The following is a 123,461-nucleotide window of genomic DNA, read 5'->3' as shown; positions in this document are numbered from 1 at the left end:
AATTAGTAGTAGTATCTAAATGAAGAGAATGATTGCGTATATCATTTTAAGGACACTATCGTTAAGGACCTGAAGCTGAGTATCATTTTACAGAAGAAATTATTTAGGAATTAGGAGTTGGTAAATGCTTGTCAGTTAATTTTGATAATCAAAGCAAAGGTATGACCATGAAGTGTGATAATAGAAAACACATTTTAGTTAACAATGAGGCTCTGCCACAGATCACAGATCTATGTCACAAAGAAAATATGGCTGCAGCCGGTAGAAATGCAGTCATTCAGTATGACATTTATACAGAAGTCTTTCAAGCATTGATGGAACCTTCAGTAAGCCTGCCTAACACAGAAGCTTGAATGACAATAGGCATTGTCACCAAATTAAGGTCAGATCCTTTCAATAAGAATATTGAGTACACATTCATTTTTAGGTTGAATTCAGATTGACTGAATTTCCATTCACTCTTTCAAATTGTAAGCATTAATTACTTTAGTCTACGCATATTCCAACTTTAGTTTCTAATTTTATAATATATCATTCACTTTATTCCTTTTTTACGCAAAATGACAATGAGTTTAAAAGGTCTAATATAAATATTTTTTTTATAAATTCATGGAGTAAAATGATAATTTTGTAAAATTGGAGACTAAAATATTTAACACTTACAATCTCTAAGACTATAACGAGGATTTACTCAATTCACATTTTTTTACCTGTGAAAGGTAAGTGATAGTGATAGTCTTTCAACATGGGTATAATTAACATATAATCACTCATTAAGCATATGGTCAAATGTTAAATTTTCAAGTCAGCTAGGAGATACCCTAAAAATTCCATATAAAAATTCATCTTAAAACATGTTATTTTGGACAACAGTGTAATCTATCATAGGGAGGTGATTAGTAAAAAAGGAATTCAAATAATAATTGCCCTTTATTAATCAATCATGTTATTTTGGACAACAGTGTAATTTATCATGGTAATAATTGCATGGCTTACTAACATAAAAATCTATACGAGCACTTCCCATCCTTTTATATATACTTTTCAGACTCAATATCAATATCAGCAACCAGACCTGAAATAAAATTAAAAATTTTCAAACATGCTAATTAACAGCGAATATCATGGGCAGAACCAGATGCTGGCACAAGTAGCTAGCTTATATGCCTTTTCACATCCACATTTTGCCAAAATACAATTATGGTGACAGTAACTTATAATTACCCCATGCAAGCATCAACCACTGAAAAATCTGAATTCTCCTTGTGTAATGATGGCCACACCAAGTTTTCGATTACGGCCTGACAACATTTAATACGAAGTTAATAATTTTCATCAGCACAATGAAAAAAATAATATTGGTCACAATGTGATAAGTTTGAATGACAATGAATTGAAAGTTTGAAACCTCGTATGATGGCAAGAACAGCATTGGGTACTGTACAAGGATGACCAACTGAATCAAGAAGAGATTTTGCCATGCCATTTCCCGTACCTTGATATAGAATCAATCATTTTATATATAAACATTATGGAAGAGAAAATTAGGAGATTCACATAACAAAATTTGTAGGACCACTCATCATTCACGCGTTTTAATATATATATATAACCTGCAGGAACTACTCCAAGGGGCATCTTTATTGCAGTGTCCCAGTCCTGGCTCTGAAGCAGTCCATTTACAACCCACTAAAAATGTGTGACGCTAGTGAGATTATGAAAGAGAAACACAGAAAATGATGTGTACAAAAGAAACATCAAAACAATCATTAGTAGACAGCCATTACCACAATCATAATGGTACTTGGTACGAACTGTAACCAACAACAACAATGTCTATGAACTAACCTCTACCAAGATCCCATCTCCACTAACACAAACAATCCCATCGTACTTTGAAAAATCAAGTGACTGAACAACTTGCTTTGCGTGGAGCTGATGTTTGGTTTCTGATAAATAATAACAAAAAAATAATAACTTGAATGTATAGATTGCATAATTTTTTTTTATTGTTGTCGTCAATTTCTATCAGAAGGAATTATAATAAAACTATTTGAATTTTGTGATAATTATTATAAAAAAAATTCTTATTGATTTTCAATATAAAAATATATACACTCATTAACATAATAATTATAATAACAACAACAAACTGTTTAATAAGAAGTTATTATTAATTCGGGATCATCATATGTCAAAAAGTTAAAGAATAATTCTAGAGGTGTTGAAATTTATTTGAGGGATTAATTTCTCTTAAAATATATTTTTCATGTATTACAAAATTAAGTTTTTCAATTTTAAAACAAAAATATTAATACTTGGGACCACCTAATAATTTTACTTTAACATATTTTTTTAACACATTCTTTTTAATTCATTTGTTTATTAATTAAAATTTATTCTAAATCACAAAAATGTATGAATGTGACACCTTAGTTTTGAATGAATTTCTAATGTTAAGAAGTGAATGATGGGCATAATTTGTTGCTAGCTACTAGCTAGTACTCCTATTGTAATAATAATAATAAAAAAAGAAAAGGAATGAAGGGATAACCATAACCTTGGACTGTAAGCTGCACTTGTGCGTCTTAGGTCGTCCTGCCCCATTCATATTCTAAATCAGAATTCGCCACACAAAATATTTGACCACACAAGCAACAAAAAAAGATTCCAAATAGATAGTTACATAAAGACATAAACTGGGTTGAATGGTTAAAGGAAAAGAAAAAACAAATCTGATTTCCTTTGGTAACAAAACTAACATTCTAATAAATTAACATTTTTTATAAAAAAAAAAAAATAGCTAGTTACCTAGAGAATCGCTTCTATTTTCATTTTCTATTCTTCCGGGCCTCATGGCTTCTCTTCTTCGGCACTCTCACATGGAACTTGATAACGTTGATAAAGTGATTACTACATATTCGTTCAATTTATTTATTTAGTTTTGTTGTATCCACCCGCTCCATCAATGATGGAATTATGGGTTGCTAACACTACATTTTGTTGATTTCTGCCGGCGAAGTTTGAAAAAACAGAGTATTTTTTGAATTTCGAGTTTTGCAATTACATTGCATGATTTTGATTATTGCATGCTTGAGTGTTTAGGGGTCATATGTTCTTCGGAGGAGGATTCTATGTCTGTGGTAAATTGTTCCGATTGTTGTTGTTCAAGGAGTTTAGCAACTTCTCGAGATGGGGAGTGCTTGGAATTTCGGGTACTAAAATTTTGCAGTGTTGCATGTTCCACTCTAATTCTCAAAGAGGAAGAAGAGTGTTTTTAAGTGGTTTTTTTACAGGTAAGAACTTGATCACGTTATTACAACAGAGTTATGTTCTTTCTTTCTTTTTCTCTTTTATCATTTTTATTTGTTCTTTGTTTAATATAGGATGTGCTATACTGCTATTTTATTTCATAATGACTAATTTTATGTTTAATTTTTTTACAACAAATTCATTGTTATTAAAGAAAATTTAGAATTGAACCACACACAACATTGTCCAAATTGACATGACAAATATAAAAAATGTTTACAGCAAAATATCAGATGATAACATACGCTTGAAACCTATATTGGTGATAAGCCAAGATAGATATGTAAACTACTTGAAAATCATTCTTCTAAAGAGTACAATAAATTTTGTGTTTAATGATTTAGGTTTTCTCTTTTTCTTTTCTTAAAAATAAAGAGTTAACAACATAAGTTCTTGGATGGAAATAATATAATTGTAATATTTTTAATAATTTGAGATTTTTTTTTCATCACATGGTCAATTTCCATATCAATAATTTGTGTTCAGTTACCATTTCCATTAATGTTGGAGTTAAGGATGAAATTACTAGTATGTTGTTAGGAAATATACTAGGATATTCGGATTTTAATTTAAAAAACGACATCCATTCCATTTTTGTAACTCTTTAATTAACTCCAGCAAGTTTTGTCTCAGTATTTGTAACGTTGACACTTTGTGTTACTCTTCCATCTTTCTCTTTTTTTTTCTATCTTTTCTTTTGTAACAAAATTTTCAAATTGTTAATTTAGATTTTATTATTTATCTTATCGACAATTAACAACATTTCAAATTATCGGTATTAAATCCTATTTGATTTGGTAAAAAATTTGATTACAAGAGGAATTTGTTTACCCTTATAATTACTTAATTTAAATTAAAATTAAAAACAAAGAAAATTAGAAAATTAAAAACTTGCTACCGCATTTCTTTCTGCACTGCGTTCTCCCTTTCTCCGGTCACCCGCCGGCGACAGAGACAGACAGAAAGGTACCATAATTTTCTATTCATTTCATCATCTCATCACATTCGCTTCATTTGATTGTTCTCTGTTTCATTTTTTGTCCATAGGGGTTGAGACACAGTGCTGCGTGTAGCGTGTTACATAAATAATACGGCAGAGAAAAACGGATTGTGTTGTTGCGACAATCGCAATCGTGCGTGTAAGGCGAATAATGGGTTAAGTGATGGTTAACAAATGCTGATCATATTCATGATCAATTTGTTCTCTCTTTTACGTATTTTTGTGGATTTTTTAAATTTATATCACAATTCCTGTTTTATTCGAAACAGATAGGGTGTTTGGGGAAAGGTGCAATGCAAAGCAGGTTTATGAACAAGGGATTAAGGAAGTTGCCCTTTCAGTACTTAGGGGTATTAACTGTGAGAAATCTTCTTTTTCTATGATTCCTGATTCCTGATTGTGTGATATGTATATTTCTGTGTTGGCTTTGAGGGGTTTCTCTTTCTCATTGGTGAAACTGAAACATAATCTTAGCTAGCATTTTTGCTTACGGGCAAACAAGCAGTGGAAAGACACGCACCATGTCTGGCATTACTGAATATGCTGTGAGGAATATCTATGAATATATAGAGAAGATACAAGACAATTCAAATCCTGGTTTCACCTTACAGTGAAATGGATGATGATGTTCTTTGATTGTGGTCAAACGTTGACATTTTGTTGTTGCTTTCAGCACAAAGACAGAGAATTTGTTATCAAGTTCTCTGCCATGGAGATCTATAATGAAGCTGTCAGAGACCTTCTCAATGCAGGTGCTACTTCACTAAGAATTCTAGATGGTCCAGAGGTAAATTTAGTGACATAATTTCCCTGTTCTGTTAAAGAGTTTCTTGTTTAGTTGTTTAGAATGGTTGAGCATATGTGCACCTCAAAGAGAAATGGACCGTTGTTGAGAAACTCACAGAAGATACACTGACAGAGAGGAGACAGTTGCAGCAACTCCCCCTTTTGTTTGGCAGTTAGTGTAACAAGTGATCATATGTTCATATTCTTAGAATTTAATTAGAACTTATGTGTATGTTGACATTGTTTATTTTTGTAATGGTTATTATAAAATTCTTGTACAGAGTGATCTCTAATTAGTTGTATATTCTTATTCAACAGGCTTTATTTTTTTATTTTTTTTCATATATCAGTTTAACTTTGTGAATTGTGAAGGTGTAGTTTGTAATGTTATTATGTAAGTTGGTATGAATATGAAATAAAGGGATTTGTCAGTTTGGATCATATTGCTGCTTAATGTTATTATGTAAGTTGATATGAATATGAAATAAACAAATATTTTCCCCAAAGGAAAAATGTTATCAAACACGTGTTCAAGTTCACTTAATACGTAGTTTTTGGGTTCGATCTCAATATTAATGTGTATGAAATTGATAAGGCTCTTCACTCATTCATATATATAAAGCGATAAATTTAAATTTATATCATTGTGTATCAGTATAACTTACTAAATTCTTTAGTAATTTTAACTTATTAAATAATATAATATGTTTTTAAAAGCATAAGTGTTGACCTTTAGTAAAAACAATAAATTAAATTCAGAAGAAGTAATTTTAGTTAAAATCATATGTAAAATTTAAAATTGTTTTAATTTAATTTAATTTTAATAATTATTTTTAAATGTAAAACTAAGATTTACTATATCACACACTCATATTAATATTTACAAATATTCTGTTAATATTTACATATATTTCTTAAAAATTTGTTGTCAATCTCAAAAGGTTAGTCATTAAGAGTAAATAATATCTTCATGAATTCTTTATTCTTTTCATTTACATTATGAGATCATTTTTTATTTAGACATGAAGAGATAACAATTTGAGTGAGAAGTTTTTAATAAGAAGAGAAGAGAGAATAACAATTTGAATGAGAAGTTTTTAACAAGAGAGAAGAGAAAATCAAAAGGAACAAGATGTTACTTAAATTGAGTCACAGGTACTACATGAGTCAGGTATATCAATAAAGAAATAATGATTTTGAAGAAAGAAAATAAAAAGTATAAGGATATCATTTATTCAAGTCACAACAAACAATGTGAGAGTGGTACATAGAAAGAAACAATGATATTTTTTTTTTAGAAAGAATGCTGAAATCAGAAATTGGTTTAGATAGAAAGAGATAATGTGAGCCCATGGTACCAATAAAGAAACAATGGTTAACAATGAATGTTTTTTTTTTTATATAGAAATAATATTGAAATCAGATATTGGTTGCATTTATATAGCTAAATCTTTTCCACAAATTAAAAAAAAAATATTGCACCTTCTCATAATAGAGGTGACTCTATAGAAATAATCTATTTTATATTTTATTATATTGTATAACAAAATTAATTTAAATAAAAAATGTAATAGCTTAATAGAAATTCGAATACACAGCACCACAACACCTATGTTTCTATTAGGGTTCTATGGGGTTTAAAAAATTGAGAATCACCAAAAGAAGAGAGAGTTTCTTCAATGTTTGGAAGAATTATTGTGTCACATATATGAAAGTTTTATTCTAAGTTATTTTTTATTATGTTAATAATTTTTTTACATTAATTCATTATATTAAATTATTCAGAGCATGTAATGTGAAATTATTCTAATTTAACTAAAGTTCTGATAATCAAGATTTTAATGAATTATTCAAAGTTTTTCCACTGAATAGAGGTGCTCTGTTGACGCAAGTTATTTATTTATTATGTTTGAAATTATTTAAGAGGTAATATTTGGTAAGTTTTCTTAGTCAATTAATTGAAATCTGAAAACAGCTGTAGAAGCTCACATGAAATAAGGATGTCAACCTTTTTTCAATCTAAACTTAGGCACTTGGGTTCTTTTGTTCTGAAAAGTAATTTATATCTTCATTTCTTATGAGTTTTCATTAATTAACTTAATCATGCAATGTTAACTAATTTAGAGTAAAATATATAATGATCTTATATGTAAGTACACTTCAATGCATATAGTAATATAAATTGAAAAAGAAACCCTTTAATGAGTAAAATATATAATGATTAATATGAATTTTTCCTTCTCATATATTATTGCACTCTAATGCATATATTAATGTAAATTGAAACAAATATTTCAATTTTTATAAAAAAAATACGATAATAAAATAGAAATACAAACATACATATATAAGAACCCTTGTGTAATAATAATAATAATATGAAGCAGTGAAAAGAAAGGGAGTTGGGGAGCCATGACATGTTGTGTAATCTAGGTTTTGTTTGATTGCGGGATGGAAGCGGAGACAGTGCAAGAACAGCGCAAAGGCGCGCAGCTGAAGAAGAGGGCTCTGAAGAACAAAGCTTTGGGCATCACCTTCAACGAGAAAGATCTCAATGACTATGTCACCGGCTTTCACAAGCGCAAGAAGAAGAGAAGAAAGGAAGCCCAGAAGCAACAGAACGAGGCTCTGCGCCGCAAACGCAACGACGAACGCAAAAGGGTACTCTCCTTCACTCTCCCCATTCATATATTATTAGGGTTTCTAGAAATTAGTATTTTTTTTTTATTTGTTTTTTCTACCCTTTCTTCTATTCTTCTTTGTTTAGTTTTGTTATCTGTTTTATTGGGTTCACTTTGTAGAGGAAGTTGGAAAGAGAACATGTTCTTAATGGAGGCGTGCCACCTGATGAAATTGATGAGGGCCAAGAAGAAGTTGAGGAGCAAGTTGAATCTATTGCTGGTACATTTTCTCTACTCTTTGGCTCTGTCTATTGGAATATTTTTCTAAATTGCAGTGTTTGCTTCTTCACTTGTTGATTTGGACTCACTTCTAACTAAGCACTTATAGGAGGAAAAGATTAGAAGGTAAATGAATTAAGCTTTTCTCGTAAAGTTGCTAGGATTAGTTAATACATATGTTAAAACCAGCTTTTTGGTTATGTGTAAGCTTAATGAGAGAACTTTACCCAAGCAGGACCTAAGCCATGCATTCATGTTGTGCTTTAGCCCGTTGTGTTACTGGGACATAATTAACTTATAGCGTGTTTGGATAACATACACGATTTATTTTATCCCACAAAGTCATGGTGATACCATGAATGAGAATGTAGAAGTAACCATTTGTTGCTTTACCTTCACCTTGAGAAATTATTTGATTATTTCTTGGCATGAAGCTAATACAAACACGCCATTAAAAGTTTTGAGTAAAACCTGTCCGAAGTTTCTTTACTTTTGTTATGAATATGAGGCTATTTAGTGGAATTTTAAAATGTTATGTGTGATTGATTTCCTTTGTGCTTTTGGGTTGTGACTCATTTGGTGATTGGAATTACATTCTGTTGTTGAAAGAAATGAAGACATACGAGAATGATGATCTGAAAGTCACTGTTGTAACAAGTGAGATCAACCCTGAAGACGAAAGTTATCCTAGTGAGAGGAAGGAGGCAGCAGTGATCCCTCAATCTGTTGTGTCTGATAAAAGGCAAGGGGTACCCATAAGTAACAAGAAATCTTTCAAGAAGGTTGCAAAACAGAGGTCTCGGCCAAGGCCATCAAGTAAGAGAGATAAAAAGAAAGGAAAGAAGCGAGGCAAGAAGTAATGGCAGCTAAGCATCTTGCGTCTTCAGAACATTCCAAGTCTACAATGAAGAAGGAACTGTGTTTTTGTGGAGGTGCTTGTTAAGTGCAGTAATTTGGCTATACCTAGAAGTGAGAACTCATGCTTGCATATTGCAGGATTTGGACGTGTTTCGTTTAGTTGGTTACCTACCTGGTTCCTACTGTCCATGACAGGATTTTCTTCTTCAGGGCTATTCCTGTCTTCCCATTTTGGGGATCCAAGAGTTAAGAAAGAAACACCTAATTTTTCTCCTTTTCTTTTGGTTAATCGGTAATTCTATTGTGTATTATACATTTACTTCATTCACATATTTAACTTATTACTTTTTCATTTCTTCTCTTTTTATTGTCTCAAATGTTAGTTTCTGATCAAAAGAGAGGGCTTTCAGATTCTTTTTGGAGCGCTATGGTTCATCCTTATATGGAGTTATAATGAATCAAGACCTCTTAAGGTTTTGTTTAGTTAGATTTCTTTATGAACACTTATAATAGAAGATAAGATAAAATGAATTGAGCTTATTGTGTAAGCTAACTTATGCACTTAATTTTTCATTTGACTTCTTCAAAAGTTAAGGGTTTTTTTTTACACATGGAAAAGTTTAAATACTTGTAGAAAGTTTATCTAAACAGGATTTTAACCATGTCAAAGCTTTATTTTACCCGTTACCGTAGGAAAGTTAAATTTGATGAGTTAGGTAATTTATGTACTCTGATAAGCCTAATAGTAAGTTGCAGATGGTTTCAAGATCAGACCTGTTGCCAGTTTGTTTTATTTAAACCTTAACCAGGAATGTTCAAAGCCTTATCGCCCAAAACTTTTAAAAGTTTAGTTGAAAGCTTTTAGAGTATGGCGACTTGATGGCAAATTTGATAAAACTACGTCTACGAGGATGTTATTTTACCTAAATTTAAATATATTTGTCTTCTTAAAGCTTGGTTCTTTCAAAAGTGAGTTGCATCATATGCAAGGGCATGATAGGATCTTTTGACAACCATTGCAGGTTTAAATGAACCTCAATTTGTCTTTAATTTTGCAAGAATGGACTAAGAGAGTTAGCTATTCAGTGAATGTTTATGCCCACTAGGAACCATTTGTTATTAATCGGGAAGTCTTTTTACCTGGGACAAAAATCCAAAAAATAGATAAAGAGAGGCCGACATAAATAAACTCTAAATTTACATTGTAGAAAAAAATGTCATACATACATTAACAAAGAAGAAAAACAGTTAGGAGTCAGGCTTATTTCCATTAGTATAAATTTTGTTTAACCGAAATTAAATTGTTAATATAAACACAGTAAGTAGTATAATTCATCATTCGAACATAATGAAACAATATTGTCAACAACAAAAAAATAATGAAGCAATACTAGTATATTGATTTCGTTTATCAATAGAATTGTCTATCAATATGCATCATACTCTTTCAATTGCATCAAGAGTATACCAATTGGGTATCCAAATATTGCAATTGTAACATTTTGGTCCCTCTTTTAATTCTTAGTTAAATATTTAACATTTCTTGTTAATATGGTATTGATAATGACATGTTAACGATATCATAGTTGACGTGTTGCCTAATACATATGCTAATGTGACTTAATTATAATTTTAGTTACTTAAGTATCACAATCATAAGAACCAAAAGTAAAATTAAATCATATCAGTAATATATAAAATTGCCATATCATTATTTAGTGTCATGTTAATAAAATATGTTATGTGTTAACACAAGAGAAAACGAATAGATTCAAATTGTATAATTATAATATTGAAGAATTCAATTTGTGCAATTGAATTTAATAGACTAAAATAGCTTTAACACTTGAGATTAAAACTATAATTAAGTTTGGATTTTTATATAATATTTCGAAAGAATTAGGATATAGGGGAGGGACCATCCTTGCCCTCCTGCAATCCATCCTACTTTGTTTTAATATAATGGTTCTAATGAACAACTTACCTTTATCATTATATTAAAAGAAATAGAAAATATACCAACAAGAGAAAGACTAGACAAATTAATATTTAGAATTTCATAAAAAGAAATTTCATAGTAGTTAGATAAAGGGTTAATTAGACCAATTTTATGATTATCTTTCTGTACCACCAAAATTTGATAATAGCCTAATTTTATGTCAAATTTCGAACATATTGTTGTATCATTTAGTCTTTTTATTAAACCAAATTTATTGGGTAATGGATATTTTATCCATTTTAATTCTTTATTTAGAGGTTTGTAATTTATAATTAATCTTGGAGTCTTTCTTTCTTGTTCTAATTAAAGCATTCAAAACATAAAATTTGAAACAACTCCAAGGGACTTATTTTCTGTAGTTAGTTGTTGGCTTAGATTGATGTTTTTTTTTTGGTAACTGTAGGGGCTTCAATGGTTTCTATTTGACAAAATGTTTGAAATTCCTTTTTACAATTTGTTAATTTTTCTTTACAAATTTTATTTTGTATTTGAAAGAAGTGCAAACTTGTATTCTAGTGTCTATCCTCATATTATGTATTTGATCGATCGTATGTCATATTTTCATAAAATATCGGGTTTCTATATATTCTTTGCAAATTTTCTTAACCTTCTTAGAAAATGGTTTTGGAAGTGCAGTTATAAATCCTTCTTTTCAAATCGTGCTTACCCTATCCTCTTTGAGGATTAATTTTGAAAAAAGAAAAGAAAAGAATACATATAACCATATCTTATTTATCATTATCCTCCCTACCCTACTATATCTGTTAACAAAATCTCTTCATTTCTATAAAAGCCAATTGACAATTTAATGTGTTGTGACCTTTTATGTGTGTTTGAGTTCGGTATAATTATCACCCATCGCCTTCAAGGCCCGCTCTGTTTTCTAAAAGATTAAAGGATCACACAACACATGCTTGCATGCATGGCCAAATCTTGCATTTCTCATTGCTGTTGCATGCACTCAATTATTAAGTTGATTCCACAAAACTATGAGATATCTTATAGTGGCTCCATATAAGGAATATTATTATCTTCACTCGGGTAGGCATGATCATTCGTACAAACCTCAATCATTCTCATTCTCTCACTGTTAATTTGTCTTGGAACGTTTTTTTACAAGTACCTGTTAATATAATCCACTCAAACAACGATCAATGATTTGTTCTACAACACATGAAAGCAAAATCCAGCTACCACTAATAAATCAACATTGTGAATCTCTTAACTCGTACATAATGAAATAATAAAATAAACAATTCTATAAACTATAATCACGCATCCCATGTTAGTTTAGAGTAAATCACCTCTTGAGGTTTTTTCTTCATTGTTGTTGTTTTATCTTTTATCTTATATATATTGTTAATTACTATTAAGAGTAAAGAAACTATATCCTACGAGATAAATTGATGCTAAATAGTAGCTAACATTAATTATCTGTTTTTTAATTTATTTTTTAGAAATAAGTATTTAAGAAAACTCTTTTACAAACAAAATATATATTTAAACTAATTTAAACACAGATTTTTTAATCGCTGTGCTTCATCTCTTCTGAAACAATTACGTACCATGTTAAAATATTACATAAGAATTAGAAAACAATTTTCTTAAAGTTTATATAAAAAAAAACCTGACAATCTCATTATATATTCTTAATATTTCATAACTTAAAAATAAAAATAACCTTATAATTACATAAATAGAATTCCTAAAAGATGCAGAGAAGGAAGTATAAAATTTAAAAATATTTTTTAAATATTATAAAATGATAAATAATCTTAAAAGAATAGCTAAAATGGCCATTGCAGAATAAAAGGTTTATTTAAGAAATATAAGTATAAAAATTATTTTTCTTTAAAAGAAACTATAAACATTCTTTTCTTTTTCATCCATTTTATTTTCACTATATTTTATTTTTATCATTTTCCTTATCTCATCACTTATTATATTTATCACCTTTTCTTTTAATTTTTTTCTTCTTTTTATCTCTTTTTTCTTTCACCATGCTTCACCTAAAGTAGATGTTGAGCATCTTCCACTTTAGAACCCTAGAAAAGAAAAGAGAAAGAAGAAAGAATAAAGAATAAAGGGTGTATCATTTTTGCTGTAAAAAAAAAAAAAGTGTATAATTATTATATTAGTAAAAGCGTAAAACTAAAACCAAACCTAGGACGAGGTAAATAAAACAGAACTACAGAAAGATCTGAATTATGAGATCTTACGGCTGATACTGCAACACATGGCAGGATCCAAGCAACCAAACTTCACCACGTGGAAGAATCTCAAAACAACAAGAAAGATTCCCCACCGAATGAAAGCCCAACAAAGCGAGAACAAAGGAGAGATTGAAAAGGAGGTTTGGAAGTGACACGTTTGTTTTGAGGCATGCGACAAAATAAGCGTCAGAGTGCAAAATAGCGTTTGTGGCCCCCAAAAAGAAAATTCTGAGACGTTTCCCCGAAGTTTCTCACATTTCGTACTTTTCCAAAGCATGCACGCCCTGTTTGGCTGCTCATAATAAAGCGAAACCAAAAGTGGCGCTAACTAACTCGCATCGTAACATTTTCCCTTTTAGTAGTATTTTATTTGCCGCTTATTTATTTGTTTAGGTTTCTGAGTCAAACAAACAAACTGAATGAAAAATGAACTGTTGAAGCTTACGTGATTGAGAAAACCTACTTACTCGCGTTGTGTGCCGCCGCTGCCGCCGCCGTGCTTTTTTTCTTTTCTTTTTCTTTCGTTTTCTCGGGAACCAAACACGTTTGCCATTGGAACAATGCACGGAAGGGCGCGAGAGAAGCGCGGTTTGGATTCGGCTTCCGCTGAAGAAGGTCAGCCTGATCGGAAACGACCTGCGTTGGCTAGGTAAATGAATGTTAATTGCGTTTTCTTCTTCCGTTTTTGGATTGTTTTGTTCCTCCGTCGTTGCTAGGTCTTGTCGCAGTTGCGGTTTCGTCGCTTTTATTGATATTGCGGAAAATTGTCGATAAATGCGACTGATTTGGCCGTAATTGTGGTCGTGGACACTTGAAAAACCTTCCATTGTGGCTAAAATTCCAGTAACATACTGCTGTTTTTTAAGACCTTGAGGTTTAGTTTAGAATGTTTGCATGAAAATTGATAGGCAAGTAGTGCATTTGTGTGAAAATTGATGGAGAAGAAGAATTCAATTGTCACCTTATCTGATTTTAATTGCTAGGTTGATTGTTTTTAAAAGGAAAAAAAAATATGGGAAATGTGTGGATTTTGCGTGAGTCTGAAATTTGTGAGTAAAAATGGTTCTAACAAACCAAGTGTGAAAAAACGTGAATTCAACTTAGTTTGTGTTTCTATAAATGAATATGTAACTAAGAAAGGAATCACTAAGGAGGCAGTTAGCTTAATTTGGTGTCTTAAACTTGGCTATGAATTTGTTTATTGCTTTTATTCATTTATTTATGTTAATTTGCAGTGTAATTGTTGAAGCCCTGAAGGTTGACAGTCTGCAGAAACTTTGCTCGTCACTGGAGCCTATTCTACGCAGAGTTGTAAGAAAATTCAGTTCATTGTGGTATTAATTCTAATATGTTAATCTGATAATTTTGTGAAATTTTTAGTTGATTTATTGGTCAATAGTACCTGAAGTTATCACTTACATATTCTATTGCTCACCTAATCAGCCACATAAACTACAACCTCTGGCTAAAATTTACTGTACTTCAAGCTTGTAGTCCTTGACTTGATCTGAGGTTTAAATAGAATAGGGTAGGAAATTAGTGATCTCGGATTCAAAACTGTAGAAGTTTATGCATTTCTTTTCTTTTTTCTCATTTACCCAACTATGAAAGGAAATGTCCTCTCACATCCTAAAAACAGCTTTCTGTGCTTGTGGGGGTAAGGCTGCTTATACCCATCCCAAGCCTCATTAGGTGGGAGCCTTATGCACTAGGTCACCCATTTTACTCATCCATCAGAGGCTTTCTGGAATAAGTTGTCCTGCAGTGTAGGTTTGAGTGTTATCAAATATAATATAATGAAAAATAGCTTTATAAATAAATTGAATGCATGCTACTTTTACATGAATAATGTTTGATCAGGGACATGTCTTATTTCTTATTTTTATTCTTGCTGCTGAACAGGTTAGTGAAGAAGTTGAGCGTGCTTTGGCAAAACTAGGCCCTGCCAAGCTTAATACTGGCAGGTGTTTTTTTGTTCCCTCTTGCTAAAGAAAATGTTTATTTCAGATGAATGTGCATCACACTTGATTCTCCTGCTCTTTTGCTGCTAATGGTTTCATAGCAATTAGCAAGATTATATCCTGCTATAAGCCTATAACTTGCTTTGCTAGAGTTTGGAATGATGAATTAGACAGATGATCTATGTTAATGGAGATACTGTTACATTTATAGTCTAAAATTTAGTGACCCATATCTATTCTGTGCTTAGTGTTAGGTTCAGCTGATATTATTTATCGCCATGAATTTATAATATCTATAATTGGTCTCTCTAATACTCAATGTAAAATTTAGGTCTTCCCCAAAGCGGATAGAAGGCCCCGATGGCAAAAATTTACAATTGCACTTCAAGACCAGGCTATCCCTTCCCCTCTTTACTGGTGGGAAAGTGGAGGGTGAGCAAGGGACAGCCATACATATTGTTTTGATTGATGCAAATTCTGGCCATATTGTCACATCAGGGCCAGAGTCATGTGTCAGGCTAGATGTTATTGTACTAGAGGGAGATTTCAATAATGAGGATGATGATAATTGGGACGAAGAAGAGTTTGATAGTCATATTGTGAAAGAGCGGGAAGGAAAAAGACCTCTTCTAACTGGTGATCTGCAAGTCACACTGAAGGAGGGTGTAGGAACACTTGGTGAGCTTACATTTACAGACAACTCTAGCTGGATAAGGAGTAGGAAGTTTAGATTGGGGCTGAAAGTTGCCTCAGGTTGTTGTGAGGAAATGCGTATCCGTGAAGCCAAATCAGAACCTTTCACAGTTAAGGATCATCGTGGAGAATGTAAGTTCATAACTTCCTTATATTTGTTATATCTTTCTAGAGAATTGTTGTAATGAAACTTCAATTGAATCGTAGTATACAAGAAACACTACCCGCCTGCCTTGAATGATGAGGTCTGGAGACTGGAGAAGATTGGCAAGGATGGGTCATTTCACAAAAGGCTAAATAAAGCTGGAATATATATGGTTGAAGACTTCTTAAGACTTGTGGTCAGAGACCCTCAGAGATTGCGGAATGTAAGAATCCAGATTTTTGTCCATTTAGGATTTTAATGTCAATTGATCTAATGCTCAATTCCTTTTGGTTTGTATTTGAATTGATGATATATAATTATTTTATGGATACTTCTTATTGTAGATTCTTGGGAGTGGCATGTCAAATAAGATGTGGGATATTCTTGTTGAGCACGCAAAGACTTGTGTTCTCAGTGGAAAACTTTACGTATACTATCCTGAAGATGCAAGAAATGTGGGTGTTGTTTTCAATAATATTTATGAATTAAGTGGCTTAATTGCCAACGACCAATATTACTCAGCTGATTCTCTCTCTGAGAATCAAAAGGTAAGAGCACTATCGTGGAAAATTTTCCATTTGTGGTTGAATTCAGACCATACTGTTGAGTTTCTTCCATAATATGATTAACCCGATTTCTGATGCTGTATAATAAAAGTTCTATTTTTCCTTTCAATCTGGTTATTTGCACCAGTAATGTTGAGAGCATCTAACTAAAAAACATTATACACATAATTGGCTTCCCAATGTTATTAATATAAAAATGTCCTGTGCTTGGCTGCAATATTTTTGCTTAGTTTTGTTTTATTCTTGGAGTCTTTCTTGTGGTCTGAATTTTTTGCTAGCCTTTAACTTTGTTCTCAGGCATATCAACAATTATTGTTGTTCCTGAAACTTTGTGTGAATAAATCAGCTTGGCAGTTGGCTATATACAACTTATATATATACCACTTAATATAGGCTTACGAGTGTTAGGAAGATAAGATGGGGATTTTTTTTCCCCATAAAAGAATAAGTGGAGATTACAAAGATGTTAAAAGTTCTTCAAAACTAAAGGGAAATAAAAGATGAATTTTCTGAAAATTCCAACGATTTCTGTTGTAGGTTTATGTAGACACATTGGTGAAGAAGGCATATGATAATTGGATGCATGTTATTGAGTATGATGGGAAGTCTCTGATAAATGACAACGAGGATAAGGCTTTGGATACCACTCATCCTCAGGCTCCAATGACTTCCCATGAATATTCAAACTCACTTCAGCAGATATCCATCCCAGCTTTGCCACTTCCAGTACATCCTGGCCAGCCTTCAATGGATTCAGGAGTAACAGTTGGAGGTATATATTTCCTATTAAAAAAAATTGTTAGCAACAAAACCAAAAGGTTCTTGCTGTTATTTCTGGTTTAAATTTTTTCTACCCCCCCCCCCCCCCCCCTCCTTTTCATTTTTTTCCAGCAGTTTTTCTTTTCTATATTTTTTTACAATTGTTTTCTTCATTTTGTTCATACACCCAGTACCCATAATATTGATCTCTTCAAAACCCAACTTCTCTCAAAGTGGAAAGATTTAGATATTATAAATTTTTAATGCCTCACATGGTGAAAAATTGAACACATTTGATGTTTGTCAGTAGAAGAGAATGACAGCATCACAGAACAATGCAGTGAGCTGTATACATTCCACATTAATCTTTTTAGACTGTCTTCCCTATGTGAATTTTTTGATTGCTGACCACACATAAATGTCTGCAGGTTATCATGATGGGACAGCTTCTAGATTCTCCTTGCAACCACATCCTAATCTTAATTCTTCCATTCAGTTTGATGATAATGCATTTCCACTACAAAACCAGTTGATGAGTGCTTCACACCATGCCCAACTTCCAAGAAATGAAAATGGGCAGACTATTGGTCCTCCACAATCATCCACGCACGGCTTTGAGCCTGTAAGCATTTCAAATCCTACGTACAGAGGAGTTGAAGAGTACTTCCCAGAGGAGGAAATTCGTATTAGAAGTAATGAGATGCTAGAAAATGAAGATATGCAGCATCTACTCCGTATTTTTAACATGGGAGGCCAACCACATCCCACCTTTAATGCTCAGGATGATGGATACCCTAGTTCATCTACATACATTTCTGCAAACCCCATGGGCTACAATTTTGATGATGAACCAAACCGTTCCTCAGGCAAAGCTGTTGTGGGCTGGCTCAAGCTGAAGGCAGCTTTAAGATGGGGTATTTTTATTCGAAAGCAGGCTGCTGAGAGACGGGCACAACTTGTTGAATTGGATGACCCATAGAGATCTTGGGGGGCATTACTGATCTTTAGTGATCTGAACAATAATTTTTCTGGTTATAGCATCCAAGGCTTCTTAGTCTTTCCTGACATTCAGAATTGGTGTCATGCTGAAATCTCATAGCAGGAGCAAGGATATGAAATCTGGACTGAATTATTTGGTGCAGACTTAACTCAAAGATTCAACTGTCCCTTGATCCATAAACAGTTGGGCATAGACTTTACTGCTTTGCTTGTGATGTTTTCACTAAGCATTCCTGTATCCAAGTTGTAAAGTCTCTGATGGTCTACTTGTTTTTAAACTTGGCAAGCTCCAAGTGAAATTCACGGGGAGCTACTAGGATCGTTACTACATTTATCAGGTTGTATTTAATTCTGTATAGTAAGCTAGCTAGATGATTTTCAACCCAACTGAAGTTTAATGTTTTATAGTTGCTGTGGCATTATAATTAATTTGAACTTTTTATGTGCTTTCAGTACTTCTGTTTGTTTATGATTGTTTCAGCATCTGTATAACTCTGCCTAATGACGTAGTGTTTGATTTGGCAGTGCGTAAAAAAATCGTGTTCATTTTCACGTTTAGTGCAAAGCAACACTGAGCTGCGTCAGTCTTATCATCAATAGTATATATATAAAACTGTACGGCCTTCAAAAAGTTACACGTGTTAAGGAGTGTTTTTTTTTACTTTTTCATTTCTTTTGCATTTTAAAAAGTACGGGACACTGTTTTGTGTCTGCAGGCCCTGCAAAACGGGCAAATTGCTCTCATGTATTTTGCGTGGTTTTAGTTGCCTACCGTGGAACCCACCACCAAACCAAACACCCCAATACTCTTTATCAAATATCAACTGAAAAAGATGCTAGATTTGACTTCCTGAATGTATGAATGAATAAATTACAATCATCTTAAATGGAGGATAACACATTGAGTTTACTTTTCATTAGGTGCAAAGATTTTTACAGTGTTAACTAATTAAATATGATCATAACACTATTTTTTAAGTAATTATAAAAACTAAAAATATTACTATTCATGTCAATTCGTAATTTGATGGCTGTAAAAACAAATTACAGTGAGAAAACATTCTCTATAAAAAAATTTACAAAAAATGTTAATTCTAATAATATTTCAGTTCATGAGTAGACTCAGCTTCTAGAATGTAGTGGCAGCTAGGCCAGTTTTGGAAGTTGCATGATTATGCGATTGTTTAGAACTATTAAGAAAATATGGAATTATTTAAGGCCAATGTTCGGTACAGAAGAATTAAGTTTAAGATTCAAAAAGACAATTGTGGATGTATGTACCTCCTAAGAAAAAAAAAACGCAATTAAACTTGATAGGAATACAATAAAAAGGGAAATTCTACTCCGAGATCATTTTATACATCAATAATAAAGCAAGTGATGTAATGGGGAAAAAATGAATTCTAAAATTGTTGTGAAAGATTTATGTAACAGTATTTAAAGCAAAATGAAAGTATTACCTCAAACAATTAGCAAATTATTATTAATGGGTACTAAACTCCAGTACTTTCGGTCTTTTACTCTGTTTGATCTTTTTTACTTTTTTGGGCTTAACTGATTACTTCTATCTTAGGAAAAATAATTAAATTAATTACGTGTTCAAGTGAACACTAATAAGGGATATGGACATTCTACAACAATGTGTTTCAAGGACCATTATGAAAATGGCAAATGATTACAACCCCTCAACCACAGCCAAAACAAAAGCAAAAAATGAAAAATAAATTAAATAGCAAACTATTCTACATCCGAGACCTCATCTTCATCTTCCTCCAAAATGTAGACTAGAGCACGCTTTGTTGCAGCAAATACACAAGCCACGCCTCTTGATGCTGTTACCACAGTGCAGACAGATAACCAGTTAAATGGCTTTTACTCAAATTAAAACAATAACCAGCACGACAGTAAAACTTAAGAGTTATCTTTAAAGGAGGGGGGACATTCAAAAAGATTATCGTTATATATAGTTCAGAAGTTTATCGCTTTGAAAGGCATTTAAGTTGAAGAACCGTTCGATTGATCCTTAAATATAACATGTAGATCCAACCTATATCCATTACCAATTATATTACCTCAACTTTTGTACCTCTTGATATAGACAAATGTTGACAAAAGAGTAATTAGATAAAACCATTGTTCAGAAATTCGATTAATTTTTTACCTTAACCGGAAACCTATTTTGCTAATTTCCTAATTTGGAATTCTTGAATCCACAATATGCATACATGCAGTCATGCCCAATATGCATCACCCATCTTTTCCTTCTTATTCCTATATATTAGTTCATAAACCAAATACAGTGCATGTAATTAAACTCTAGGTGCAGATATCCAACAGTTAAGTATAATCAGTTCATAATTAATGATTAAAATTGTATAAGATCCACTAATCTGATCCTTCCTAGGAACTTTTGCTACGCAAATTCTTCATATACAAGCTTTAATGCATGTAAGTCATAGGTAGAGAGAGAATACTCACCACTAACTGCCAAGGGAGCAATTACAGAATGACGAATGGTGCGAGATTTCTCATCCCCAATATTCAGGTAAGCGACAGAATCCTAAATGAACAACATAATTGCATAATATGACTATAATGGAATATAAAAAATTATAAATAGCTTCCAGAAGGAGACATTTAGGTAATTTACTATATAAAAGAATGAGTACTGAGATTAAATGAACATAGGACAACTACCTTTAGTTCTGGTAACCTCCAAACATCTATACAAGCAGATCTTGACATAGAGACATATGGTAGATCACTTACTTGCAGAATCATCATACAACCATCTCCAGCACTTTCTGATGTATTAGTAGCTTTGTTTAGTAACAGGACGATTTGACTATCCTGTTTCAAACATTTTAAAAAAGGGGAAAATCTCAAGATTTGCTAACGTTGAAATTGAGACTATAAAGGCTGTTCGAAATATTTCTAACTTTCTCAAATCTTACCTTGTACAAAGACAGATCCACACATTGATAATCAACAGGAACACATAACAGTACAGCTTCCAAAGAACTATACCCCTTCTTTAGACAGTCTGAGTCATGCATGAATCCTCTGACTATGCATATACAATTTACAATATCTGAGAAACACTCATCAGGTACTTGGAAAGATATGTAATCAATAAACTGGTTTTGACAAGAGTAAGGTGGCACAGAAGCTCTAGAGGGATCCTACAGAAAAAAATAAAATAATAAAGCATTTTAATAGAATTAGTAACCAACTTACATCAAATTAAAATGACTCTAGATATAAGTCAGAAAAAGGTCTCTCACTGACTAGATTAGAATATCAGGAATTAGTAAAAATGTTCATTCCATGAAGTACCTCATAATATGATACTGAAGTGGGAATCCACATGGAAGAAGATGATTTTGGCAAAGATGGAAGAGGAAACAGAGGTAGTATATCCTCACAAAGTATCTTTCTTGATATTGTGGTAAAAGGCATTTCAAAAGCCTCTTTAAAGCTGAAAAAACAGGTCACAATGGAAATTTTGAAAGAAATACAGTGAGATGGCAAGAACAATGTGAAAAAGATATATATGCAATTTACAAGACCTGGCTTCTATTATCTTCTCAGCTGAGGCTAAGCAATAAGTGAAAGCTTTTTGAGGTAAATCAATTTTTGAACAAAAGAAATCTTTTAAGATTTCAATAAATTGAATGAGTCATAATGCTTCAGTGTTCATAGACGCCAACCCTCTCAAAGTAATATAAATGGGAACAATTCCGTATTTCTTTTCAGTATATGGAGCAAGTAATTTTACACAGACTGAAAACAGATAGTTTGTTTGTGACATTTTCTCAAGATTTTTGTAATCTCATTCATAATGACTTACACTATCATCACTAATTTGACTGATGAGTCCAATGGAAGGACAATGCCAACAGAAACAAGGTCTTATCTTTTTTTTATAAAGAGGGAAATACAAGAACAGACAGCAGAAAGCAAAGGAAAACTATGGCCTCACATACAAGTGACCCATTCTAAGCTTCAAAAATTGACGAAAGAGCTGCTGGGCAGTGAGCTAAAATCTGCAAATCATGATGCAAAGCTGACCTTTGGCCAGACAAAAAGGTCTTATCTAAATAGCAAGAATAGAAGGGCAAAAAGAAATACCTTAATTCCATCAGCTGAAATTCTTTAGCCAATGTTCTCCTTAGATATTCAGTGTCAGCAAATCCCCCAAACTGAACTAATTCTCTAACTCTCTGCATTGTTTCCCTGAAGAATTTGACAAAATTACATTTAAAATGAGATTAATCTCAGAAATTCAGAATAACATTTATTTTAGGAAAAAATATTTTGTATCAGAGGTTCAAAATCATATTCCTTTACAGGATATGGTTTGAAGAACTTAATTCATATCTGATATCCTAGAAAATAGAAATATCTAGTGTGAAGAGTCAATAACATCCAATTCCAAAGCTCTACAAGCTACAGTAGAGCCTACACTACAATGAAACAAAGATACGATGTGATGTACAGTTCAAACTGACGATAAATTTGGAAAAATATTAAAGAATTGAGTGTGGAAAACAAAACCTACAAATCAAGTTCAACTTCATATTCTGTTTCTGATACTTCCAGCAATTGTTTAACTGGATCTTGTTCATAGAGAAACTTCAGGAATACAATAACAAGTTCACTGCCAAAACCAAAAGTTTAATCAGAGACAAATAGCATCTTCTATAATCATTCATAACATTAAGGAATGTTTAGACGAACCTGTTATATGGTAGAAGCTGGTCACTTGGTTCTGACATGAGTAATTTTATACACTTCAATAGCCAGTTGAAGAAGTTTGAGTACTGGTTGAAGAAATGTAAACCAAAAATTAAAAAATAAATGAAATGAATGGACATAATAGTCTTTTATAAAAAAGCATTCCTGTATATTTTCAAACATATTTTTCTGTTCAGACTAGTGAAATCCAAACACAAGTGTTCTTACATCATGTCAAAAGAAGCCAATTACAAGTTTATCATTGGATCCTATCCTCAATATTACAATAAGATTAACCATTGCATAAGAAATGGTGTCATATTCAGATTAAAAACAACTTCAGACAAAATGAGATAATACGTGCATTTTCATCATTTTAGAAACATGTATTCATCCACCTAAAAAATGTTGCTTCTAACTAGATGGAAATAAGAAGTAATAAAAACTTTGTGAAGACAAGTAATTTTGTCCTTTCACTGGATACCCAAATAGGCACTTGAAAGTTAAACTGGTTTACATGTCTTAGTTAATTTAGGAATATTTCGAAATATTTGCAAGAATATACTAGTAATTGAAATTTAAATTTGACGACTAACTGAAATATTGATATTTGAGTTTTCCCCTTTGTCCATTTCTTTCCTTTGTTTCCCACTAAATTTCTCCTTTTAATTATTTTCTAGAAGTCAGTAAATATACTTTGGTCATAGAACTATATACATCAATGTTTTTAAAACTAGACCAATTTTTGAACTGATGAAGGCCAGTTCACAGTTCATAGGTTGAACCGCGGTTGAGTCAGAAATACTTAAAATATATTTTTGATATATATAATATATTAAGTAATAAACTAATATAGAATTATAAAAGAATTAAGTTACATAAAGCATAAAAGGATCATATTATATGTCCTACAACATAAAAAAATCATAATAAATAGTCAAATAATAGCAATACATATTTAAACCTCATACATGAGCCTTTATTTATTTAAAAATGTTTTTGAATAATTTTTAAGAAAATATATATTTTTAAAAAACTGATTTGAACTGGTTTTTGGCCACCAGTTTTTGACAGATTTTTTTTTGCTTTACAGGTTTTCTTGATTTACAACCGGTAAACTGACTGGTTTCAAGTCATATTGGCTGGCCCAGTTTTACAAATTATATACAGATTTGTATTATTATTGTAGCTCTCATGAAAGAATATAGTTGATAACAATTTTAAAACTGTGAGTATTAAAATATATAGATATTGATAGCAACAGAGCATACATTGAAAAATAAAGCTACATTCTATAAGATTCATTTCAAACTTATAAAAGGCACACCTGCTGCACAACAGATGAAAGAACCCTCATAAATCGTTCAACTTGTACAAGTAGCATACCAGCCTTTTCTGTTGCATTGTTAATAAGTGACTCATCCAAGCCAATGCCGTGATAGCGTGCACGCCATCTTGAAAGCCCTCTTAGTTCTCCTATTCTGAATCCAATCACTTCTACAGCAGGCTAACAAACATTTAAACTTTCATATGAGAGCTTGCGGTGAAGTTTGTTCAAATACTTTTTGAGTAGATTCAAAAGCAAATGAAGTTCTGATACCATGTCAATAATGGAAGAGTAAAACTTCAGTCGATTACGTGAATGCACATGAATGTTTAATATCTTGTAACAACTTATACAACACACTACCATACACCTTTTGTGAGGCTACACATTTTCTTTTAGAAAAGTTAGAGAATTATATTAAAGTTCCTCTGTGACAACTAAACTGGAACTTAGTTTTAGAACTATAATTGCAATTCTTTCAGAAGACATTGAACTTGAGCTCCTTCAAGCTGGCCACTGGGTGACAGCCTCTGAAGTCCCAAATCATTGTGCTAGGAGCAGGCTTGCCTTCAATGCCTACTTTGTTAACACATGGTAGGAAGGCAAAAATGACCTAGTTCAAAACCACTAATGGGATTGGGATTTGGGATTCAACAAAAAGTTATAGAAGAAAGCAAAAAGACCTTAACACGGTCTTCATTGATCTAGGAAAAAAAACTATGACAGGGTCGCAATAAGAAGCTATTTGACATGAACATTAAAAGACCTTAACACGGTCTTCATTGATCTAGGAAAAAAAACTATGACAGGGTGCAATAAGAAGCTATTTGACATGAACATTTTTAAAATATCTGCTTTCAAACAATAACACATTTCTCCTTATCAGTAAATATTGCTGTACCTGGAGGTGGTCCAAGACAATACGTTGAAGTTCTTTGCCTGCACCGGAGAGAACCTTTGAAATACGCTTAACACCCTGTGTAACGCAACAAAGTTCAGAATGAAACTACATTCATAAAGAAGGGGAATACAACTAGATAAGGCTGTATACATACCACTTCTCCAAGAGTGTTAACGAGAAATTGATGAACTGGTGGGCTAGTCCTTGCACCACCCAAAAGGCTCAGAAACTCCTCTTGAGGTGACGAATCAAGTCCTAGTAACGGAAGATGGAAACAAATGAATTAAAGGGTAATAACCAAAACAATAAATAAATCCATAACTGTTATTGAGTTACCATGATTTATAATCAGAGTAGACAAAGATCTGAACTTCTCCTGAAATGTGTTCATGGCATCAGACCATTGCCTACACATAACTGATAATGATGTCCGAACAACCTCAGTCAAATCCTCTATGTTAGAAGCTTGTTGAGCTACCTGGTGAAGCTCATTTTTCCTATACAAAGGTAGAAGGAGCTAAATTACAGAAATAAGAGACAGACAGAATGTCCATTGTAAAGCATGGCCACATCAATGTCATTTGGATTCCAAGACATAAAGATTTTACATGTTACAAGAATAAGAATGTAACAGTAGAACATCCCATTTCTGAAAGAATGTTTACCTATTCCAAAATATAGCTGTGTTCAGTGCTAAGCAATGCAGACCATGCTCATTGTTCCCAACCATTTGAATTTCTCCCAAGTCATCACCAACTTTAACAAGGTCTCCTGAGCATGTGACTATCAAACGACAAAGATCTTTTGATAAAGCAACCTAGTCACAAGTAACAACATCAGCTTCCACAAGTACTTACAAGGGAAGAGATGTAATATTAAACCAGTTTTTTGCCTTTATTTATCAGCTTAAACATTTAAGAGTGTCGTTTTATGCATGATATTAGAACCTCTATGATTGAGTGATCTAGAATTTGATCCTAGCTACCCTCATTCTCCTGATAAAAAGGTCAGATTCACCACAAGGAAAGAAGGCTTACACATTATCCACAATTCAAGCACAAAAGGCTCTTGCATTATAGGTCGAATTAAAAATGTAATATAAAGACCATACGTGTTGCTTCACCTAAATCATAAGCCTTTTGAGGATATGGTCCATGATAGGTGTTAATTAACTTATGCAAGTTGAAGCCTTGAAGGTTCAATACTTTTCTTCACTGATTCATTCATGCTTGATGCATCAAACACATAATGAACATGGAATCTCACTTTCACCACCTACTTGTCTAAAGATTGAGTGAATAGAATTAGATCCACTGATTCATTAATCATTAATCTTTTGGCAGAATTTCAAACGAAGATAAGATAGCTTGCCATCCTTGATGTAGTTCTTCTGCTGCTTTGATTGTATTTTAATTTTCTCTTCTCATATTTCAAAAATTTAAAACACTGACTCACATATTAATTAGTTGACTAGCTAATTTCAAGCATCAAACTGTAGTATAGGGTTTTCCTAACTCCGTTCAAACTAAAGGGAAGTGGATCAGCAAATGAAATTCAGTGTTCAAAATAAAAGAAGGACCTACCTTGTGTATCAAAGCATTTGAAACTCCATTACTCATTTCTGAACCATCACAGAAAGTAGGAAAAGTGAGGTTGTGTATGTTCTGAAACACCAGCCACCATAAGAAGTTTTAATATTTATTGCAAAAAGAAACTAAGAAGCAAATAAAAAATATAGGTAACAAAGAAACAGACAAGGCTAACTTGATATTTATGTTTAGCATTAACTACTTGTCTGTGACAGACAGTGACTTACAACTTTCCCTATAGGGAAGATGCCAAATATACTAAAACAAATGTTTCCATCTTTATCTGCACTGCATAGGATGTTGAATCGTTGGTGAGAAGAATTTGACAGCTCCTGAAATGAATCTTCGCTATCATCCATGAAGCCATTATCCCCAGATACCAATCCAGGCATCCGAGGAACTCTTGGAGCAGGAGGAAAGAAACGAGAGGTTCTATCTTCATATTTGGAAGTGTGACCAAAGTCATCCTAGAAGAAAATTTAGGGAGAAGATATTAAAATAGAAGTAGAAAAGAAAAATAAAAGATTCATCCAGTCAAGACACACAGATTCATCATATATAAGAGCCTTCACTGTGTAGTCAAGTCACGTAAATTTATTCACATGTCCTCCCATTTTTTCTCCCTCTCAACACCATCAATTTAAGAAGAACTGATGTGGAATGGTAATTATGTATATTTTATGTTCAAGATATAATGTGTTATTCTAGTTTGGAACAAACTTTGAATAATCAAGCAGAAATATGAGAAACAATAAACCAAAAGAATGAAATTGGTGTTTAAAATTTTGGCATAATTTACCTCTTGCTTTTTTTAATTTAATTCCACCATACATTTTACACATTCTTCCCATCCAACTTAAATGATATCCATTTAGAGCATGTGAGAATTGAATCTACGAATTAGAAAATGATATCCATAGTTTAACAATGGCTAAGTATCATATCTCACTTGGACTTTGCTAAATAAAGTTACATATAGAAACCATATTTTAGTAGATAACAAGTATCTACAAGACATTCCAATGAATCAAAATTTACCAATCAAACTAAATATCAAGAGTAGCCATCAGACAGGAAGAAGCATACTGTAATTAGCTGACTCTCCTCCTCCCAGTTGAGACATATAATGGCAGCGCAATGTGATTTTAAGCTTCTTAATAGCTTTCCATTCTGCCGTATAGAAAATATCAAGAATTAGTTGTCAGAAAAAAATTAAAAGAAAAATAAACCAGAACTCTATCCACATACAAACAGAGACATATAAACACCATTGAAAAACGAACAGATCTACTTAGGGCCCCTGTTTGTTTTATCTTCAAAATCCTCTCACCATACACATGTTCCAATGCAAAATCTGTGGCTAAGATTAATTTCAAAACATATCCCAATTAAATTAAACAGTTCAAAATCATTAACATCAAAATCAATTCTACCTAACTTTAAAACATACAGACATTTTATCTATCAGGTAAACATTTTCCAAAGATTTTATCCCATCCTCCTAGGAAAACCAAAAAAGTTATTGACCAATGTTGGATTTTTTATTTATAATCCTCCCTCAGATAGAAGAATACCCTATTGCTTACTTGTTAGACTAGCAAATTTCAAAAATCTTATTACCAAAGTAATCTTAAATAAGTAGAAACTTTGATTGACAGTTATGGCCAGTATAGATACCCAATAATGTCACAATGCTAAAAGCACACAGCAAGAGGCTCAACGCTACATGAATTATTATATGTGAAACTAAACATTAGAGTAACTTGGTAGGGAAAAAACAAATCAGGAACAAGTGAACAACTGACTAGAAAGATTAGTTCTGAACAAAGAAACCACTACCCACCTCAACATCATGCAGTGACAATGTCCCGTCATCAAGCCCAACAGCAATTGCTTTTCCATCAGGACGCCAACACAAAGATGTTATGCATCTTCCTACAGGAAAAAAAAAATATCCCATTAACACTAGAGCACTGCAATTATAGCAAAATTCAATACACCAGAACAACACATGGCTTATTGTTTCAAGCCATTTCCACAATTTAACTATTTTACACAACATTAAAATAGAATTGTGTTAGTGGTATCAATTGTGGATTGTGAAAAATAGAGGAAAGCCAATAATCCACTATATGATATAGCGGATAGTGTCGCAGGCATATTGTGGAAGTCACATAACAGTTGATTGGTACAGAGTATCTATTAGCTTAGAAGATTAATTTTCTCGGAGAACCTAATTGGTCCCCTTTAGTGGGTCTCCCAATCACATTTTTTTTTTTCATTTACAAGGTTCATACCCAAGACCTTGCTTAAGGGGATTACGCTCAGTATCACTCCGACCAACGACTTGTTGGTACATAACAGTTGAAATATATGATATATATGAATATATCAATTAAATTATATATGCAGAAAAAATTAAGTTTTTGTGCAAATAAAAGTAAAATACATCAAAATTGGCATTATATTAACTCAAAAGTTCAATTGGCTAGAGACTCGCCAGAGATGACACGAGGATGCAAGACACATGTTGAACAATGATAGCGGCCGCAACAGCGAGCAGAGTCGCAATTGCGAATCAAAGAAATTCACCTATTGCATAGCGCTATAGGGGCTATTTAACAACACTTTATTCATACAAAAATTTATACAACTTTTTTTCTCCCTATTTCTCTCCATCACACCATTAATTGCATCTCATAATTTTCTCTCTCCTCTCTCCCCTTCTCTCTTTTTATTGTATGATTTGTACAAATAACATTTCTCATATATAAATACTGCATATTCAAGTATATAAGCAGTTTTTACCATCAATTCAAAAATAGGTAAAAATCGAGGAGAACTAGTAAGGAGAGAAAGTGAGACCTGGAGTAATGGTCCACAAGCGTTGCCAATTGAAACGATGGAGCAAGATCTTAGAATCGTCAGTCACCATGGCGAGCAAGTCCTTCTCGGGATTCCACTCCGCAATTTTGATCTACGATTCCAAAATTCATTCAGCAAGATATAAATTCTGCATGGATACATAATTTAACAGTAACATGAATGGGAAAGTGAAATTTATTTAAAAGTAAAAAAATAAAAAACCTGAGAAGCGAGGGGTTTATCGAATTGAAGCTGAAAGGGAATCACGCGAGAGGATTCGTCGGTTTCCATGTCGAACAGAAACACTGAGCTTCTCAGAAAGTTCAAAATGCAGAGTGATTCAGCAAAGAAAGAATGGCGTGAGTGCAAGAAAACCCTAAGCAGTGAAGTGAGGGTGGTAAAGGAACGAGAAATGGGAGATTAAATAGTGAAATGACGGAATGGAATAGAAGAGAGGAGAGAAGAATGACAGAAAGTGATTGCGGCCAAACTTCCTTCTGCAACCTCACTATAAATTGCCTTTCACGACCTGTGTATTTAGGGAATTAATTCTAGATATATTTTTATATCTTTAATTTTATTAAAGAATTATTTTAAATTAAAATAAATTAAATAAGTTTTGAATATTAAATTTTATTTATAATAAAATGTCTAAATATAAATAAAATCACTTAAAAATAACAATTTTATCAAATTAATTCATTCAAAATTAATTTTACATGAAAGACACACTTCCTCAACAACGATATCTTCAACTTTCTGTTAGCTCCAATTGAACCATAATTCCATAAGCACCAATTCTCCCACACATGAACCCTCCACAAGTTCGTGGAATTTGTCGTCGATGTCAAACTCTCTTACCACCTCCTATTCCCCTCCTCGCCATCACCCCTAACCTTAGAAACACCATCCCTAATTTCCATGACATCCTCCAATGCTTCACCTTTGACAACATTTGCAAAATCACGTCAAGTACCTCCCCCTAAAACCACCTTCGTGATGGCCTTCAACGATGGAACCCGAATCAGTAGCAAGAGATTCAACATTGTGTTCCCGATGGTACGTTATAAAAGAAAGGAGAAGATAAAAAGTGGAGAAGGAAGAGAAAAATAAAAATAAATGGATAGAACTGCACAAGTAGCTGATTTCCGCCATAACTTTTGTATTGTAAGTTTTTTCTGGTCGATGTATAATACAAATAATTTTATATTGTATCTTGTTTGACGTGTTTATGTATTTGATAAAATAATAAAAATTTTATTATAAAATTCTAGGTGCATTAATAACATATTAACATCGCAGAGACACCTCCATGGAAGTCTGGGTGCAAAGTCTGATGGCGCGAGGCCGCCACGACGACGCGACTTAGCCTCGCTAGAGTTGACCAAAATAAAAATTTAAAAAAAAAACATAATGAGAATGAGAAAGATGACGACGAGAACATTTAAATGTAACAATAAAAAGAAAAAAAAAATAATGATCAAAAAGGAAATAGTAACCGTCCATACAATCTTCACTAACAACCAAAATGTCCATGTCGACGGACAATGTATGACTATACTAAATTTAATGAGTTAGAAGTTTGTAAGTATTTATCATAATATCATTCTTTAATTTGTATTATCTCTCAATCATCTTTTAAATCAAATGTTGAACAAATATTTTTATAATATTGAATCCCTTGTTTTCTAGGGAATCAAACTCACTAAATCATAATCATTAATTTTCAAATTGTTAACCGAACTTATATAAAATGTTTTTTCACTAGTGGGAGACATCTCCAACCCTAACTTGCCTTTCTCCGTTGAATAAATAAAAATTATGAATTTTTTTACAAAAACAATAACAATTCTATGTAATGATGAATGAGTAATTTTAAGATTTTATATTTAAAAAATAGGGTTTTAAATATGAGGTTATTTATAACTATTTAGAAATGTTTCTTATTTTAAAATATTTCATTTGTTTCGCTCAATAAAGGTCTTATAAATTTTCAAATTGCGGCCCAAAACGAAACGACTTAAGCATTTATTTGATAGAGGAGAAATAGAGAGAAGGAGGAGAAATAAAAATGAATAGGTTTTAATATTGATATTTTTTTCCTTCATAAAATATTTCAAAATCAAGTCGTATGCATCCTAAGTCCTAACTACACAAATAGCTCATTTTGCAGGATAAGAAAGAAGAAATTAAAGGTTTTGTTCTATTAAATTAAACTCATATCTCACTGGAATTTGGGTTTAGTTCACATCCGATGTGAAAACTTCGTCAATAAATAATATGTAAATATATCTATAATTATTTATTAAGTTTTGAGGTCTGTTGTAATATTGATAGACTCCTGTTATCTAACTAACCAACTAAACTATCTGGTTAGAAAGAAAAATGTAAGCACCACCACCTCCCCCAAAGATTAAATATTGCTTTTCAAACATTCTCACCGCCATAAATACCATTAAAGACTAATCACGTACATTTCCTCCCATGGTCCTGCTGTCATTTTTTCTAGTTACACCCTCAACACTTTGCCTCAAAATCGGTATTAATTTCAACATGTGTTGATTCCAGTAGAATTAAGTTTAAGTTTGAATATAGTAAATCTTACAAAAGATGTCAGCTAGATTCTCAATAAAAAATTAGTCATTAGCATATAAAATTGGTAAATACTGTAATGTAAAAAATATACCATATACCGTCACAACTCACACGACATCGTTGTGATTTTTGTAACATTATATTCTGATTTTATATAATTGTTATATTTATTAGATTTATTTTCTAAATGTGAGAGCGACAATGCGGGCCTGCACAAACAGCATGCATTGCAAAAATGTATCCATCAATATGCATGCCAACAATATCCAATGTAAAATATAAGTTGCTGCCTAGGAATTAACATTGAACCGGTTTTCATTTTAAAATCTAATGACTTGCCTCGGAAACTAGTTTTCTAATGCAGATTGAGTTTTCTTAATCTTTCCTATATAAATGGCAACCACAAAATCTAAATTCATCCCAACTCTAACGTTAACATTAGAGTCAGATCACTGAAAAAAAGGATTGGAAGGGAAAGAAAAATGGCCAAATCTACCATCACCAGTTTTGCTCTGATATTCTCGTCTCTTCTCATTATGGTGCTTATAGCTGAAAGTGGATCAACTCCAACCGGTAAATCTTCAATATATTTCGAGTGTTACAGTGGTTTAATGATAATTTTTAGTATAATGTTCTCATTTCCTATACTGGGCCACACATGATTTATTCATATAGTTTTAATTTTATTTAGAGAACTTTTAATTGTTATGATGTTTATCTGATTGCGAGAGACAGTGAAAGAAGTGTGGTTTTAGAATGTAAGGATGCCATGCAGACTATAATGATGATATACTAATAAACCACTATACAATGTATATTTGCTTAAATTTGCAGTTGCAGACCCAATATGTAACACTGTTCATGGTGTGGAAGAAGCTGAAACTTGCACCAGCATCGTTCAAAGTTTCAATCTAGATGAGCGCCACTTCCTCGATATCAATCCCAATATCAACTGTAACCTTATCTTTGTTGGTCAGTGGGTGTGTGTGGATGGCAAAGTGATTTGAGTTTACGTACCAAGAATCCAAGTATCGATCCAACTTTGATTAAGTATAAGTGAATAAGTGTATGAAGAAATAAGGAGAACCTAATTTTTCCTATTTATATTATTCTATCATCACAATCAGAAGTTGTATGTTTGAATATTTGAAGAATGTATGAATTTGCTCATATCTAGTGCAGTTGTTAAATTGACGTTCGAATTCTAAATTAGTTCCTGATCGATGTTGAAACGATAGCCCGCATCAACTGCAACGGTGCAAGCAAGATTAATTATTAACATATTTTCCCACAACTATTAAACAGATGGAGAATAGAAAAAAGACATAACAAAAGTGATCAAATGCAAAATAAATGAAAAAGAAGGAAACTAAAAGGATGGAAACATAGAAACCATAGACGCGCGACATTTCAGCTCATAACTTGTCGCCGGTTAATTTCTATCCTACGCATTTTGGATAGAAAAAGTTATTATAGCATCTAGGAAAATCTGAGATTTTTGGTACAGTTATTCTTTGGATTAATAGTTGGATAAGTCTGAATACACCAAAAGAAGAAAAAAAATTAAAAGTAAGGAAGTCTAAATCAATTCATTAAGTAAAATATATGAGTTGATATAAATTTAAAAATTATTTTTTCTGTGAGAGTAACAAAATGGTCTATAATATTTTTACAAGACGAAAAAATATAATAAACTTTTAGAAATACACAATCGCATCATAGAAAAAATCAAAATACTTTCACAGGTAACTTGATTTCATTTTTTTTTATTTTAATTTGATATCCAAAATTCAATTCCTTCTTCTAGTATTGTAGCTTTCATTTTCCTTTTTTTTTTCAGTTTTATTTCAGAACTACCTTTTCTACTAATTTATTATGCTAAAGAAACAAAAGTACTTTCACGATAGATTCTTTAGTTAGACAGGTAGATCACCTTCACAGGCAACTTGATCTCATTTCCATTTTTTTATTTTAATTTGATATCCAAAATTCAATTCCTTCTTCTAGTATTCTAACTCTCATTTCCTTTTTTTTTCAGTTTTATTTCAGAACTATCTTTTTTACTAATTTATTTTATCAAAGAAACAAAAGTACTTTTCACGACAGATTCTTTAGATAGACCAGTAGATCACCTTCATAGGTATCTCAATATCATTTCCATTTTTTATTATTTTAATTTGATATCCAAAATTCAATTGCTTCTTCTAATACTATAACTTTCATTTCAAATTAATGAAGAAGAAGAAGAAGTAGTACTAGTAGTCTAATTTTGTGTAGCTAAAATAAAAAGAAAGAATTAAAAATAAAAATGAAAAAAATATATTTTTTTCAGACCAAATCCACTCTAAAATGCATGCTTTATTTGTATAATTAATAATCCAACGGCCAAAATTCAAGGCTGATGATCTTTCGTAGAGTTTGGCGTTATTAAACCTCATCGAACGCATGAATTAATTAATACAAAATTATTTATAATGATATTAAATTTAAGTTATGAGTATACAATTATATTAAATGTTTAAAAAGAAATTTATTATTTATAATGATCATATTCAACCTAATCTTGGACCATTTGACTTTTGTTGTTGTTGATTTTCAGAACGAGTTCTTGATGCAATCTGGCTAGGATCTTTTTAGATATATTGAGGATGTGTGTTCCTCTAAAAGTTGTGAAGCTATTTTATTTGCTTTGGTGTGTTCTTCTTGTTTAATTGTATGGTGGAAAATGGGCTTTGTGTAGCTTTGTTTGTTAGGTGGAAAATGGGTTTTTTTTCTAACTTTTACACGTCTTGTGCATGGAGTTGGCGTTAATAATATTTCTGATTGCTTTTAAAAAAATCTTATTTGATATGAACAAGATGACTTCCAATAAAAAATACTCGTAATTCATAAAAAGAGATGGATGAATAAATTATGTTTTAATAATATAAAATAATTTTTCATTATCATTCAATCACAAATTATTATATATAATAAATTTATTTTTTTAGTTTTAGGTCAGAGATCATAGGTATTCTCCAATTCATTTGGTCAAAAATTAATTCTGTTCGTGGTGTATATGATTGTCGTTGATTCAAAAAATTTATATATAATAAGAATCGAACACAAATTTTCTCACAAAATAAATTATTTTCATTCATTTATGTGAACGAAATAGAATCATACACCGATACATTAATCTTTTGTGTTGAATGATAAGTTTTTTGACTTTTATATCAAAGTGTTGAATAATATACTAATTTAATTTCTTATTGGCAACAATAATGTAAACTTTATATTATTAATAGTGATGACCGTTAAATTAAAAAAAAATTTGTATAAAACAAATTAAAAAGACAATTTTGTAACTCAGGATATTGGCTCCAAAAAAGTGGGCTTCTTGTACAATAGTCAGTCACAAGGTTAAACAAGGGGAGAGAAGAGGCATCAACGTGTATGACAGTTAAATGCAGTCGTCTAAGGACAATCACCATACTTTGCACTAAGACATGCATGCACACGCCAATGCAAAAAATATACAAGAATGTGCTTCCTAGAGAATTAACTAATATATATTAAGGTATAGCCAACTTTCTTTTTAAAACACAATTAATGCATGACATACCTCGAAAACTATTTGTCCCTATGCAGATTGGTTTTTTCCTATATAAACTAAAAAAGTTCAGTGTCTAAAATCGCAACACTAACTTTAGAGACACGTAATTAATAGAAAAAAGGGGATTGAAAGAGGAAGAATGGTGAAGTCTACTAACATCAATTTTGCTCTCATCTTATCATTTCTTCTCATTACGATCTTTATAGCTGAAAGTCGACCAACAGCAACAGGTAAATCTGCAATTTCATTTTTAATTTGTTAGTAATATATATATTTGACTTAAATACTTTTTCAATCCTTGCAATTTGAGTCTTTTATTAATTAGTTTTTTTGTTTTTAATTTTTACAATTTAATTATTCAAAGTGTCATTTAAGGAAATTTAAGAACAAAAAGTAAAATAAACATAGTTTATAAGAATTAAAAATAAAAAAATAATTTTATAAAAATAAAAAAAAATATATTAAATCACATGGACTAAAAATATATTTAGATGAATATATTTTGAGTCATTTTCACAGGTGCAATTGGCAAAACTTGTCTATAGCTTTTATACAATGTACTTTATTGTGGGGCTATAAATAATTATGGTAACAGAAATGATTTAGACACAATTCCTGTCATGAGGCGTGTCTAATCTTAATAGTTTTTTTTTTGTCATTTATCATAATATTGATGCGTGAAGTGTTTATCAGACTAATTTCTATAAAAAAAATTGATTGGTTAATTATTTTCTAATAATATTTTTTTATTCATAAAATTTAAACTCAACACCTTATTTAAAATATTCAAACTCAGATTCAATCAAACCTTATTATCATCTGGTGACTGGGGAGCTATAGTCCGAGAGAAGTGAGAGTTTAGAATTAATGCAACAGTGAGATATCAAGACTATAATAGATTATGTAACGATAATAATAAACCACTATCTAATCTAATAATTATTATATAAATTTTGCAGTTGCAGACCCAGTATGTAGCATAATCCATGGCGTAGTAGAAGGTGAAACTTGCTTCACCATCATTCAAAGGTTCAGTCTTGACCAACGCCAACATCAATCCTAACATCAACTGTAACACTATCTTTGTGGGACAATGGGTGTGTGTGAACGGCAAAGTCATTTGAGTCGTGTCAGCAATCCAACATATATATATATATATATATATATATATATATATATATATATATGTCTAATTGAATAAATGTATACAAATAATATTAAAATATTTCCTTGGCTTTTATGTTACAGTGTTGATTACTAGAATTAGCAGTAATAGGTAAATGGAAAGAAAAAAAAAGTTTTTTTTTTTTTTGTGAAGGAAGGGAGGACACTCCCAACCAACTAACCTTAAAACCTGCAAAGAACACGATTGAACTTACATAGGCTATGGCCAAAGAAATAAATAGAGTGATGATAAATTCATTTGTCGGGAGCAAAAAACATTTACTTTGAGCAAAATTGTATTAGAAAGTGTTACTAATAAATATTTTAACTAAAAATTTAGCACTCCAGAGACTAACTAAAAATCTGTACCTAACAATTCGGTTCATTTTATGAGTATTTTAAATTTGAATAAACAATAAAAAAATTATATTTCATTTATATTTTTTAAGTTTTGGGTCTTTACTTCCTGCACCCCCAAAAGATCCTAATGGACACAAATACTCCTCACCACCACTGACTCCCTCCTCCTCCAGGGGACAGCCGCCACCCTCTTTGATGTTATTAGGTCACTCAGAGTCACCATAGTGAACACCCCTCCACCATATTCCAAAATGGACTGGGGGAGTTGGCATCGTTGGTAGGGAAGAGGGGTATTTAACTTTTGGCTGTTTGAGGCTTTTTGGGGGTGCAGGAGGCAAAAAAAAGTGGTTGTGGGAAGTAAAAGCCTAGGTTTTGTCATCATCGATGCGTTAAGAAGCATGCTCTTCCTATCCCCTCTATCCCTCCGAAACGCAAAGCGCAAAGCGCAAAGCGCAGTTGTTGCTCTTTGAACTCGAACGAAGTTCTCCGAAGTCGAAACACTCGTTCGATTCGCTGAACTCTGAAGTTAATTTTTGTTGCGAAAATGTCGGTGGCGAAGAAGTTGATTAGATGCGTCATCCTTGACTTGGACGGCACGCTGCTCAACACAGGTTTGTTTGTTTTGTTTGTTATCATTTGCTCACTCAATCGAGTAGCTGCATATTTTTCTTTGTAATTGGGGCTTTGATGCAGATGGCATCGTAGGCAACGTTTTGAAGGTTATGTTAGGTAAATACGGAAAGGAATGGGACGGAAGAGAAGCTCAGAAGATAATTGGAACGACGCCGTTTGAGGCCGCTGCTGCGGTTGTGCAAGATTATCAACTTCCCTGCTCCGCCATTGAATTCCTCTCCGAAATTTCGCCACTCTTCTCTGACCAGTAATAATCCGTTACATCATTGTTCTTGTGCATATGGATCTTGCGTAGAGATATCTTGTCAATTGAGTTTTGAATGTGGAATCAGTTAGTTAATAATACTTGATTACTGAACTTTTAAGTTAAGGAATACACTTTCGTGACTTAAGGTAGAGGTAAACACAAGATTCACCTCTGGATATTTATTAACCCATAATGAAGCCGATATCTTAGGAAATTTGTCTTTAAACAATTAATTTGTTGTCCGAAAGCTTTGCTTGATTTGGAGATATTGAACTTAATTTCTAAGGGAACTTTTCTCTTAAAGTTTTTGCTCTGTTGGCGTTTTAGGTGGTGCAACATTAAAGCACTTCCTGGTGCTAATAGGTTGGTTAAACATTTGAAGAGTCATGGAGTTCCTATGGCCTTGGCGTCAAACTCTCCAAGGGAAAGCATCGAAGCCAAAATATCCTATCATGATGGTTGGTTTATTTCAGGAATTTTAAGCTTCTTTTGTCTTTGATTGTCTTTGTTAATGCAAGTATGGGCTTGTTTCTTCTTTTGTTTTCTTTGTGTACAGGATGGAAGAATTCTTTCTCTGTTATAATTGGTGGAGATGAAGTAAGAACAGGGAAACCTTCCCCTGAAATGTGAGATGCAATGATGTATTGTCTAGCCTTGATTACTGAGGAGTGAGCTCACTTGACTACTGTATTAGAAAGATCTTTGTCTTCTAAAAAGTTTTATGTTTTGTTTTATGATGTTAGATTCCTTGAAGCTGCTAGGAGGTTAAACATGGAGCCTTCCAGCTGTCTTGTTATTGAAGACTCTCTGTGAGTTCCTTGATTTCTGTCTTTCTCCTGGTACCAATTCCTGTTTCATATGTTTTCCTATGTCATCTCTAAGTCTTCTTTGCCGTTACTCTTTCTGATGGATTTTATTTTCTTTTATCTCTACTAAATTCATATAAAGATAACCTCTTTTCCTTTTGGTCCCTACTCTCTTCACAGGAAAAAAAAGTTTCTAAATTTTTTGGAGAATCTCTAAATATCTCTCTTTCCCTGGAGATTCTGTTTGGATTTGGTAGCCTAAGGCTTGCAATTTTGATCTTGTAATTAGATGTTTGGTTTTGAAGTAATCACCTATTGGCTGAGGACGACTGTCATGTTGATAGATTGTCCAGCCAATATTACATGCTTTTTACTTGTGGGGATGGTGGCAAATTTTTGAGGAAGTGAAGCACACATTTATTGTATTTGATGTGATTGCTGAGTGGTTAGTCAGGTGCAGTGTCTATATGAATGCGTTTAATTTGCTAAAAAAAAGGACTGGACAACACAAATGCTTGTTCCATGATCGATTTTAAAAATCTTCTTGTAAAAAGAATAAAACAAAAGATGAAGTGTAGGAAAGTATTCTAAATATTTATTGCTCAATAAACCATGGAAATATGGGACTTTTTTGTCCCAGCACCCCACTACTCAAAAGTGAAAAATACTCATCAGTTTGGCAAAACCCCATTAATTCCAATGGGGAACAATTAGCAAGCCCGACCCAAAGTTATATTCAAACATGGACAGAAAAAAAAGTGGTATTGTAACTCCTACTGTGTTGCTTTGCTTGTACTGTCCCTTGATGTATATCAAACACACCTTATGTGATTGATGAAGAGAGACTGAGTGTTTTGGATGCAATGGGACTCAACTCTTGTGATAGAAATTTGAGAGAATCCATGTAATATTTTTTTTACCCTAGCTTTACAATAGCCGAAGATTGCTTGCTTAGTTCCTACAAGGTTTCTATAAATGGATGGTGATTTTAATCCTAGACTTTTTTCTGTCTCTACTTGATACTTCCTTTTCTTCCATATCTTGTTTCTAAAATCAAGTATACTTGGCTACTCAGACCTGGGGTTACTGCAGGAAAGACTGCTGAAATGGAAGTAGTTGTTGTACCATCACTTCCAAAACAGTCGCATCTCTATACTGCAGCAGATGAGGTGATCAATTCCCTACTTGATTTGCGACTCGAAAAGTGGGGTCTGCCTCCATTTGAAGATTGTAAACCCCAAATACTTTAAGATAGTCCATTTTGTATGTGTTGTGTTTCTTTTTATTGTATGTCATTTATATTTGAACTATTATTTTAAATTATTGCAGGGGTGGAGGGAACTTTGCCCGTAGATCCCTGGTATATTGGTGGTCCTGTTGTCAAGGGATTTGGTCGTGGCTCAAAGGTACTTGGGATCCCTACAGGTTTGTTTCAACTTATTTCTTGAACAACTTTTGGTCTATTATACTGTCTTAAACAATCTGTGATAGATTATTATACTAATGGTAATTTGTACTTTCTTCCAGCCAATTTATCAACAGAGGGCTATTCAGATCTCCTTTCAGAGTATCCTGCAGGTGTTTATTTTGGTTGGGCTGGATTGTCGGCAAGAGGTGTTTTTAAAATGGTGATGAGCATTGGTTGGAATCCATATTTCAACAACAAAGAAAAGGCTATAGTAAGTGCTTTATTATATACCTCCAGCTATAACTATTTACCTATGAATTTTCATATTATCTATGCCTTTTTGTTTCAGGAACCATGGTTACTCCATGACTTTAATGAAGATTTCTATGGGGAAGAACTGCGGCTTGTTATAGTTGGTTACATACGTCCCGAGGTACAGCTGAATGAGTATTTTTTTTCTATAATTTTTCTCCCTGTCATCCTTGTACTGTCCCCCATATACTTTTCAAGTTTCACTAAAATTGGGCATTGTGCACAACAGGTCAATTTTTCATCCCTTGAAAGCTTGGTAGCTAAAATTCATGAAGATCGAAGAGTTGCTGAGAGGGCTCTTGATCTTCCCTTATATTCAAGTTTTAAGAATGATTCGTATTTGAGAAGCTCTTAGTACAATTTTTTTTATCCCTTAGCTTCTTGTCGAATAAAACCCTGGTGTTAATTGTTGTAAGTGCAAAATCCAGTTATTCAACTCGAAAGCAGTACGCATATTATACCCTATGATTCATAATCATGCCAATGCAATGTGATTTGGAACATGCATAAAGAAATACTGAAAAAAAATAAGAGTCATTGTTTGCATTTTACTATCTAAGTGCCTATTGGGGATTTTGACCTTTAATTGAGTTCCTCACATATCTTAAAGGAGATTTGCCAAAAACTTTCATGTATCCTACGTGGGTTCTATGCTCTCTATTAACAAGGAAAGGTCGTGAATCAAGATAGGGTGTCAAATGGATACCAAATTTTAAATTAAATGATGGGTAAAGGTTAAACTATAAAAACTTGTATTCAACCAATGAATTTTGAATTATTTGGAATAATGAGCTACAAAATATGTTGGATGAACCATTACCTCTGATAACAAATGGCGACAAAATTCAACGAATTTTGATTTTTTATTTTATTTTTATAGTTAGATGGATTAATTGGATTTGTACATGGATGAATTGAATGATTAGTAGATAAATGGATTGAATTCCATCTCCTAGGCCACTTTACATAATCCAAATCCGTTAATAATTTGTTAAAGTGCATTCCAGGTTAAATCAACATTTTATATTGTTTGCTTAGTAATAAAAGCTAGTTTTTTTTTTCTTTTCATGGCAGTAAGAATTTATTAAAGGACTTAGTTATTTTCACATCAACTTTGATACGTTGTGATTATACATTCTTTTATTATGGAAAAGTCAGGGTGGTTTTAAGCAGTGTCTTTTTGTGCATATTCGTAGGAAATCAAAGCAGTTGGCTGATTCCTTTGGGAAGTATGGTCTATCCTTAGACAATGATGTTTGTTTCTTCCTTCCAAAAAAAATTATGTTTGTTTCTTTAATTTTGCTCCTTATTTTGTCGTTCAGTCCTTTATGGAGGATGTTGGTGTATGTATTTGCCAAGTGAATATAAATTAAGCTTTTTAGGTCATGGCGTGTCTGCCCAACCAATTCAGAAAAAAAGAAAAAACTTTCTTTTAATAGAAAATCTTGGTCAAGAAAAAAAAAGTGTACTGGATTAAAATGAAAGTGATATAACAATAGTGACAAAAAAAATTGTGAAAATAGCATTTTCAAAATTGAATTGAATACGATATACCATTAGCCACTTAAAAAACAAATAAATGTCTTTTTGTTCCCCTTCATTCATACCACAAATGCCACCAAATTGAAGTCATAAAACACTTGTGTTTGACATAAAAATAGGAATCATGCTTCCAAGTTCCAACATCATCCGAAGGAAAACAATTGCTCCTTTTTACAAAGATGTTAATTCAATAATCTTATTTTGTTAAGCTTCACCTTGAAACTTAAATAATTGAAAAAGAGTTTATAGGAGAATAACAAAACCACTTTCATGAACTTAAATCAAATACCTTATCTTATTTTGTTAATTCTATTATCAGTTCAAGCTGACATAAAGTTAGCCTCGATCAATCAATTGCGTGTTACAAACTCATATAACACAACATCCAAACACATACAAGCACACAAACAAGCCACGGGATAACCTAATGACCTTAATGATGTTTCCCCCGAAAGACTTCAATAAACAAAACTTTTTATCTGACACATAACTCAACTCTTTCATTCTTTTCACTTCCCACTCACATACTAACTTTGACATCGAAGTCCTCATAGATTGTACCATTAGAGTGTCACCCATCACGACTCACATGTACTCTATTCTAAATTTCTTTGAAAAATTTCAATTTTTGACAGGACCTTCTTGACCCCTTTCGAGAATACATGTAAAAGTATTTTTTTTATTTTAAAATTTAGTTGTAAATACAACCTTTTTTAGAAATGACCTAAAAGAGTTATTTTTTCAATAATCACAATTTTTTTGTTTTGATTAAAAATACCATTTTTATTATAAAAATAATGTTTGAAAAATTTTGTTCACAAAAGGGGCTGAAACCATTAATCCAATGGACTTCTAAGCTCAAAATTTAAAAAAGAAGTAAACAAAAACAAAATGTTGCAAGCGTGAGGGAGTGAGTTTTTGGCGCTTATAATGAAAGCTTCGAGCACCAGCAGCGTGGTTGTGGCAGTAGCGATGGGAGAAGAAGAGCCAGAGGTGCTTGAATCGGAATCCAATGTAGTCAACGCCAACGGTAACAGCAGCAACAGCAACGAAGAATATTCCTTCCCCGTTCTTCGTTTCGATGTCTCTCCTCACAGAACCTACCATTTCCACCGCCAGTTCATCACTCCTTCCAACCCTAACAATTTCTTCAAGGCCGTTAAATGGTACTCTCACTCTTCTTCTATATCTTCCACTACCTTTTTCTCGATTCCAAATTCAACTTCTGCTTCTCTCTCATCTTAGGTCACCCGATGGTTCCTGTTTCCTCACCTCTTCCGACGACAACACTCTCCGCCTCTTCGCGCCGTAACTTGACCTTTCAACTCTCACTATCTGCTCTAATCTAGTATTTCCCTACAACTAATTGATTCACTTTCCTTTTCCCTTCTGCAGACCGGGAACCGAAAGCGACGCTCCCGTTGCTGCTTCCGGCCACGGCGACGGTAATCACGAGAGTTCTTTGTTTGTTGCAGATTCCTTTGCTGCAAATGTAGTCATGCATGAAGGAGAGTCTATACATGATTTCTGTTGGTATCCTTACATGTCTTCATCAGGTCTTTCTTTTCTCTTGGAAAATGTTTGCATTTTTTTTATAATTTAATTCTGTTTTCTCTGCTTCTTCTACTTTGATAGCTGATGATAATGTGTATGTCTATTGGTCTTTCTTGTTGGATGTTTTCAGATCTGGTGACCAATGTTTTTGCGACTACTACTCGCGACCATCCGATTCATTTATGGGATGCTACCTCGGGCCAGGTACTTCCTTTGTTACAGATTTCAGTTTTGCGCTTGAAGTGTTCTGCACAGAAGAATCTAGAAAATAATCAACATCATCGCTGCTAAGAGCCCTAGAAAGCTTTGCAAAAGTGTCAAAATTATAAAATGTAGGAATGGAATATTGAGGAGCTAGAAATTTGTAGCACCGATTGAGTAGGGATATAGCTTTTCTTGAAGTGTCAGTAATGTTACAAAGATTTTGAAAAAACTGTCACTGTCATGGTTGCGGTTTCATTGTGTTCCTTGATATTGTGAGAAATTGCGGACAAATGCGGCTACAGTTGCAGTTATGTTGCAGCCAGAGACACTCCAAAAACATTGACATTGTGGCCGAAAACATGGTTGTGGACCATTTTTTAAAACCTTGAATTTTACTGCTAAGAACTAATATTATCGGTAGCATTAAAGATACATTGTGGTTTTTGTACTGCTATTGTGGTTTCTGACCATTTGATGAAACTTGCAGTTACGTTGCACATATCGGGCATATGATGCTATGGATGAAATTACAGCTGCTTTTTCAATTGCTTTTAATCCTGCAGGGACTAAGTAAGCTACTTGTTTCTTTTCAAGGACCAATAGTTTGCAAATTGTAGATACACGATGCAATGTTTCTATGATAACTTATATTTCATGGTCACAAGTCCCACATTTTTTTCCTCTTCAACCTTTCTTAAGCTTTCTTCAGGACATTTAGGCTTGCATATGTTTGTAATCCTAGTAAATATGGCTAAATTTGTTTGTGGTCTTTTGAATTTTACTTATTTTTTGCTGGTTTTAGTCCTCGTAAATTTTTAAATGGACTGTCAGACTGTCACCATTTTTAGTGATGAAGTAGCCATGCCACATCAATGTCCATTCTAAGGTGATGTGTGTTCTGATATGCTTAGATGCATGTCACGTTATCAATAAGTGGTGACAAGGATTATTTTAAAACAAATTTTATAGGGACCAAAACCGAATAAAAAATATTTTGGAGGATGAAAACCAAATTTAACTATATTTACAAGGACTAAGCATATATTTGCTAGGACATTTAAATATATTGTCATCCATTGGGCTATTATGTTCAAACTGTTATTGGCAAATAAATATACCTTACCTAAGTAAGTTGACAGGCTTGTTATCTGACTGTGATAATCTGAGTCAACATTTAATTCTTCCTTGTTTTTCAAAATGTGGTGTATTTTTGGTTTACTTTATTGGATTGATGAATGTGTGATCGTGTAAGTTATTTAAACTCTTGCCTTGTCTTGTAGGATATTTGCTGGATACAACAAATGTATTAGGTTGTTTGATTTACATCGCCCTGGTAGAGATTTTGAATTGTATTCTACAGTAAAAGATAAAAAAGAAGGCCAAACAGGTAATTTTCAAATCAGGGCTGTTGATTTTTTTTTTGAGGGGGAGGGGGGTTTGGCGGTGGCAATGATGTCTATAAAATATACCTCATCTGAGAAAATTCTCTGGTTCAAACGGATGCATATAATTCAGTTAATATTAATGCAGGTATTATATCTGCTATGGCTTTTTCTCCATTTCCTTCTGGGATGCTAGCTTTGGGTTCTTACAATCAAACTACTGCTATTTATAGGGAGGACAACATGGAACTTTTGTACTTTTTGCATGGTCAAGAAGGTGGAATTACACATGTAAGTTAGAATTACCTGTAAATAATTGATTCTCATTATAAAATTGAGAAGAAATCCTAAATTTTTCTCTCCTTCAGGTCCAGTTTTCCAGAGATGGAAATTATTTATATACTGGAGGTCGGAAGGTAAGATTTGCATGTTTTCTTCTCTAGGTCTAGAGTTTGGTCAGGTCTATGGGTCATATACTTGTCACACAGCTGATTCTTACTTGAAGTAGTTCAATGTCTAACATTCATTATTGCTTGAAGGATCCTTACATACTCTGCTGGGATGTGCGCAAATCTGTTGATTGTGTCTACAAGTACCTACTCTCTCTCTTCACTTGACTGTGGTTTATCTTTGAATATTTTGTATGAATTGAAGAAAACTATTATGTATACGATGTTTGGAAAACTTAAATTATGGAAATTAATTTTTTTCCAAGAGCTCCCTTGGGAAGCCGTAAAACAAAACTATTTCCCCCAAACAAGATATTCCAAACATTTAATATGAAGTATACATTTTGGAAACAAGACTGAGGTAAAGTTGTGATTCAAGAGAGTAATGAAAGTAAAGCCTACTGTATAGTAAAGCCTACTGTATAGTATTGCCCTCAAAATAAAGGATTGGAATTCCTTATTGAGTTTTTCATAGACTTTCCATTTTTTAACAATCAGAGGGAACACATAATAATATGCCTCTCAAAATTCCAAAGATCCTGCTTTTTTGCATGTGAATTCCAAAGCTAAATTCCCATATCTCATTAACTGCTGATGTGTGCACTATATAGTCAATCCAAAGATCCTGCTTTTTTGCATGGTAAAGTTGCTGTTTGCTATCATATGTTTTTGTATATTTACATTATTATACTTATGAAACCTTAATTGATTCCAACTACATCGTTCCTCTTGTTTTATAGATATTTTATTTATAAATGCACACTTTTACTATTTATTCCATAACTTACATGCTGGAAGCTGAGTGGATGCATCTTTTCACCTTGTTACTAGGTTATACAGATCATCAGAAAACACCAATCAGCGGATACTGTTTGATATTGACCCTTCTGGAAAGTATCTTGGTACAGGTGGCCAGGTATCTTCTTCCTTGAGCATTCCTGTTATCTAGCAATATCAATGGTCGTCAATTAATATCCAGTTTATGTTTTTAAATTAATATATTTTCATTATTTTTTGGTTACAGGATGGTTTAGTACATATATATAATCTCCAAACTGGGCAGTGGGTGTCAAGTTTCGAGGCTGCTTTAGGTACTTAAGTTATTTACTCTTAAAAGATTCTGGTGTTATATTTTGTCCCAATCTTGGCTTTGATCTCATTTTTCATGCCACCTTTATCATATCTATTAATTTCTGAAGTATTTTGCCTTATTCAGAACAACATCTGCAATATATTTATTCTCAGTGTGTGTTTCTGTAGTACTTCAAATTGTTTTTGGCTTCATCTTCCACTTTTCCACTATTTCTTGAAGGCCATAGTTAAACTATCTAAACTTTTGTATTGCGGCAATTATATCTTTGAGACCATCCCAATTGCCAAATTTATTGTGATTTGTTTCAACTTAGCTTATCCCACCATTTTGATAATATCCTTATTTTTTACAGTTATTCCTCGGGTTGTCTCAAGTTCACTTTCCAAATTCCTTTTTTCCCCCCTTATTATGCTTTTGTTGTTATCCTCATCCTCATGTTTTAACAATGTAGTGATCAAACTGTTGATGACATTCTAAGTACAAATGATTTATCTGTTTAAAGAGATGGTCATGGTACTTGCATGATCTGGTTGAGTTCTTAGCAGTATAATCATTTCCTTATCTGCACGTGTATCCTACATTCTTTGCTCTCTTCCTCTCTGGTTTTTAGATTCTGATCATCTTCTAAATGTCAGTCCCTTGTAATGTAAAGAGGCAAGATTTTGCTACATGAATTAATATTCACTATTGTACTTTTTGTGGGCGAATGTTTACATTAATCCAGACCCATGGATGCTTAATTCTTGCAATATAGCCTGTATTAGGACTTCATAGGTATTTACATAGTATTGAAACAATGTATATATAACAGGACCACTTGTACTAACTTTATGACTATAATATATATTAATTTTGCTGATAAAACAAATATTCACTATTGTACTTGTAACATATTGAGCAGACATCAAATTAGAAACCCTGTATTTTCTTGAAACCTCTTCTTACATAAAGATATTCAATTTTTTGAGTAATATGCTGTTTACGAGTTAGTAATCAGCAGCTGATAGTAGATTCTGTGTGTACATATAATAAGCTTTACTTTTATTGTTTGTTGTGCAGACACAGTTAATGGTTTCTCATTCCATCCATTTCTACCCCATGCTGTATCATCCTCAGGCCACCGAAGATTTGTAATTCCAGATGATGGCAATGAAGAATTTTGCTTGACTGGTATCATTAATATAATATTATAAACATGCAGACACCCCTTACCCCCCAAGGGTTTTCTATTTCTTTTGTTTCATCATTGGTCAGGTTTATTATTGGCATGGTTTTAAACAAGTTACCTAATTTTATATCATTTCGATGGAACTATAGATTTCAGGAAATTCTGAGAAAACCTTATATTTTTTCTGTGCTACTTAAAGTAGTTTCACAAGTTTTGCTGGTTTTCATTGATAATTTTGTCCATGTTTAATAATATAGGTCGTGAAAACTGCCTCTCAATGTGGACTTTCTGTTGTGATTCAATGATGGAGACAGATTTGAAGAACGATGGCAGTTTCAATAATCAGTCTGAGAGTAGGTGCTTGGACTGAAATTCATTAATGTTTTTGCGGCCACCTTGTACTGATTAGGTAAAAGAAGTTTGTTTTGTAGGCTTGTAGCCAATGATCAAAACGGTTCACTGTTCAATTGTTCCGTGTTTGACAAAAAAACCAAGCTAAGTTTTGCATATATATCTCATTATCCTGTAAATGTAAATTTCTAATTGATTGGACTTATTTGCCTGTCATTTTGTTGTGAGATGTTTGCTACTGTTTTTTACTTGCTAATCAAGTTTCACCCCTCACTCCGGCCGGCAATACGTTTCCTTCCCTTTTATGAGAATCATTTTTTCTTTAACAGTCACGTGGAAAGCTGTCTTTATACTTGGGATTTAAAGTTGTCTTCGATTATTATATACAACAAGAAGAAACACTGGTGAACTTAGCCAAAGAAAATAATGGTAGGCATCTGTTAGTTGGTTGACTAGACGGACATGGACGTGAAAGTATTATTGAGGCCCTCTCGAGGATAACCAGGACTGCTTTAAGAGCATTTCACTGTAACATGCTAATATCTAAATATACAATATTATTAGGTTTATTGGAGATTAGTGTCAAAAGTGGTAAAAGGAATTCGATCCAGCAACTAACCCTTTATTTCTGCACTTTACGGCAATATTTTATGCTGAAAAAAGTCACATACATTATTGATCACTTTATAAGGTCGGTGGAATCTGGAGGAAAGAATATTATGGTGACTTGTACAAACTCAACGGATGCATAATGTTTTGTTGACTCCAGAATATTGCAATTACAATTACAGGATATAAATTGTTTTATTTATTTATTTTGAATATGATCTTAGAGCTTGGAATTTTCTTTTGTATAGCCGTCTCTCGACATTTATGATTAAAAATTGAGAAGTTAATGCGGGATAATGGTTATGGATAATTGAATTTGTTATTAAACAGGTTAACTCAAAATGTGATTTTTCTCAAGTTGTATGAGAAATTTTAGCGAGTTTTCGGCAACTTCATGATTCTTTCCTAGTGGGTATTCTCTTTCCGTGAAGTTTTGTAACAGTTGCGAACGGATCTTCATTTAACATTTATATATTTCTATTTCATTATAAATTTATCTTCATGCTACAATATTTAAACATGCTTTATGATAAATCATAGAATTCCTTTAAACATTTAAATGGTACGAGAAAATGGTGGGAAACAATAAGAAAAGAAAAATAAAACAGAAAAGCAAAACGTGAATAAGAAAATAGAATAGAAAAAAGGAAAATATCGTTCGGTGTTATTTGTTATCCTGTTAGAGAAAGAAAAATATTGAATTATTTATTAAAAGTGTATAAAATAGGTTCAGTGGAACCCTTCCAAAAGTGAGAAAGGATATAATGTGGGATGCGTGAAAATAAAATAAAAGTTCTACTTTTATGGTGCAGTCATGAAGCTAAATTCATTTAATTGGAGTGGTCACGAAGAGTAATTAATCTCAAATATTTTTTTGGTTTCTAATATATATATATATATATATATATATATATATATATATATATATATTAATATTTATTTACTTTGTTAATCTTATTTCTTTATAATATAATTGTTATTATAATATTTAACCTATTACATAAAATATATGTATAATATTTCTTATCGAATAGATGTCATCGTAACTAATATAATCAGTGTAATTAAAATATTTACTAAATTAATAATAAGTCTAATATAAAGATTTTAATATAAAGATTAAGATAATTTAAATATAATATTAAGTTAATCTTGACTATTTAGATTACTCAAATAATATTTAAATCTTGAATTTGTTTACTGATTAATATTTCGTTTCGTTGTTCTTTATTGACAGAACAATGCAGAATAATGATCAAATGTAAATATAATTTTTCATAAATTTCTCCAAATCTATAGTTTTTAAAGTCATAATAGTTTATCAAGTATTACTATATTTCATTATTTGTTATTTATTTTAACTATGATAAATTTAGAAAAAACAATATGATCCATTTTATTTTACAATTAAGAAAATATTATTATAATTATGATTTAAAACATATTTATTGAATTATTACTTTTTCACTTTTCCTTTAATGAGGCTGTATTGTATGATTGAAGGATTCAACGTTGAGTTATTATAACCATTATTTTAGTTATTTGTTTCTAGTATTTGTTAGTCATATGAAACATAAAAGAAAGGTGAAATAAACAAATTGTTATTATGTTTTGAATAATGTAATGTGTTTTATTTTACCAGCAATTTCATATTTATTATTTGTTTTCAAAATACAATAGTTCTCAACAAATTGTTATTTACTGTCAAAGTACATGCAAAACAAAATCACAGTTGGCAAAGATTTTCAAACACTCTTAGCTTGTATACAGCACGAGTAAAAAAAATAGTAATATATATAATATTATAGAAAAAATAATTGAACATATTTCATTGCTTGTACAAAAGAAAAACAGATCCCATTTTTTAAATTATTAGATTTTATTTCAATCAAATTTGGATTCAAGTAAACCAAGCAAGACTAAATTAAATTCTTCCAAAACTACCAAGTAAATAGAATTTCTCAAGTGACATTATTATTACTAGTTGGAAACATACACAAGAAAAAAAAATCTTAGAAATATTTCAGGAATAAAAAAAAAAGAAAAAATTATGTACAGTACTATGATAATTAATAATCACAAATCTTCCTTAATTAAATCAAACAATATATATATATATATATATATATATATATATATATTTAAGAAAGCGTACCAACAAAATAATAAATATTAAATTTGAATGATTTTTTACCTTTAAAGAATTCTTCTTAATTCTTTATAAAATACATCATCTATAATTTCTTGTCTTTTCAAAAATTACAAAATAAATCATACAATGTCATCTATATGTTGGAAGGTGATTTCCATGTAAATTAAAAGTAGTTAGTTAAAGAATTAAATAAATCTCAAAAACCAAGATTCTTTGTTTTTATATGAAAATTGCTAATATGACATTTATTACTTGATGTTATATTTTATATTGGAAAAAAAAACTATCAATTAGAAATGATTAAAACTGTCAAAATTTTAAGACTACATGTATGCATTAAATTAACACAAATAATTATTTTAAAATAATCTCATTATATTACCTTATCTTTTGATAGTATAGTTTTTTTTTTGCCATTTTTTAAAGTTAAATTTTATCCACTCTTACATTTATATGAAATCTCAGTCATTTAATAAATTTTATGAATATAATATGTTTTTATTATACATTGGATATCTTTTTTTATGCTATTATATAGTGGATATTTAAAAGAATGAAAGGTGAAATAATCACTTGACAATATTAAGTTTTTTTCTCTATTTTTTTTAAAGAAGATTTCTTCCCAACTCCAGACCCTTCTTTGATTGGAGTCAATAAATTTGCATGAGGCATGTGATTAAAAATAAAATAAAAAAATTCTTGTTAACTGTGGTTAATGCACCTTCCTTGTTCTTTCTCACTAGACTTCCTCCCCCACTTAACACTTCATCTTTGTTTATCATTACATCAAAGAAAGAACAAATGTGTTGCTTTGTTTTTTACAATGGTTTTTGAGTCCCTTTGACCAAACAAGAGACAGTGGTTGAGAAAAAAAAAAAAACATAAAAGCCCCCAACTTGGATTTGTAGATGACAGTAAAAATGGTGCAACCAACCAAACACAAAACAGCAGCCGCCAGCCGCATAATAAACTCCGTCAAACCACAAAGATAAAATATTGATTGTTTTTCATTGGGCCCCACCTACTCCCATGTTCGGTTACCCACTTTTCACCGTTGATCAAGCAAGCCATCACACACGTGTTTCCCCAACAGGCTGTGATCCACTGCGGTGACGGTCCAAGATACACCCACGCGGTTACGTACACGGAACTCGCACCCTGAAAACAACCGACACGGCCGACCAAGCACCACGTCATTGACCACTTTCTTTCCATCCTCTATCACACCGCCACGTGTCCCCTTCCAACGGCTAGTTTTTGTTTTTCCCTCTCTCTATTTTTTAACCGCCATATTGCAGATAGAGAGAGAGAAAAAGTAACCTTCGATATTTCGTTCGAACTTTCCATAATTTTCTCCACGCGTATTTACTGTCATATATTATTTAATAGCCCAAAAAAAGGGACAGAATAATTAAAAAATATTTTTTTTTTTGTTTGGTGGGTTCATATATATAAATGGTTCATTCACCCATTTTGTTCCCAAATTCTTCAACAGCTTGGTAGTTGCATATTTGGCATCAACAATCAACAATCAACAATCACAAATAGAAACTCACTCTTTCGAAAAAACCAGGTTAGTTACGTGTCTCATTTTATATCTGTTTTTCTTCTCTTCATTCTGTTACGCTATTTTTGAATTTTCCCCAAAATTTCCTTTTTAGTTTTTAGAATATTCGGACCATTTATTTGACCTATCCCCTACAAATAATTAGTTTGTTTGTTTGGTACTTTCCAGATCAGGGGAAAAGTTTGTTATATCTGTTAAGTTTTCGTGTGTGCGATTTTTTCAGAATTTGAATATGACGTTAGGGTTTGAGGGTTATAGTTATACCACAACACTTGGAAGGAAGAGGGTCGTGTTATTACACAATGAAGCTTCTTCTCTCAACTCTAATTCGGCGGTGAATCCATTGAAGAGAATGTGCAGCGGAAAATTCACTTTTGACTCTGAAAGGTCTCGCCTTGAGGCCCTTCCTCTTGATGTTCTGGTGAGTATGCCGATTTCAAGTTTGATTTTTTTAACCTGTCCTAATTTTGTGATGAGTATTCTGAAATTTATGTATTTTTGTTTTTTTTTTAATCAATTGTAGATTAGGGTGTTGTGTGGTGTCGATCATGAAGATTTGGAGCAACTTGTTCGTGTCTCAAAAACTGTTAGAGAAGCGGTAAGTTCTGGGGTAATATTCAGCACTGTGGTCCATTTTTGTTTCAAATTCGATTTGGTTGTTCTGAATTTTTGTTTCAAGTTCGATTGATTGTTCTGATTTTGGAAGTGTTGGGTTTTGCTATTGCAGGCTGAGATTGCTAGGAGAATGCATTTTGAGTATAGCACTCCAAAGAAGAAAACTTTTGCTCTTCCTAAACCGTTTGATATAGAGGGTGCTGGTGGGTTTGAGGAAATTGATACTCCAAATGCCCCATTGAGGAAACCTAAGTCAAAGCTGATTGGAAAGAATCTGGCTAGCATCTCAGTGGCATTGTTCGCTTCCGCTAATTAAGAAGAACAGTGACTGGACAAGGAAAAAGAAGCAACTTGTGATGGCACGGACAATTTCTCTTGTTTTGGGTAGTTCTGTGAACAGATAGTATTAATTTGTTATGTGTATATTAGTTGGTACTTGGTAGATTAGAGAGGGACTTGATACATACTTAGAAGATCTCACTAGCTGATTTCACACGTTTTGAAATAGTCTTTACAAGCTAAATCTTCTTCAATTCCTTCATTGAAGATTGCTTTGACTTGTTTGCAATCTTTCTGTATATCTATAGGACAAGTAGAAAGTGGGATAGGTTATAGATGATTATTTGGAGGGAAATCCTTGGCCCTTCTAGTGTGATAAATTTAACTGTGCACAGTCCATTAAGCATAGTTTTGTGCTTCTCTAATAAAATGAGTAAAGTTTCCGCTATTACGATTTGATTAAATTTGTAGCTTTGATTTTCTTATTTACTTTGCTTTTTCCTTTGATATGATAGATTTATTCTGCTTACACGGTCCTTGATATAATAAATATTCAAAACTAAAACAGTTTGTAAATGTGGGGTATATTTCTCTTTTTGGTAGAGGAATTCTTATTAGTAGCTAATAGTGTATGCACCACTTATCGTAAAGTGGGGGGAAGTAATTAGACATATCAACATCATCATGGTCCCCCGAAATTAGTGGGAAATTTAGTTTGAGATAACCTGAACAGGTTTGAACATCTGTAGAACTAGAAGACACACTATTACGGTGTCCTTGGTATATCAGAAGCAGTGGCATTCTTTCAGGTGTCCTTGGTATATCAGAAGCAGTGGCATTCTTTCAGTTTTATTCCAAGATATATCTGAATAACTTGTGTAAAGTTTATCCAATTTCTGACTCGTGAAAGTGGATTTCTTTTGTTTGACTCTGAAAAGAGGAACGGAGGCTTCTTTTTTTTTACCCCCAGTGATGTCAGATACTTAATTGACAAGTAGTTGATTGGTAGCTTCCCATTATCTAAGTAAATTGTTAACTTAATTGGTAAGCATGCAGAAGAAACATCTATATTCAAGAATATGTTTTTACCACTTGACTTTTGGTATGAATGCAAGTCGCGTAATAATTCTATGAAATTTTAACGAATTTTTCAAAAGTTTCGTAAGCTGATTATATACTTTTAAACTTTAAGGTGTGTGATTTGCTTAGGAATCTAAGTTGAAAGGTGCAAACAATCTACCTTTATTTTTCAAAAGAAGACGATTTTTTTTTTTTTTACAGGATTACTGACCAATTTCAGTTAGCTGAGGTTGAGGGAGACTCGATTTTTTTAGAAGCCAAGCAAATGTGAACATTTTAGGTTATACCCGTATCTTTTACCGTAAGCATGTATTGCAAATTGCTATCTAGGTGCAAGATATATTTTATCCATTTAGACTTATTGATTAAACTTTGAAAAAATGACAATAATTAAGGTTTTTTTTCACGAATAACGAAGGTTGACTGTGCGGATCATACGATACCATAATTTTTTGTCCCATATTAAGATGGAGATCATTTACCTCTAAATTTCTTATTTGACTTATACTGTTTTTCTTTGATATCGCATTACCTATAGTTATTTCATTATTTTCCATATAATATCACCTTCCTAATTGGTGTTTTTACATGTCTTTTGTGTTTATGATCAAATTATTTAAGACGAGACTATAATTTTTGCTACAATAGTGGCTACCCGCACTTCTTTAATGAATTTCTAATCCTATTTTGTCTGTGTACCCACTTATCTATCATAACATTCTTATCTTTTTGACATTAAGCCTACTTTCCTTTTGACTATTCACTGCCTAACCTTGCACTCAATCCTATACAGCATTGCAAGTTCTAAAACATCTCATGGTAAAATTTCCTTGTAGTATGAGTGATATTTTCTGATCACATCAAAGTTGATGCTCTGTTTCATCCATCCTGCTTGGACCTTCTGATTGACATCACACACTCTCTCACTATCATTTTATATGATGAAACCAAAGCACTAATTAAGCAAAAGGATTTAAGACAGCACAAGGGATTCTCTTGTGGACCCTGGCTAAGGTTTCATTTACAATCAGCTGTTTGATTTCATATTCTCTTAAAATGACTTGAACAGTCGCATCTAATTTTATTAGCAATCAATGGTTAGGAATAAAGATGAAACAATTAGTGCAATGATTGATTTTTATTAATGAAGAATTTAAGTTTAATCATTCTATAACCTTAGACCAACTTTGTCTAATAGTTTTGCTAATTAACTATGGATGGCTACTAGTTAATCAATCAACTGAGGTACATTAAGAACGGTCAAATTTTTAACATGCATTTAAGATAATAAAACAAAATCAAACGAAGAAAACAACAACAACAACAACGCCTTATCCCACTAGGTGGGGTCGGCTACATGGATCAACTTCCGCCATAATGTTCTATCAAGTACCATACTTCTATCCAAACCATTAATTTCGAGATCCTTTTTTATAACCTCTCTTATAGTCTTTTTGGGTCTTCCTCTGCCTCGAATTGTTTGTCTTCTCTCCATCTGGTCTACTCTCCTCACTACAGAGTCTACCGGTCTTCTCTCTACATGCCCAAACCACCTAAGTCTATTTTCCACCATCTTCTCTACAATAGGCGCTACTCCAACCCTCTCTCTAATAGCTTCGTTTCTAATTTTATCCTGTCGAGTCTTACCACACATCCACCGCAACATCCTCATCTCCGCTACACCGACTCTATTCTCATGTTGGCTCTTGACCGCCCAACATTCTGTTCCGTACAAAATCGCCGGTCTTACCGCAGTCCGATAAAACTTTCCCTTTAGCTTGATCGGTACCTTTGCATCACATAACACCCCCGATGCTTTTCTCCATTTCATCCATCCTGCTTGAATGCGATGATTCACATCCCCTTCAATTTCCCCATCATCCTGTATTACAGACCCAAGATATTTAAACCGTGTGACTTGAGGGGTAATATGGTCTCCTATTTTCACCTCTGAGTTAGAAACCCTCATTCTTTTGTTGAACTTACATTCCATATACTCCGATTTGCTTCTGCTTAGGCGAAAGCCATGTGTTTCTAGAGCTCGTCTCCAAGTTTCCAACCTCTCATTCAATTCCTCCCTCGACTCTCCAAGGAGGACTATGTCATCTGCAAAAAGCATGCATCTCGGCGCTATCTCTTGGATTTGTTCCGTGAGGACATCCAGAATTAAGGTAAAAAGGTAGGGGCTAAGGGTTGACCCTTGATGTAAACCAATTGTGATGGGAAAATCGTCTGACTCTCCACCCTGTGTCCTAACACTAGTCGATACCCTATCATACATATCTTGGATAGCTCGAATATATGCAACCCTAACCCCTTTCTTCTCTAGACAATCCAGCAAAATTGAGAATATCACCAGCAAAATACACGATTCGTTGTAATTATAGCAATATAATTTAAGTACTCACATGAAAATCAAGACAATCCACAGAAACATCTGAATCCAAAAATTTTGTTAGGGGATGCGAAATAAAAATTCTTACTTCATGTAAGAAAGTAGTATGATAAAATATTTAAAATGAGTCAGGACGTAATAGAGTCTATCATTACACATGGACACACAGTTGCTGTAACTGCCAATTGGTTAGGCAATTATGAGAGGTGATTAAGAGATTTTGTTGTTGTGACTATTTGATGAGTGGTAATGAAAGAGTTGCAACTATATTTTATAAATGTATAACATTTATACTATAACCTAACAAAATTTTGATAAAGTAGTATTAACTAAAGCTCTTTAACCCCTTGCGGATGAAGAGATCTATGATGCATTACAAACTTAAAATGATGAAGAAAGGGAGTGTCTTGTGTCTGAAGATTTGGCTTTCATAAGGCAGTGCAGGAAGCAGTGATGAAAAACCTTGTGTTAAAACTTAAAAGTTATAACCATCATGAATGGCAAAAAGATCATTGCAGTAGAAAATTAAAACCAAAAAATGTGAAGGTGTAGAATAACGACACTATTATTTAAGCTTGTTTTTCTCTAACACTGCATTTTCCAATTTTTTAATTCAAATTCGGACCACATAGTTCTTTGTGCATCACAATTCTAAGACAACAAAACCCAAGAAGCTACCATCATTCGGTACTTATTACCATCTAGGGGGTTGGCTAATGAAATTTATCAATTGACTCAGAAAAATCAAAGAGTCAAAGTTGCACCTAAGTTCATGGAGAAAATGTACAAGTCTTCTCCCATTGTCAAGCAAAATAAAAAAATAAGTCAGAGATGATACTACTAACGATTTTGCCAAGTATTATAATAAATTATCGTATCCCTTGGGCTGTGTTTGAAAGGGGGAAAAGAAATGGAGGAAGGGGAGGTAGGTGGGTGAGAAAAGAAAAAAAATAGAATAAAAATTGAGATTGTTTGATTGAAGAGAAATAGGATAGAACAGGAAAAAAAATTGAACTAAAATTGCTTGATGAATAAAAGAAGAAAAAAAAATATTAATACTGAGTAGAAGTACAAAAGGGGTGAAAACATAATTAGTCATACGGCAAAATTCTGCTGCATGGAGTCCATGAATTTAAAAAAAAAAAAAAAATCTTATTTCTCTTTTGCCAAATTAACCGTGGAAGTTGTTTCCATTCCAACGCTCCCCTCCTCCCTTTCTCTTCTTACTTCTATTTGGACGGTTATCAAACACACCATTTGGAAATATAGTGATGATTACCAAATAAATACAATACGGTTATCTAAAGTCACCTAATTTGAATTTGGAATAAGGAAATAAAATGAAATTATAAAAAATAATAATAAATTATACTCCTTCAGTCCTTAAATAAGATTTTTTTAATTAATTCATTTTCTTTTAAAAAATAATTAATTTAATTAATACTTTGTTAATTAATTTTATTATCATTCTAAAATTATTATTATTTTCTTTTTTATGTACTTAATTATTTTTTATTAATATTTGAAGAAATAATAATTAAATAAGAATATAAGAAAAAATAATTAATGTATCTAAAAATTTAAAAAAATATTTTATAACAAATTACAAATAAATTTCTAAAAAAAAATCATATAATTAAGAATGAAGGGAATAAATGTTAGAGATTTTATGTTGTTAATTATATAACTAGATAAAATACATAAATAAAGTGTAATTCTTAACTTAGAAACTGATTTTGTAAGATTAAATTAAGAATAATTAGATATTTAAGATCATTTTTTAACTTGTCCTCTTTGATTTATATATCTCGAAGGTCAAGTCAACTCTATGGGATCCGTCGTTTCTATAAAAATGTTTCCTTGAGTGGTTTTTTTTTTTTTCTTGGACTTCTATAGTATACTTTTTTGGGCTCAAATAAGTGAGAACATATTAATTTTTGCTGACCCTTGTCACGATCTATGACCACAGGAAGATTTATGAACATTGCACAGATTTCATTGATTAAGTAACTTTCAAGAATTTGATTCCCAAACCTAATTAACTATTTATGCCCCTTTAGTTAAGCTTTACATGCAAATGCCAAAAAAAAAGTAATAATTGAAAAAAAAATCAAATAAAGACATAAAATTCTACCTGAGAATATAAAGTCCATGGTATTTGATACTAAATGATACTCACTCCACTTCTTTGTATAAAAACAAATGATAATATAAAATATATTTTTGTTTTTTATATGATGGACCGAAGAGAATATAAAAATTGTATCTGTATTTCACACACATCATATGTTGATTTAAGTTTATTTTATAATTGATATATTTAAATTTATTTATTTTATTATCCTTTTTCTTTAAGTCTTTTATTTTAATTATGAATTGCTAAATCAGAAAAAGGATTATGTATGGATAAGTGTAATACAGTTATTTAATTATAATTTATCATATATAATAAATTTATTAATTTTAAAGTAATTATTTTAAAATAATTTAAATAATGATTTGTGCTCATAGTCATTAAAGTTTTACTATATTTAAATTATAAAAGTTTTTCAATTTTGAAGAAGCCGCTGTTGAATAAACAACATCCATGTGCAATAACTTATTTTTTAGGAATCTGAAATAACTTTTTTAAAATTAGATTGTGTCCCGAATTTGGTATTATTTTTTTTTAAGATTAGACTGTGTGTGCCACAGCTGCGAAATTCAGATTTTTTTATTTGTAAGAATAAAAGATAATTCAATTTTATTTTAAAAAATAATTTTTTTAATATTTTTTTTCTCAAAAGATCACTGTTTAGAGTCCAGGCTTAAAAAAAGTTTATAAAGATGCTACAAATTACCTACCGATAATATTCTCCCATTAACTCAATAATTCATGTCCTCACGTGATAAGAGTCAATTTTTTTTTTTCAATTGAACCAACCTCTATTAATTTTTTAAATAAATAAATAAGAAATCTGTATGGAATAATAACTAAAACAATCTCACATTAATAATTTATTTCAAAATAATCTTATTTTAATATTTTATTTCTAATTTTGTAAGGGTTTAATGAATCTGTTTTTCAACGTCAGCAAAGAAAAGGAATATGTTTTTCAAGGAAATAAAAAAAAATAACTCGAAAAAATTTGGGGCATTAGATGTTAACTTTATGACCTTGCAGTTGCTTTCCAACTGCTGAAATTCTGGGTCCGTTTTAAAACATCCATTGTTTTTAACATACCATTTAACATTGCAGAAAAAAAAAAACATACCATTTAATATTAACGGAAATGCATTAATTAGGATTGAGTAAATCATATAAAAATTTTATTTTTGGCATATGAATCGTATATACATGTATCTAAAAATAGAATAATCTTTTAACTAATTTACACTCTTTTAAAAAATTGTCTAAAGTTAATAATATTAAATTTGTTAATAACTTGTATTTTTATTTCAAAATTATCCTTAAATTTATTGGGACTCATCATATCTTTCTTTTAACTTAATTATTTATAACCTAATTAACTAATTAATGTGTGTTAGTTTTCTTTTTCAATCCTAAAAGAGAATGTAGCTAGTATTTATCTTTTTAATTCATAATATTTATTATAAAGTAATTAAGGATAGTTTGGTTAAAAATAATTAATAAAAAATAACATAGAAAGAATCTTATACAGAGGGACCAATAAAATTAAAAAAAATGATTTTCATATTTAGGAACAGAGATAGTAAAATTCATTAAAATCAATTTTCTGCAATCACTTTTGTAACTGCATAAAATCCTGAACATTTAAATCAAATTATATATTATTTAACTCGAAAAAATTTGGCGCATCATGTTAACTATATCACCTTGTAGTTGCTTTTCAAACTGCTGGAATTCTGGGGCCTTTTTCAACATCCATTGTTTTTCACATACAATTTAATCCTAATGGATATGCATTAATTAAGATTCAGTAAATCGTATAATTTTTTTTATATATGATTATCGTATATAAATAAAGAAGAGAAATCAAATTATTTTAAGAATAATTTTAAAAGATTATGAAGGGTGGATATTTTATGTAGTTTGAAAAAGATGAATATAAGAAGTAACTCCACAAGAGCTACTCATAAATAAATTTTATTACATAAATTAAAAAGTAACGTTTGCCGTGATTTGATATGTTTAAATAAATTTAAGGTAAAGTATTGTTATTAATTAGATTTTTTATCTCTAGTTTCTTATAAAGATTTTTTTTTTAATTTGGGTACGTGGGTAAGTTTCTTATAAAGAATAAGTAAAGGTATTAGTTAAAAAAAGATAAAAATATTTAATACATAAAAACCAAAAATATTTAATATTTCATAAATATATTAAATGTTTCATATTCATTTTTAATACCCTTTAATAAGACATTGACAACTCCAAAAAAAAAAAAATTAAACTGCATGCGTTATCTAGCTATCAGCAGAGTTTTCGTATTAAACAAAGAAGTTCTATTTTATGTAAAAATATAAACATATATATAAAACTGTCCTTTCATTATTTGTAGTAGTAACTAGCTTATCAAGGTAGCACAGTATATAGTAGCATTGTTTGATTTTTATCAATTTCAGCTTTGATATAATCAACCGTGGCTTCTTGAATGCAACTCACAAATCACTGAACCGACAAAGATGAGCACTATCACACCGTTATGGTTTCTCCTCACAACTCTAACCTTTCTACTTTCTGCAACTTCGGATTCATCACCCCTTGAAAACTTTCTCCAATGTCTTTCAAACCATTCAAGGCCCTTCAATATCAAAAGCCATTTACACCCCAAAAAATCCCTCACTTTTATCTATATTGCACAAACACACACACACAACCACAGATTTTATGCACCAACAGCACCAAAACCTTTGGCTATTGTGACGGCTCTTGATGAGTCACATGTGCAAGGCACTGTTGTATGTGCCAAGAGCAATGGAATTCAGATTAGGATCCGAAGTGGTGGCCATGACTGTGAAGGCCTTTCGTATGTTTCGGACGTGCCCTTTGTTGTTCTTGACATGTTTCATTTTGGATCAGTTGATGTGGACATTGAAAATGGAACAGAATGGGTTGAAACTGGTGCAACAATTGGTGAGGTTTACTATCACACTGCAGAGAGGAGTGGTGTTCATGCTTTCCCAGGTGGGGTGTGCCCCACTGTGGGGGCTGGTGGCCACTTCCTGGTGGTGGCTATGGAAATCTCATGTGTGGATAATATCATTGATGCAAGATTGGTTGATGTAAACGGTAACATACTTGACAGAAAGTCAATGGGGGAAGATCAGTTTTGGGCCATAAGAGGAGGTGGTGGGGGAAGTTTTGGTGTCATTCATTCATGGAAGATCAAGTTTGTTTTTGTGACTCCAAAAGTGACTGTTTTCAAAGTGATGAGAAACTTGGAGTTGGAAGATGGTGCAAAGGGTCTTGTTTACAAGTGGCAATTGATTGCAACAAAATTGCATGAAGATCTTTTCATAAGAGTGATGCATGATGTGGTTGATGGCACTCAAAATGCCAATAAGAAGACCATTCAGGTTACTTTTATTGGTTTGTTCTTGGGACAAGGTGATCAAATGTTGAGTTTGGTAAATGAGAGTTTTCCTGAATTGGGTTTGGAGCAAAGTGACTGCATTGAAATGCCATGGATCAACTCCACCCTTTATTGGTTCAATTACCCAATTGGGACCCCCATTGCTTGATGTGCCCAAAGAGCCCCTTTCACATAGCTTCAAAACCATGTCAGATTATGTGAAGAGGCCCATTAGAGAAACTGCTCTTAAGTCCATTATGATTAAAAGTGAGAGAGAGTGTGAGGATGGAATGGAATCCTTATGGTGGAAAGATGCATGAGATTTCACCATCAGAAACTCCATTTCCTCATAGAGCAGGGAACTTGTTCTTGATTGAGTACTTAACATCTTGGGGGCAAGATGGGGTTGATGCAGGTAATCGTTACCTAAACATTTCAAGGTCATTCTATGAATTTATGACTCCATATGTTTCACATTCGCCAAGGGAGGCATTTCTCAATTATAGGGACCTTGATATAGGTGCCAATCATCCAAGTAATGCAACAAACATGAACATTGCTCAATGAAATGGGAGCAAGTATTTCAAAGGTAATTTCAGAAGGTTAGTGAGAGTGAAATCTAAGATTGATCCCGAGAACTTCTTCAGACATGAGCAGAGTATACCACCTCTTTCCCATTAGTCGGAAAATCTATTCCGTAATTTATTTTTATAGTTGTCGATTATATGTCTTTTTTTTTTTTTGGAAGGCAAGTTGTTGATTATATGTAAGATCAATTAGATTATTTTAATCATTATAATGGCTAATGGCTTTAAATAAAAGTATTGGAGATCAAATATAAAAGTCTGATATTTGGTGAAATAGAGAAAATTAAATATGAAGTGTTTGAGTTTATTAACTCTAAAACATGTGCTATCTTTCAGACTTAAGCACTAATTAGTCCAATCACAATTTATAATTTAACATGGGAGTTGCTATTTACACTCCCTTGTTTTGTTGTTTTCCCAAAATACCCTGGATTTCAGAAATTAAACTTCACTGTTGCACTCCCCCTTCTATTGCTCATATCATATGACTTTCCTTTTTTGTGAATGAGAGGGGCAAAAGCCAAGCCCTAGGAAAGAAACACTAAAAATCACATGGAAACATAGTGGAAGAAACGTATGCCAAAACAGCAAAATACCGAAAGGAAGGAACAAATTCAAAATCTTCATTTGACCCTCCATAGAATAACCTAAGTTGTCTAGCAAATCCACAACTTGGTTGACTTCTCAAAGTATGAGACTATTTGAATCTCCCACCAATCGAACTAAAACCATCAATTCTTTCAACTTGCAAGTATGGGATTCAGGACAACCATGACCAGTAAATTAGTCGCCTCCTGTGAGTTTGATTTCACAATGAAGTTTTTGAAACCACGACTCTAAGCAATATCGATGCCAATGGATATCGCGCACAGTTTTGCATGAGTAATGCTACATGCTCCAATTTTTGCAGAAAAAACAATCAAGACAAAATGATTATTATATCATCTATTATACTTATGTTTTTGTTTCTTTTCTCTCCCTTTCTCACTACATTATAATAGGATTTTGGGTGTTCAAATATATTTATCCAACTTCAAAACCACAGTTATTGGTCCTTTTCTTTGTAATAGAAAATATATGTTTTTGCTTCTTTTTTTTTTACCGTTCTAAGGATACATTGATTTTTATTTTAAAAAATCACTACAATAAATTGCACTTTCTCATAAGGAAAACATATATAGGAGGAACTTAAAGAATATATGTACATCATCGTAGATACACTCAAAGCAAGTTACAGAGGATAAATAAACATTAAGACTATATTTAGATTTTTTTTTGAAAGACAAAAGAATATTATTGATGATGGTTTGGCCCACAAGGTGTACAAAAACATGAGGATAACAGTTTTTCCTCCCCAAAACAAAAAGCTCGATGCACCATATGACTGAAAAGTGAAAACAAGACATATACAATGCAATTTAAATTTAAACATATATCTCTAAATGCTGCAACTAAGCCCGGAAAGTCAAACAAAAGCTAACATATATCCATCTGCAGAAGCCGCAATCCTATGCCAGCCTTGGAGTAGCAGTTGGGAATTCTTTCATAAGCTTTGTTGACAGAAAACGTGTTGCTATAACAACACCTCAGCATTCGATAAACCAAATTCCAAAACAATAACACCTACTGGTACCCCCAATAGTAACCTTTTCAAAACCCTAACTAAGCTCTTACTGGGCAATCGGGAGAGTAAACACAGAAATTCTCACTAATAAATCATAATTAAACAATCAAATAAGTGAACTTAAACATTTAATAAGATTTAAGTTTATAGATCTTTCTTTTATTTACATGATATTCAATCTTTTCATTCCTATCATATATGCATTTAACATCTCACACTTGTATTAGAACATACATTTGTGATGAATGCACTGACAACGAATTGGCCCTCTAAGAAATATCAGCATAAGACTTCTCATACACCGCCAGACTTGCACAGCAAGTATTTGAAACCAAACCCAGCAATCCAACCTCACATGCACCTGCGTAGCCATCATATGAACATATACCAGAAACACACCCAATAAAACTCAACCTCTTCACATTTCACAGACCAGAGACACTACCACACCGGATTGCCCCCTAGACACACCAAGGGATTCGCCAACCATTCCGACATGGAATAACAAAAATTAATTGTTTTTTTTCTTAACTTTCATTTCTCCTATGCATTTTTTTTATACTACACTATTTTATTTTAACTATTTTACTATTTATAATATTTAATTTATTATTTCAACATTATTCTTCACACGAAATTAACAATAATAAATGTTTTATTTTTTTCATTTTTTGAATAATTTTATTTTATATGATTTATTTTAACTATTATGTTAGTTAACACAATAAAAATATAATGTGTACTTAAGTGTATTTTTTTTTATTTTGTTTTAAGCTTGATCGAAAACAATTTAAGATATAATATATTAGTAGTAGAATATAAATGTGAAAAAAAAATGTGATAATTGAAACTAAAAATATAATGAAAGTAATTTATTTATAAATAGAAAATTACAAGATTTAAAATTAATTAAAAAATAAAATTATAATACCTCAGGATATATTTTTATCCATAACATAAATTTAAAATTTATATAAAATTAACATATAAATATATTTATTTTTGTCATTTTAATTTTTTTATCTATTTTAACATATAATTTTATCAAAAAATTATATGATTTATTAAGTTAAATTTTTAACTTTCAATTATTAAGTATCTTTTTAGTTTTCAAATAACTTTTTAGCTTTGAATTAATTTTATCACCATAGCTGAAATAAAAAAAATGTATTCTATAAAAAAAAAAGATGGATTACAAATATCAAAATTTAAAAATCAATTGAAAAATTATTAAATTAATTTGAACAATAAATGATAATAGTTAATTGTAGCAATAAATTAATCAATTATTTTCTTTTTAATATACAAATGGATAGAGACAAACAAAGTCTATTTAAAATATGCTATATTAATAGCAAACAGTAAGATTATAGACAACTAAGATAGTCTAGCTTACTCTGTGTTGTTTTTTTCTTTTTACTATTTGTGGATAATTATAATTCATGCACTTTACTCAATTAAACTTTAAAAATACAAACGCAACGTAACTTAAAAAAAACTAATAATTAGGAAACGTTAGCTTTTCCCCAAGTCAAATTTTCTCTCCAGTTACTATTGACATTACTGTGAAGGATAAAAATTGAATATATATTTAATTAAAGTATTATTAATTTTCACTCCAGTTGCTATTGACATTACTGTGAAGGATAAAAATTATATATATATATAACTTGTCCTTCTTTCTTGTTATGTAATAAGTATCCAACTGCAAGAGTTTTATTTAATTAATACACAAAATGATTATTATTATTTTTTTGCTAGAATTAAATTTTTGAGCTCCTCACATAACAAACACAGGAGGGCACAATTGAATCCAATGCTAACTCAAGAAGCCACATGGTCCCATTCTAGTATTCTACCATGAGAACAATGGAGTGTTTTTCTTTTTTCCTAACATCCCTAATGCTCATGCTGTCTGTTTTCCAGGCAAATTCACAACATTATTCTCAAGAAATCAAACCATTAATCTCTTGCTTTTCACACTATCCTCAATCTTGAAATGTTCTCAAGAAATCAAACCATTCATCTCTTGCCTCTGAAATCATATACACCCCACAAAAGAATGCCACTATCATTCAACTCCACCTTGAACTTGCACGTTCACAACAAGAGGTTCAAAACGCAAACCTCACCAAAGCCTCTGGCCATCATAACTGCTCAAGTGAGACTCATGTGCAAGCCACAGTTAAATGTGCCAAATCAAACGACATTCAAGTCAGAATCCGAAGTGGTGGCCATGACTTTGAAGGCCTTTCATATGTCTCAGAAGTGAATTATGTCGTGCTTGACATGTTTTCTCTTCATGAGGTTGATTTGGACATAGAAAGTGGCATGGCATGGGTTGAGGCTGGTGCAACACTTGGTGAACTTAATTACCAAATAGCAAACAAAAGCAATGTACATGCTTTCCCAGCAGGGGTGTGTTCTTCTTTGGGCACTGGTGGCCACTTCTCTGGGGGTGGATATGGGAATTTGATGAGAAAATATGGTCTTTCTGTGGATGACATCATTGATGCCAAATTGGTCAATGCCAATGGTGTTATTTAAGACAGAAAAGTCAATGGGGGAGGATCTGTTTTGGGCCATAGGAGGAGGTGGTGGGGCCAGTTTTGGTGTCATTGTTGCATGGAAGATTAAACTAGTCCCTGTGCCTCCACAAGGACTGTGTTTGGAGTGAAAAAATCCATAAAAGAAGATGCAACAGATGTTGCCTACAAATGGCAACTTGTGGCACCAAATTTGGACAAAGATCTTCTCACAAGGGTCCAACCTAATGTGGTCAATGGAACAGTGATAGTCTCTTTCATAGGCCAGTTTTTGGGCCCAATTAAAAGGCTTGTTCCTTTGGTGAGTGAGGCATTCCCTGAATTGGGTTTGAAGCAAAGTGATTGCTCACAAGTGCCTTGGATCAATTCCACTCTTTTTTGGTATGATCTCTCCCAATTGGCACTCCTATTGAAGCCTTGCTACCAACACCTCAGGAGCCACCTTCAATATACTTCAAGAGCAAGTCAGATTTTGTGGAAACCCCCATCCCAAAGGAGGCTCTAAAGTCCATTTGGGATTTGATGATTAAATATAACAACATTTGGATGCAATGGAGCCCTTATGGAGGGAGAATGGCTGAGATATCTCCACAAGCAACCACTTTTCCTCACAGGGCAGGGAACTTGTTCCTCATTCAGTACTCTGTTTTGGACTGAAGATGGTGCTGAGGCCAATAATCGTTACATGAACTATTCAAGGTCATTTTATAAGTTCATGACCTCTCATGTCTCAAGCTCTCCAAGGTTTTCTCAATTATAGAGATCTTGATATTGGTGCCAAACATCCAAGTAATTCAACAAACTTCGTCCAGTCTGTCATATATGCAAGCAAGTTATTTAAGGAAAGTTTAGAAAGATTAGTGATTGTGAAAATAACTGTTGATCCTAGCAATTTCTTTAGTTATGAACAGAGTATACCAACTGATAATTGATCTGGCTTTGTTAATAATACTATCAAGAGTTAATAAATACTATCAAATCTTTTAGCTATATGTTTCATATACTTCTGGCATTTTCTTTTTCCAGCCAAACTTTGACAACTTTTTATTGTTGTCAAACAAACGCCTAATGATTTTCAATTTTTAGTACGTTAATGATTATCTCATTATCTTTTTGGCAATGCTGAAGAGTAGTATCATTTAACCACTAAAATTGATAACAATAAATTTCAACGTTCCAAAGATAGTGTTAGAGTGTCCTCGCTATCAAATTATTCAAATGTATGTTGGAAGTGGTTGTTGCGTTTTAGGGGGTTTTAGAAACGTTGCAAATTCTTTATTAAAATAAAGTCCTATTATTTAGGATTGTTTTTTTTTTTTTTATTTCTCGTAGTTGTTACCACGAAATGGGCTGTTTTTCTCTCTTTTCAGTTTTTGTTTGAGTTATTAGTCGATTGTTATCAACATACCATTTTTGTTTTTTCCCTTACTGTTATCAATAAAACACAAAAGTTATTCAGTCAATTATTTGAGTTTTCTTGTTCATTACTTTTGCTCAAGTTAATCCTTACAGTGTAATGGCAAGTCAATTTGGAATCAACGAAGTTACCCCACAATTACTCACAAAGTAGAGAAGACAAATTTCATGGTCAAACCAGCAAAATCTAATATAACACTTATTTTGAAATATTTTTTAAAAATACGAAAATGAGATATTAATCTAACAAGTTACACTTAGTTTGTAGCATTCAACTATCAAATTTTTAACTTTTAATTAGTTTTTTTAGTTATTTTTATAAACATAATACATAAAATATAATTGAACAAATTACACTCACACTTCCTGAACATTTTTTAAATTATATATTACTCCACTTTTTTTTTTCTATTTGTACACTAACTCTCCTTATGTTTGAAAACATTACAGCGATGCCTCTTTATATGTTACAGTACATCCCTCTTAATACTTGACAAGATTAAGCTAACATCCTCTTATGTATTAGTACACTCCAACACCCCTCACAAGAGAGATTATTATAATGGTTTGAAAAACAAAGAATGTTTGTATAATTTTACAAAATTTCAAATTTCAAAGGTGATTAGAAAAATACCATGTCATCAAGGCTACATTAGCAATTACACGTCATTGACATCATATCATCATTATAATAGAGGGGCAAAAATAAAAATAAAAATGATAACAAACTAAAAAAAATTATGGAGACTAAAAAAGAAGAATTTATAAGGAAAAAATGAAAAATAAAAATTACATTGAGTAAAAAGAAAAAAGTGACAATTTTGCATACATGAAAAAAATAAGCCTTAAATATAATGTATAATTTTAATTAAAAATTAATATATAATAAAAAATTTAAATAAAAAAATATTTGTTGAGAAAATGTGTAATTACTAAAAAATACTTTTATTATTTAAGATTTTTATTTTATATTAATTTTAATTAAAATCATACATTGTATTTAAAACTTAATTTTTTATGCTTGTAAATTTGCTACTTTTTTCTTTTACTCTATGTAAAAAAAAATAGTTTATGTTCCAATAATTTTTTTTGTACTTTTAATTTTAATTTTATTTTTATTTTTAGTTCTTTTAAATTTTTTATATTTAATCCCTCTATAGTAACATGATGTGACCTTATTGATGTGTATTTTGCTCATGAGTTTTATGATGTGATATTTTGCTAACCTCAGCAAAGTAATGGTCATAATGTGTAATTTCAATAATAAGAACTAAAAATAAAACATTTTACATGAACAAAAAATACTAAATTACATGTAACAAAACCTTATTTAAGCGGAAATTTTGTTTTATTTTTAGGTATTTTCTTACAAATTTTGTTTAGTATGAAAAATTCAACCTTTCTTGTGAATTAGTTTTAAAAAAGTATAGATAAATTTTCAGGAAATTATCACCAATTCTTTCTTCATCATTCATTTGTAGAAGTTCATGCCTACTCAGGGTCTGCAATTTCACCTTCTTGAGTTTGTTATCCCCTGCATAGGATTTCTCTAGAGTATCTTATGCCTTCTTTGCAGTATCAGCAGATCTAATTTTCTAGAAATTATCTGCTTCTACACACTGATGAATAATGAACAATGCCTTTATATCTCTTTTCATCAAATCATGACGAGCCACCTTGCATCAGTTGGCTTCTTTTCAGGTTCTTGAACCCCTTCTTGCACCACTTCTGTCACATCGTGAAATCAAAAGGTTACCTTCATCTGAGCATACCAATCATCATAGTTATTGCCTATGAGAACAGGCATATAAGTTGGAAAATTTCCATTCGAGGAAACCATCTCAATTTTGGTATCCAACAATCTTGAACCTCAGCTTTGAATACCAGTTTGTTGGAACAATAAAGTTCTCACACATACTCACACTATGCACTCACTGTCACTTTATGCTAGAGAATAAGATAAGATGATGAAAGAATTGATTGAGAGAAAATAGATGGGACTTAGAATTCTGAAAAAAAAAAACCTTATGCACACTCTGCACACTCTTCTTTTCATTGATGATCACTATTATTTTTATACACACTGCACATGTAGCTATAACAAACTTCATAGTTGTCAAACTAACTTCAAAATGAATCACTAACTAACTCCTAACTAACTAACTGAATTACAACATACATCAACAGAATGGAACGTGAAAGCACCGTTAGAAGTGATATATGAAGAATATGGTGAAGGTGAAAAAGTAGGGGATGATGTAGACGATAACATGGGTATCATGAGGTACCCTTCGTTGTCACAATTTTACCCGGAATTCGATTCAGATAGCAAATTGGAAAGTGGGTTTTCGACTATCGGAGACTCGAACTCGCCGGATGGCGTTGAGTTCCGGTGGGGCGAAGAAGAAGAAGAAGACAGAGAAGGGTTGATTGAGATAGCTCTTGATGGATGCAAGAGGAAAAGAGGCTTGGAGTTTAACTTTGATGAAGAGAATTTGATTGAGATCGATATATCTCTGTCGAGGTATAAAGAACTTTCCAATGATGACGAGGTGTTTTCCGATGAGATCAGTTGCAACTAATGTGACATTAATTCGAGATTGACGTAGAGTGGATTATTGTGTTTTTTGGGGGTTGGTGAACGGGGAAACTGGAGAATAGAAATGTGTGTTTTTATTATTAATTTTTTTGTAAAAATTTTAGTAGGGTTTTGGTGCTTGCCTGTTTCGGATGTGGTTACCGTTTTATTAAATTTATAATCCATGGACAATAAACTTACGAAACCCAAACTTTCAAATGTTTCATTAATAATATACTATTCTTGTGTAGGGTTGTTGCACTCATCCCGGATCCCTCCTTCCATATCCAAATAATAATAATGTGTTACAGGTATACGTGGCAATTAGCATTCGTAGTAGTGAGGATGGTTATACATTATTCAACTATTCAAGCATGAAACGACATCTCCATGAAGTGGTTTGTATGTTCATAGGGTCGTGGAAAAGTTCATAACTATTGATACTTTACATCAACATGTTGTAAAAACACAATAGAATTTGATTTATTTTTCCCATGATTGCACGAAAGAACATAAAAAGTTCATAATGAATCACAGTTCGTTTGATGGTCTCACTTACAACACTAGTGTAAGGTACGTATATGTGCATAGTCCCGCTAGGGAGCAAGGATGTTGGGTCAAGATTCAAGAATGTAGATCAACAATTAGGAGAAGAACACCTCTTCCAAGATTGATCTATTTTGTTCATAAGGAAGGGTCTTTAGTTGGAATATAAATAAATTATTTCGACTGCTCATAAGTATATCTTCATATAAGTTATTTGGGACCTAGGGGGAAATTATTGGTTTTACACTTATGCTTAATTTAGTGCATGCATAATTTTATTTTTCAAAATTATTTATAGTTTCACATAACCATAACTTGGTTGAAATAGTATATTTCACCTTTTTTTTGTATTTTAGGTAACTTGATCCATTCAGAATCTGATGATTACTTAGTTAAATAGTGGGTTAAGAAAAGCATCTAAAGAAGGAGTATTTTTTCCCTGCACTTCCAAAATTATTTCATGCACCTTTTATATTGTTTCTGGAATGACCATTCCAAAAGTAATATGAAAAATGCACAAAACAATTTGGATGATGCGGGAATCAATTGTCAGAACAATGTTGTAGTGTCACACTCATGGGAAAATTGAATTTTATTTGACAAAGTTTCATTATTTATAAAGGAAAAATTATTTAACACACCCCATTTTTGCTTGGTGCTCCTCTAAATTGTTTAATATTTCCTTTTTGTCCTTCTTCTTCTCTCCCACCACCTTCATCAGTCACGTCAACGACTCCATATGCGCAACCACTACCACTTACCCCATTTTTCCTCCTTGTCGAGCCATCACCTCCATCCCCAAGATTGACACGCATGCCACCCAACCACGACCCATCAATCGTGTCACCACCTCCTCTACCACCCCAAATCTATATGCAATGGCACCATCGTCATGCGTGACTATGGTGGCACCATTCACGATCGCCACGAACAAGCAAGACTAATAACGAGTCAAGCTCAATTCAAATAAGCACAAACCTAATCTAAATGGAGTGTCGCCCCCGATTTGTGCACAAGGGTGTTGCCTCTGCCTCGAAGCATAAGCCTCTCCCTCTCACTTTCTCTTTCGTCACCACTTTCCCCATTAACCTCCTTTTCCTTGTCCCCACCCCTTCCCTCTCACTCCTCCACTTTCAATCACAACTCTATAATTCCATCAATAAAGAAAGTATTGGATGCGTGTTCAATTTCCAGATCCCTTATTGCTTGGCGCACCATGCCCTCGTCAACCTTAAACTATGCGCACTTCACCATCCCCAATTAATAATTGGTCAATCTGTAATACATTGATTAATCGATCTGTAATATATTTTTTTATTACATATTAGTCAATCCATAATACAAAAAGTACATCATTGAATTGATCAATCCGTAATACATTAAAAAAAACATTACGGATTAATTAATCCGTAATAAAAAAATACAATTACATATTGGTCAATCCTTAATACAAAAATACATTTGTATTATGGATTGATCAATTTGTAATTGTATTAGAAGAATTATGGATCAGTTGGAGGTGTGATGGTGGAGGCATGACACTGAAGCCACAACAAAGGAGATCTGGTAGCAAGATCTGAAGATTTGAACGAGATCTAAGGATTTGAACAAGGTGCAATGGTGGAGTCATGACTTGGAAGTCGTGACGTTGGAGATGCAATATGGTCAATGAAGGTGGAAGCGTTGGGTGGTGGTGTTTGGAGAAGAAGGGTAAAAGGGAGATTTAAGGAAATTTACAGGTGCACTAAGAAAAATTGAGGTGCGCTAAAGAATTACCTTATAAAGGGAAGGGGATTTTTCAAACAAGTATAGATTTGGGCTTCAATTAGACAACTTAAACCCATCAACCCAAGAATGTGATACCCAACCCATCAAGCTGGACATCAGCGAGGCCCATGTTTGGTAAATGGTTGTTTCAGATAAATAAAATCTCTCAAAAAGTTGTTAAAAATAAAACAGTTGGTTTTCAAGAATGAGATGAATCAAAGACACATTTAATTTATCACTAAACACGTGGACCAACTAATTTCAAGGAAAAGTTTTTCTGTTTCTAGTGATTTTGTCCAACTTAAACATATTGTTTCTTTATTTGGACAAAAGCATACTTAATTTCAGGATTACTGTATGCTTTGGACAGTGATCTCTAATAAAAATTACATTTTTTTTTATAATTGGCGCAAGCAAAAGGTCAAAATTAAAAGTTCACACTTCAAGTATGCTATCAAAATTAAAAGTTTAACATGACCTTTTGACATTATCAATTGCCCAACAAGGCATGAAGAATCCCGTTGAGTTTTTTTTATGTAACAAGTAATCAAAGTTCTCCCCAAAGTATTGGTTGAATCTTCAGGAGTGTCCAAAATTGTTGGCAAGCCTTGCACTTGCTGCAAACAAGGTCATGATCATAGTCTAGTGAATGAGTGTGCAATAAATAATTGGTGGCATTTGGCAAGCCTTTCTCTCTAGATTTTCGATCCAACAACCTATCATTCTTCTAGAAATCATGACCCATTAATTCCAGTCAATTCATACAGCAGCCAAGCGACCAAAACCTCCCTAAATTATTGTCATTTGTTGAAATTATTTTCAATGTAACGTGAGTGAAAGAATTATATTATTGTTTAGCAAAATAGTATTATGTTATTTAATACATTAATTATAAAAAAAAAGAATAACACGTTATTAAATTGTAATATAATAAAGTATTAATTTATCAATATAAAATTCATTTATACTTAAATTCTAATCCTTGTTTTGATAATAATAACAATACACAGACAAAAGAAGTGTCCTTCAACCAAGAAAATAATAATAATAATTTGATATTTCATCATTATAATGTTTTATATTATTAAGTTTTAACTAGTTAGATAATATTTTTAATGATTTAATAATCTATGATTGATTAACAAATAACAATACAACAAAGTTTGATATTTACATGATTGGGTAGGGTTATTGTTATTTTTTCAAGATCGTAATCTGATTGATTGAAGCCGAGGCATAAATCGTAAACGTGTGTCCTTCGCTTGACTGCCAGCCTAACATGTAAAAACTAACAATCAATCAAAGAAGAACAAATCAGTATACCAAAAAAAAAAACAAATCATATATATATTTAATAATTTTGAGTAATATTACTCTTCTAATAATATTTTTTATAAATCGTCTTATTGAGTTATTGTTTTATAAAGAAAGCATTAAGTGAAAAATTAAATATATTAAATATCTTGACAATATAAAATGCATTAATACTTATAATTTGAGAATTTAGAATTGTCCGTGTATTTAATATATTATTAACCTGCTGGCTGCTACTTTACTTTTTACCTACTAATTTCTTTTAAGAGAAAAAAAAAATAGAGACTATACACTAATGTTAGTTCATAATTAAATATTTTAGGGTTATTTGAGCCTTCCCAATTTTATTGTCTTGTTGGTTAAGTGAAGAGATATTTATAAATTCTTATTAATTTTGATTCTTAAGTAATATAGGATTTATTGACATATCAAAACAAATCTTCAAGGAAGACTAAGTGATAAGAGTTGTGGCCTTATTTCCTTGATGGATGTGAATGTCTCCATTTAACATTAGCATTGATCTTGATTTTATTCTTAAAAGATATGTGTTAGTGAGTTAATATTTATGAAGTCTATCTCCTCGAGTTACTAAAAACTAAGGTTTAAATATATATCATTTTTCTTCTTTTACGTGGCAACATCATAATTTTCAGGAAAGTATTATTTTTCAATAAAATAAAGCCATCACCTCACGCGGTTCCTGCTTCGTAACTTCCATTTCGCATACAAAGACATAGACCAGACCCCTCTCTCTCTTCCTGTAATTTCGGGCAATCCGCACGAAACCTTGCAGTAACAAAAAATGCGGAGTTTCACTTTCTTTGATCGAGTTTCTAGAGCTTTCCGCGATCATGGGTCCAACTTCAAGCTTGTACTCCTCTGCACCACCGTAAGGTACCATCAACTTCTAACCCTTCCCTTCGTTTCACTTTTTTTCTTTTTCTTTTCCACAAATAGAAATTGTTTTTGTTCTCTGTTTTCACTTTTCGTCGTGCTTCCTTTATCTTATTTTTCACCTCTGGTTCGGTGAATTTCGCTTTTAAGGCAGATCCACGTATTGCAATAAAGCTAATTTTTTCTAAAATATTTTGAAAATTATTCTCCGACCCTCTGCATCAAACTATGCTCTGTTCTGTATTCAAGATACAACTTATGTTGAATATGTACATAGAAAGATATTTCACGAGTGAACAGATCTACGACTACGAGGCTTATGCAGAACTGTAGAATTGGTACACTATCTTATAGAATTCAACCCATATAGGAGGAATGTATCTTGTGTTCTGACATGGTAAAATGGAAAGCTGTGATTAATTTTGATCAGAAATTAGTACATGGTATAAAATTATTATGATCCGATCAATCTTTACCTGACACATAATTGAATGTTACTAACTCTTTTTTATAAATTGAAAATCTCTATTATATGTTAGGTAAAGATTAATCAACACTTCAACTCTATGGACATACATTGGTTCAAAATCATGTAATAATTTCTTAGGTAGTGATCTGAAATTAATAATTATCATACATTCGATTCGGTAAATATAACTTTTAAAATAATTATCATACAAAATCAATAATGTTATTATACAATCCATAATTAAATGGCAGTTACAATACAATGGATTTTATTTGGGTGATTTGTGAGACACAATACTATGAGTGAATGAAAATGTGAATCAGTTAATGGTTTGGTTGATGCAGTGGTGGAGGGATTGTAGCTTACGGAGAGGCTGTTGCCGCATCTGAAGCAGCGGCGGCGGCGACGGAGAAGAAAAAGGTGGTGGTGCTGGGAACTGGGTGGGCTGGCACGAGTTTCTTGAGGAACCTGGACAACCCCAAATATGAGGTTCATGTGGTCTCCCCTCGCAATTACTTTGCATTCACTCCTTTGCTGCCTAGTGTTACCTGTGGCACCGTGGAAGCTCGCAGCATTGTCGAACCCGTCCGCAATATTTTCAGGAAGGTGATCATCAAAACAGAAATATTCACTTGCTCTTTGTTTCTTACTGTTGCATAATGAGATTGTTGATTAATTTTAAAAGAATACTTATAAATAATTAAAGAATAAAAAAAAACCACCAAACACAAACACTGGATTGTTATCTAGTGGCTTTTGAATTTGGTAGGAGAGCCACTATCATTGTTCTACCTTACTTAAATTGAATTAGTCGGTTTTTAGTTGTGATGCCAGCGATGCTTGGTAAACGCAGCACCTCTTAAAACCTTTGCTTTTTATGATTTTTTTTTTTATCAATTTTTAAGAAGAGAAATTTTTTTTTCAAAATAATATTACATTGAAACTACGAAAACAATGTTTTTTAATCCTGAAAAAAATTATTTTTGATTTATTAGCCCATGCATTTCTAAACAAGATGATAAAATTATTTTTCTTATATATATTTAGGATATTCAGGGATTTTTTTAAAAAAAATTCAGAGAGGAGGGAAGCAAATTTTATTTAACCTTTTCAATATCCGATTTGTTTTCCTTTTATTATTATTATTTTCTCTTGCGAAGTATTTAAAGAGAAAAATTTCTCCAAACAGATCATATTCCATATAAATTTCAATTTCAAGCCATTCCCCCCTATATCGTTATTTACAGAGATTGATCACTGTTAACAGTTAACCATAAAGTGTTGGTTTCCCCCAACTTATCTTACATGTACAACATGCATTTATATTTTGTCTGGAGAAAATACATGGGCAGGTGGGTACATGCATTTTCTCTGGAGATTTTGTCACACCAATGTGTTATATTTTCCCTGAAACAACAGAGCACACTTTTATGAGATTGTGCCACGTGATAAATGACTATGTTGGTTGGTGAAGAATTGCTAGTAGCCACTAGGAGATACATATTCTGGTAAATAGATTGCCAGTATAGAAATTTGCTTAATGCTATGTTCTTTACTGGTGGATGCGATGCAACTAAATGCTTTCCTTGTTATCCTTCACACAGAAAAAGATGGACATGCAATTTAGTGAAGCAGAATGTCTCAAGATTGACGCAGCACACAGGAAGGTTTACTGTCGATCTAATATAAGTAATAATTTGAACGAGAAAGAAGAATTTGTGGTGGACTATGACTACCTAATCATAGCCGTGGGAGCAAATGTCAACACATTTAATACTCCCGGAGTGATGGAGAATTGCCATTTCTTGAAGGTAACTTCTTTCATCATATTGTTCATCATGTTGTCATGTATTTATGGTGTACTTTATTTTTTCAAAAAAGCAATGTTCTTCATCCAGTTAAGAAATAGTAAGGCGAGTAGAAGGGGTCAAATCGAATGATAACTTAATTCTTAGGTGTGATTGGATATTGTTTATGCACAAAGTTTTTAGTTATCTCAAGGACATGTGTGCGTACTATGCAGGAAGTTGAAGATGCACAAAAGATTAGAAGAACCGTTATTGACTGCTTTGAGAGAGCAAGTTTGCCTAGTGTAAGTGAAGAAGAAAAGAAGAGAATTCTTCATTTTGCTATTGTTGGAGGTGGTCCAACTGGAGTGGAGTTTGCAGCCTCACTACATGACTATGTCACTGAGGATTTGGTCAACATATATCCTGGGATAAAAGATCTAGTTAAAATTACCCTTCTGGAGGCTGGAGATCATATTTTGAGCATGTGAGCATGAAATTCTCATTACACCTTTCTCCTTATTAGCAAGTTACTTAACGATGCTTTGCTGTCCCTTGTTTGTGTTTATCAGTAGCCATTTCCACATTCGAAAGTATTTGATTCAGTCATGGATTTTTTACGTGTGGGTGGGTCCATGGGTGGGTGGTTTAAAAGAGAACGTACTTAGACGTTTTCATTCTTATGCTCATTTTTCAGGTTTGATAAAAGAATTACTGCTTTTGCTGAAGAGAAGTTCGGAAGAGATGGTATTGATGTGAAAACTGGATCCATGGTTGTGAAGGTATCCGAGAAAGAAATTTCTACTAAAGAAATGAAAAATGGAGGAGCAATTACTACAATTCCATATGGAATGGCTGTCTGGTCAACTGGTATTGGCACTCGTCCATTTATAAGAGATTTTATGTCACAAATTGGTCAGGTATGTCTTTGGGAAATTTGCCATTATATTGTTTTGATTCAATATTCCAAATCATGTTTCTCTTGTAGTTTGTATTCATTTTTCAGCAAATCAATTTTACATTCATTTATTATTTACTCGACATGAATTATTCTGAACAGACTAACAGACGTGCCATAGCTACTGATGAATGGTTGAGAGTTGAAGCAACTAACAACGTGTATGCACTTGGTGATTGTGCTACAATAAACCAGCGAAAAGTCATGGTATTTCTTCATCATTTATTTAATTAATATTGGACGTTGTTGCTAGTGCATGTTTTCACACATGTGCAACACACCGGCTATATTCCATTCTTATGGAGACTTATCCGTATCAATACTGTTAAGTTTGTAACATTACACTTGGCTTTTGTTTCTTTATTGTTCTTCATTGAGTAATAGATCTATTTAACTTTGATGAAATAGTAAAATCTATATCATATTATTTATACACTTAGCACGCATCTTGGTTAATAACTCTGTCCTCACCAGTACTTATTGCCTTGCCAAGCTAGCTGAATGTTTCATAAGCTAAAATCTATCGATATTCTAGGACTTGCGTGATTTTTGCCATTTATTAGAATTTCAGATGTTATCTTTCGTCCTGTTGTTGATTGTTATTTGAGTTTTGGCATTTCAGGAAGATATCGCAGCAATATTTAAGAAGGCTGACAAAGACAATTCAGGAACTCTTACTGTCAAAGAATTTCAGGAGGTATTGGATGATATCTGTGAGAGATACCCTCAGGTAGAGCTATATCTAAAGAGTCAACAGATGCACAACATTGCTGATTTGTTGAAAGGGTCCAAGGAAGATGTTGAAAAAGAATCTATTGAACTGAACATCGAAGAACTAAAAACCGTACTCTCTAAAGTGGATTCCCAGATGAAATTTCTTCCTGCTACAGCGCAGGTGCATGTCATGTTATTTGCATGTGGCATTCTATTATCTGATTTTGTCTCTTCAGTTATATGACTTCAGGTTTCTTAAACCGCATATCAGGTTGCATCTCAGCAAGGCACCTACCTGGCCAAGTGCTTTAATCGGATGGAAGAGTGTGAGAAAAACCCAGAGGGTCCCATCAGGTTCAGGGGAGAAGGGCGCCATCGCTTCAAACCCTTTAGGTAACATGATCATATTAATTTACTAGCTTTGCTTTTATGTGCTCTTTACTTTCACATGATGATGAAATGATCAATGGTTCTATGTTTTTCATTGGTTGGTCAATGTTTTTCTAATTTCTCATTACTACATGGTTGATTGTTCCTCAAGGTACAAGCATTTAGGTCAATTTGCTCCTCTAGGAGGAGAGCAAACAGCTGCACAGCTTCCTGGGGATTGGGTTTCAATTGGACACAGCTCTCAATGGCTGTGGTATTCTGTCTATGCAAGGTAGTGAGTTTCCTTTTGCTTAATATTATAAAAAGTTAAATACAAGACTCCTGAGGCATTCTGATTATCAAGTTACTAAAGCTTTTCATTAAATGCTTTGAACAGTAAACAAGTCAGCTGGCGCACAAGGGCGTTAGTAGTATCAGACTGGACAAGACGCTTTATTTTTGGGAGGGATTCAAGTCAAATCTGAAAGAGTTTCAACGTTTTCCAGAGTCTTGCAGTGGCAATGTTGCAGAGCTTGTCGATCTTGAATTTATACTGATGTAGGGAATTTTGTTACTGATTCCTGATTCTTTGAATAACACAAACAGACTCCTAGAGGGGATGTCCAAGATGGGATTTGGTATCATGCTTTTGCTGGATTCAACTTTATGTATGAAATTTTTACATACCCCTTCCCCTTTTCTTTCATGCTTCTGGTATTGGAATTGCGGCATTAGTGAATCTCCGAGTTTTGCAGATTCATTTCGGAGATGCTCGGTGATGTTAGCTTCTCACGCCTAATCATTCGAGCTATATATGTTGAATACTTTCAAAATATTCCCTTTTTATAATTTCTGTTCAAGGAAATAATTGTAATTGGTCAATACAGTGTGACATGAATGGAAGATATGGATGATTTTTAAACATGTAGTCAAAGACTTGATATTTAGACTAATATACCTTGAAGTTTTGTCAAATTTCTCTTGATACTCTTCGTTTTTCTACTCTTGTACGAACTCCCCTCAGAAGTCATTTGAGTTGGATCTCATCTGCGGTTCATCTCAAAAGATTTGAGATTAGCACCTTAGTCTTTAATGCATATTCAGTTCAAACTTTTAATTAGTTATTTGTTTCTGCATTTGAGGCATTCATGTTTGATTGGTTTATCTAGAGGAGATCTTTTGAATACAAGTTATATGCTAATATAGGTTATAATGTTTAGTCTCTATGCAAAGTAGGAAGATCTTTTGAATATAAGCCATATACTTCACTGTCAGATGAAGAGTGCCTTTTGTGGTGTAAACATCTACATATTATCATGTAGACTTATTCGTTTACAAGTAAATCAGGTTGGGACCTTTAACCCAATGACTACCAGTCTATTAATTGTTTGTGTTTTGTAAAGCAACAAAACTGGTAGATAGGTGATTAAAATTAGAAAATTGTTTCTGTTTTACGAATAGTGTAATTGGGTAACTTTTTTGCTTAGGGGGTGATTAAGGGTTATAGTGGGATTTTGTGCTTAGGGGTTTCTGTTTGGATGTTTGTTTAGGGTGAATCAACATGGGATGCTAATTCGCGAATTAGCTAATTTACTTTGTTAGTTGTAATTATCTAACTTCTTACGAATAGATTCTCATGAAATAAGTGTCTTTGGTCTCTATGATTATTTTTCTGCAGTTCTTACTATCTGCTATAGAGTTGCGACTCACTCTACACAAGCAATTGTTGTTAGTTGGGTAATTTGATACTAATTAAAATTGACAATTACTCAAACCAGTAATAGTGACATCTGTTTAATGTATAGCATGCTTGTCTTGCTTATATCCGTATTTTAAATGATGGGATGCAACATGCAGGGAAGCTAATATATAGCAATTGGGGTGCTTGAATGGATGATAAGCCTAAGCATTGAAGAACACTAGGTTTGCATTTGGGTTGGAGTTTTTCTACACCAACATCTCTCCTTCGTATATTAGCTTGAATGGAGTATTAGCTTTACATTTTTTGACATTAATGTGCTCTATGATGTTGCCACTGTCTTGGAAGTTCTTTCTCTACATGTTATTTTATTTTAGGCTATTGAAAGTAAATGTCTGTTAAAACAATTTGACAAATATCCATTTTTGTCCTAAAATTAACTTCAGGAGTTAATTATAACATTCTAAACTAATCAAACATACATTCCCCAAAATCTTAAGCTGATGTAGATAGGGATAAGCCTAAGCTACTGATTTTTTTAAAAAAAAATCACAAATTGCAATACATGTATTCTCACATACAATAATATGCATAATTGACTTTAACGAAGGAAGAAAGGACGAATCTCATGATTTTCAAGTTTGTTTGTGTATATGGAAAAATATTTATGGGTAAGGTTAATCTCTTGAATAAATTTTGGTACTTTGATAGATTGATCTCTAGCTCTCGGACATGATACTCATGCACCCAAAAAAAAGAAGGGGAGAAAGCTATTGATGATGATTGATATTGATACTATTATTATGTAATTTAATTATTCAAGTTGCTTTATAATTGCAACATGACATCTCATCTCATATTAGCATTTATATGATTCTGTTGTCTTTGAATTGTTTTATGGAGATTCTTTGTGAATTCTATATTGACGTGATTCTTAGCTTTTGTCCATAATAAATTAATTGTATGAATCTAAAAGCGATTCTTTGATACCCATAATAAACCTTGTCTAGTTAGTAGAGTTTAGATTAAATTTCATACAGATTCAATGTAACAATTATCAGTTTGTTTAAACTTAAATAAATAATTTTAAAGTAAGCCTTTTAAAAAAAAACACTTATTTAATAAGCAAATAAAATTTATTTTTTAAAATAAGCAGAAAATTATTTTTTAAAATAGAAATAATTTAGACAAACACTCTAAAAAAATACTTTTTTTAGTAAATAACTTTAAACGAATGGATCCAAAATCACTATTGCCAAATGTATAAGGCACAAGTGAGGTGATCCATTGGTTGAAAATTCTCCATATTAAAAGGCACAAGACTTGCCACATATGTGTGCAATGGGTCATGTAAACATGGTCGAGTAACTTCATTCTTATTAACATCCCATTCACATACATGAATAGTTAGTTAATCAGGTGGTTTTGGCAAATAATTAAAAAAGTTTGTTCCTACATTCTAGAGTGGGTGCTACTGCTAGATTGGTGTGTTTCTTTATGCTTCATGCATCAATGATCAATGATAGGATGCAATTAATATATAGTTCCCTCCTCCTTATTCCTTAAAGGTGCCAAAGAAAGAAACTCTGGCGTTGCCGACAAAGGATATATACATCCCCCGAAAACCATGAATTATGTTCTGCTATGTTCATATGTAGAGCTTGTCCACTAGAAATGTAAGGCCAATTTTCAAGAGAGGAAAAAGGAACTAAAACAAAATTGATGTTGATAAATGGGGTCTTGTCAATCACAAATAGTGGGATATTTAAGCATGGATGGTGATGAGAGGAACCATGAAGAAGCTAGCCTTCTGCATTGTCTGGTCAATGCACATAGAGAATATTGATGGTGTAGAGACATTAGAGGTTGTTGCAACTGGTTGGACCACTGCTTGACATAGAATCATGTTTGTGGGAAATTATTTTGAAAGGTGGTTATATTATAGTAACATATGCATATTATTCAACCATTTGCAAAAAAAATTAAATAAAGAATAAACTTCTAATTTAGTCCTTAAATTTGTGAGAAGCAGTGATAATAGTCCCTGAAATAAAAAAAAATCAAAAAAATCATGAAATTGGAACTCATTAGTCATTTCAGTCCCTGCCTTAATTCTGTTAGAAACTATAGTGACAATAAGATAAAAAATTAAGGACGATAATGAAAATAAACTTTGTATTTAAAGGACTAAAATGATAATAATTTCAATTTAGGGGTTTATTTGACATTTTATAATTATAAGATTTATTATGACAACATCTCAAATATTCAAGGAATCAAATGAAAGTTTACCAAATAAAGAAAGTTAAAAAAAAAAAATCACTAGCCTAAGAAATTCTTAGGTGCAGCTAGCAAGTGTGTCTCACCCGACATATTTCTTTCTAAAAATGAATGTGACCATTCACATTTAGTTTTTTTTTTGCTGTGTCATAGTTTAATTGATCAAATATATATAATGCACTCCGCATATTAAATATTTTAGTAGCAAGATGATATATCTTATTAGTGATAATAAAGGAGGTGTATGGTTTGTCTTTAGACTTTAGAGACAGACATTGTCAGTGGATAATGGTGCAGAAGCCCAATGCTACGGATCACCCCAAATTGTCTCCACCATGCAATTTGTCCTCAACTCATTAAAATATAATACAACATACTTCATTTTATCACAATATTCAACCCTTAGTTATTTAATCAATAATATATACACTTTATCCTCTACAAGTACATTCTTTCACTTACGTACCTATTAAAAAAAGTTACATTCTTTTACTTTAGAGAAGTTGGATCGGTAAAATATATATATATATATATATATATATATATATATATATATATATATATATATATATTATTTGATAAGAAGGACTTCTTATTACTCACAAGTTGAAGCTCACTTAAACAGTAGTTTCCCTAGAGTGGTCATGTGTTAACAAAACATACTGAAAGATTAAGTAAGGACTTCAGACCCAAAAAAAAGTAATGTCATTTAATAGAAATTAAAGCAGGTTGCATGAGTCACATTTTAATGTACCAAAATTTGTTTTACTTAATTCGAATTAATTTTTAGACTTGTTTCAAATTGATGGCCTTAAATGACCCATATAAGTCATTGATTTGGATGGGTATTTACATTAATCTATAGATATTTTTGTCAGACAGACTGGACGCACAACAATGAAATTGAACACTCCATCTGCAATGAAGTTACCAATAAGACAATTAATTTGACCCATCCAGAAAACGATATAAACATTTTTTCTGTTTTTTCTTGGGGGCATGAACAAGTTTAGTAGTATTTGACATGAAGCAAATCACCAAGTTGACATGAAGCATTACCCAGCACATGGCCCACGATGTGCAGTCAAACCCAAGACTAATGGATTATGGATATCTCACTTAAAAAGATACTCTTTCTATCTCATTATTTTTGAATATTTTTCTATCTCAACACTTTTTTTTAGTGTAAAATAGTCATACTGAATTTAAAATTTATGACTTTATGCATGCTATCCCACCCCTCACCACTATTTCTATTTCAATATGTTTTTAATTTTAAAATATAAAAATATTAATTATTTTTTCTAATGAAATCCTTATTTACTAATATTTCAATTCATTAAATATTAATGAGTGCTTTTACTATCAGCTAACTACTATTAAAACAAATAAGAGTATTTTAATCTTATAATATTATTTTATTATACTAATCGATGCTATTAATTATTTTTTTAAATGTATATGTTACTTTGACGATAAAAAAAACGAGATGATCGAATCTCCCATTATTTAGTTTCTCTGTCAAAATTAGATAAATTGAATGGCTTTGAAAACAACACGTGTGTTTGGATCGAGTCTCCAACGCTGGTATTTTTTAAGTTTCACGTCAAATCAGTATAAAAACGCAGAAGTTACGTATACTGGTTTCAAATTGAACCTGATCCATTTATTCACAATCTTAAACCACACACAAAACACTTTCATACAAAACTTCCTAAATATTTAACCCTTTTCCTTAAGATGAGATCAAATTAACCTCAAGCTAGCTAGCAATTACTGTCACAAGGTTCACCAAACAAGTACTTTGTTATTTATACCCTTAAGTTACTCATAATAATTAATATATTCTTCCTATAATCCTATGTGCACTGTAAGATAATTTACATTAAACATTTGTTTAATACTAGTTAATAATACCCTTTTAGAATTCCAAAAAGAGCATAGAAAAAGAGACGTGTGAATGAATAGCATTTAAAAGCTGGACACGGATGAATATACTTATGTGCTAATATATATAGGAGGGGTCCTGTTTATCCAATAGTCAAAATGGCCACGTGTAAACCCTGAAACTGAATCACATTCTAGGCAACAAATAGATTGGATATGATATGGATTGAAAGAAAAGAGGGATAGTTGGGGAGAAGTAGAAGAACATGGGGTTCTTAAGCTTTGGGGAACAAATGGGTAGGGGTCCATTCAATTGAAAGTGAGCCATAACCTTTACTTTTCAATAATTTGTACGTGGTACTGTTTAGAAGCTTATTGGTGTTTATTATGGCTAAGGTCAAGAAATTGATCCAACATAAACCCTTTCAGATCTTATCTTTTACACCAAACTGAAAAAGCATTGGAGACTCGACAAAGGCTGGGCCTATTAACATCTATAACCACCAAAATTGCAAACAAGCATTAGTGAGTTGGAATTAGACTTGCAATTACATTTCAATTAGCTTTCAAAACCTTATCCCCATAGTGTTGGTGAAGATGTTATTCTGTTGTTACCTAATGTTCACCCAAAGCTTCACATAACAAAAAATGATGCCAATTCCAATCAGTCAATGGAGAGAACACAGGCTTTTTTGTCACCACTTGCATTGCCTATAGTGCTTTAATTAATTGAATAATCTTTAAAACAAGTCACAAGAATGATTTGATAGCAAGGATGCCAATATATTGAGACCACCACATTATAGTGGAGCTCCAACTTGCAAACGGGCAGGGATAGCATTTGGTTAAGTGAGTATGTGCTAATGATTTTAGCCGCAAGATCACTGACACCACTAAAAATTTAACCTAAAGAAATAGATGTGTGAATTATAATATAGACCTTTTCATCTTATAGGGAAAGAACCTAGAATTCCAAAGAAGGGTTGGGTGCATGTGCTTTCTTTAACATAACCCTACCTAATTCAATGGGGATCCAATTGAGAGGGAATCCCCCACCACACCCACATGAACTCACATTGCATATGCCACAGTTTCCATTACCTTTTTTTTTCTTTAATATGGAATATTCAACTTTCAGTGCCCTGGCTAATATTTTATATTTCGACAGATGACGTTAAACTTCAGTAGTTCAGCTGGCCAAGTTTCTAAATTTTATTATTTTTCTTCTTCTGTACATGTTAGAGATTGAAGTGGATGGAAACTATTCAAACGAATTTCTTTTTCTTTTCCTTTTTCCGCATCTTCAACACAACTACATTTATATTGACACAACATCAATCTCTTTTAATTGAGATGCATCTCGTCTCACTCATTTGGTATGAGACAAATTTCGATGTCTTCAAATTTTAGAAGAAAAAAAAATCAGATCTAACGTGTTCTAGAGACAAAAAAGTTTTGTTGGTGAGAAATATTATTAGTAATAATATCGACTAAAATAGACGATTCGTATTCAAGTGATTGACTCGAGAAAAAAAAAGTTGTTCATTGATCAGGTTTTTAGTCTGCTTCAAAAAAACTTTCACCAGTTGTAAATCTAAGGTTTTTATGCTAAACTACTTTGCTATGTGAATTTGTGATAAATAAAAGCTGTAATAGACTAAATGTAAAGTGCATGAAAGGTAAATAAAAGTAATAAAGACACCGAAAACACTAACCTTATGTTTGGATTGGGAATTTCAAAATTTTATAATACGATCAAAAAAATTATTCGATCAAAAAATTAATGCTATAAAAAGTTCATAATACGATGTTAATTTATAGCTATATTATTATTCTTAACCATAGATATTTGAGGCTATTAGCTGTGCCAATTAATGATTTTATATATATTATTTATTGAAACAATTATATATATATATATATATATATATATATATATATATATATATATATATCATTGTAATTTATTGAAAAAAGGGGGAAAATACAATATAAAAAGTCAAGTGGCAGAAGCATGAGCAAAATAAGCAATAACGATGACTTTACTCCACTATCGTCTATCGAGTCCTCAGCTAACTTCAAAGGTCAACATACTCGTGAACAAAGTACAATAACGAGAGAAAGAATAACATTTTAGAAAAGCTTATTTTTCAATTAAAAAATGTTAGAAATAAAGTGTTACTAAACAGTAAAGCCAATAAAAAAAAAAACTTGTATAAAAAACACGTTAAGAATACATTAAAAAACATTATAGTGACTAGTGCATTACATATTTCCATGTACTAATATAAAATTTCAACATAACATTTGCTGAAGTCAAAACTTTTTGAGATAGAGATTATATGAGTAGAATAAAGCGGATAGAGTTCTAAATATTTTCCAATAGAGTTTTTTTTTTTTACAGAAAATATTTTCCACTAGAGATAAATTAGTAATTATGAATATTATAAGACTTTTATTCTATTAAGGCAATAAATTACAGAGGATTTCACAAGAAAAATAAATGAAAATAAAGTTGATTTGCTAATATATTTTTTCTTAATCAATCACATCTTCTAATCCTATGAGCAATCAATGATCATAACTCGCTGGTGATTTTCCTTATTCAAGATACCCATTTTGATTATGTAAACAAGACAAGAAAAGGCATAAAAGAGCCGAAAGACTTGTAAATTTAATAAATTTAATTAATAGCTTATTGAAAATAAAGAAATGAGGTTTGATAATGCAACAATTCCTAAATTTTGATAAAGATAGCTTATAAATTAGTTGATTTAATGTGTGTTTGGACCTTCAATGAATTTGTTATAGCACGTCCTTTGAGATAAAAACAAGGAAGATGTTGTTTCCTCTGAAATAAGATTGAATGCAAATGAATAGCATCACCGACAATCAAGATCGTGCAATAAATCAAAGGAGAAGTAGAAAAAAATTTAACTAAATATTAAACAAACATATTAAATCATAATAGTTAATAAAATAGAATATTTAGTATTAAAATTAACTAAAGAATATAGTATTAAATTTTTGAGTAGTCATTCTCTCAATATATCAATTAGAAATTTATCTTTTATCTTTTTTAAAAAAAAAAATCATAAGTGAAAACGTTCTCTCGATTATAGTAATATTACGATGGGAAGAGTCAATACTCAACAAACAAATTAAATGATTAATTAAAAGATAAATCATAATTTTTTTAGTAATTATACATATTATAATAATTTTTGCAAAGAAAAATAAAATTATAAAACTAATAAATAACTATAACTTATATATAAGAATGCATATGTTAATAATACAATAATACTAATATTAATATATATATATATATATATATATATATATATATATATATATATATATATATGAAGATAAATATTTAGATTCTCTTATCATCTCCTTAACAAATATGCAATATTATAGTTATGAAGGGGAGGAGGGGGGCTAGGACTCCTGTTGTTCCCCCTTAAATTCGTTTCTGCCAACAATCCAAACACGCCCTTAAAAAGAGTAAAACACAAATATTTTTGTAAAATTATTATTTTTTATTTATTTATTATTTTTTGTGTATATAAAAGACCTTAGGAGATAATTATTTTGAGAGGGAGAAAGTAATACTTAAACAAGAAAAAAAATTAATAAATGGCTGGACATAACCATTTTTTATAACAAAAACATGTATAAAACTAAAATGAAAGGAAGAATAACATGAATGTTTCAGAGTTAAGACCAAATTACTTCAAAATGGATTTTTTTTTTCAAACTAAGAAAATTCAAACATTTTTTCTTGAGGAAAATATTAGAGTTCAGTCCAAAAAAAGAAATAAGAAAAGATTGTAGTTTATCAATTACAATTGGATTGGATAACGTGTTTCTTTACAAATTTACTTTCACTAATTATAGGCACCTTTACCAATAAAATCTGACATAATTTATAAATGTTTATACTAGAAGAAAAAAAATTGTCTATAGAGAGGAAACATTTGCTTTAATATTCTCCTTCTCATAGTAATCATAGTATGAAAAAAATTATCTAAAAATAATTATCATTTTAATATTTTAATGTAATAATAGTTATTTTTTTCACTTCTATCATTTATAATATTAATAATATGAACTGTGAAAACAAAAAAAATAATTAATGATTATAAAATTAATTTTGTAAGATTTTTATTCTCTTTCATTTATTTATTAATTTTTATTTATTGTATAAAAATAATTTAAAAAGATAATTATAATGCGACAAAAAAAACATATATTTTGAAGGAAGAATTAATAGTTACTTAAATATTCATTAACCGTATTATAATATTTCAAGAAACATATTTAACCAATGTATTTAGTTTAAACATAAAATTTCTAACATTATAGATAGAGAGAGAGGGATAAATTGTAATTTTCTTTTTAATTAGTTTTAAAAATATCCTTATCAATTAATAAATAAAAATATATCTTTTTTTAATATTAAATACATTATTTTCATTTAACATTTCATCTTATGTTTTTAAAAAATTAAGGAGCATTACTGTTGTGAACATAGAAAAATGTAGTCCAATTATTTAAAAAAAAAAACAAATTAGTCCAATATTTAAAAAAATAAGTGTGACAATTCATTCAAGTTATTAAATTGATTTATAAATATCAACGGGTCTAACTCAAGTAATTAAACAATCAATTAATTTTTAATACTTCTCTCTGGTTATCATGGATAAAAAAGATATTTTCCTTGATAGTTATAATTTTTAGTGAGTGCTTGAGTTCATGATATAAAAATTTTTTGGCATGCAAAATGTCCGGATAATATTTCAAAAAAAAAAATGTAATATAAGTCACGCTTTAATTAATGAAATTAATTGAACTAATAATCAAAGTGTAATAATACAATAATAAAATAAAATAATATCCAAACTAATCAATACAATCCAATGTTTAAAAGTTAAAGAATTAATCTCCAAAATATGCTAATAAAATCATTAGTGAAAAAGAACAACAGGTGAAATCATCAGAAAAATAAATAAATAAAATGAAAGTTCAAACGGGTTAAGAAAAGGTTCGGTGATGCCATAATAACTGGCTGAAAAATTTTCCGCCTATATGAGCTGTCCCGTGTATGTCGTTAAACGTTTTCCAAAAAACTAATATTTTATTATGTGCATTGTATAGGGTAAATTTATTTTATATAACTAAAATTTGTAATTTATAAGAAACAAATAAATGTTTTTAGATATATAAAATTATATTTTAATTAAAACCACTAGTAAAAATACCTTAACTTATAAATTATATTTTATAATTATTATATATTAATTATTGATATTTTTATAAAAATATTCAAATTCACATTAAAGATATTAAAAATAATAGATTATAAAGAAATAAGAAGTTTAATTGTTATTGATATTAAAAACATAATATAATATATTAGATGCATCTGAGGAGTGTATTTAAATTTTAAAGATAATATATATACTTTTATATTTTTAATATTAACTCAATTGATATATTTAACAAGTCATAACTGAATAATATACATGCATATATTTAAAATTATAAAATTGGAATATTTCATTCAAGTACGGTTTGTTAAATATATCGGTTGAATTGATATTAAAAACAAAAAGATATATTACATGCATGCTGTAATATAAGAGTTATAAGAGACTGTGCTACTAATTTTTATATTGGCTTCACTAACTCGATCTACATTCAATACTCCAGCCGCAACTTGAGAATTTCCACCAGTACAACAATTATAAGGACAAAGTTGATTATATATGCACCACAACAACCTCTAAAATGGACACCCTTCCTTGAACCCTACACTTAGCACTTGAGTTCAACAATTACAAAGATTAAGCTAATTATGTTTGTACCATGCAACCTTCTTTGAACCCTAAACCTAGACCTTGAGGATCACACACCCTAATGACTCTAAAAAGAAGCAACAAGTTTATTATGTCGGCACAATGACAACTTTTGAGGGAAACCCTTGCTTCTTCTCAAATCTCAGTCCCTCAAGATCTGAAAAGTTGAATAACAACTAGTTAACAATCATTCTTAAACGGTGGGAATAACTACTCACTTAAGAACTTAGCACTTTTTAGGCGCACACCAATGATACACCCGACTTCTCTATTTTTCTTGATTTTGGTACTAAAATTTTGTTGAACTTTTTTATTATGTCTGGTGCACTTGCTCTATGAGTGAGACATTTATTTTATAGCGCGTGAAGTGTGGACTTTGACTTTTCAAAATAGATGTCTAGTTATTTTTATTGTTTTTCCTTTCCTTTGAACTTGTCAAAGTTTAAGTCTTATTTTGGTTTCAAGAGTATGAATTCTTTGGATAATGAGCATGAAGTGTAGGCTAAAATTCAATGGGAAGCACTTGCTTTGAGTCTCTAAGATTGCATTGAATCAAATTAAAGCATTAAATGCAAGTAATTGGAACATAGAGTTAAGAAAATGGATTTTTTGGGAAAGGACATCAAAGATCACTAATAAGTAACAACCCATAAAACACTTTATTGTGAACTAGTTTGTTTGGTATGCCCAAAGGCATGACAAAAAGGATCTTAGCCAACTAGTGAAACATCGCCTACAACCATTTTTTTTTGTTTTTGTATAGGTCCAAACTCTTGGTAGCCCAATAGTTTGAATTTAATCTTTAGGTTATGTTTAGACAGTTTGAACCCCATGACTAGTGACAATTATGGATTAAAGGTAAACATTTTATCTTTCTCAATTTCATACAGGGTTGATGTTCTCCATTTTGTCTCTTTGATTATCTTTGTTTTAGGATTAAGGTTTGACCCTTGACAATTACTAATGTTAATTGAATTATCTTGATGTTCTTTTAGTATCTCTCTTGATTTTTGATTCTTTATGTATTGTATTTATTTATGTGGAACAATATGCCTATTTTTTTTATGATCTTAGATGCTTAGAGAATAACTAAAATGTGAACCTTAATGTTGCACTCATAGGGAAGAGACTTTAAATCACATAATTAGGTTTAATAATTCAAGGATAAAACAAATTAATAAAGATTGTAAAAAAGTTAATTAAAAATATTTATCATGGAAGTTAGGATGTATTTAATTAGATACACTTTTGTTGCCTAAAAGAAAATAGAAGTTTGTGAATGTATGAATACATGATTTTGATGATGCCAAAGAAGAATCAAATAAGGTTACTTCAAAGGATAAACAATGCTTCAAGATTAATACAAGATTGTTTCAACAAACAAAGTTTTGCTTCAAGATTAACTCAAGATCAAGTCTTGTCTCAAAACAACGTGTTTCCAAGACATTCAAGGCTCTGGTAATCGATTACCAGGTAGTGTAATCGATCACTAAAAGACAATTTTAAAATATAGTTGTTAGAAAAAGGTTTTGAATTTGAATTTTGAACTTGTAATCAATTACCAGATGTTTGTAATCGATTACCAGCAATAGAACTCTTGAAATTCAAATTCAGAAGTCATGACCCTTCAAAATATAAATGTGTAGTCGATTACCAGAAACTTGTAATTGATTACCAATGAAAAAATTCAGAAAAACCTTTTGAAAAGACGCATCTCTTCAAACTATTTTGAAAAGGCACGAAGGACCTATATATATGTGTGATTTCAAAAAGAAAGAGAAAGATATTCCAATAAAACTTCATTGTAAAATGCTCTCTCAACAACTCTTGGACAAACACTTGCAAATCTAATGAGAGTTCGTCTAGGAACTTCAAATTGTATTATCCACTCTAAAGGAGAGTAGTATTTCTGTTCTTCTCAGAAAATCAATTGTAATCAAAAGACTGGTTGCGAGTTTCCTGAACACAAGGGAAAATGATTCCTTGGGTGTTCAGAAGTTATAAAAAAGATTTTTACAAAGATAGTGAAAAATCTCAAATGAGTTTCTTGAAGACTGGACGTAGGTACGAGAACTGACTTAACTAGTATAAATCAAGTTTGCATTTTATCCCTTTACTTATCTCATTTATGTTATTGCATCAATTTTGTGTTGCATGTTTTAAAGAACATTATTAAATTAATTGTTGTTTCTTTTTCTACATTCACAAGTTCAATAAGGTTATGATTAATTATTTTTCTTTCAATATATTAATTTTTCAAAAAATAATTAAAGAAAAGAAGCAAAAGGCAAAAATAAAAGAATCACGATTTATAAATGAATTTGGCTAAAACTTTCAGAATTATTAATTAAAAAATTAACTATCATGAGTCCACACACACAAAAAAAAATTAGCTCAATAGTGTACATAATTATTATAAATTTCTGAATGTCTTATTCCAATTTCTATAAATAAAGTAAACACACTCTAAGTCTAAATGAACCAACCAAATCTATCTATTATTAGTTATTACTACTATAAATAACTTCCTGCACCCGCAGTAAGAACATCCTTAACCTCTTTCTATTTTTTATCTTTTCAAAACAGTATATCAATTACTGTACTCCTTTAGTACCTCACACCAATCATGTTCCAAAATGAAAAGTTTATTATCTCTTCTGTCCCTTTTCTTCTGATCCTTCCTTTTGCTATAATACGCCGTGGGTGATGAGTGATGTGTTCGTTTAGCCTCATCACTCATCATCATCATAAGGTAAAAGTGATTTGAGAGCTTTGGTTCAGGGGGAAAGATCCCAGTTTTCAGTGACCCTTCTAATCTTTTTATCTTCTCTTCTCTGTCCCTCACTCCTTCCTTTTTCCTCTCTCACACATATAAATATATAGCTTCTGGATCTTCTTCCACCTCTTAACGGATCTCAGATTCCAAAATCTATCTCCTTTAGGCTCTCCAAATTTTTACTTCAGTTCTTAATCTCCTGAAATTCTGTTTTTTTTTTTGTGTGTATGTGTGTGTGTTCGAACTTCAAAAAAAAAAAACATGAGTGAAAGCATGCAACTTTGTAGTCAAAGAGTGAACGGCACATAGCAGCAAGTTTTCAGCTTTGGAAAGTTCACTTAGCTAATTGTTTTTTCCCCCTTTAGCTGCTTTATATTTTTCCTTTTAGTCTTTGACAATTGGCTTTTCTCTGCAAGCTCTTTTCCTTGCACCTATTTATTTAATTTTTTTTCTGCACCCTAAGTTCAATTTGTTAGAGTATTCCTTTTTCCTTGGTCACTTTACCATGATTTAACATGGTGGTGATTGCTTTGAATTCTCATAGTTGATCCATAAGGGAGCTTGAAAGTTAGTCTCTTTTTTATTTTATTTTTTTGGTCTTTCTATTTTTGAGCTGAGGATGGAGTGTAGGAGAAAGAAGGAGAATCAAAAATCAAACTCCACTTTCCCTGATGAGGTGTTGGAGCGAATTCTTGGGATGTTAAAGTCCCGCAAGGACAAAAGCACGGTTTCTTTGGTTTGCAAAGAGTGGTTCAACGCAGAGAGATGGTCAAGGAGGAGTGTGTTCATAGGTAACTGCTACTCTGTGTCTCCTGAAATCTTAACTCGCAGGTTTCCAAACATTAGAAGTGTTACACTGAAAGGGAAGCCTCGTTTCTCTGACTTCAACTTGGTTCCTGCCAATTGGGGTGCTGATATTCATTCTTGGCTTGTGGTGTTTGCTGAGAAGTACCCTTGGCTTGAGGAGTTGAGGCTCAAGAGAATGACTGTTACTGATGAGAGCTTGGAGTTTCTGGCTCTCAAATTCCCCAATTTCAAAGCCCTTTCCCTTCTCAGTTGTGATGGATTCAGCACTGATGGGCTGGCTTCAATTGCCACTAATTGCAAGTAAGGATCATTTTTTGCCTTTAAACTCTTGTGTGTAGTTTTAGTCCATAAAATACAATAAATTTGTGATTCATTAAGGATTTTAGTTTTACTTTTGTTTTGCTGTTGTTAATCTTTTTGTTTGTAATATACATGGTGTGATTGAGGGCAAGCCCTTACACAACGGTAAAGTTGTGCCTTGGTGACCTGTTGGTCATGGGTTTGAATCCGGAAACAGCCTCTTTGCATATGCAAGGGTAAGGCTGCGTACAATATACCTCCCCATACCTTCACATAGCGAGGAGCCTCCGGGCAATGGGGTACACTAGTTTATTCATGGTGTGATTGGTCTGCAAGAAAGAATGTGGTTCTTGTGATGAATTACTGGTGGTGCTAGCTTGTTTTCTGTTCATGGGTTTGCTTTTCTTATCACTTTCTATCAATATGGTGATGTTACTGTTTTGGTATGACATCTTTGCTTTTAACTGTTGGATGATGTAATACAGTTAATTGATGGATTTACTTGTTAACAGTTTTAAAAATTTGCTTTGATCCTCCAGTTTAGATTGCCTCTTTTAACCATTTCTGTCTACTCTTTAATTGATTCATTCTTTTCTTAGATTTTTTTTCTTTCTTAAGTGCCTTGTTGTTTGACATGTTCACTTGATGTGTTTTGTTATGATATATTAGTGGTGAGATGTTTGTGAATTTTGTTGCAAGTGGAAACAGAATCTGCTACAGAACTGTTTTTTATGAGGGCCACTTCTTTTCTGTATGACGAAATTAACATTTGAGCATCGATTGAGTGGGAACATGGTAATATTCCTTATTTATGCCAAATAAAGGCAGCTAAGACACAGGGAATCGATGGACTTTTATTTCTCTAGAAGGTGGCCATCTTACTTGTGCTGCCCAGTATGAGGATAGACTTTAGCTAATATTGATTGTAATTGCATGCCTGAAATGCTATTTATTCTCTAGCTGGAGAAAAGTTGATGACTATTTCACCATGAGAAAAAAATCTATAATGCTTGTTAAAGAATGAGAATTTCTGATTAATTCATAGATGGGTTTTTTGGAATTCACTAAAATACAGTGCATTTATAAACATTCTGTAGAATTTGAGTTTGCTACAGTTACATACATATATTATGATCTAATAGGGTAGGCTTCATATTCTGTGTTCAGTTGTTTAACCATAGATATATATATATATATGTTGGCAAGGGATCTTGCATAAGTAGAACAAAATTATGACTGAAATCATAAACAGTGTGAAAATTGTTGATTACATTTTTAATCTTTCTTTTGGATTTCAAAATCTCAACTCATGGTACTACCATATTGAGTAGCTGCAAAATAGGTATTATTTTCATTATGATGGCGTTCTTTGCTTAATCTTTCATTTGACCAATACATAATCTTCTTCATTCCACTTGACGGCAGGAATTTGACTGAACTTGACATACAAGAGAATGGTATTGAGGATAAGAGTGGCAATTGGTTGAGTTGTTTCCCTGACAGCTTCACATCATTGGAAGTATTGAACTTTGCCAATCTGCACAACGATGTAAATTTTGATGCACTCGAGAAACTTGTCAGTAGGTGCAAATCATTAAAGACTTTGAAGGTTAACAAAAGTGTGACACTAGAACAGTTACAAAGGCTTATTGTTCATGTTCCTCAGTTAGGTGAACTTGGTACTGGCTCCTTTTCACAAGAGTTGACATCACAGCAGTGCTCAGATCTTGAAAGTGCATTAAAAAATTGTAAAAATCTTCACACCCTTTCAGGGTTATGGGTAGCTACAGCACAATATCTCCCAGTTCTGTACTCTGCATGCACGAATCTAACTTTCTTGAATTTTAGTTATGCACCTCTTGACAGTGATGGCCTTACTAAGCTTCTTGTTCACTGTCCTAAGCTTCAGCGCCTCTGGGTATGACTTTTATTGTGTTCTTCATTGCATGGTTTCATTGATATTGAAGTTTCCACAAACTACACCACACATGTTTAAGTTTCAATTGTCCCACATGGTTACCATCCGTGAACAAAATCTAGACTGATAAATACTTGGAAAGAATGTCATCTTTCTCTCCCTAAATTTATGATATTATTTTGTTAACCATTTAATATTTACCTTCTTAAAACAAATTGTCATTGATAATTCTAATTTCTACTTTCAAATAGATATTTGTCAGATTTGAGTGCCTGCTAATGAAAATGTATTGAAACATGTACCTTACTCATTAAATAACTGACACAGGTTGTGGACACTGTTGAAGACAAGGGACTGGAAGCTGTTGGATCACACTGTCCATTACTTGAGGAGCTGCGTGTTTTTCCTGCAGATCCCTTTGATGAGGGCATTGTTCATGGGGTTACTGAATCAGGGTTTATTGCAGTCTCTCAAGGATGCCCGAGACTTCACTATGTTCTCTACTTTTGCCGTCAAATGACCAATGCTGCTGTTGCTACTGTTGTCCAAAACTGTCCTGACTTTACTCATTTCCGACTCTGCATCATGCACCCTGGTCAGCTAGATTACTTGACCCAAGAATCAATGGATGAGGCCTTTGGAGCTGTTGTTAAGACTTGCACTAAACTCCAGAGGCTTGCAGTATCAGGTTATCTGACTGACCTAACTTTTGAGTATATAGGCAAGTATGCAAAAAACTTGGAAACTCTTTCCGTGGCTTTTGCTGGAAGCAGTGATTGGGGCATGCGCTGTGTGCTGGACGGCTGTCCAAAGCTGAGAAAACTAGAGGTAAGGGACTGTCCATTTGGCAACGGAGCTCTTCTGTCAGGCTTGGGGAAGTATGAGTCAATGAGATCACTGTGGATGTCAGACTGCAATTTGACAATGAATGGTGTTAGATTGTTGGCCCAAGAAATGCCTAGGTTGAATGTTGAAGTCATAAAGGAAGAAAGCTATGAGACTCATCAGGCTAAAAAAGTTTATGTTTATCGATCTGTTGCTGGGCCAAGAAGGGATGCCCCTCCTTTTGTTCTCACTCTCTGAAATGCTATCTCTACTCCTACTTTGAAGTTCAAAATGTCCTTGGTAATCTCTCTCACAGATAGAGAGCCTTGCACTCACATTGAAACATGCATTGCATCTGACACTCCACAATTACCCCCATTAATAAGAATCAAGTGACATGAGCTAAATTTCCCCCCCTCTAGAATATGATTAAAAGATTGTCCTTGGTTTCTAGTTGCACTATCATTTTTTGGGTCAACTGATTTGGTGTATAGATGTATGCTTCTATGAGTTAATTGCAAGTGTCCGTGACGCATTATCTCTTTCCCAACTGCATTACTTAATAGTTTTGTATGATCACACCAAAGCTAATACATCCAAAAGTAGTAGCTTTTGCTCCTAAAATTTCTGTGCTGGCTACATTGGAATGTCAAACCTTCGACAGATTTATCCTTCATGACTCAGTCCTATTGAAGATTGTATTCTCTACTAATATGTGTTAAACTTAAAATCATTTTGTTGTGCAGTCTTTGGTTGTCTCCACAGATGGCAAAAATCCATACTGATATTCAAGACTCAATAATATGGCAGGTGGGAGGAAGAAAGGGGGATTCTGCATAAACTATCCAGGAAGTCACTGCAAATGTGAGCTAAATTAATGGATTCCTGAGCAATTATTGTGAACAATATCCATATGCATGAAAAATATTGCATTGATTACAGACAGAAAGTTCTATAATTCAAGAGGATAATGTATTCATGGCAGAAGCCTGTACTTATCTGTGGCTTTTTGTTCTGATTGAAATATCTATTCAACAAAATGCAACATTCCCTTCTGAAAATGGCGAAAATCATGTCAATGGATGAGATTAAATAAAAGTGATTCATGCTTGATTGGATAGACTGTACCAGCAATTTTTATCCATATGCAGATAAAAAAAATTTGGATTTTGATAATTAAATGATTTCATGAAATGAAAATCATTTACTGGGCAATAGTTAATCTTTCTATCCTCCATCATGAGTATACATTTACAATAAGGGAATTCTCGAACTACATAAGGTGGATCTTCCTCGTGTTAATACAATACCTTTATTTCATTATTAGGTGCACCATTTTTAAATTTTTAATACGTGAGCCTTTTTTTGTGTGGGAATTGACTATTTAGCATGAACTGTGGCCGTGGATCAACTATTGAAGAATTTTTATTTGGTTGATGCATTTAGTGAGGGGAAAATTCAAAGAAAAACAAAATGTGAAGGCATGGGTTTGGTTCCCAAAACCCCCCAATACACTTCCCAATTTCCTATCAGCAAAGCAGATCCCCTTCTATCAGTAATACACAACGACTATATTATCATTTCAGTTTTGACGTAATGGTTATGCAATTAACAGATCTAAAAACCCATAAGTTGTGACACAAATAACGTCCTTTAAGCATATATCAGGTATTCGAAGCAACACGTGGAGAGAAGAATTTTCTCTTATTGAGGGATTACACTCATGAGTTTTGAATGCGGGGATACCTTGTAAAAAAAAATTAAGGGATTAAAAGTTTTATATTGACATGCTAAAGATACATATTGTCTCCCAAAATGAACCTGAAACATAAGGATATTAAAAGCAATACCTATTTATGCCTACTTATTACTAAATACACACTCTTTCTCCCTTTGTATAATAAAATTTCTTAAATATCCTTTTTACCTTTTTCAAAGTCTGGTGGAGGAACTCTTTGGGGGGGTGTTGGAAAACGAATAAAATCTATTTGATTGACCATCGAAAACATTTAGATTTATGTGATATTTTTACTAATTATTTATCAAATTAATAAGAGTAACATGATATTTTTATTCTAGTAAAAGAAAAATTAAACTCAGGAAAGTAAGATTCTCACCTCCTTCATGGAAAAGTTGTCGTGAGAAACTTGTTAAACAAACATTTAAGGAAACATTGAATATTATTCATGAGGAATCTTATTATTTAAAACAAATATCAAATATGAGAAACTAAGGGGGTGTTTGGTTTGGTTGTTTTCTGTTTTCATTTTCACTGAAAACAGAAAACGGTGATGAAAATGTGTTTGGTTGGATTTCTGAAAACATTTTCAGTGAAAATGAAAACAGGAAACAACCAGAAAATGAAAACAATAAATTCTCGTTTTCAGTGTTTTCAGTTGAGAACAGAAACCTCATTTCGGGTAAAATGAAATTGTGGTGGCAATGAATGTAATTTTAAGCAAATCTAAAAATACAAAAAGACAAGAAGTCAATATATCATAAATTTTCAGTATTTTTATTTCATGAAAACAGAAAACAAGAAGTCAAACCAAACATGTTTTCAGAATTCTAATCTTTTGAAAATGAAAACAGTTTTCCGAAAATAAAAACAGAAAATGAAAATGCAAACCAAACACACCCTAAGATTCTCAAGAAACTCAAAATTCTCCCCTATCAAATGACTCCTTATTGCTTATGGTATTTCATGTCCACATACAAATAAAAAAAAGTTGTAACAAGATTAAAAAAATTTAAAAGTACCAAAAATTACTTTTCAGAAAAAAAATATAGGTATTTGGAAAAAGTAATCTACTGAATTATGTTTTGACAAAAACAATGTAGTTTCAAAAAATTACTTTTTGGAATAGGTACATACTTTTTCGGGAAAGTAATTTTTGGTAATATTGCAATAAAAATAAGTTGAAACATGTTGAAACACAATGTCATGTATCACATACAAATTTGATGAAAACGCACAGTGACTTTGCCCGCCTGTTGTTCTCAATCACAATGTGAATGCTTGACGAAGGAGTAGAAGAGCATTTGTTTACATATGCAAATGAAAAATAAGATTTGTTTGATTATAATAGAATTTAATTATTTTTATAAAAGAGAAGGAAGAAAATAGACGTAAAGGACTTAAAGAATAATAAAGACGGGAGGCACAAAATTAGGATTTTTTTTCATATAAAGCTGGTCAGCGTTTGAACCGCATGGCAAAGTGTCTAATGATCCCGACTAGGTTGGCACCATCACACACAATGATCCGATGCAGAAAAATACATTTCAAAATTGTTATTTTTTATAAATTTCAACCAAAAAGAGAGAATATTCAAGAGTATGGCAAAGAGTATGTTTCTAAAATTTCTTAACGAGTAATGAAGATGGGAGGTGTAAAAATAAGATTTATATTATTTTCATATCAAAGGGTATTTTTATAATAGAAAGTATAAAATGAGGGAACTGGGTATATTTAATACTTAGGAAGGGTGTAAATAACAAAAGCTGCCACAAAAATTTGCCGTGGCCCATGTACGAAAGCAGACACGCTCAGAAGAGAAAACTGGGCCTTCAGTTCATGTTGCCATAATTGGGCCACGAGGGAAAAGTTGCATGTTATTCTTCTTACACTCAACATATTTCTTCTACACCCAGCATATTTAAAAAAAAATTCAACTTTATCTTTTTTTTACTTCTTCTTCTTCGTTCCTTCCTTTTCTCCACATAGCCTACAGATTGACAATTCATAAAACACTGTTCATTTAGAATTTTTGGTGTGTTCATTGGTCTCCTCTTTCTCCTTTGTGAAACTGGTGTTGGTATTGTTTGTGGTATGTGCTTGCTGTCTGTGGCTCATCCCTAGTTTCTCCTTTGGCAATTCCTTGTCGTCCTCCACGAGTTTCCTCTCCTCCGCCGCTGTGAGTAGCGCTTCGTCTTCATTGACAAGTTTTTTTTGCCCTCGTTTAATCCATACGGATTGCGGATTGCAAATCCGTATGAACCATACAGATTGTCAATCCATATGCTCATATGGATTCCCTCATGTACCATACGAATTGTCAATCCATATGATTTAATGCAGTAAAGAACGAAAATACATGAAAGGGGATACTCACAGTGAGGACTCACGATGAAATGGAAGAATGTAGGTTGATTACGATAGAGAGGAGGGACGGACTCTCGGCGCAACAGGGAGGGGAAGGAGGCGTCAATGGTGTGGGTGATAGGTGTGGGGAGGGATGGTGTATATGATTTTAATTGAAGGGTATTTTGGTCTTTTTACTATAGTTGTTGGACATAGAAGAAGTTATGTTGGGTGGTGGAAGAAATTCCCAAGTTGCATATGTTAATGTGTATTCACGCTTATCATCTAGACTCTAGAGGGGTTGAGTAATGAGTTATTATTATTGCTAATATAAGATTACCCTAGAGAATAGCATAACACCAAAATAAAATTATCCTAGAGGGACTACCCTAGGTCCATTAATTAGTTTCATTATGGGGGAAGTGAGATTCATATGATATGGACCCTCATTCTCCGACAAATAAAGTGATAATACCTAACAGAAGGGTAGCCCAGGAACACGAGGCACAATGATTGTTGAACTAAAATTTCTGTTTAATGTTACTGGTCCATTTAATTCACTTCAAGGGTCTCAGAATCAATCATACAAAATATCCTCGTTCTACGCTTACTACACAAGTAGTATTATGAAACTTCAAATATTGACCATCAAAGAAAATGTAAACACTATCCTACTGCAAATATAAGTTTGAGAAAAGGAAAACGCATAGAATAAGATAAATGTTTGGTAATGTGCTTATTGCTTTTTGATCATATATGAATCTATGACCCTATTGCTTTATTTATGGTCATATACACGTTCACAAATATTATCATCTAAGAAATGAAGCGTAAGATCAAAGCTATTTATACAGCGCTGAAAAATGTTGCTTTTGTGGGAGATTTTTAAATTTAATGAAGATTGTATTTTTTTTCGTGAAAATAACAAGTAGAACTTCGACATGAAATTCTTATTAAATGCCTTAGAATGATAAAGGAGGAGACTTCTATAATCCTAGTTATTTTGAGTCTATTGGTATAATTCATCACCTTATTCCAGAAATGGTAAATGTCATGATCTTATGATATTCTGGTCTAGTAAAATGATATATTGAGGAGAAGATATATATGTTGACATGATACATATTAAATAAAGTTTCAAATAAAAGGAAAAAGATAAACCCCATATGAATTTGAAAAAAAAAATAGAAATCCTAATCTCAACTACTTGAAAGTGTGGAGTTGTAGAACAATAGTAAAGGTTTATGAACCAAAATGAAAGAATAGGGTGAAAGAGGAACTGAATGTGTATAGAATAGCACAACTTACAGAATCATGGTTATATAGAATCTAATAACTCATGCCATATAAATACAATAATTGAGTTTAGAGATGCAATTTTTCAAGAAGATAGATTCCAAGACTCAAGAGTAATGTTCATTCTAATGTACAAAATTTAGAAAATAATGTATCTTTTGGTATGATTAGAACTTAGAAGAAGAAAGAGGGCCAAGAAAGGGAGAATTTACGGACCAATTTTTTTCTTATTTCTTTTTGAAGGAACAATAGTGTCCATAGATGGTTATGGACTAATTTGCTATAATAAAAGAAAGCCAATCACTCTTACTCGAGCATTGGTCAAGAAAAACTAAATATATACAAGTTCTGAAATGAATAAAATTCTAGTGAGTTTAAGTATGTTAACACAAGTTAGATATTCTGATCGTGCCTATAAAAAAAACTTTATTAGGTGAAATAAAACCAATTTTGATGATTTTTACGTCTCCACACTTAATCTCATAGTTTTTAATTATGAAAATATCTTATTTTCAGGAAGAAGAAAAAATCTCCTGTAAACAAAAATGAATTTTAAGATTAGCTCAAGAAAATTTTATACATAAGAGTTTGTAAAAGTAGCGCTACTATATATATGTGCAAGATGTGAGATTAGTTATTTTTTTTCGATAAACAGAAGGAAATCCAGATAATATAATTAACATGTTAACATTTTGTCAGTGATGATCTTTTGTTTTCAATCCTCCCGGAGAAATCCTCCCCAAGTTGAGCAGCAACAGAATATCGTTGATTACACAGTTACAATATCAGTCTGTTGCTCGTACCGAAAATTCATATGCCCATGTCAAATGTATACATACAAATACATACTAATTAATCACTGTTTTGATATCAAGAACTTTTTATACAATGATTACTTGTGATGCTTAATACATATGCAGGGTCTGATTCTATGATCTGGCCCCATATTTATCACTTCACAAGTCCCATTCTCTAACTCCAATATAAGGCTATAATAACTTGAAAGTGATGTTTGGTAAGAGGTCTATTTTTTTGTTTTCTGTACACATTTGCATTTCATCATGCGGCAATTAAATATATATATATATATATATATATATATATATATATATATATATATATATATATATATGTATATAATTGACAAAAAAATTCTTTTAAAATGAACTTTAATGTAAAATATATTAACTAAGGTGTATTTTTTTTAATTTAATGATTTAAAATTATGATATATTATCAATTAAATTAAATGTACATATACACCATTTATTTCTTGACAAATGTTACAATGTGTGTGGCTGATGTTTTTCTAAATCTATTATACACTAAATTTTTTTACATCTTAATAAATTAAATTTTTGGTGGAAACAACTTTCCGGTTCTGTGAATGATGACATGGTGTGAAAAGTTCTGGTAAGCCATCCTTCAAAATTTGTAGCTAATTATTAAGCATATCAGCCTTTGGGTTATGCAGGACCCATGCATGATCTGTAGTACAAGACTACACACATCGTTTTCTTACAGTATAAGTCGTAAAATAAAGCACTCAATCAAGATAGTCCATACTCTATAGCCATTATCAAGCTAATTGGTCAAGATAGTAAAAAGGAATAGGGGTTGATGCACATTACTCCACTTGGTGTTCTTCCAATCGAGTCACTATTTTTTTTTTCATCTTTTAGTGGTTGGACATCATGCTTGCTTCACGCATATGCCAAAATAGGGCAAGTAAATCAACAAGTTAGAAGAATAGAAAAAGAAAATACATCATGATGCTTTGTATTTGTTCTTTTAGATAAAATGACAGTGATGATAAATTATTCAAATACCACTGATGTTATTGACATAAAGAATTCGAACCCTGTCACTATAGGAGTATGGAGCCAAAATTCTCAGATCAGTTGAGTCAACATTTTTGTCTCTTCGATGTTTAGTACTGAGTAATTAGGAGGTGACAAACTTTGAACAATTAAAATATGAAAAAATATTTTGATAATTTGGGGGGTTGAAGTAGACACTAGACATTTCTTTTTTCTAATTGAATTATTAAAAGTATGTTATTTATAAATGGCACATGTGAAATGAAAGTGATAGAATACAGAAACTGTAAAAATCTTTTAAAGTGGCATCATACATGACAATCATCTCAATTTTATACCTAAAACAATAATCCATTACTAGCCATATGTATTCTTCAGAAGTGTATCTTCATAAGTGTAGAGCAAAATTCTTGAACTAGTCGAGTCAATTTTTGTCTCTATAATGATTTGTACAAAGCTGAAATTTGAATTTGTTTTCGTTACCAAACATAATCTCATAAGTATATTTGGGAAATGAAATAATTCTTTCTTTTGAGACTTTTTATCCTCCAATAGGTCATTCATTATGGGTCTATGTTAAATTTTTATCATTATCGAAGATCGATCATTGGAATAAATTATAAATAAAAGAGTAATAAGTTTAGAGAAGAAATGAAGATTAAAAAAAGTAAAGAATTTAAAGATAAATAAAATTGTAATTGAGATAGTGGTTGAAAATATTATCCTATCATGTGAACTTATGACGATACGAAGGTGTTACATGTTCCAACTCTTATTACAATGATACAATCTTGTATTTAAAGACAAAAATTCCTTATTACTTGTAAATTCTAATAACTTCTCCTAATAATTTTCAATAACCTACTATTAACTTTCAATAATTTACACCGTTAATGACTTATACTTTAATCTTCATCATTGATGACTTGTATCTTCAATCTTTACTATTGATATATTTTATAATCTTGATGCTTATTGAATTTTCAATTCTTCTATCATCGTGAAATTAGTCAAAAGACTATATTATAACACTTAGTCTAAATAGTCTATTAAAAAATTATTTCTCAATATTTAATTGAAGATCGAAAAATGATGATTTAAAAATAATGTAACTAGGAGATGACACAAACTTTGTAGAAGTAAAACATGAAAATGTGCGTCGATTAGTCTGGGGATTAAAATACATATTTTGGTACTCTAGTTGAATATTAAAAAGCGTGTTATTTTGCTGAGTATGCATCAGTATCTACCATTAAAGCTTGTAAGTTACAACTGTAAGCTTTCTGTAAGAAAAAATGAAGTAGGGAAATGATGAGGTTGTTATTGTCTCTGTTCAGTATTTTTCAGAGAATTTAACAATTTTCAGTTTTGAGTTTTATTGTATTTAAAGAATGTTGGTATCAACAAAGTTGTATGCTTCAGTCTTTCATAATTCTTCTCATATCCCTAAAATATTTAATGGTTGAAAGTGATGGGGTACAGAAATTGTAATGCCGAAGAGATAAGAGACTTACGCTACCATAGTTTCAGCAATCGTATTGGTACAAAAGAAATAAGGAATTGTGATCAAATTATAAAACTTTGAGCAACATGCCTAAGAAAAGGCATTTTTTTAAATTTATTTTATTACAAATCATTGGCGTTTTGTTCAAACAAAATTTGATTGCTTGGACCCTAAAACAAAATTTAATTTACGTATTTCTGTAAAATCCATGTTCCATGATACGTGGAATGATTGTTGACATATTGTTCGTATTATAAAGAATTTGTAGTAGCCACATCAAGCAATCTTCTGTAGCATTGTTGTTTCTCAATTTGCTCATATGTTAAGAGTTGATGAACATGAAGACATTATTTTTGATATCTACTTTTCTCTTGAAAGCTAAGACATTTTCAAACTTTTCTACTGTCTTGAATTTCGCTTCTTCTCCACTCAAAGTCACCGTGGTATGGCTTTGGCATATGAATGGCATTTTACACCTAACATATCTATAAAGACCAAAGAAAAAAACTTGTGCTTTTTGACCCATATGGAGAAGGTAGGCAGTAACCCCTTTTCACTCCACAGTAAATTTGAGACCAAACTTATGAAAGTGATCATGATTACAAGTTAAACTTACAACTTAAAGTGAACGAGGAGAGCTAAAATTGAATTACAATCTAGATGCATTTATTTTGATTAAAAAAAAGTAACTTAATTAGGAGTGCACATAACAAAACAACAAAATTAGAGCAAAAGATGCCACATGCTTCCATTAATGGAGTGGCATACATGCCAAATTCGGGTCGCTGACCCCTGAATTGAGGCATGTGCTGATTCCAGATTACAAATTGCAATTATATTATTGTTTTGGCACAACCAGCAGGTTGGTCGTATGATCAGAAATATAGTAATTACTTAGTTTCGTAAAACAACCAAGCTGAACCTATTTTAGTTACTATTTGTGGTCATATTACATAAGATAAGAATCCGTGATCAGCAGAATAATGGTATTTTGATCTTTGATCTAACCGTGTTCGTAAAAATTAGACACCAAATGACATGATGGGTCATTGAATTTTGTTTTGCCTTACTACTAGTATCTGATTTGTCTTGTATTAAGGTTTAAAAATTCATCTTGATTCTCTTTACCCCTCTTGATTTCCCCAACACACCCCATAAATTCTGGGAAAGTTCATCTTCTAGGTAGGGATTTAATGCTTTTTTAGTGGGGATTGTCATGACATGGGGCAGCTTTACTTTTTTGCTTTGAGCTTGAGCTCTGGCTATTACCATTTGGATCTCCTATTCATGATTTCTCGTGAACCCTCCTTTTGTGTCTCGAAACCGTGCACACTATTTGAGATATATATGCCCCATTTAATTCGGTGACCTGAACAACCAACAATAGTTTTTTTTTTATGAATTTTGATCGATGAGAGAAATTAAAATTCGTTACCTCACTCTTCTTTTATTCTTACTTTTCTTAATTCAATGGTTGATTCAATCTTATTTTCCTGAATGAACGAACAATAGTTACATATAAATAATAACGAATTGTGTTTTTCCATCTTTTTTACTTATATATATATATATATATATATATATAAAGAAAAGTATTTGATGTGACTTTTGATTTGATTTTTAAATAAAAAATCGTTCAAATCAATTATAAAATAAAAATACAGGAAAAGTATTTGATGTGACTTAAGAGTGTTTGATTTGATTTTTAAATAAAAAATCATTCAAATCAACTATAAAATAAAAATGTAGTGCAATTCGATTTCATTTAAATATAACATTAATTTCAAATCACACCAATCGATTTTATTCAATTTAGTTTTACAGTTTTTTTTAATATATTATCATAATTTAAATTTATCAACTAAACTTACCTAATTATTATATATGTTATATAATTTTAAAAATAATATTTTTATTAAATTTTGTTTAACATATATTTTAGTTTAAAATATTATTTTCACTTTTATTTAGCATTAATATAAAATAATATTATCAATTTTTTTAACAATATTAGCACATTCTTTTTAACATATAAAAGTAAAATATACATATTGATTATAAAGAAAATAAAAGATAAAAAATTATTTAGTATTTATTATTAATTATCACAATAAAATTTAATATAATTATAATATGCAACTTGTTTGATTTTATTTTATTTTTTATAACAAGATCCAAAAATCGAACCAAACCGCAAAAAATATGGGTTTTTTAGTTTTTGCGGTTCGATTTAAGCGATCTTGGGTTTTTTAGATTGGTCTGACAGTTTACAAATAGTTTAGTTTAATTTTAAACACCTATAATCTTATATATGAAATAAATTATGTTGGGAGAAAAATATTTACCTTATATGTACTCAAAGTTTTTGAAAGAGATTAATTAATATTTGTGATAATGGATACTTCATACCAATCTCATCCTAACAAAAATAAAATTGATTTGGAGCTGATCATGTGGCTAGGATTTGATTGCAATGTGAAATTGCATGTATGTAGCGGTTCCTCTCATTGGCTTTTGTTGGACTCTTCTTTACTATATACGTTTACAACCCACAAAAAGTGTTGGAAAAGAAAGCAACTTTCTCTCAATTAGTTATGTGATTCACTCCCCACCACAATTCCTATTCAAAAGGTCACTGCTTGCTCAAGGCATCCAACAAAGGGTTTCACATGGTGGGGTGTGCCAAGTGTGGCCGTGTCATTTCCATTCCAAGGGCATTGAAAGCTACCAACTTTTTATTTTGTTCACGAAATTAAAGCTGTGTCCTCATTAAGGCGTGGTCCATCTGCACTTTCATCTACTCTCTGAATACTAATTCACACCTCTGACTATGCTTTTGCTCTTGTTTACTAGTATCAACTAGAACTTAAACAAGATTCTTATAGCTGTCTCATTGCTTATTTTCTTGGGGCCTCGAATTCATTTACAGTTGGCCAGTTGCTAGCATTAAAACGACAGGAAATATAAATATGTTATCCTTTGTATTCACTCATCAATTTTGTGGAAAAAATGCAGTTGAAGAAATTTCAAGATGGTGTTGAATTATGATATGAACTGTAAAGTGAGATAGAAATATAATAAACTCTTTCCTTATATACTTAAAAAAAGCAGGCAGCTAAAACATTATCCATAATTTAAAGTGAATTGCATGACAATTAAACTCTTTTTAAGAAAAATGAACACAACTAATAAAATAAGAAATGTATGAATCGTATGCGAATTAAAATACAATGCCATATTTTAAAAAAAAATATTATTTGATTTGTAAGTAATTTTGAAATTGTTAAAAATTGACTATTCTCACATCTGATCCATTGCGAGATACTGCTAGGGCCCGCCTCCAAAATCTTATTAATTGGAATCGTAAGCTAAACTGTTGGTTGATTAATTTATATTGGTGATGTTGTGTTTAATTAATTTAGTGTACCCAAAGTTGAAAATGCATCATGTTTATTATAGACCGGGTCCACGAAATGAAAAAGATAAGGGATACTTTATTATAATGGTTAACAAACCTTATGAACCTGAATATACCATTATAAAACTTTCATTCATTATTGTTAATTTGCAATTTCCTACTTATTATTCAAGACTTTATTTTATAAGTCCAATTATTTAAGACTTCAAAACCAATTTCATGACCCCTCCACCCTGACCAGGTCTAAAATCGAGATCAAAAGACTAATGTTGTATGTTACACTGAATACAAACTCATGAAGTTCATAATGCCATAATTTACACCTCTTTAATTATGTCAAACTTTTAATTAAAGAAAGTAAAAAAGAAAAAAAGAAATTAAGGATCATTATTAAACTAAAGGAACTACCTGCAACCTATGGCTTCTGCTAACACAAAAAAGTAACAATTAACTAATGCTAATTAAAATATTAGCAAGTTTTGTAGTAATTCATGCCTTGCTTCTACCTCACCTTTTGTTTGTCCTATGTTGAAGTATTATAAATGTATATTTTTTTCATTTGTATATACGGACAAAATAAAACCATGTTTGGAAACATGAACTACCCACCTACACATGATTCCGTCTAAATAGCCACAACTTCTCTGGGCCTCTCTTGTCTCCCTTCAACACACCCCTCTAACTTCCGATCACTGCACCATTTGCAATTACACAATTGCAGATCAACACTTCACTCCACAAAACAGATTTCAGAAGGGCGTTTTGGTACTTTCACAAGCTAAAGTCCAATTGGACCAGTTTGTGTATCAACTGCAATCTAAGGATAAGCATAGATCTGCAGAAACCGTGAAAACACTGAAACAAGAAACAGAAAACACCCTCTTTCTCTCTCTTTCTTTAGATTATACTACTATCATAAGATCGTTGTTTTACTTAGAATCTGAACTCAACTCGCCGGAGCCAACAAATCTCGCCGGAATATTCCTCCGGGAAATGGGGTTTCTGAAAAACTACTGAGAATTAACAAAAAATGGGCGACGAAGAAGTATTCGCCGGAGCTTCGGGTCTCCGGCGAGCGGTGGAGCTAATCTTTTCCGTGCTCTCACTCTCGCACTCGATTCGCGTCTTCGCCGGAAAATGGCAGCTGATTCGGGCCAAGCTGGAGGAGCTCCACGGCGGTCTAATCGCCGCCGAGAACTGCGACTCCGGCGACAGCCCGTCGCTGTCGAGGCTGGCGGAAGCGGTGGCGGTCACCTCGACGGAGTGCCGCGATCTTTGCCGGCGCTGCGTGGACGTGTCCTACAGCGGGAAGCTTCTGATGCAGAGCGATTTGGACGTGGCGTTCGCGAAGCTCGACGCGCACGCGAAGAAGCTCAGTGAGATATACAAGACTGGAATTTTAACAAATGGGTTCGCGTTGGTGGTTTCAAAACCGAACCTTGGCGCTTCAAAAGAGGACATGAGGTTCTACGTGAGGGACTTAACGACGAGGATGAAGGTTGGGGATTTGGGTATGAAGCGGCAAGCGCTGAAGAATCTTCTGGAAGTTGTGGTGGAGGATGAGAAGTACGTGAAGGTGATTGTGGATGTTGGTGACGTGGTTCATTTGTTGGTGGGGTTTTTGGGGTCTAACGAGGTGGAGATTCAGGAGGAGAGTGCTAAGGTTGTTTCTGTTGTTGCGGGGTTTGATTCCTACAAAGGGGTTTTGGTTTGTGCGGGTGTGATTGCTCCTTTGGTTAAGGTTTTGGATTGTGGAAGTGTTTTAGGGAAGATTGCGGCTGCTAGGTGTTTGGTGAAGTTAACTGAGAATTCGGATAATGCTTGGTGTGTTTCTGCTCATGGAGGGGTTAGTGTGTTGTTGAAGATATGTGGTGGTGGTGATTGTGGTGGTGATTTGGTTGGGCCTGCTTGTGGGGTGTTGAGGAATCTCGTTGGTGTTGAGGAGATTAAGAGGTTTATGGTTGATGAGGGTGCTGTGGTAACATTCATTAGGCTTGTGAGGTCCAAGGAGGAAGCGATTCAGGTGAATTCGATAGGGTTTATTTTGAGTATTGCTTCTGGGGATGAATTGGTTAGGCAGATGGTGATCAAAGAGGGAGGGATTCGCGCTTTGTTGCGTGTTTTGGATCCTAAGTGGTCTTATTCTTGTAAAACCAGGGAGGTGACAATGAGGGCTGTTGAGGATTTGTGTTTTTGTTCGCCTAGTTCTGTTGGGGTGTTGATGAATTATGGTTTTGTGGATCAGTTGATATATTATGTTAGAAACGGCGAGGTTTCGATTCAGGAGTTGGCATTGAAGGTGGCGTTTAGGCTGTGTGGAACATCGGAGGAGGCCAAGAAAGCAATGGGGGATGCTGGGTTTATGCCGGAGTTTGTTAAGTTTCTCAATGCAAAGTCATTCGAGGTTCGCGAAATGGCGGCCGAGGCACTCTCTGGCATGGTTATAGTGCCTAGAAATAGAAAGAGGTTTGTGCAGGATGACCATAACATAGCCCTTCTTCTGCAGTTGCTTGATCCAGAGGAGGGGAATTCAGGTAACAAAAAGTTCTTAATCTCTATATTGATGTCCTTAACGAGTTGCACTAGTGGGAGGAAAAAGATTGTTAGTTCCGGATATGCAAAAAACATAGAAAAACTTGCGGATGCTGAAGTTTCTTCTGATGCCAAGAGACTTGTCAAGAAGCTATCCACAAACCGGTTCCGCAGCATGTTGAGTGGAATCTGGCACTCGTGAATGTAATTCATTTTTTCCTTTTCTTCACCCTTTTTTGAACTGTATATTTACATAAGTGTCTTACAAGTTTTGCTAATTTGTGTTCACATTCTCCATATGCTTTCTGTTTTACTATTTCATTGGCCTTGCTTACCACCACAAGAGTAGCACAGCTTTATGTTGAGAGATTGTAACCAGGTGTAGTGATAAGTGATACCATAAAAGCCTTGTTGTAGATTTTCTTGAGGATACGCTGCCATTGCTGTTAGGCCATTAGCCATGGCAGATTGTACCAAAGAAGTAAAGAATTATATTATGTTATATAAAAAAAAGAAGAATGTAATTACTAGTTACATACAGTTATTCTTGTTTCTTAATTTCTCATTCACCTACCTACCTTAGTTTTATTTGGCAGTGTTCCAAAAATATTATAGTGTATGCATTTGTGTTGTGGTACCACATGTTGAAGACGTCAATCCTTGGCAAGCATGTGAGTAGTGTAAGCCTTGCTTTTTCTCTATCCAATATTATATATAAAAAAGATAGCGATAGATGAAGTTTCCATCTGTATTGCTTTGTCTTGTAGTAAGGCACTGTCTTTTGGCTATAGCTACTTCCTAGTTGTTAATGAAGAATGTGTGCACGTGGCAATTGCCAATTGTTGATATCATGTTGCCCGAGAACTCTTGAAGATAAGAGAACAAAAATGATTCCACATCATTCCCCCTTTGTTTATTCTTCTGTTTTAAGTGGTTTCAAGTTATAAAATACTATACTAACATGGGGAAAGTGCAAGTTCCTAAATCTGGGTAAAGGTTTATGCACTTGGATTCCGTGAATGAGTGGAAATCTATCATATATCATCTTGGTTGTGTGGTGGTTGCACAGTGTTTGTGTTGGCTCTTGTTCTCATGTTGCGTGTGTGCCAACCAATGCTACATCACTATAGAATGGGAAACATGTGATGTGACTTGTGAGTATGCAAATCAATTGGGTTGATCTTGGGAGGTGTTAATTGAAGCTAACTAGACACATGAAACTCACTATTCTTCCAATGTCCATTTTTCATAACTTGATAATTTTGCTAATTGAAGCCTTCAAAATTAAAATGTTGGTTTTTAGCATAGCATTAAACAACATCTTAGTGTATGTTGGGTCTGCGGTTGAAAATGTTGTGGTAAGCGTTCAAAAATATTTTTGTCTCAAATGTAATTTTTCAACAGCAATCCAAACATGTTCCAATGGGGGAAGAGTAGTGCATTGTGGTAGGGGTCCTCTTAACTACGCGTATGACTGATGTGCACATTTTGTTACTTCTAGTGTTATAGACTGTGACTTGTTGTAAATGCTACCAAGGAACGAATATCAATTACAGGGACAAGTCATTTTTAGTTGAACGGTTGGATTATGACAGTTGCTATTGCTAATTTTCGTTTGTTATAACTTATAAACCGTTAGCTGCATACAATGGAGGTTCTTTCACATTGATCATTAGTTTTGGGTGAAAATGTCAATATGACTTTCCTTGAAAGGATTATAACAATTGAATAAATAAAGGAGTTTTTCTTGTGGTTACACCAAACTTACAAAGATAATTTTTTATAACCTTTCTTATGTGCTTTAAAAACAAAGAATCATAAAGTGTTTTCATATCAATAACCAAGAGATTAAACAGCATTTTTGGAAAAATTATTTTTCCTTAATACAAAGGGAACGAAGTGGCCCTCCTCCAAAAGGTTTTAGTTTAACACAGGTTATAATATTATTTGTGTTTGTCACTTTTGCTGCTGAGAGGCAGAAACATCTTACAGAAAGAAATGTCTCCATCGATCTACTGTCTACACCAAAAATGAGATCAAATATAAATTATAATCATACCCCAGAGACTTCATTTTCTTTCTTTATTGTTATTGGAGGTGTGCAGTCACAAATCAATACGAAAATAATATACAGAAATATGAAATGAGATATATTCAAAAAAGGAATTGTTGCCTTTGATTGGGTTGGGGTATAGGTCTTGTTTAGAATATGAAAAAGGCCAGTCTTGCTTATCTATGCTATAAAGCCCATATTAGATAAGGTTTGATGGAATGGATCGCATCATATCAAAAGAGCTAACAAAAGCTTAGCTCAATTTACCTTTGTGAGTTGCTATTGGCCCCCACTTCATTGCCAATGGCTCCGATAAACAGGGGTGAATTATTTCTTTCAAAAATATTCTTCTCACCATTCCACAAAGGAAACACATTTCAATTGTAGTGTAAGGGGTGCGGATAAATTTACAGCAGAAACATGTTTTCGTTGAGCATTTTATACGCGAAAATGCATTTTCATTGTATATTTTGTACACACCCCTTGTAATACAAAAATATGTTTTTGTTGTATATTTTATATGAAACTCTCATATGACAAAGAAAACATATTTTGGTTGTTGTATACACAGTGCTTACAAAATACTCAATAAAATTGTGATTTCATGGACAAAATCTGAAACAGAAATATGCTTCCTTTGATTATTTTGTATGCACCCTAATACTACAAAGAAAACATATTTCTGTTGTAGATTTTGTTGTAAAATAAATCAATTGAACTCATTTTTAAAACATAATTTTTCTCCAATGATTTAAATTTTTCATTTTATGTTAACTTTAAATTGTTTGTATATGTTATACGATAATATTTGTACTTCCCAGCTAATATGCTACAAATATTAATAACCTTTTTTCTCGATCCTGAATTGTCATGATTTTTACCAAAGTGTGGTTGTGTGGTTTGTGGTTGCGTGGTTTCTAGAAGGGAATGTGGTGTATTATACCATCTTCTCTTCTTTTTTTGTGAAAGTGTACTATACTATCTCAATTCGATCTAGATTTTGTATGCGAAGTCATGTTTTTATTGAGTATTTTTTTAGACTTAAAAAAATATAATGAAATCATAATTTGGTGTATTTCCAATAAAATATAAACGTGATTTCATTATAACCAAAGTGAGAGAAAAATTATAAAGGGACAAAACTGTCTTTTTATTCCATTTTCAAAATTGGATAAGGACTAATATTAACTCCCTTACCTATTTTGGGTCAACAATTGATCCATGAGGTTGATCCACTAATAAATTAAACAAGAATTGTTAAGAGTTAATTCATTGAGTTTTGGTTGTATTTGATTTTTGTTACTTGGTGTAAATTTTTGTTTTGAGTTTCTTACGTAATACATTTTTTCAATATCGATTACCCACATCATTCTCTCTTTTTTATTGATATGAATTATTCTATTTCTATTTCCTTATTATTTTTAAAAATTATTTATGCCTATTCCTTAAAGATTTAAATTCTTTTTTATGTCTTAAATATGCTTTTAATCTTAAAAAGTTAGTATTTTTTTTTAAGTTTGTAAGGTTTAAAACATATGTAGTTTTAATTTATATATGTTTTTCAAAATTGGATCATATTGCTAAGTCTGACAACAAAATCAGTGAAGTTGTTGAATGTTCAATCACAACCAAATCTCGAGAAGAAGAAAAACTTGGAGAACAAGTAGAAATTGGAAAAAGAATTAGTTCACTGGGAGTTGGTGAGAATGCTTAATATGACATCATTTTATTTTTTAAATGAAAAATAAACCAAATATATATATTTTTTTTAAATAGACTTGTTATTGTTAAAAAGGACATTATTTCATATCGTCGATACTTAAACCTAAGTATTATAATATATTTAATTTGAATTTTCACTTTAAGTGTTAAAAACCAATGTCGACAATCAAGATTGATTGTATCTCTATTCCTCTGTCAAAATTATAGTTTTGTAATATTTATGTTTGTCTTGAGATGCAAAAAAAGTCTTAAAAAACTGGTTTTAGGTCATTCATTGGTCTTGATGGTTGTTTCACTGAGAGAGATATTATAGTAGGCAATTGCTTTGTGCAATTGACTAAGATGCAATTAATGGATAAAAACAATTGAAAGTTGTTCTTCATTATGCTTCATGAAGACTTGAGTGATTACAAACAACATGCTTAGGTCATTCACCAAATTTATAACCATTAAGAAAAAAAAATAGACATAGTATATTTCTTGTAATATACTTTTATATTATATATTATATATTAGAATATACAACTTGAAGAGTGAGACTCTTACTCTCTCTACTCTTTTAACTAAGCATTCTGAAAATATTTTTTTAATCTAATTTCGATGTACATTTTATACACAACTAAAAAAAATCCTTTCCTCAACCATTTCGAACTACCAGTCTTTTTAAGTTTTATCTAACTTTTGTTCAAATTAATGACTAACTCTTACATTTCCTTCTTAGATTTGTAGAGAGTATTCCTTAAAAAAAAGGCTTATTTTAAAAGGTGAAGAAACTGTATTCCCATTATATATGTGGGATGAAATTGATTATTTTGTATTTGCAAGCTGCTGTTAAATGTCATGCAACCAGTTTTATCTTTGTGAAACTATATCTTTGTATGTTCTTGGTTAGGTATTACTTGTACCTAATCCTATTAATGCTATTTTTTTATTTGCAGAAAGAAGAAGAAGAAGAAATAAACAGTTAATATGGACATAGTAGTGGACATGGGTACTTGTTCAGAAATGGGCTTGAGGTTTCTGATCAACCCATAGCCTTTCTGGGCTATTACTTCCTGCACCCTCATGTTATTTCCTGCACTTCCTTTTTTCTTTCAGAATGTAAAATTACATTCAGGAATACACTCCCTTTTTGGCTTCCAAAATACTCATTCCATAAGGTTAAAAAGCATTCCGAAAGAGTGCAGGAAGCAACATAGGAGTGTAGGAAGCAGTAGCCGGCTTTCAGCTTCTACAGTTCCGGTTCTTTTTTATGTTATGATTTGAATAAAATGAATAATATGGACATTGGGTTCTTATGGACTCTTATTACTGTTTGACAAAAAAAGGACTTTAATCAGTGCTTACAATTAATTTTATTGTTTGAATTTTACACAGAAAACTCTAAAATAATTAGCAAGCTTAACTTTACTAAAAGCCTAAAATAAACAGGGCTAATGATGCTTTAGGCTATTGTCACTAGGTGTAATGGTTAGTTGTAATTATGTAAATAGAACATGATTTCTGAACTTTGTCATATTGTTTAGAATAAATTATTGTTTTGGTTCTCTAATTTATTTTTAACATTTGATTTGGTTTTTTAATTATTAAATAGTTGAATTTAACCCCTTGCTCCTTTCTTCTTCTTCTAGTCCAATTTTGTCCCTCGTTCTCTGTCGACATCCGCGAAGAATAGGGATGAGATCTTGGGGTAGTGTTGGGTTTCTTTACTGTGAAAGGCTGAGAGGAAGAACAAAAATGGTGATGAAGGTGGAAAGGGAAGAGGCACAATGGAGAATAATGTTTTCTGTTTTCTTGCATGAGGAAAAAGATGAAGAAAGAGAATAGGAATTTGAGTTTTCTTTTTGTTTTCTAATAATTCAATAATAATAGTGATAATTTTTGGCAATCATTTTGTTAAAAATTGCTCAATGACATTTATTAAACTGCTAGAGAGCGTATGCGTGCCACATGTTCTCGTGTTCTAAACATCGTTAATCGTTAGTCTCAAATTAAGTGTATTGGCCTAATTGAATTGATCTTAAAAATTAAAATATTAAATTAAATCATTTAATAATTAAAGGATGAAATCAAACTTTAAAAACTAATTAAAGGAAAAAATAGTAATTTAATTATAAGGGGTGAAGTTTCTTTTATTGCAATGACTGTCCCTATCGCTTTATTTGATAACGCACTTATTTTAGTAGTATTTCTATTAGTAAGAAATGATTACACATGCAGATTGCAAAAGAAGGAGAACCAAATTACTTGTTTACAGTGTGGGATAATAAATATGGGCCTTTTATATATAAATAAATATGTTTTGAAAACAAAACAAAAAATTACAATAACCCTAAACGAGGCCTAAAGTTTTTTTATCCCTTGATTTCAAAAATAATTTTTTAGTTCCTCCTACAATAATAAAAAAAAACACCGCAAGTTATACATTTAAATTGCCAAAAACAATAAAGAGAAACTAAAAAAAGATTATTTTTCAAAATGAGATAAAAAATAATAATGATCCAAATTTAAAAGGTAAAAAACATAGTTAAGTCTATTTGTAAATATAAACATGCGTTCCATAAAAAAATAAACATGTAATTTTATTTTAAAAAATATTTTATTATATCAAAAATATTTTTTCTACTAAAAATATACAAATGCAAAATATTACACATGAATACACTTTTTTTTAAGAAATTAATTTCTTTTACTTGAATGTTTTTTTTAGAATGGATAATATGAGAGACCTAACTCAAGGGGTGACTCTTAACACGCCCCCTCGAGCCAGGGCTCATCACTACAAAGCCAGGACTAACAACGGCACTATTCACCACACCATCGGACATAACCTAGCTCCAATATCATGTTAGATTTCTTCATCTTAAAATCAATTGGCATTAAGTGAAGTTGTCCAATAGGTATATAAACTGTACTTCAAGGAGTGAGACAGCTGATGTGAGACTTGGATATTTCCCAACAGCTTTAATTAGTTGGAATTAATAAGTTAAAGGTTTTTTAAAAAGTCGACAAAATTAAGTTATTATTAAAGAAGTCAAAAACTTTTTTAAGAAATCCAGTGTTATTTTACCTCCAAACATGCCTGAGGGCTGACACTATTTCTATTTATTGTTCTCTTTCTTTTTTTTTTCAAATAAAAAAGTGTCACGGGTCAAATAAAAAACCAATAACCGTAGAGAAAGGTTAGTTTATTTCTTGTTACTTTTTGATTGAGTAACAGAAAAAAAATATTATATAGTTCAAAAATATGTTTATGATCTAATCTTCATGTGATACATATTTGAAATTTTCAATTTATAAAATAAATTACTCAAATTCAGTTACATGTCACCTGAAAATGAGTCAGAATCACAAATACATGATGATATATAGTCAAATTAGACAACATTAATAAATATCATTATTTATTAAATATGATATATAATTAAAAAGTTGAATCAAATTAAATTAAATTTTATATAAATAGTCAAATATAATATATATATATATATATATATATATATATATATATATATATATATATATATATATATATATATATATATATATATATATATATATATATATATATATATATAATCATTGCTAACAACATAATTTATCTACAATAACTTATCTATAAATAACACAACATACCAATGTTATTCTTTATCTATACAATTTCAAGAATTGAAATTTGCCTTTGTGTGTCTGAAATGGCTTATTCAACCGTGAAGATCCTTAGGATAGTTTTCTTCCTTGTCTTTATTTCTCAAGGTAATGTTTCTTCCAAATGTCTGAAAGATATATATATATATATATATATATATATATATATATATTTAAATTGTTGTTCATAACTTTTCCTATACATCATGATGTCAGGTTATTGCAAATGCTTATTGAGTGATCTCTCCATAAGCCAAATTCGAACAGGAGTTATAGTACAAGGAAAACCAGAATGGAGTGTGACTATCATAAACAAGTGTCAATGCGCTCAAAAGAATGTAATCTTGAATTGTCGTGGATTTCAATCCATTGAACGAATAGATCCTTTACTTTTGACGATCTCACTTAGCACTGGTTTTTGTCTTGTTAAACCTGGTCAACTTATCTATAATGACGTTGAATTCAAATATGCTTGGGACCATCAATTTCCATTGAATCCCATTTCCTCAATGAGCTTTTGTTAAATATACAACCAACGAATTTAAACCTCTATACCATTTGTTGAAGCTTGGTTTACAAGCATTGTAATTCATAAATAAAACATTGGTTTTAGTTACATTGAATATATTCCTTCTCAATTTCATTTTGTCATTTTTATGCTACCTCAAATACAATAACTAACACTGATATCTCTAATTTGAAATCAAAACTAAGACCTCTCAAACAAAAATAAACTAAGGTCACTCACTAGTCGAATGATTAAATGCCAAAAATATATGAACGATCATTGTAAAATTAGAGAAAAATTCAAAAGTAAAATTATTCTTTCGTTATTATCCTTGTATTAAATAAAACATCACCCATTTCTAGAACCAATCAATTGTGATGTTTTATGTTTAATAAATTTTAAACCCATGTTTATAAAAAATAACCATAGTTACTTTAGTCGTTGAAATCATTATCTAAACAAGGGTCTTAAGGTTCTAGTTAAGGAATTAAAAGAAGAATTTTTATTAAAAATTGTATGCATATGCATTTAAAGATCATAGGGAGCTTAAGTTGCACATTCTAATAAAATATTTTCCTCTTTTTACTTTCTTAACTAGTGTCTTAAGGCTACTTGTTAGAATCTATCTCCAAACAAATATGAGATATTTTAATTTTACTAAATATAAAAAAGTCAAAATAATTTTTGCCAAACCTTTTATTTTTATTTTTGATTTTCATATTCACTTCTTACTTTTACTTCTATTATCTTCCTACTCAAAGCTCTCTTTCTCTCTTAACATCTGTGTCTCCTTATTAAAGCCTCCCTTTTCCTTCCATGACGCCCTAGTTGGTCTATCTAGAATTCAACCAAGACAAGCTAATTCCTAAGAGTCATGACTATATATGTACCAAAACTTGAGAATGCAAAAAAAAGAGAGAAAATTACAAAGTATACAGGTCTCATATACTTATTCCATTTTTTGTTACCAAAACACAAGTTTTCTTAAGTCCTAACATTCCAGGTCTCTTGTCGTGTTAAGTTATGATTGAGGAAATTGAGTCTATAGTTTTTTTTGTGAAGAAAGGGAAATACACAGTTTATTAAGAGTGACTAGATACCTTTTTGTTTTTTTTATTATGATGATAATGAATTAATCTGTGAAAAAAAAATAAATGAATTAAACTCATTTTTAAAACACAATTTTTCTCAAATGATTTAAAATTTTCATTTTGTTAATTTTAAATTATTTATATATATGTTATATGATAATATTTGCACTCACCAATATTAATAACCTTTTTTCTCGATTCTAAATTGTAACGAATTTTACCATGCCTGAGCTAGTGGGGTTTCTAGAAGGGAATATGGTGTACTTAACTACTTTTTTGTGTGTGTGAATGTGAGAAAGTATACTATACTATCTCAATCGATGTGATGTGTGTTAATTAAGCTTTATTTTGTGGTTCCCTCTTTTGCGATTTTGGGAAGCATCCTATCGTTTTTACTTTGAAAAGTCAATTAGTAGTCCATGGGCCATGCCTCCTTTATGGGCCCAATGGACTTTTAATTTTTCTTCCTTTAGAAAGTCGAAAAGCGTCCTGCTTGTAACTTTCATTGGTTCAGAGTCAAGATGAATTTTGAAGTATTTTTAGTTAAAATATTTCTATGCTTCCATTTAATTCTATGTCAATTAAGAATTAGGAATATATATATATATATATATATATATATATATATATATTTAAAAAATAAAATTTTTTATTAGAATTTATTAGTTATATAAAAATTATTCAATATTTATATTACTAAGGAATTTAAAATATTTTATATTTTTATACCAGATGTTCTTGAATACATAACTGAATCCAATATCTAAATTAAATTCGTCAAAATGTATTGACTTTGACTTTTAAATGAATTGTATTATTAATGTAAAATATTAATAGAACACTTTTGTATCTTTCTTTTCATTATTTCTTCGTCACATTAATGAACTAGTCTCACACATTTTTTGTTATTGATATTTTTCTATTGTATATAAAATGGTACAAACATGACGTAATGCTTATAATTTTCCTTTTTCAAAGAGGCATATCTAATTCCGAGTAGAATTCCACAGATAATTAAAAGTTATTCAATGGTTTATGCAGAAATATCGACCATTGCCCCCCTCTAATTGCAAGCCTATAGAATTGTATTCTACTTAAGTATTACTAGCTATGGTTGCGAATATATAAAACAAGTATCCTAAAACTACTAAGCAAT

General features: G+C 31.8%; 9 protein-coding genes and 2 pseudogenes across 12 annotated transcripts; 10 read left to right on the top strand and 1 right to left on the bottom strand.

Moving 5' to 3' along the window:
- Window positions 1-7,466: 7,466 nt before the first annotated feature.
- LOC114419490 (ribosomal RNA-processing protein 17-like) lies at window positions 7,467-9,269 on the top strand. The gene is made up of 3 exons (XM_028385166.1): window positions 7,467-7,759; window positions 7,900-7,999; window positions 8,608-9,269. The coding sequence occupies exons 1-3, from the start codon at window positions 7,550-7,552 to the stop codon at window positions 8,856-8,858; spliced, it is 561 nt and encodes a 186-aa protein (XP_028240967.1). The 5' UTR covers window positions 7,467-7,549; the 3' UTR covers window positions 8,859-9,269.
- A 4,117-nt stretch (window positions 9,270-13,386) lies between these two features.
- LOC114419489 (calmodulin-binding protein 60 B-like) lies at window positions 13,387-18,658 on the top strand. Its single transcript, XM_028385165.1, has 8 exons — window positions 13,387-13,717; window positions 14,304-14,379; window positions 14,971-15,032; window positions 15,361-15,854; window positions 15,930-16,090; window positions 16,212-16,415; window positions 16,971-17,205; window positions 17,621-18,658. Exons 1-8 carry the CDS (start codon window positions 13,629-13,631, stop codon window positions 18,169-18,171), a joined length of 1,872 nt encoding a protein of 623 aa, XP_028240966.1. The 5' UTR covers window positions 13,387-13,628; the 3' UTR covers window positions 18,172-18,658.
- A 1,095-nt stretch (window positions 18,659-19,753) lies between these two features.
- LOC114419488 (anaphase-promoting complex subunit 4) lies at window positions 19,754-30,144 on the bottom strand. The gene is made up of 19 exons (XM_028385164.1): window positions 29,833-30,144; window positions 29,611-29,722; window positions 28,589-28,680; window positions 27,832-27,915; window positions 26,973-27,212; window positions 26,740-26,820; window positions 25,822-25,973; window positions 25,493-25,653; window positions 25,311-25,411; window positions 25,157-25,231; window positions 24,256-24,435; window positions 22,932-23,014; window positions 22,753-22,851; window positions 22,323-22,427; window positions 21,528-21,669; window positions 21,146-21,373; window positions 20,889-21,041; window positions 20,670-20,751; window positions 19,754-20,023 (listed from the first exon to the last, which is right to left on the bottom strand). Exons 1-19 carry the CDS (start codon window positions 29,899-29,901, stop codon window positions 19,929-19,931), a joined length of 2,334 nt encoding a protein of 777 aa, XP_028240965.1. The 5' UTR covers window positions 29,902-30,144; the 3' UTR covers window positions 19,754-19,928.
- A 7,585-nt stretch (window positions 30,145-37,729) lies between these two features.
- LOC114419487 (bifunctional riboflavin kinase/FMN phosphatase) lies at window positions 37,730-41,284 on the top strand. The gene is made up of 10 exons (XM_028385163.1): window positions 37,730-37,935; window positions 38,018-38,204; window positions 38,532-38,662; window positions 38,761-38,830; window positions 38,948-39,013; window positions 40,086-40,240; window positions 40,340-40,435; window positions 40,538-40,689; window positions 40,768-40,851; window positions 40,960-41,284. The coding sequence occupies exons 1-10, from the start codon at window positions 37,869-37,871 to the stop codon at window positions 41,083-41,085; spliced, it is 1,134 nt and encodes a 377-aa protein (XP_028240964.1). The 5' UTR covers window positions 37,730-37,868; the 3' UTR covers window positions 41,086-41,284.
- Window positions 41,285-43,137: 1,853 nt separating this feature from the next.
- On the top strand, window positions 43,138-48,700 carry LOC114419486 (telomerase Cajal body protein 1). 2 transcript variants are annotated; one of them, XM_028385162.1, is made up of 14 exons: window positions 43,138-43,438; window positions 43,518-43,580; window positions 43,668-43,717; window positions 43,748-43,828; window positions 43,957-44,030; window positions 44,518-44,600; window positions 45,311-45,417; window positions 45,561-45,703; window positions 45,781-45,828; window positions 45,952-46,004; window positions 46,693-46,777; window positions 46,886-46,952; window positions 48,014-48,124; window positions 48,380-48,700. In XM_028385162.1, exons 1-14 carry the CDS (start codon window positions 43,203-43,205, stop codon window positions 48,490-48,492), a joined length of 1,314 nt encoding a protein of 437 aa, XP_028240963.1. In that variant the 5' UTR covers window positions 43,138-43,202; the 3' UTR covers window positions 48,493-48,700. The 2 variants fall into 2 exon arrangements, with proteins under 2 accessions (XP_028240963.1, XP_028240962.1); XM_028385161.1 differs by having other exon boundaries at window positions 43,139-43,438; window positions 43,668-43,828.
- A 3,952-nt stretch (window positions 48,701-52,652) lies between these two features.
- On the top strand, window positions 52,653-54,159 carry LOC114419485 (F-box protein At1g61340-like). The gene is made up of 4 exons (XM_028385160.1): window positions 52,653-52,807; window positions 53,025-53,222; window positions 53,325-53,399; window positions 53,529-54,159. Exons 2-4 carry the CDS (start codon window positions 53,034-53,036, stop codon window positions 53,730-53,732), a joined length of 468 nt encoding a protein of 155 aa, XP_028240961.1. The 5' UTR covers window positions 52,653-52,807; window positions 53,025-53,033; the 3' UTR covers window positions 53,733-54,159.
- A 7,563-nt stretch (window positions 54,160-61,722) lies between these two features.
- On the top strand, window positions 61,723-63,448 carry LOC114417809 (annotated as a pseudogene).
- A 3,369-nt stretch (window positions 63,449-66,817) lies between these two features.
- LOC114420652 lies at window positions 66,818-68,393 on the top strand (annotated as a pseudogene).
- Window positions 68,394-75,785: 7,392 nt separating this feature from the next.
- On the top strand, window positions 75,786-81,248 carry LOC114419484 (external alternative NAD(P)H-ubiquinone oxidoreductase B2, mitochondrial-like). The gene is made up of 10 exons (XM_028385158.1): window positions 75,786-75,976; window positions 76,790-77,051; window positions 78,050-78,256; window positions 78,469-78,719; window positions 78,930-79,152; window positions 79,293-79,397; window positions 79,813-80,085; window positions 80,176-80,297; window positions 80,446-80,565; window positions 80,671-81,248. The coding sequence occupies exons 1-10, from the start codon at window positions 75,885-75,887 to the stop codon at window positions 80,756-80,758; spliced, it is 1,743 nt and encodes a 580-aa protein (XP_028240959.1). The 5' UTR covers window positions 75,786-75,884; the 3' UTR covers window positions 80,759-81,248.
- Window positions 81,249-94,628: 13,380 nt separating this feature from the next.
- Window positions 94,629-99,749, top strand: LOC114419482 (protein TRANSPORT INHIBITOR RESPONSE 1-like). 3 transcript variants are annotated; one of them, XM_028385157.1, is made up of 4 exons: window positions 94,629-95,886; window positions 97,312-97,804; window positions 98,132-98,929; window positions 99,440-99,749. In XM_028385157.1, the coding sequence occupies exons 1-3, from the start codon at window positions 95,399-95,401 to the stop codon at window positions 98,885-98,887; spliced, it is 1,737 nt and encodes a 578-aa protein (XP_028240958.1). In that variant the 5' UTR covers window positions 94,629-95,398; the 3' UTR covers window positions 98,888-98,929; window positions 99,440-99,749. The 3 variants fall into 3 exon arrangements, with proteins under 3 accessions (XP_028240958.1, XP_028240957.1, XP_028240956.1); XM_028385156.1 differs by having other exon boundaries at window positions 99,376-99,749; XM_028385155.1 differs by having other exon boundaries at window positions 98,132-99,749.
- Window positions 99,750-111,328: 11,579 nt separating this feature from the next.
- On the top strand, window positions 111,329-113,827 carry LOC114419481. The gene has a single exon (XM_028385154.1). The coding sequence runs from the start codon at window positions 111,782-111,784 to the stop codon at window positions 113,483-113,485; it is 1,704 nt and encodes a 567-aa protein (XP_028240955.1). The 5' UTR covers window positions 111,329-111,781; the 3' UTR covers window positions 113,486-113,827.
- The last annotated feature ends 9,634 nt before the right edge of the window (window positions 113,828-123,461 follow it).

The sequence above is a fragment of the Glycine soja genome, chromosome 7, assembly GCF_004193775.1.
Source record: "Glycine soja cultivar W05 chromosome 7, ASM419377v2, whole genome shotgun sequence".
Taxonomy (NCBI): domain Eukaryota; kingdom Viridiplantae; phylum Streptophyta; class Magnoliopsida; order Fabales; family Fabaceae; genus Glycine; species Glycine soja.
Note: the sequence above shows the minus strand (reverse complement) of the source record. Positions and strands in the feature narration are given on the sequence as shown.

Coding starts and splice junctions, on each gene's coding strand:
- LOC114419484 (XM_028385158.1), top strand. CDS start 75,885: ATGCGGAGTTTCACTTTCTTTGATCGAGTTTCTAGAGCTTTCCGCGAT. Junction 79,398..79,812: donor TAAACCAGCGAAAAGTCATG/GTATTTCTTCAT, acceptor TTGGCATTTCAG/GAAGATATCGCAGCAATATT. Junction 80,298..80,445: donor CATCGCTTCAAACCCTTTAG/GTAACATGATCA, acceptor TTGTTCCTCAAG/GTACAAGCATTTAGGTCAAT.
- LOC114419490 (XM_028385166.1), top strand. CDS start 7,550: ATGGAAGCGGAGACAGTGCAAGAACAGCGCAAAGGCGCGCAGCTGAAG. Junction 7,760..7,899: donor GCAACGACGAACGCAAAAGG/GTACTCTCCTTC, acceptor TTCACTTTGTAG/AGGAAGTTGGAAAGAGAACA. Junction 8,000..8,607: donor GCAAGTTGAATCTATTGCTG/GTACATTTTCTC, acceptor TGTTGTTGAAAG/AAATGAAGACATACGAGAAT.
- LOC114419486 (XM_028385161.1), top strand. CDS start 43,203: ATGAAAGCTTCGAGCACCAGCAGCGTGGTTGTGGCAGTAGCGATGGGA. Junction 43,829..43,956: donor TCCTTACATGTCTTCATCAG/GTCTTTCTTTTC, acceptor GGATGTTTTCAG/ATCTGGTGACCAATGTTTTT. Junction 44,031..44,517: donor GGGATGCTACCTCGGGCCAG/GTACTTCCTTTG, acceptor TGAAACTTGCAG/TTACGTTGCACATATCGGGC.
- LOC114419482 (XM_028385157.1), top strand. CDS start 95,399: ATGGAGTGTAGGAGAAAGAAGGAGAATCAAAAATCAAACTCCACTTTC. Junction 95,887..97,311: donor TCAATTGCCACTAATTGCAA/GTAAGGATCATT, acceptor ACTTGACGGCAG/GAATTTGACTGAACTTGACA. Junction 97,805..98,131: donor CTAAGCTTCAGCGCCTCTGG/GTATGACTTTTA, acceptor TAACTGACACAG/GTTGTGGACACTGTTGAAGA.
- LOC114419489 (XM_028385165.1), top strand. CDS start 13,629: ATGCACGGAAGGGCGCGAGAGAAGCGCGGTTTGGATTCGGCTTCCGCT. Junction 15,855..15,929: donor TAAGGATCATCGTGGAGAAT/GTAAGTTCATAA, acceptor ATTGAATCGTAG/TATACAAGAAACACTACCCG. Junction 17,206..17,620: donor TTCAGGAGTAACAGTTGGAG/GTATATATTTCC, acceptor AAATGTCTGCAG/GTTATCATGATGGGACAGCT.
- LOC114419481 (XM_028385154.1), top strand. CDS start 111,782: ATGGGCGACGAAGAAGTATTCGCCGGAGCTTCGGGTCTCCGGCGAGCG.
- LOC114419487 (XM_028385163.1), top strand. CDS start 37,869: ATGTCGGTGGCGAAGAAGTTGATTAGATGCGTCATCCTTGACTTGGAC. Junction 38,205..38,531: donor TCGCCACTCTTCTCTGACCA/GTAATAATCCGT, acceptor TTGGCGTTTTAG/GTGGTGCAACATTAAAGCAC. Junction 38,663..38,760: donor CAAAATATCCTATCATGATG/GTTGGTTTATTT, acceptor CTTTGTGTACAG/GATGGAAGAATTCTTTCTCT.
- LOC114419485 (XM_028385160.1), top strand. CDS start 53,034: ATGACGTTAGGGTTTGAGGGTTATAGTTATACCACAACACTTGGAAGG. Junction 53,223..53,324: donor CCCTTCCTCTTGATGTTCTG/GTGAGTATGCCG, acceptor AATCAATTGTAG/ATTAGGGTGTTGTGTGGTGT. Junction 53,400..53,528: donor CAAAAACTGTTAGAGAAGCG/GTAAGTTCTGGG, acceptor TTGCTATTGCAG/GCTGAGATTGCTAGGAGAAT.
- LOC114419488 (XM_028385164.1), bottom strand. CDS start 29,901: ATGGAAACCGACGAATCCTCTCGCGTGATTCCCTTTCAGCTTCAATTC. Junction 26,821..26,972: donor TCTTCCCTATAGGGAAAGTT/GTAAGTCACTGT, acceptor CTGGTGTTTCAG/AACATACACAACCTCACTTT. Junction 25,974..26,739: donor CAAATGCTTTGATACACAAG/GTAGGTCCTTCT, acceptor ACTTGTGACTAG/GTTGCTTTATCAAAAGATCT.